We start from the raw sequence: 136,010 nt of genomic DNA on the forward strand, positions 1-136,010 counted from the left end.
CCAACACACACACATGCACGCACACACGCACACACACACACACACACACACACACGTACACACACATGCACACATGCACACATGCACACACGCATTCTGAAACCAGCCCTCCTTCTCTTTCCTAAAGTGACTAATGGAAGTGTTCCACCGCCTTGCCTGTGTGACTCAACGCCTCATGGTCCCTGCCCCAAGCCTGGAAGTGTACTCTATGTCTTCCTCCTGCTCCGTTTCTCCCGCTCCGTCTCTGTAAGCACGCTGGGCTCTGCAGTGAATGCACGGAGATGAAACCCGGCTCCCTGCAAGGTCACAGTTAACAGTTGTAATCAAGGACTACAAACAGTATCTCTGACCTCTACACACACACAAGGGCAGAAGCACACCCACGTGTACACACGTAAACACTCACATGAAAAGATCATGGATTCAGGAGGTAGACAAAAAGGAATAGGGGTGAGGGGAAGGCGGGGGGGGGGGGGGGGGAGGGAAGGCCAGAGTCATGTTGGTAAAGGACAGTTTGAGAAAGACCAAAGGAAGAATGTTTTCACCAAAGGGCTATTTTCGAAACTATGGGTCTTGACTCTTTAATGAATGGATTGTGACCGATCATTTTTCATTAAGGTATAATCATAGAGAACAGAAGAGAAATAGTAAGGGTAAACATCATGTACATATCTAATGTCAAATGTATTTACCAAGTCAAAATGAAAGTTTGGAAGTGAGGAAGTAGCAGCAGCAGCAGCAGCAAATTCAGCTACCAAAAACCAAACCAAAACCAAAACCAAAACAAAAACTAAAAGGAGGAAGAGTCCAAGCTCTTCAAACTCTGCACCAGGAAGACAGCAGGGCTGCCACAGCTCCCTCCCTGAAGGCAACGTCCTCCCTCCCACACTGTCCTCACCCTAATTTCCCTGCTGTCTTCATCACCTCTATGATCTTTCTGTCTTTACTATGATGTGGTGCACATAACTACATTCAGGCTCATACATTTAAAGTAATCTAAAAAAGTCTTTAAAAAGAAAAAAAAAGAAGAAGCCGGAGGTAGGTGGCAGAGTCAAGCAGATCTCTGTGAGATCCAGGCCAGCCTGGTCTACACAGTGAGCTCCAGGACAGCCAGGGCTACATAGAGAGAAGAACCTTCCCCTCCCAACCCCCCCGCAAAAAAAAAAAAAGTCAGGAGTTAGGGAGTGGGGAGGAACCGGCCGGCAGAGCAGAGCCCAATAGCTTGTCAGGAGAGTTGAGGCAGGACTTAAAAATCCCAGGAGTAGGGTCCCAGGTGAACAGAGAGAAGAGGAGGGTCGAAGAGAAGGTTGCCATGAGGATGTAGCTATGAGGAAGAGGTTGCCATGAGGTCACCGAGGTCACCATGGGGGAGTCGCCATAAGGACAAAGATGGAGCAGGAGCAGCCAGAGTGACAGGGTAAACTGCCAGGTAATGGGGCACTGGGCAGACCAGCACAGACAGGTTAGACTAGCTGAGAATCTGCCCAGCTCTACTGCTTTGAAGCTTGTTAATAAATGCAAGAGGTCTCGGCGTCATCATCTGGGAGCTAGGGCAGGCATAGAAAATAAAATTCATACTGTTGTTGTTGTTATTATTATTATTATTATTTTACAGTTTTCTGCTTTATTTTCCATGGAGCTAGTTTTTACATCCACAATTCTGGTCTCATCTGTGCTGATTCCAGGGTCCAGGTTTTCAGGTCTGGCGTCCATGTGTCCAGCGAAGCCTCACCCACACCGCCCCTAGTGGGCAATCCACCACCTACGCACCCGCCCACCACAGCCTGATAGAGCCTCACTGTACAGGGCAAGGCTCTTATTCCCCGCAAGAGGAGATGCACACAATTCTGCATCGTCACGCCCACCTCCCCAAAGGGGCGGCTTGTCTCTCCAGTCCGGGAAACAGGCTGCCGCAAAGGAGTAGGAAGGAGACTGGGGGAGAGCCGGTTTTCGAATGAAAAGCCTGGGGTCTGTAAAATCCCGCCCTGCTGTCCCACTTCATCACTGTCCCATTACCCTGCACCCTCCGCCAGCCTTTAGGAAAACATTCCAGTGTTCTTCCCTGTCTGTTCTACCCACAGTCACTCCCATTGGTCCTTCCTGTTAAGCCACCTGCCCACAAGGTCCTGACTCCTCCTACTGACTCCCCGCACTCTTGTCTCCTCAGTTGACTTTACCTTGAACGATCTATGCCCTAGGGGACACCCCAGCGTGAGCCACCCGAGAGGCAAAAGGAACCACCCCAGTCCTTCCCTAACGTCCTTTCTCCAAAGCCCCCCCCCCCCACTCGTTACCTTCCACCCACAACTCACAAAAGGGAAATGCCATTGTCTCTGAGTGAGTCTGCCTCACTCCTGCATGCTGAGGATTCGAAGGAGGATCGTGTACACGTCCTGTTCCATGTAGCCCTGGGGGTGACAGGAAAGACAGGGAGGAGGATGACGAGCGGGCGGCCGTGGGGAAGGCAGGGGAGGGGCAGCACAGCAGTCATCACCTCTCAGGATCCCGTAATCCCTGACAAATTCTCCTCAAGCTTGTCTGCTGTGTTATTTGCAGTACCTGTGACTGAACAGGGCTTCCTGCCTACAGGGCAAGTGCTCTGTCAATGAGCTAGATCTCTGACCTCATCTGGAACGTAAAATATTTAGCTTTTCTATGTCTGTCTTCCCGTCTTCACAAGGAAGAGAATGATGTCTGCTCTCCGGGATTGCTGCGAGGAGCAAGCTAGGACTACGAAACAAACACCCACTGTGATTGCAGCTCCATTCTTCATCATCCCTAAGAGAGGGGCAGGGACCACCTACTCTTCCTTGATTCAGGCAAAGTCACCCCAGGAGAACCTGAGAGGGGCGTGAGGACAGGGAAAATCCTCACAACTGATTAGGGAACTGGAAGGAGAAGAAGAAACGCCTCCTCCTTCCACGCTCACACAGAGCCTCTTTTGATCTCCTCAGTGAGACCCAGAGACCTGCCAGGGGTCCAGGGGTCTGAAAAAATGGCAAGTATGTACAGGAGAGAGGAGGGGCAAGCGTGGCATTCCTGCCCCCAGCTCTGTACCTCCGCTTCCTCCCAGACTCCACCAAGCTCACCCGAGCAGCGTTCAGGAGATGATTCCTGTAGGTGGAGATGATCTCTTCGTGGTTCTTCTGGGAATCCTGGTAGAGAGCATGCACGGGTAGTCGCGTGCCCACCCTCTGCACACCCACCGTGCATGAGGGAGGGGTAAGGCGAAGCTTCCTGAGGCTCCGTTGGCCCATCACTGGTCCAGCCTGGCCAGCCTCCTGAATCGCCCTACTTCCGCTCCCGCCCACCCCATCCCTACCACCACCCACTTCCCTGTAAGCCGAAACCTACCTGCAGCTGCAAGGCGAGGTGGGCATTCTCCCCCCGGATTTCTAGAACTTCCTCTGAAAGCTGCTCCAGCTTCTTCAACAATTCCTTGATCTAAGGCCAAAGGGAGAGAAAGGGATGCGAGGGCTAAAGCTAGGTTTTAAGCCTAAATCACTGTGCTTAAGAGATCCATAAAACAAAAATGCTGGTAACCTCTGCCCAAGGACAGAGAGCTTCCTGGGATGCTGGGGGACATTGCTCATGTATACAAGCCATGTGTTTTCGCCTCTGCAAACAAGGCTGGTTTTTCAACTGCACAGAATGTGCTTGATCACACATAGGCGGGAGGTTGAAGGCAGGAAGTATGTCAGGATGTGTGTTTGCCCCCCGTTGCACAGAGACAGAAGTGCATAGCCTTGGTAGGCACCGAACATAACTGCCAGCCCCTCTCTGGGAACCCTGGGTATGGATCTGCCCAGTGTCCATTAGCCTGGCCTGCAACTCACTACATAGACCAGGCTGGCCTCAGACTCACAAGGATCCTCCTGCCTCTGCCTGCACAGGACTGAGATTCAAGGCATGTGCTGCCACAACTTTTGGCCCCAAATTACCCTGAGTGTTTTATATTTGATGCGTCTGGGTGTTTTGCCTGCCTGAGTGGTGTTGGTGCCTGCAAAGGCCAGAATAAGACTTCAAATCCTCTGCAATTGGAGTTACAGATAGTTGTGAGTTTCTAGGTGCATGCTGGGAACCGAACTGAGGTCCTATGAAAGAGCAGCAAGCATTCTTGACTGCTGAGCCATTTGTCCAGGCCCAGCAAAGCAATTTCTTTTCTTTCTTTCTCTTTCTCGTTTTCCGGTGGTGGTGCTGGGGGATGAACCCAGGACCTGGCTCATGCTAGGCAGATGCTCTGCCATTAAGCCATATCCTCAGGGGTCTGAAAAGGCGGCTCAGCAGTTAAAAGTACTGGCTGCTTGTCCAAATCCCCAGCAACCATATGGTAGCTCACAACCATCTATAATGTGGCCTGATGCTCTTCAGGCATGCAGGTACACAGATAGAGCACTCATATACATGAAATAAATAAATCTTTTTTTTTTTATGCGTAACCTCAAACTTTATTTGAAACAGGGCTAGCCAGGCATTTGGGGTGAATCTCTGTGGGTTTGAAATTGTCAGGCAGGGTACACAAGCCTTTACTATCAAACTCAGGCAGAAACAGGCTGAGACCTTTGTGAGCTAAAGACCAGCCTGGTTTACTTCTGCAGGCCAGGCCAGGTTTCATAGTGAGACACTGTCTCAAACAACACAGAAAGTTGTCACGATCGGTCTGCTATTAAGGTTTATTTATCGTTTTGTTATCAGTGCTGGGGATGGAACCTAAGGCCTTCAGACATGCTGGGCAATCCGTCTGCCGCTGAGCTGTATCTGCCAACTGTCAGCACCCACCCAGTGTGTGTGTGTGTGTGTGTGTGTGTGTGTGACATTCTCACTTGCTGACTTTCTTGCCATTTATCCACAAAAGGCCTCTTCCTTTAACTCCCTTCCATGGCGATGCCTACTTAGGACAACATTTCTCCTGTCAATGCATTATACACCAGGTAGACATTCTTTCTGTTCTTCCAGTGCTCTAAATTTGGACACGTGTACACGGTAAGAAATCTGAATTCACTCATTTGGCGGGTAGCTCTAGTACTTGTAGATCCGTTTGCTAATGGGTGGTTTAGAATATATGAAAGAAAGCTCGTTACCCAGCAGCCCTGAGAAAATGGTGACTCGGCTTTGCTTGGTGTCTCTGCACGGCCTCGCGAGCCCAAGGCGGCTCGGAACTAGCTCTGAAGCTGAAGAGGGCCCTACACCTGGCTCCTGTGTCCACCTGCTGAGTGTCTGCCCGCACGGTTCTCCACACCGTCCTTCTCTTTGTTTTGTTTCATTTTCCTCTGCTTTGCTGTACTTTTGGCCTGTGGACAACGCTTGGAGGGCCCACGGCGAAGGGAGCAGGAGGGAAGGACAGCTACGGTTAACCCGTTAGCCTCTGAGCCAGCCCTGAGCCTCGGTAAAACCGCAGAGCTCATTACACCGCTGGGCTGGGCTAATACGGGATTAAGATAAAATAGTAATTGGCCTTGCTGTTCCCTCATGGTAGCCCTGGGGGAGAGCTTCTGAACTCAAGTACCGAATTTTAGTGGCCACGCCCTCTCCTCTCCTGTAACAAGCTGCTTGTTTATATCTCTTCTGTCTGTGCTCCACCTCCGCTCCAGTCTCAGCCCCAAACCACTCCGGCCCTAGGCGAGCCCAGAGCGGTCCTTGCAAGCCCCACGAACACACCGCCCTCCCAGGCTGCCTCCACCCCTCACCTTGGCCTCCTTGTCCCGGCAAGCCCCGATGAGGTGCTCCGTCTTCTCTTTGAGCAGCTCGGCGGTTTTCTCGAACTGCTCCGAGCGACCCCGCATCTCGCCGGCCTGGCGCTCCTGCTCGGCCGCCCGCGCCGCCAGGTCCTCGCTGCGGCGACGTTCCTCCGCCGCGGCGTCCCGCAGCCGGGCCATCTCCCGGCAGGCCGTGTTGTACTTCTCCAGCACGGCTTTGAGCTCCTGGCCCCAGGCCTGGGCCTGGGCCACCAGCGAGCCTCGCGTCTTCTCGTGCTGCCGCAGGCTGGCTGCCTCGCGAGCCCTGAGCTCGGCCACTTCCTCCGTGGCTTGGTAGAGCAGCTTCTTGAGCTTGCAGATCTCCTGGCTCTTCCCGCTCATCGTGGCCTGCACGGCCCGGAGCTCTCCCTCCAGCTTCCCCAGATCTTCTTCCAGGGCAGCCACTTGGGGGGACGCCTCCGGCTCCCCGCAGGGGGCCCGGGATGCCCTCAGCTGCTGGTTTTCTTCCTCCAACCGAGCCAGCACCTGCTGGGCCTCCTGGTACTTATCGGCCAGGGTGCTGATGCAGGCCTGCAGCTCCTCCAGGGGGCCTGAGTTCTTGCCCGCGAGGTCTGGGGGGAGGCAGTTCCACAGTCTCTGGAGGCAGCTGTTGTGGGAGGCCAGTCGCCTGCGCAGCGTCTCCGTCGCCTCCTTCTCTGCGGCCAGCTCCTGCGTCAGCGACCCCATGTCCTGCCGTAACTGTTGTAGCTGAACCTGCGCCTCGGGCTTGGGCACGAACTCCCGCTGTAGCCTCTGGGTCAAGGACTGCAGCTCTCCCTGCAAACGCTGCCTCTCCCTCCCCAGCTCCCCCAGTTCCTCCAGCAAGTTGCTGTTGCTCAGTCTCAGTGCTGACACCTCTTTCTCCAGGGGTCCCTTCGCCAGGCCTCCTCCTGAGGCCTGTTCTCCTCCAGGGGCCCCCAAGGGTTCCCCCCTGGCTCCGGGAGCCGTCGTCTTTTCTTCCTGCTCTTTAATGCATCCTGGGACTGCCTTGGGGGCTCCGTCTCGGGACCTCTGGGCAGGGGCCTCGGGTCTCACTTGCAGCCCCGCTTTTGCGCGATCCAACCTCACCAGCACCCTCTCCAGCCTGGCTTCCATCTTCTCCCAAGCAGCTGCTGCAGCCTCAGCTCTGGGAGCCCCCAGGGCTCCCTCCAGCACTGGTCTGGACAAAGCCCCTCTGGCAGCATCCTTTTCCCGCCACACGGCGGCCAGCTCTTCCCTCAGCTGCAGGAGAAGCTGGTCCATGGCTGCTAGGCCCGCTGGTTCTCCCAGTGCGCCCGCTGGGTCAGTCCCCAGAGCCGGGGGCCTCGCCTTCTGGCCAGCACACACCTGCTCAGCGTTCTGGCCCCCATAGCTGTTGGGTTGCCGTCCTGCGCCGTTTCCGATGCTCTCAGGCCTTGAGTTCTGGGGCCGCCCCTGTTCTTGTTGGGACTTTCCGCGGGCTTCACGCTGGATCTCTGCTGGCGCTAACTCTTCAGCTTTCTCGGGGGCTGGTGTCGGCTCTGCTGTGGCTGCTGCCCTCTGCTGCTTCTTCAGCTCTTGGATCCGCTCAGCCAGCAGGGTCAGGGGACAGCCCTGCTCCATACCATCTCCCCCAGGCCGGAGGCCAGGGCCCTGTCTCCCTGGATCGCCAGGCTCTCGCAGCAGGATGTGCTCCAGCTCTTGCACCTGCTCTCTAATCCGGGTCTCTAGGCCTAAGAAGGCCGCGGCTCCAGCCTTGCACTCTTCCGCCTTTCGGGCCAGCTCCTGCTCCAGCTGAGAGACTTTCTTCCGCTCCTCTTCATACCTGCACTTCCACTCTTCTGAGCACCGCTCTTCCTCCTCCTTATCCTCCTGCTCTTCCTCGGGCTCTACTCCCCAGGAGCTCTTAGGAGGCGACCCCACCTGAGGCCCGGATGGAGAGGCCTATGTCAGAAAGAACAGGAACGTGAGGCTGTAAGACTCGCCTTCGCAAAGACCTTGCTTGCTTCTCTGACAATGACTTGATGCCCACACGGATTACTGGACTTTCTTGGGGGTTGCAGGTAAGTCAGAAACAAAAAGGGGAGACACTTAGGGGTCATACCTGAGGTGCGTGATCTGGGTGTTGAACCAGTCCATGACCTGTAACAGAAGACACAGAACAACGAATAAGAACTCAGCTCTCCTTCAGTTTTCAGACTTCGTTAGGGGAAAAGCAGCCTCTCACTATGCTAAGGCCTCACACACAACTTCGTGGTGACACTCCTGTTCCACGGATCCATCACTACCCAGCAACTCTGGTTTCCTAGCCCAGAGACGGAGGGCTCCTTTGTTTTGTTTGCTCCTTTCTTTTTTATTGATCACGGTGGTAGAGTAGGTATTGAGGCGTCGGTGGTGGGCAAAAATAGAAATCACATGGATGACAATAGCAAGAGCCGTTTAATCCCAGCGCTTGGGAGACAGAGGCAAGAGGACCTCTGAGTTTGAGCTCAGCCTGGCCTACAGAGTGAGTTCCAGGACAGCCAGGGCTACACAGAGAAACCTTCTTAAAAACAAATAAACAATAACAAAAACATTAGCCAGAGTTGCGGTCCGTAAGCAAAGGCTGCACTGAGGAATTTTGTGACCTTGTTAGGGGAACATGGAGTACATTGTTTCCAAAACGTAGCAGCACTAACTTGGTAAAGCCGGCAATCCACTTTTTTTTTTTTCCCCGGTGGACTGCTTTCCTGAGCAGTGGATACTAAGAGGCTTCTTTAATTCTTTGGCTAAGAGACTCTTGGAGGCATGAAGGGACTTTACCGCCTCTCCGCCGTCGGTTCAGCGCCTGCTGTAGCAGCCTCCACAGCTCCTTGTCTTGTGTACGCAGAGCATAGTCCAGAGCATTGTGCCCCGAGCTGTCCACGGCTCCAGCATCTGCTCCGTGGCTCAGGAGCAGCTCAGCCACGTCAGAGCTGCCTTTCTCACAGGCCAGGATCAAGGCTGATCTGTGAACGGAGACAAACCTGGAGCATCAGCTTCCCCTCCTGGTCTCAGGAGTTCCAGTCACAGGGTAAGCCCACACTCCGTGGAGCCAGACCAGCACACCAACGCCAGCCAGGGGTAAAGCGTTGCCCCAGGGTAGGACTTTTCCAGGGGTGTTCCTTGGAACTGGACCATCAGAAAATGGGACCACTGGGAGGGCTCCATTTTTGTCTGCTTTACAGAATGCTAAAGTTCTGCACATGCACATGCATACACACAACTACATATATATTCATAATCCTCCTGCCTCAACCCTCCGAGGACTGGACTCCAAGCGCACCACTACACTCATCTTCTGCATAAGTTTGGAGGGAAAGAACCCCACTGCTTAGGAAGCAGCAAATTAGAGCAGTGGTCCCAGAGGTAGCCGGTCTACTCCTAACATCATCTGTGCTAGCATGGCTGCCGTAGTCAGAGCACCAAGCAAAGCTCTTCTGAGTCATTCCTGGGAAGGGAGGAGGCCGCGAAGAACAGAGACTATCCTGTTCTCTCCAGTGCGTGCGCTGTGCCCACGGGCTCCTTTCTAGATAGGTAAAGGCCTGGATGGAAGATAGAGACTCTCACTTGTCATCCTTGTCTGTGACGTTCACCCGGGCACCCCTCTGCAGCAGCTGTGAGCAGATAGCTGCATAGCCACCCAGCGACGCGATCATCAGGGGCGTGCGTCCATCCTGCAGAGGTTTGTGGGACAGTGCGAGAGACAAGGATCTGACCGTACAACCCTACCAACTCCCCTCTCCCCCTGCTGAAACAAGCTTAAGTCCTGGGGCTCCCCAAAGGATAAGGAGAAGAGGGATGGAGGAGGGACTCGCAGGATCTGGCCAACCGAACACAGAGAAAGCGGCAGCCTCCCCGTGTGAGACGCCGCCCGTTGGTCCATCTGATACTCACATTGTCCAGCACATCCAGGAAAGCTTCATGGTCACACAGCAGGAGGACACTCGAGGCACAGCCAGAGGAGGCTGGAAGGAGTGAAAGAAGTTTGGTGAGGTTTGAAGAGCATCTGTCCCTCCCTCCCATGACCTCCTCTCATGTTTCCCAGCCTTCTTCCCAGCAGCCCCCGGGCACACACCTGCCCAGTGTAACGGACTACGGTTTTCTGCGTCCACAGCATCTTCGTTAGCACCATGCTGTAAATAGCCACAGAGAGAAGCAGCGATGGAGCTTGGTGTTAGCATCCTCACCCCGGACCCCGTATTGAGTCACCAGTTTCCATGGTAATATGAAAAGGAAAAGGAGGACCATAGTTCTGAGGGAAGCCAACTGCCAGGCAAGCCCAGTCATTCCCTGCAGATGACGGACAGCCTTGAAACTCAGTCCTAACTCTAACTAGGGACAAAGAAAACAAACAAACAAAACAGGCGATCAGTAAACAAACATTATTAAAGGAAATGACGCCTGAATTGGCTGGAGTTTAGGGACCATTACTTGAAATTTGGAAAAGCTCAGGAGTAATAAAAGGAGAATAGTCAGTGTGTGCTCGGCGGTCTATTGGAAGACTTCAATCACCCACATGTCAGTACACCTGTATATTTTTGTTTACGCTATTTGTCTATAACGCCCCTTCCCGCCGTATTTTCTTTCTTTATTCTTACTTGGGGAGGGGGCTATGGATATGCTTGTGGGGGCCAGGGAACAACTTACAGGGGTCAGTTCTATTCTTCCACGTGGGTTCTGGAGGTCAGACTCAGGTCACAAGACTTGGCAGCAAGTTCTTTGACCTGCGGATCCCTCTTACTAGCCTCTCCCCGCAAAGACATTTTTAATTGCACATCCCTGCTCTTCTTCTACCTGCCCACATGTGTAGCAGTCTCTGCAGTGACTCTGCCATCGGCAGAGCCCACTAGTCCTTGGGTGCTCTGCTTTCTGACCTGCCCCTAAAGACAGGATCGAGCATGGCACACGCACAGAGGAGGTGTTAAACACACGTTTGTGGACATATTAATGAGTGGCTGGTGGTTGTATTATTTGGAATGAGACAATGTTGTCAGTTACTACTAGACAAGGATGGGCAGTGCTGCATTTCTTGCCCGCACAGGAGCGTCGCAGGACTGCCTTTACCTGAAGCAAGACCTTCACACACTGTGGCTGACAGGAGATGGTGGCCAAGTGAAGGGCGGTGCTTCCTGGAAAGAGAAAGAGAGAGAGAGAGAGAGAGGGGTGGGTGGCCCCATGAATTCAGATGACTCACTGGGAGGGAAGGCAAGAGACGCACAGATAATCAGAGGGAGATTAGAGAAGAGAAGCTCTAGGCCACACCGGGCCAGAAATTCCTGTTCCCAGAGCAGCTGGTACCTTCGGTGGAGGCGGGGCAGCTAGGGTGAGGTGTGCCTGGCTTACAGGAAGATGCTGGCCGAGACTTACTGAGCAAAGCAGCAGAGGCCCACAGCTGGCACTGCCATCAGAGCCCAGCACCGGCCCCTCTGCAGCCACAGAGACAGTCTTGCGGCACAGGGGCCGGCGGTGCTGGCTGACTCACCGTCCTCATTCTTGCTGTTGATGTCAGCCCCGTTTGCGAGCAGGATTGTCAGACACTCTGTCAGGCCATTGGAGGCTGCCAGATGGAAGCTGTCAGTGTCAAAGCCAAGAAACAGAATGGGGATCAAAGACCAGGGGGTGAAGTGGGGGTGGGGTGGGGACACAACTCTTTGTCTTTACTTTGGCTTTGATTGTTTGTTTTGAGGTAGAATCTCACTGTAGAGACCTGGCTGGCCTCAAATGCTTGATCCTCCCAAATTCTGGGATTATAAGCAGGTACCAGCACAGCCAACAAGGGGGAACTTTAATAAGCTCTGCTTCCTCTGCTCCTTAGCCCAAAGCCAACTCCCAGAGCAGAGAGGGAGGCTCCCAGTCTGCCTTGCTAAGAGAGAAGCCTTGCCTCCGTGACCTACAGCTGTGAAGTCAGAGGACGCTGCCAGAAAAGCTAGAAGAGCTACAAATCAAAGGATTTCAGACTGTTGTAGGGACGTTAAGGGAACCCATGATTGTCTGCCTCTCCCAGCACAGGGCCCTCCCGAGACCTGTATCAGAGCCCTCTGAGACCTGTATCAGAGACCTGTATCAGAGAAAGAGTTAGCCAGACCAGAGCAGAAGGCTGGCAGCAGGTAGCGCCCCCCTCTAGCCTCATGATTCCCATGACTCCTTCATTCCCCACATACACCCCCTCCTAACTCTTTCGATGAGGAAATTTTATTTAGCAATTACTTCTCTGTTGGCTTAACGAGCTTTATAGCCTTTTCAAGTCAATGTGGCTTGTGCAGAGGTTGAAACTCTTGGACAAAATCCTCCTTCCTCGTTTGTTCTGTGCTTGATACATGGCAAAGGTTTAGCCATACGCTTGCCAATTCAAATAATAAAAGGGCTCTGAAGTTATAGGCCTCCCCTGATCGTTCTGAAGTTTGAAGTTTTCAAAAAGGACCACACACCAGGGCAGGGTCAAGGAGACTTACTTACGGGGACTGGCCATTTGAGTCTAGTTTAGTAGGTCGGGCTGACTTCCGAGAGGCCAAGGCGGCCACGCGTCCCACATCCCCCCGCTGCACGGCCTCCAGCAGCTTCTGGTCTCGGCGGTTCCATTTCTCCACCTGGTGGAGTTACAGATTGTATGACCATTGGGGCTGGCAGGGGGACGGGAGAAAAAAGCGACACTAGATGCCCAGGAAGAGGAAAGGAGCATCCGGAGGTCCTCGCTGCTCACAATCACCTGTCACGGAGCGGCAGATCAGTAAGTGGTCCGGCAAAACACCTACCAGTCCACGCGTCACCAAGAATTACCAACAGCAGCTGTCAACCATGGACCCAGAGGGGCCTCGGGGATCCCTGAATTAAACATTGCAAAGGTTGGTGTGGTGGCTCAAACTTAGCATCTGATATTAGCGTCCCAGGAGGGGGAGGCAGGACGATCAGGCCCATCCCCAGCTACAGAGCCAGCTTAAGGCCAGTTTGACATGCCTGAAATCCCACTTGTGGGCTGGGGTGTGTATGTATGATGATACATCCCAGTAATCTCAGCACGGGGGAGGCCGAGATAAGAGACTCGAGTTTGAGGCCAAAAGACTTTCAGAAAATAAACAAACAAACAAAAAACTACTTTTATTATTTGGGGGTTTTGATTGTTGTTGCTTTGTTTATTTTTTGTTTTGTGTTGTTTTCAAGATAGGGTTTCTCTGTATAGCCTTGGCTGTCCTGGAACTCACTCTATAGACCAGGCTGGCCTCAAACTCACAGAGGTCCTCCTGCCTCTGCCTCCTAAGCGCTGGCACTAAAGGCGTACAGCACCACCACTCAGATACTTTTATTATTTTCAAATTGTTTTGCTTTGTTGAAACAGAGTCAAGCTAGCTCAGGCTGGTCTCAGAGTCTCTGTGTAGGCAGACGGGCCTCAAACTCAAGACCCTCTTATTTCAGCCTCTTGAATGTGGGCCTTTGGGTAGTTCTCCGGCACACAGCTTCAAAATTATTAATAATGGTGAATGTCTAGCATTTTAGGACTCTTCATATTTATTTGTTTTTGTTTGGGGATTTGTTGTTGTTTGTTTGTTTTTGAGAAAGAGTCTATGTAGATTTGGCTAGCCTGAAACTCACTCTGCAGCCCTAACTGGCCTTAAACTCACAGAAATTTTCCTGCCTTTGTCTCCTGAATCTTAAAGGTGCATGCATAACACTATACCTGACAAGACCTCTTTTTTTTAACGATCTGTTTATTTTTATTTCTTGTGCATTGATGTTTTGTCTGCATGTCTATGTGAAGATGTCAGGTCCCCTGGAACTGGAGTTTCAGACAGTTGTGGGCTGCCATGTCGTTGCTGGGAATTGAACCCAGGTCCTCTAGAAGAGCAGCCAGTGCTCTTAACTGCTGAGCCGTCTCTCCAGGCCCTAAATTTACCTTTTAAAATAAATTTCATTTAAAACTCTCACCAAATGATAGGATGAGGTGGCGCACGCCTTTAACACCAGCATTCAGGAGGCAGGGGCAGGTGGAGCTCTGTGAATTCAAAGCCAGCTTGGTCTACAGAAAGAGAATTCCAGGACACGGAGAAACTGTCTCAAAAAGAGGGGGGAAAACCCTCCCACTAGAGGCTGGCAATATCCTGGCATGTGCAGGTTCTGGGTTCCATTCTGGCCCTTGACTCTGGGTCCCCAAGTTGGGGGTGGGGTGGGCAGTGGTTACAGAGTTTCTGCTTTCCTCTATCATATCTGGCTATGTCGTCCATTAGTCTCTCCGCCTCTTCGCTGGAAACAACCAGCAAAGGGCAGGCCAATTTCTAGCTGTGCTTAGGCAGGCAGCAAAAAAAAAGAGGAGGAAAGGGATTCCTCCCTCCTCCCTCCTCCCTCCTAGTTTCCCTGTCAGAGAGCAGCTGTCCCAGACAGCAGCCACACCTCAGCATAGATTGTTCCATCCTTCCAGCTCAGGGTTTGAGGGTGGAGAAGTAATTAAAATAATTGAAGTATTACAGGGCATAAAAGAAAGAGCTGTGTAAAAACACCTAGGGCTGCAAGCACAGAGAAGCCTGGTTTGGTCCGGGGAAGGGAAGGAGTGGGGAATGCAAAGATCATTGGTATGAATGAAAAGTCTTCAAGACGGGCATTTTGTCAGCTAGACTGAGTCTGGGACCTGGTTCCGGCTACACTCCCAGCTTTGTAACCTAGAGCAAGCCATTAAACACTCCAACCTGTTTCCTTGCACATAAAATGTAGGCAGTAATAACCACCTCACCACAATGCATTAGACAAGCCAATATAGATAGAACCACATAAATGTATGGCATCCTTACAACAAAACAGGAAGCAGTGAGAGATCAGGGGTGGCCTGTTCCATCTCATGATCTCAACAAGAAAGAGGGATTAGGAAAGGGTGAAAAAAAAGTCTGTGGAAGCCCAATAATTCGTTCTCAAGTACTGTTTATATAGCCGGTACAAATTGTTAATCATGAACACAGGAAAGATTTAAAGGTCCAAGCCATAAAATTGTCTAGGCTAGATGGGATTCTGAGGTAACGCTCCTATAAAACACTCGTAACTTCTCCTAGTCCTTCCAATTAGCCTCTAATGGTCCCCCAAAATAGACAGGACTGATATTATCTTCTGTCTTTCACAGAAAAAGAAATGGAAGCACACATGTGTAAAACATCTGTCCAGGATCACATAAAAGAGTAATGGCATTGGCTTTAGAAATAGCACAGGCCTCTTGCGTCCAGGCCTAATTTCCACCTCAGACCGCACTATTACAGAGCTATGGGAAAAGGATTACTTATTTCCAGATAAAGTTTGAGAATGCCTCCGGGGCAAAGCTACTCACTCTCGGATGTTACTCCCTGCGTGTGGAGGAGTCTCCCAACAGGTTTTTTCTCAAATGACAAAGCAAACAGAATGACTCCTCCACAGCTGGCAGGTTCTGACTCGCAAGAACACGCTTCTTTTCAGTGCCCCTTGGGAACCAGGTCATCCCATAGAAAACAGTGCCCTACCACACACCAGTGCCACCAGCTGACCTTAGCCTCAAGTCCTCTGCTCGCAAACGCCGGCTCTCTTTCTTGTTCTCGATGTATATTTCCCTGACTAGCCTGCCACGCACATCCTCCTCCTGCCCCCAAGGAGGAGGAGGTCTTAAGTGTGTACCCAGCTCTAAAATTATCACATTGGCACTCTGGCTTTGCGTCAGGCGTATACACATTTCCTTGAACCTCAGTTCTCTGATGATACAAGCACAGACAAAGCATTGGGTTTTGTTTCTCTCACGGAGCAGACACAGAATAAATGGAAGTTCCAGTCCTCGTCCTTCTCGGCTCTGCTTGGCACTTTTTGGATGTGCCAGGGCTTAACATTCTCCAGCTAAGTGAGTGGAAAATCTTCGTCCAAGCCAATGTGTTAGGCAAGATAGATAGGCAGAGGAGTGTGTTCGGTGCTGCGTTTGTGTTCCTCTGCAGCTAGGTCCTTCTAATTCCACCCGGCTTACTTCACACAGCCTTGTTATGCCGGGGAGACTTTAGAATGGGCAGAAATTCTTCACCATGAAACCACTGCACAGGAATGTACAAGAAGACTGCTTCCAAAGTCCAAGGCTCAGCCCACTGCTGGCCTTAGCACCTTGGAAAGGAGACAATGGATTAACATCACAGCCTCGGGGGAACAATCACCAAATTAATTATCAGCAGGCTCCCTAACAAGGACAAGGGATGTCATTGCTATAGCTGAGATTAGGGAACCCGTGCGCAAGTAATTTTGCCTGCTCCAGTCTCTGACTGTGAACTCTCAGGATCCTGTCAAGACAGGAAACCAAGACGCCAACAGGTAATGCAGGAGTGTCTTCTGCTGAAGACTGGGTGGGTGGAAATGGGAAGTCTGCCTTGGAGGGCCTTAACGCTTTACATGCAATAGAAGTTCCCCTATGCTGAGCTGGGGCCACAGGCTGAAAGCTGTTCACCAGCCCACCTCTTGTCTGTGTCAGAGTAAACTTAGATTTATGCCAACATTGTTGACTTTGAGTCAAATAATCTGCGATTAGAGGGGCTGAGTTTTTGTCATCTTCCGAGGCAGTAAGCCAAGTACGTTAGATTTTGTTGGTTTATTACTTTTTGAGACAATTCCATCTGTAGCAGAGGATGGCCCTGAACCTCTGATTCTTCTGCCTGAGTGCTGGGACTACAGGAAAGTGTCACCATGCCCAGGTACATGGAGCTGAGGGTTGAACCTAGAGCTTCATGCATGCTAGGAAAGCACTCTCTCAACTGAGCTACATCCTCAGCCTAATGCAGACTGGCTGTTAAATGGCCACTGCTCTCCCATCCTTGCCTCAAATGAAGGTTCCTGTGCAAGGTCTTGAACTGGGATAAGGAGATACGATCTGCTGGCATACTTGGGAAGCTGGGCTTCTGGAGTGCCCAGGAAAGCTGTCGCACTATCTGTGATAGACTCAGTGTGGTAAGCAGAGGACATTGTCTTTGCGATTATTATGGTCAGGTTTCTTGAAGAAACAACTTCTAGCTGAAGCCAGCCCGTTTTAACGCCTTCTGCAAGCTTGATCTGAGAAAAGATGTTCTTGTTCTAGGCATACAGCTGTGCCCTTTACCCTACACACTTCATATGCTACAACCTTGCAATAGCAAGAGTTCAGATGAGTGGATGGAGGGAGGGTTCTAGATCCCAAGATCTCATCCATCGCTCACTCCAGCATCTGGGAAAGGAGGCACTGCCCAAAGACTAGAGAATCAGAAAGAGCCTAGGACCACATCACCTTGAACTTGCTTGATTTTAGAAGCTAAACAGGGTTGGGCCTGGTTAGTATGTGGATGCAAGAACCAAAGAAGGATGAAATAAGCTGGACATGACAGCATGCTTGTAATCCCAGCACTCGGGAGGGCAGAGGCAGGCAGATCTCTGAGTTTGAGGCCAGCCTGGTCTACGGAGAGAGTTCCAGGACAGCCAGAGCTACACAGAGAAACCCTGTCTCCAGAAGGGGGGAAAATAAAAGAATGACATTGTCTCTCCTCCATAATCTGAAAAAGTGGAATGGCTGAGGGGCCTTCCATATTTAGGGAAAAGTAGACATGGATTAGAAGAAAATCACTGAGAGTTAAGCTAGGATCCAGGTAGCCTCAGTTTTTGTTACCTGGAATAGTGAATGCCTTTTGACTGGTTGGTCAGTGTGTAGAAGCTGTGTGTAAAAGTGACTGTAAATGGGACAGAGACAGACTGCAGCACTTCCTACTCTTGCTTCACAGCTTTCTGCCAGGGTTCTGTGGCCTGCCCGCGCACAGTGAGATGCCTGAACAGTTCTCACGTTTGCTTGTGAAGGACAAGTCAGTTAAGCAGCCCACACCCGAGTCTCCACAAAAGATGCTCTGTCTTTACAGAGGGTCACTCTGGAAGATCTCTTTCCAGAAGGAAAGCTGTACCCTCCCCGAACCACCACCTTCTGAAGTCCTTGTTTTGCTCTAGAGGGGGGAGCACGGAGAATAGAGCATCCTCTACCAGGAGCTCTGTCATCGCCAGTCCATTCTGTCTTCTTCTCCCTCACCATCACATTCCCCGAACTCAACCAAAGAAGATGAACACAAATTCCAAACTAGACGAAGGAATAACCAGGGAGGGTCCCTGGCAGAAAGACCTGATTGGTTCCAAGAACCAGTCTGAGGACCAGAGACTGCAGTGAACAGGCCAGGGTGTATTCTGCAGGCAACTCACCCAGGCTCCTGGGCATCAGCCAGGCGACTGGCCTGCCCTCTGACAGCGCCCGTCCAGCTAGCTAGATTAGGAGATTAAACCACCGTGAGCAGGCAGGAGGTCCAGGCGGAGGGAGTAATGCTGAGGGAAAGGTGGCCAGAAATTAAAGAGAAAGCAGAGAATCCATGCTGCTTAGCCTCTTGGAAAGAGGTTTGGAGTGATGCTTGAGAGAATGGGAATGGATGTGTCACGGAGCGGAACAGAGGAGAAGGATGGAGAGGGGCTGTGAAGAAGGACTGGGAGAAGGCGCCGGGCTGAGAGTACTTTGGGGCAGAAAGCCAACAGTAAAAGTGGAGCTGTGTGGGAGAGAAAGTTGTAGGGATGGAAAACGAAGCTATGGGGCAGGGATTAGAGGTGGAAGTAGGAACGGAGGCAAAGGCTGGGGGAGACGTCTGGAGGTGGGCTGGTACCGGGAGCCAGAGCTGAAGTAGAGAGCAGAGCCATTGGAAGAGGACGGGTCTTCAGAGAGCACATCAGAAGCTGGAAGTCGTAAATGTTGGGAAGGAAAAGATTAGGAAGGTTGAGGAACATATTTTGGATGACACCATAAGTCCAGTTAGCAGGGCTGGCAGCAGCGCAGGAAAGAGACTAATGCAGGCTTAACGCGACCCGCCACGGAGACGGGACTCGGGTCTTCTGTCAACACAGGGCTTGGCCCCCGGCCCCAGCCCTGCTTCCGCACATTTGGCACCTACCGCCACTTGTGAACTGGAGCAGGAGAAGATGCGCTTCATGGCCGGGGCTCGGGCTGCGGGGGGACGGGGACGCGCAGAGAGCCGGGCCACAGATCCCCAAACCCACTCCGCAGCGGTGCCGGAGACAGCTGTCAAAGAGCGGAACGGGTCCCGCCCCAGATCCCAGCGCGCTCAATCAGAGACTCGCGCCGGACGGCTGAGCCGAAAGCCCCGCCCCGGCCCCGCCCCTGCGGGGGCAAAAGGCCCGCAGTCCCCAGCCGCCACCTGGGCTGGCCCTCAAGTCCCTCCCTTCATCCTGAGCCCGGGCCCCCTGCACCTACCCACTGCGTCTCAGAGGGATGCTCGCGGCCTCCGCAGAGGCGACTCCCAGCCCGTCGCTCCCCGCCTTTGCGCCTGGAGCTCCGCCCCAAATCCCGCCCCGCCGCGCCCCTCCCGCCCCGGGCCAGCGCGCGGACCTCCACGAGCTTCGACGGCCCTGACGCTTTTACCCGTGGTGACGCTTAGTCACACCCAGAGGCCTTTAGTCACGACCCGCGTGTGCTTCATCCCCTCCTCCCCAACGGAAAGCCAAGCCCCGAGAGCTTCTAAAGAGAACGGTTCGGAAAGCACAGGCTCCTGCGGCGCCGAGCAGACCTGGGCACCAACGCAACCCGAGGGGTACAGAAGCCAGGACGGGATCGAGCAATCGCGCTAACGCGGCTCTGGGAAGGAAGCAAGGGGAGGAGCTGTACTGCGTGCTTCCCCTCTCCAAAGACAAACAAACTAGCTTCCTTACCGTTGTTCTTGAGACGCAGTTCATAGCAATTCTTGTTTGACCGGTGTCGGCTGCAGCCAACCCGTCTGACCGTCCCATCTCTTCTCTCTTCCCTGTAACCCGAGCAAGCCCACCGAAATACGCAGGAAACCCTATGGAATAAAGCCCAGAGTGCTTTTTAGAAATGCTTTACATTAATTCATTTACTGGGGGGAAGGGGGTGAATGTGTGCCAAGGGCGGGCATGCTTGTGGAGCTCAGAGGACTCCAAGCGTCAGCTTTCTCCATCTGCCGTGCGAATCCCGTGCTTGGATTCAGGTAGTGCGGCGCGGCAGCAGATAGCCCCTCCCTCTGAGATGCTCCAAGCGCGAAGTGTTTAACCTGGTTTGCAAGGCTCTTCTGAAACAGAAGCCAGAAAAAGGCCTGGTGGCTCACGCCTGCAGCCTCAGCACTCCGGAAAGCAAGGCGAGCGGATCTCTGCGAGCGGAGGCCGGTCTGATGGTCTACACAGCAAGTTCCAGGACAGCTAGAGGTCCACAATAGAGAGAAGCTGTCTCAAGGACAAACAAACACATATGTGTCTATACAGACACCCTGTGGCATGCACTCACATAGACAACACACAAATAAATAATACAAATAACCGGGCCAAAGGAGAGAAACCTCTCTTTTGTAACACCCTCCTCCCTTTGGAGCCTCACTGGAAGCAAAGCGGTAAGGGATGTTCTCTCTCTTTTTGTGAAGTTTTTTTTAAGTTATTCATTTTATGGATATGAATATTTTGCCTGCATATATGTATGTGGTACCATGTGCATGCCTGGGACATGCAGAAGTCAGAAGAGAGCATTGGATCCCCTGAAACTGGAGTTAGGATGGTTGTGAGCCACCACATAGGTGCTGGGAAACAAACCCAGGTGTTCTGCAAGAGCAGCAAGTGCTCTTAACTACCAGACCATCTCTCCATCCCTGAGGGATGTTTTCAGTGTGAGACATAAAATGCTTCACAAAGTCTGATCAAGTCATAGCTCGCATGAGGTACATAGAGGGGTTGCTGCGGGCCCCCTTCTGTAACTAAACAGCTGAGCAGCTTGGAGCAGAGTGATGCCCTTGCCTGACAGGCCCCTGTTCTCAGGGTAAAGGAAGAGAGGCAAAATCATGATCTCTAGAAGGCAATTGACAACACACACACAGCGTGCGTGTTGTTGGGGATACAGGAACCCTGGCTGTCCCACCAATTGCCTAGAAAAGGCCAGGTGGGTACACACCTATAACATCGGCATTTGGAAAGTGGAGGCCTTGGCTGTACAGCAAGTTCAGGCCAGCTTGGGCATCTCATAAACAACCACCAAGGCAACGGACTAATAAACAAGAGCCAGAAAGCACCCAGGTATTGAAGGAAATCAAGTCGATTGGAATTTTACCATCAGAACGCTGTAAATCATCAGTTAAATACCGCAACAGAAGCTCGAGGAGTCTCCCTCAAAGGGCAGGAAGCACAGGGTAGGATTCAGTGGGAGGAGCAAGAAGCATAAAGAGAGTGAAATCGGGGTCCAGGGAACCACTCGATATTCCGTCTAGCTTCTACTTAGTCCTGGTAGTACATGGAAGGGTAGATTATCTTATAACAAAACATTTCTAATTAATAGTTACTCTTTATTAAGCATTTGTGGCATGTTCGCTTTACCTGGACGGGCTCATTTAGCTCTCAGAACCTCTAGTTTAAACATAAGAAGGCTGGCACAGAGGTTAAATCTGTCCCAGGGCACCTGCGTGTGAAACAGCATGGCCTATGTGCCCAAATCTGTCTTCATTCCTAATCCTGCATTACAGGGTCTCCCCGCCCCTTACCCTCACTCCCTGCTGTTTTGGAGGCAGGGTTTCTCTGTGTGGCCCTGGCTGTCCTGGAATCCACTCTGTAGACCAGGCTGGTCTCAAGCTCCAGTGCCTGTGCCTCCCTAGTGCTGGGACCAAAGGTGTGTGCGCCACCACCACCACCAGGCCAAAATCTCTTGTTGTCATCTGAACTTCCAAGAAAGCATAACTTGTTCAAGATGATACAGCAACAAGTGAAAGAAGCAGATTTCAATCCAGGCCTATGTGTTTCCCGGGATGCTTTGAAGGGCCCCGTGAGCAGGTGAGCATTGCAGAGCTCCAGAGGAGAGCTCCTGTGGAGCAGCTACAGAGAACATTCTCAGTACGTAGAGCAGTCTCTCTCCTAGGAAACCCAAATGGAGCCAGAGTCATTTGATATTGGATTTTTATTTGTTCTGACCATCTGACCACCAAGGTGGAAATGACAATCCCCCGAAGGGAGGCTCTGCAGAAAGCCGGGGACACCAAAATAAACTCTGTAGGCACACCAGGGCAGCCTGGGTGGACCGGGTCCCTGACAGCTGCTTAACTGCCCACTCAGAGCAGAGCTGGATGCTGGAGACCAGTAACTGTCTTTGCTGTTCAAAGTCTTAATTACAACAACAACTATGAGAATCGCCCATGAATTAAACCACAGGACAAGGGGGTGGGGGTGAGGTTTAAGAGTTAACTTGAGTTGTTCAGCAAACATCAGGTAAGGGCAGAAACACTCACTCCAGCACAGAAACCTACAACACATGAAAGGAGTCCCAGAAACATCTTCCTGGGTGATATTACTGCCGTAGCACCAAAGCTGGACAAATAAGGGCTTCCCAGAGGCCTCACGCCAGCCACTTCGGCTTCCTCAGGCAGATCTCCCTTGTTTGGATCTCAGGGGGCCCCTGATGCCCAGTGCTGGTGGGGTGAAAGAGCTTCCCACTACGAGCAGCTTTCCCTAAGGAAGAGAGCTACCGACGGGCTTCCCTGCTGTTCCAGTTTGAGCCACCTGGGGGCCCCTGACTTCAGAAAACTCAGCACCGGTCCTGGCTTGGCTCCGGAGAAGGATGAGGGTTGGGACGCGTGAGCTCGGAGCGCCCCGGGGGCAGCTGGGTTTCCCCAGCACCTGAGGGCGGGCGTACGTGAAGTTTCGGGTTTCAGGGGACTGGCAGTTGCCTGTCTGAAGGCTTCTCTGTGCCTCGGAATCGTACAGAATGTCTCTTGTGGCTTTTTCTCCTCCCTCCTTTTTTCCTGTTGACTCTCCCCCTCCGGCTCCGTGAATCACCGGGCTCCACAGGAAAGGAGCCGATGTTGACTTTTGCTTCTTTTAAGCCAACGTCAGCTCTCTCCTGTGGAGTGGGCAGCAGGCAGGAAGGTCGGGGGGGGGGGGAGTAACCTTCTTTTCGGAATTGTGAGGAAGGACAAAAGAGGCAGGAACAAAGTCTGTGATGGTGATGGGGTGTAGGACCCCAAACAAAGACCCAGTGTTGGCTGTGGAGCCCGTCAGGAGGAGCACAGGGTGGGGACATGATGTGTTTCGGGGCCAGCCCTTCTTGTCTGAGGCAAAGCCTCCTCTCTTGCCAGAAGCATCCCAATGGCTCAAAAGTCAAGTCAGGCTGCAGGTCTGGAGACATATTCCAGAAGCCTCTTTCCCCCTTGGAGCCTCCAAGCCTCATTCTTGGACACGAGTCTCTTGAAAACGCTGCCAAAGAGGACTTTCTGAGCCTTCTCCCAGTCACTGCTCCAGCTTCTCTCCACTTTGTTCTTCCCTGGGGATCTTCTTACGGGCAAAGAAGCCAAGCTTTGGAGGAAAAGATACAAGTCGCTGCCAGATGCCCTGACTGAGGGCCTTGCCAATAGCCCCCCAGCTTATCTGAGGTCCTCACTTTTGTTCTGTTTCCAAAAATGGGACTCAGATTTATTTTATTTGGCTTAGTTTAACTCAACCATCATTTGTGGAATAGAGTGAAGGAGATCTGAACATCACACACACGCACACGCACACACACACGCACACCAGCACAGAACCTGTGGTTCCCGACAGAGTGACATGGAGCTCCCCACCCCCCACAGAAGCTCGGCTCACCTTCCACAGGCAGAAGATGAGGAGAGCCAGCAGGAGCAGCCCCCCCAGGACGCTGCCAAGGAGGATCCACAGGGAGATGAGGGGGGAGAGGGTCTGAATCACCTCCAAGAAGCTCTGCATATCAAGGAGAGTTTGCTTTGTTTTGCTTTGTTGGGGAGATGGATTTCTGTGGGTTTGTTTGGTTTTTTGTTGTTGTTTGTTGATTTTTGAGGCAGGGTTTTATTATGTGTCCCAGGCTGGCCTTCAGCTCTTGGCCGGCCTCCTCTCTTGGCCTCCTGGCACTGGGATCACAGGCATGCGTCAGCACACCTGACTTGTGTTTTATTGTGTCCTTTAACCCAGATAGCCTCACTCAACATTGTAACAAGGCCAGCCCCCAATAGGGTAATAAATAAATAGATGAATGAATAAAGCCTCTTTCTACTTAAAAACACGGAAGCAAGAAGGAAAGCAGAGGCCTCTTCTGGCTGATGGACTGTTGCCTAAGAGCACAGTTTTGCTCTGAAAAATCCCATTGTGGGGCTGGAGAGACGGTTCCGCGGTTAAAAGCACTTGCTGCTCTTGCAGAGAAAGATTCTGGTTTGGTTCCCAGCACCCGCATGGTGGCTCAAAACAGCCTTAGTCTGGGGGATCCAAGGCCTTGTTCTGACCTCCACTCCCCTGTACACTTTCATATGGGTAAAACACCGACACATATAATATTTTAAAAACTAAGCTGGAAAGAGAGAGGGGGACAAAACCATCCTCACTTACTCAGTCCATTGCCACTTTGCCACAGCTCTGGCCCTACCTCGCTCCAGCAGGAGGCTTCGTTCAGTTGTAGGACACTGCTCTCCTCAGTTCCTAACCTGAAGGTGCTGACCACTGTGAGAGACTTGAACTTGGCCTGTGGAACAAGCAGATGGGAAGACCTTTAAAGCTGAGCATCATCTTGGGGAGTATGGAACCCCAAGAACAAAGCTGTAGCCCCGTGGCACAGTTACCAGAGCCCTGAAGACCAGAATATGATGTTGGAAAAAGAGGAGGGAAAGAGGAAGGGTAATAGATAAAAAAGCCTGTTCTGCAAACACACTGTTTACAAAGCCGTCCAACTGCCCTTTCCTTTCAGGGACCTCCGTGGGGCTGAAGCTCTCTTCTGAGATACCAGCTCCCATGAACCCTGATATTAGGATCTAAGTGTGGGTTGAGTCAGCTTTCATGAGGCGACGCACAGCTCACAGCCATTCAGGCCCTGGGTGGGCAGAACTTGCCCCAAATGCCCTCTGCCTGGTGCATAGCACTCCTGAGATGACCCTAGACACCCAGAGGCCCTGGTCACCACTAAGATGAGCAAGTAAGTGGTGGAGAGATGGGAGAGAAAGAGAAGCAGGATGTGTTCACAAAGAAGAGAGGCAGAGCTAGAGACCTGAAGATAGTGAGGAACAGCCTGGTGTGGGTAGCTGGTGATGCCACCTAAGGCCGTGGTGAGGTCTGGGCCCACACTGACACTGAGGGCCATGCCTGGGTCTGTTACCACCAAAGGCCAGGTAGGTGACCCTGGTTTGGACTGCTGCCCAGGGCCATGTTGATGTCCGAGGGTTATGCAGAGCTGGCCCCACCCCTTGCCTGGGCACTGGGGACAGATGACCCCACAGGCATGAGAGCAGGGGAGTTGGCCCCACCTCTTGCCATTGGTGGGGGGTGGGCGGCCTGCACTTCACCCAGGAAGCAGAGTACAGCTCGCCTTGGTAGCCGGGGTTTCTGGTAAGCATGAGAGTGGGAGAGATGGCTCTCTCTTGCTAACTGTGGCATCGGGTGAGCTTGGTGGGACAGGGATGGAGAGCTTGCCCTGGTGATGTGTGTGAGAGAGCTGGCAGGCTGACCAGCTCAGCTACCACCCAGGCCCAGGGTTGGCCCACCCCAACATCTACCCCATCCATGAACTGCTGGAGCATGTGAAGGGGCCGGTCCTGCGGATCCAAAGCTACATGACACAGGGCAACAGCAGGGTATCTGAGAGGAGTCCTGTGAGGATCCAAAACTGATGGTGTGACAGAAGCCAGAGGCCTCAAAGCAGGCCAAATAAGCCTTGCAGTGAACATTTGCAAGTAAAGGAGTATGGGCAAGAGGGTACACCGGGACACACCGGGACACACTTCAGCTTCCACACAAGATTCTTTTTCTTTTGTCGGGGAGCTTGCAAGGGCAGAAGGCAGGTCTGAAGGGACAAGGAGATGAGTGGGATTGGAGCGCATGATGTGAAATTCACAAAGAATCAATGAAAAGATTTTTAAAAAACAGCCATGTCCCTGCTCACGCTGACTTCTGAGTGCCTATGACCATAGTAAATTAATTTGCATCTCCCCAGCTCCAGAGACTTTTATAGTCTAGACCCCTCTCAACTATACAACCTTACTTTCCACCACCCCACAAAAATCCTGTAAGTAGAGCAAACTGTTGTATTCATTTGTTTAACAAGAAAAGTAAACACTTGCAATGAGCTAGACATGATACATTTAGGATTAGTCTCCTCAGTCTTGACCTAACACAGTCATTCCTATAACATGCACTTGATGAAGTGTGTGTGAGTGTGTAGGAGTGTGTGTGTGTGTGTGTGTGTGTGTGTGTGTGTGTGTGTGTAGGAGTGTGTGTATGTGTCCGGATGGCTGGTGTGGGACTTGATGTGTAGACCAGGTTAGTCATGCACTTTGAACTCTGTCTTTGAACTCTGTCAGATCCACCTGCCTCTGTCTCTTGCTGAAATCAAGGGTGTACATCATCGCACCTGGCCTGATGGACTATTGATTAAATGTGGGCATTCTGTGAACGATTCCTGTGATGTCACTAATGAATGCTAAAAGGAGGAAAATACAAGGGCAGTGGCCATCAAAGTTCTAGCGATGGCTTGCCATATCCATCTCATCATCCCCTAATAATTCCACAAGCTAGTTATCATCGTTCTCATTTCAAAGATCAGGAGAAGGCTGAGGGTGGTGCCACACTCCTTTAATCCCAGCGCTTGGGAGACAGAAATGGACGGGTCTCTGTGAGTTCAAGGCCAGCCTGATCTACACAGTGAGCTCCAGGACAGCCAGGGCCATGTAGAGACCCTGCCTCAAAACCAAACAAAACCAACCAAACAAACAATCAAACAAGATGTTTAGGAATAAAGAAAAAAGATTAGAGAGATGAAATTGCTTGCTTATTCTTAAACAGAGGGAGGCCAAACCTAAACGTGGGTTCATCTACCCAGTCTTGTGTGGCTGTTTCGGACAGAGGCAGAAAGGAAGAATGGTAGAAACGGGAAGGTTTACCCTCCGGAAGAATTCATTGTGAATCAGCCTCAGCAGTCCAACCGAGATCTCAGTGCCCTTTGCCAGCTGTCCGAGGCGGCACCTCACCACCTGACAGCGAGTGTTACTCCCGTTCTAGCAGAAGAGAGACAAATCGGAGCTCTGGAGTGGAAAGGTCCCCCCACCCCCATCGCCACTTCCCACCCGCCCGTCACCAAACAGCTATCTCTACGTGCATTCCCATCCCAGACATCTTCCTACCAGTCTGCTTGTGTGCTGGAGCTCCTCTGGACGCACAGGGGGTCCTGGGGGCTCCGTGAGGTTCTGCACCGAGCAGCTTGCCTAGAGGATGATCCACCTTCAAGGACCCTCCCAGACCAGCCACTCCCACAACCGCTTCTACGCATAAACCCTTTCCTGGCTCTGGGAAGAGGGGCACCGAGAGCAGTGTATCAACCCATGGGAGTGCATTAGCTCAAGAGGGCAGGGTTCCACACGCCCTAGCCCAGACTCACATTGCTAGCGATGACTTGGGAGAGCGACAGGAAGTAATGGCCCCCGTGGGCTACAGCTGGAAGGAGGGCCGAGATCACGAGGCCACTGGCCGCGTGGCAGCCAAGGTTCTGAACCTGGGAGAAGAACTTAAATTGGAAAGAGGCAAAAGACAGAGCACCTGGCTCATCTCTTCCCCTTCAGCCACTCAAATCCTCAGAGCCTCTTCTCATCCTTTCCCCACACAGCCACGGCTCTTCCCACAACCCTGCCTCTAGGATGCCGGGACCCCTCCAGCTTCTTACCCTGATAGTGGTTTTGAATTCAGGGCCAGGACCCACTGGGAGAGTCCTGTAAGGTTGAACCTCATATCGGTGCAGAGTGGACTCACTGTGTAGACACCAAGCCAGGAGGTGTCAGGTCACAGCCATGACACGGACACAGAACACACCATCAGTATACAAACATGGACTCAAGGAACTTCCGTAGGGTCAGCACATGGGTAATGAGATAGGGACGCGTGGCCAAGAAGGAAATTAAATATAACACAAGCTTGATTTAAAGAAAAAAGTTTGACCGTATCCTCATATCTCAGTTCTAATGGCTCAGGACCTGATAAAGCCCGGGAAAGTAAGATACTTAAGAGGAAAGGCTGATTATGAGTGGGAGTGAGGACCAAAAGACTGAGCAGCCCAAGGACTTGTGTTCTTGGGAACACTGAAGCACAAGGATGGGGAGAAAATGCTGGGTCAGAACGGGTCCCAGCCAGGGGTCCAACCGTACCTAGAGAACAGGAGGTGAGGCTCATAGCGGATGTGGGCAGAGGTCTGAACTGTATTGTCTTGGAGGGTCTCCTGTCTCTCCAGGCTGCTGCTGTAGGGTCAGGGGGAGAGGCTCACCTTGCAGTCCCTCTTGTAGGAGCCTCTTGCTACTAAAGGAATCAGGGTAGCTTCCCCCAACCACCCACTTCTCTGACTTTCAGTCAAGAGCCCCAAAGGGGTAGAAAGGGGGCGAGGCGGAGGGCAACCTCCTTTGCTCTCACCTGCTGGCAGTCAGCCTCACGAAGACCTGGTTCAGGAGGAAGGTGCAGCTAAATTCAAACTCTAACAGAAAGGCCACCTGGGGGCAAGGGACGGGGATGGGACAATAATAAATTCTTCCTCGTGGAAAAAGCACAGAGGAACAAGAGCCCATGTCTACCGCCCAGAACTCCCATGGCCCTGCTTTCCCATCACCTTTTCCTCATTCTGGGCCCAAACTCACCTTGGCCCCTGCCTGGAAGACTGGATGCCCCACAGTGCATGCCCTGGCATGCGGGGAAGGGACTGCGCATTCCACCTTCACGGACTTGGTCCTCTGCAGGCAGAGGAATGGAGGTTGGGGTCAGAGCCAGGGCTGCGTCTGCTCCTCCCCCACAGACTCTGCACACCTTCTCTGGAGCACCCCACAGCTAATATCCCGAGCTTCCTCCTCCTTTCTTCCTCCAAGGGTACCTGAGGAGTAAGGCTGGCCAGGTGGAGGTTTCTAGAGAAGCTGAGGTTCAGGCTAGTGTTGTAGGCATTCTCCTTCCTGTTTTCCAGGGTGGCTGACACCAGCAGCTTCTGCCGGCCACCCCGAACCACAAATGGGGACTTCCTAAGAGCAGGAGACAAAGGAGAGACTAAGAGGTAAAAGTCTCCCTTCAACATGGTGCTACATTGTTATTTGTTTGTTTGTTTGTTTTGTGTTTTGAGACAGGGTTTCTCTGGGTAGCCCTGGCTGTCCTGGACTTGCTTTGTAGACCAGGCTGGCCTTGAACTCACAGAGGTCCACCTGCCTCTGATTCACCTGCCTCTAAAGTGCTGTGAGTACAAGCTTGTGCCACCACACCTGGCTGGTGGTACATGCTTTTAATCCCAGCACTTGGGAGACAGAAGCAGGCCAGCCGGGGGCTACACAGGGAAAACCTGACTCAAAACAAAATATCTCTCTGGCTCCCTTGAGTCCATCATGGGTTGCCCAGCTCATCTCCATCTAACCTGGAGCCTTTGATGTCCATATCAGCTTGAAGCACCAGGTCCGCGAGACATTCATTGTCGGGGCCACAGTCTTTTGAGAAGGGGACCTAGAAGAGAATTAAGGGTTGGAGGGCTGGGGGAAAGGCAAGGAGGAGGGACTGAAATGGGGGAAGTGAAGAGAAGAGAGGCTGGTTTTGACCATTCGCTGGGAGGGCACTGGGACCCCAGACAGAGCGGGGTGCATCACTGCTAACCAGTTTTCTTATGAGCGTGGGTGAGCCCTCATCCAGCACAGGCCCTGCCTTTGTGGTGTTGTCCAAGTAGAAAGTGACAGTCAAGGCCACCGGCCGGAGGGAGTCCGACGTGTCCTGAAGGAGAGCAGAGGAAAGGGCAGTCTGTGGGAACCGGGACTGGAGTAGAAGCCAGGCCTCTGCAGAACATGTTAAGTATGATTGTCTACGAAGCACTTCTATGTCCTGGGCGTTGTCCTAAGGTTTTCATACAACGATGGAATGTAACTCAAGGACAACTCCTATGATGTAGTTATCAGTATATATATCATCTCTGTTTAGACCAGGATGCTGAGATGTGGCAGCTAGGTGACTTGGCAGAGTTCACAGTGACAAATTATAGAACTAGGATTCCAACCCGTATCATCCTGGTGCTCCCCCACCCCCACCCCCCAGCCTGAATTGTCTCACTCTCTCTGCTGCAGTTTTGTCACTGATCTGGCTAAAATTCCTCCAGAACCCTGGCTTTTCCTCACTCTCGGGCTCAGTGCGAAGCCGTTCCTACCCCGTCCTCACCAGCACATGGAAGAGCAGCTGCTCACAAGTGATGTTGCCCACACTGAGCTGGAGCTGCCGAGGGGACAGCCGCTGGCCAGAGCCGTCAAACGCTGCACGTGCCGCAGCCGTCCACTCATCCAGCGTTGCTGAGAAGTGCATGTCTGAGAGACAAGCGTGAGGGTTGGGGGCAGACACAGACACCACGGGGGGCCAGGGCTTGAGGGCCATCTTCAGTAGTCACTCACTGAACCTGCGATCCCAGCGGCCGGGAGTGTGGGAGGTCGCTTGGAAGCAGAGGGTTGCGGTCAGGCAGGCTGCCTCTTGGCCTCTGCGCCTACAGTCCTTCTGAACCACGCTGATGTGTGGTGGCATCACGTCCAGCGCTGGAACCAAGTGGACGATGGGCTGGGAGCTAGGAACACGCAGGAAAGAAAGTCTAAAAGGAGCAGGTAAGTTCCCTCCCCAAATATAGCCCCAGGCAGGGGGTGGAGCTCGGTGGTAGAGCTCTGGATCCTGGCTTGCGCTTCAGAAGAAAAGATAAAGGTAAAAATTGCAACCTTAGTACTTACCCCCTATGATTAAGAAAAAAAATCAATTAATTAATTAATTTTAAAATGTAAAAAAAAAAAAAATCTGAATGTGTCACCCTTCCCAGAAGTCCATGACAGAAGTCACATAATAATAACATCCAGGTCAAGAAACACTAACGTCAGGGTAGACATACGCTCAGCTGCTGAGCACTGGCTGTTCTTCCAGAGAACTTGGGTTGGATTCCCAGCACCCACACGGCAACTCAAAAACAGCTGTAAAACCCCAGTTTTAGGGGATCTTCCACCCTCTTCTGGCCTCTACAGGCACTGCACCCACACAGCACACAGACAGACATCCGGGCAAAACACCCAAAAATACACATAAAGTAAAAATAAATATGCACTGTCAAAGATCTTCACATGAACTATCTTGCCTGAAATTGACAATAAGCCCGTAAGGCTGTGACAGTTATTTTCAACCTATGAACTAGGAATTTAGGCATCAGATTAGTTGACCAAGAAACCCAAATCTAAATCTGTGATTTGTTCTTGTAAGCTGCGCTCTGCTGCCCACAGCTACCCCAGCTGGACTCCTCACCTGAGCAGGATGGCTGCCCCGTGGGCACCCACGGCAATATCCACGAGATCATCTCCATCCAGATCCAACCGGCCATCCACGCTTCGGCCAAAGTAGCGGAGGGCCTGTGGCATGGAGGCAGCAGCAATCCGCTGGGAAGAAGAGAGAAGCGACCGCGCGGCTCGCTTTTCTGTCCTCCTGCCAGGTCCTCTCTAACATCCCCGTTCATCAAGAGACTACGAAAAGTTTGCCTGTCTCAAGGATCCCTCATTCACCATCTCACGTTCCAACCGGTGAATTCAGGCATTTGTTTGGCTTGAGTCTTAAGCCAAGCAGAGGATACAAAAAGACAAAGAACACAATGTCCTTGCATCCTTGCCCTCCTCCCATTTTCAGTTCTGTGTTTTTATTTTATTTTTGAGACAGCATCGCACCATGTTGTCCTGAAGACCAGCTTGGCCTTGAACTCAGAGACCCACCTTCTGGGATGAAAGGCTTGTGCCGCGACACCGCTTTTTCCTCCCAGCGCTGCTAACCTGGGTAGGGTGTGGCCTGACTCCACCCTGGGTGCCATGATACAGGTACAGTGCTCCCTGGTGCCCATCCTCCAGGGGCGCCCCAACTGCTACATCGGCAAAACCGTCGTGGTTCAGATCAGGGAGAGCAGCCATGGCAAAGCCAAACCGAGAATCCTGGGAACGTTCTGGCTGAAGGGTTCCTTGGAGCATCAGCAAAATGTGCTGGTCGTGGAGAAGATAGAGAAGGAAGTGTTTGTCTGTGACCCTCACCGCTCAGCGATCTCACATCTGTGTGTCTCCTTATTCCCTTCCTTCCACCATCGCCCCACACGCATGCTAGGGGGTTCGGCCGAGTCTTACCTGGCCCACTACATACACATAAACACGCCCGGTCTCCTTGTTCTGGGGACCCAGGAACATGGGAGCCGCCACAAGCAAGACGTCAGTTATTCCGTCCCTGTCTGTATCCAATGGGCAGAGCTCGCTGCCGAAGTATGAGCCAATCTGGGATGGGCGGGTGGTGGCGACCCCAGAGAAGACCGAAGGTGACCGTGGACAGCTGGACTCAGCTGGCAGCACTTACCAGCCTGCCAGTGTGGTCCTGACGTCCCTGACAGGCTACCCCCCAGAGGCCTTTCCAGCCCTCCTTCCCCTTCTCACTCTCCTCCTTCAGCCTGGAAGGCCCTGGGGGTCCAAAGGTCCCAACCTCCCTTGATGTCCTACCTGATTCCCCTGGAGGCTCTGGGCGACCCTCACAACCCCATCTTTCTTTAGCTGGAAGGCGATAACTTTTCCTCGATGTCTAAACCTCGGTGCCCCGGAGAGGAAGAGGCGGCGCCCACCCGGCAGAAGCATGGACGAGACAGAGTAACCTGAAGAGAGTAGGCTCAGATGTAAAAGGAAACAAGACAAGGCCAGAGTGGAGGGTTTGCTAAAGGCACAAGGCAGGTGAGGCCCCAAGAGATTTAAGGGGATGGCGAGAGTTGAGAGGGAGTGCCTCAGACCCACTCCTGGGTCCGGGTTCCCCCTCCCGCCCCCCAACACTCTCCCAGTCCCCTGCAGCTCCCGCTTACTCACCCAGGTAGGCTGCGTGGTTCTGCAGTGCAGGGGGAAACTCATCTTCCAGGGCAGTTCGTGGGGGGAAAAGGCGACGACCTTCTTCAAGCCATAGCACCGAGCCCCCCCAGTCATAGGCCCCTACCATCCCAAAGAGAATCCCATCCTGAAGAGCAGAAGCAAATGAGGACACTGAGAAGACAGCGGGAGCGGGGTGGTAGGAGGTGAAGGGAGAAGAACTCTCGGGCAGTTAAGATGTGCAGTGAGGGTGCGCTTGGCCAGAAGAGCATGGAGGTCAGGCTGCGGGCTGGGTAAAGGAGAGATCGAGAAGGGCCTTAGGGTTGACGTTGTCTGACTCATGCAGGAGAGGATTATGAAGGGATGGGAGAGCTAGTGGACGTTGCGGAGGGTCAGGGTCTGGCAAACCTGTAGCCGGTGGGTGGAGAAGCCAATCTCAGACATTTCTAGCCCAAAGGAGCTTTCATTTTCTCCGTGGGACCCTTGGGCGCAAGAAAATTGCGAGGCGCTATCAGGGGAGCTCGCTCTACCAAACTCACTGTAGAACGCCCCCAACCCGGTCTTCCATTTGGCCGGGATACTCATTACCTTCAAGACCAAAGATCCGGTCTCCTAACGCATCCACGATGTCTGTGAGTGCAGCCTCATCGGTGACATTAAAGAAGAACCGCTCATCTGGGTCACTAGCGATCTCTCTGATTTCCCGAAGAAAAGAGCTGGGGTCTCTCTGTCTCCGGAGATAGTGACCCAGGACCTGAGTTCAAGACGAGGGCCCATCAGCTGTGTGAAGTGAGGGTTGGAACTGATAGAGATCACAGCCAGCTCAAGCAAAGGAAGAAGAATGAAGTCCAGGCAGTAGTTACTATTCTTTTTCTCTGTTTCACAACCTGAAAACCTTTCTCCACTAGTCTTTCTAGAGCCAGAGTCAGTTCTTGGTCTGGAAGGATGACTCAGTGCGTCAGGTGCTTACCAAGCAAGCCTGACAGCCTGAGTTCGAATCCTCTGACCCACATACAATGCTGGACACATCAACACAAGTTCATCTGTAATCCCAGCATGCCCCTACGAAGAGACAGGAGGCTGAGACAGAAGACTCGCCCAGAGCTTGTGGGCCAGCTAGCCTGGTGTGGTGATTTGGAAAGAATGGCCCCCATAAACTCATGTGTTTGAACGCTTGGCCCATAGCCCTGAGGCGCTATTAGGAGGTGTGGCCTTGTTGGAGGAAGTACATCACTGTGGAGGCGGGCTTTGAGGTCCAAGGCACACCCAGCGTGACAGTCTGTGTTGCCTGAGAACTCTCAGCTCTTTCCCCAGCACCATGTCTGCCTGTATGTTGTCAGGGGCTGAACCTCTGAAGCTGTAAGCCAGCCCCAACCAAATGTTTTCCTTTAGAAGATTTGTCTCTTCACAGCAACAGAAACCCCCAGACTCCTGGCTTATTGTATGCAGCAGTGAACAAGATGTCCAGTCTCGAGCAAGACGGAAGATGAGGGCCAACATCTAAGGTTGTTCTCTGACCTGCAGACAGACCCTATGGTATGTGCACACGCGCACGCACACGCAGCCTGCAAACACGCACACATAACGTAACACCAAACACCAGACTCAAGACTCACCGCAATCCCGTAACGCGTCACCCTTCCAGCCTCGCAGGCCTTTAGCGCCGCTGGGAGCTCCTCTCCATCATGGGACTCTCCGTCAGTCACAACCACCAGCAGCCTGGCAGCCTCCGGCCTGCCACCCCGGGACTGACTGAACCCTTCTGTGCTAAGAAGAGAAAGAAAAGAATGAGATACAGTCACGCGGATGTGTGTGTGTGTATGTGTGTGTGTGTGTGTGTGTACACAGTGTATTTAACACTGTCAGCAGGGTTTTAGCAGGGTTTTTTTCCCCTCCTGTCTCACATGCAGACTGGCACAGAACATACATAATAGCCCATCATCAGTGTAACTAAGTACAAGCTCTATTGGTTCATAGATTCATTCAGCAAACATTGCGTTTGGGTTGACGAGATGGAGGGAATGGAGGATAAAGGCTAGTCAGGTCTCCCCAGAGATTAGTTTAGCATCATGCCTGACACGAGCGACTGAGAAGCTCAGAATCAGAACCGACATAGGAGGAGGGGAGAAGAGATGGAGTTCTGTAGGCAGAAACAAAGCAGAGGGACCCCCACAGACGCTGTAAAATACAGAGAGTGCAGTGACAGCCAAGCTAGCCTTCCCGAGCGAGCTTCTGGCACGCAGCTAAAGGTGCGCACACAGAGCAATTTGTGGTGTACCCACTGCACGCCAGGCCCTCTCCAGAGCCCCTCGGACCTTCGCCCTCCCGCACCTCCTCCGCCATGCCTCACCACGCCACCATGACTGCTTGGGCAGTCCTCGTTTCTCGACCTTCCCGCCGGCTCAGGTTCCTTGCCGCTCTCACAACCTCCTCCTTCGTTCGGAAGTCTCCCAGGGACCACTCGTGCACAGGGCTCTCCCCGTACTGAACCAGCCCTACCTGAGGGTAATAAACCATGTACCCAAATGGGATGTATGAAGAGGGTGAGGAAGACGGAGGACAGAACGATGGAGGGAGATGAACGCCTAACGGCTTTGTCATGTCTGCAGCCTGTGGGCCCTGAGTAACTGCGTGCAGCAAAGCAGAGCCAGGAGTGTGGCCCACACAGAACTATACCCTTACTTCAAACATCATGAGGTCTTTGTTTGTTTTGTTTTGGTGACTTTTGGGTAACTTAAGCGCATGGTTCTCGAGCACGAGTTCTGTAGAAGACCGTGTCCAGGTGTAATGTCAAGAGGCTGGACATGTCTGACTACACGGAAGGGAACACGAGTGTTTATCTCTGTCCCTCCAAGCCATCCACCTATGGTCCCCTTACCTGTATCTGCTCCGGATCGATGAACAGCCTCCCTACCAGCCTCCGAAGGAAAGTCTGAACTTCTGACCAGGGATAGATACTATTGGAGCCATCCAGAACAATGACAACATCCATGTAGGTAGGACAGCCTAGAAGGGGGGGTGCGGTAATGGGAAACAAAGCCATGCAAGGATGCTGGGTGGGCTCAACAAAGGGAAATGCCACTGGAGGATGCTCCAGTGCAAGCGTTCCCTAAGGACTTCTCACTTACACACAAGGAGAGGATTTTGCCAGGAACCGAGTGCAGAAATGGATGAAAGAAGAGATGGGCAGGTGTGAAGAACGAAATAGGCTCTAGGCAGAAGGCTACCGCCACTCCATGCTGCAGCAGACTGAGTGTCACGTTTGTGTGTATGTGGGGGGCTTGAACCAAGGCCTCCACTCATGCTCACCCATGTGCCACTGAGGGGCATGACTAGCAAAGGCCGGTACATGACAGTACATGTTTATTATCCCAGTACTTGAGAAGCAGAGGCAGGCAGATTTCCAAGTTCAAGGGCAGCCTGGGCTACATTAGCCTATCTCCAAGAAGGCAGCAAATAAGAAGGTGTATGAACAGCTCGAGGGGAGATTTCAATAACTGAGTACTCGCTTGGCATCCTAAGAGTAAGATATTGAGGACTGAGAAAATGCTCTGGCATAGAGAACATTGTAAAAGAAAAGGGGGGGGGTAAATGTCCAAAAGTAAATGACTCATAGAGTGACAATAACACAATAAGTGTGACAGCTGAGGCACAGGGTGTGCTGAGAATAAACTGGGTCTTTTAAGTTGGTTAAACCAGACCCCGAAGCTCTGGGAAGGAGTCTGTTAGGAGACTCTTGGGCAAGCACAATGGGGAAGGACGTGGTTGGCCATGCAGACCCTCTGCCGAGTCTTCTGACCCATGTGTGCCACCCGGCACCCCCGTCGGGGAACTGGGGCCCTCCTCAGGCCCTTCCGCTTGCTCACGTTGGGTGGTGGGTGCCAGGCTTCCCTGGGGCCGGAATGAAGCATCCACATGGGCACAGATTCCAGAACTGAAGACAGAGCTGCCACAGGCGCGGGACCAGAGAGGGGCACAGGCCTGGGTGGGTTGGGGAGAGAAGTGTTCCTGGGCGTGAGAGGGGCCCTCAGAACATACAGCTGGTTAAAAGAGACGCTGAGACCACTGGGTACCCTGTCATGTTCTCTAGGGCTGTTGAGCTCCTTGTCTCTTCGCTATAGACTAATTTCCCATATCATAATGCGCTGTTGTTGTTGTTTGGTTAGTTGGATTTGGGTTTTGTATTTTGAGACAGGGTTTCTCTGCACACCCTGGACTGTCTTGGAACTCTCTCTGTAGACCAGGCTTGCCTCAAACTCAGAACCCACCCTGTGTCTGCCTCCAGAATGCTGGGATTAGAAGCACACACCGCCAGTGCCCAGACACCACAATGCTGTTTTCCCTGCCATGCCATGAATCCTTGAGACCCTTCCTTTCGCTCACCATAAATCCCCCATCACCACCTGTCTCTAGCAGAGACATCCCCAGGTGCATATTCACGGCAGGCTGAGAGGAATTTCCCAGTTGGTAGTCACCTGGATGGAGGAGGGGTAGAAGAGAAGGAAGTCATCAGATCATAGATCAGGTGCTTCCAGTCAGGGGAGTTTGGAATCAGTATCAAGTGGAAGACTAGGTCTGTATAAGTTTGGGGGCCAAAGAAGCTGATGTACAAGGGGTCAGAGTCACAGGGGGTCAAAATCAGGGATTAGCAGGGGAAGAGTCAGGCATCTTCTTACCCAGGTGGCCCTTGGCACATGGAGCATTGTGGGATCCCCCTATAGGGCAGCGATAAACATCCCCCCTCCGGTCACCTGAAGGCCCATCCCAAGGGGCGCCCACCAGCATCCTGGGAGGGGAACACGGATAGAAACAAGGTGGCAAGTTTAGAGCCCCAGGCACTTCCAAAGACCAGCTTGGAGGCCCATCTGTCTTGCCTCCCCTTTATCAGTGCTATCACAGTCCCAATCCCATGGTCCTAATCCCATGGTACTTCAGTCCGCTTCTCACCATCGCTCTCCACCTACAACATGCTGTAAGACACTGTATCCAAATTCGGCCTCTGGTGGCCCTTTGAACAGGCGTGGGTGATGCTCGTCCACATTAAAGGGGGAGCAGAGACCTGGGGGGGGGGTCCAGGATCATAATTAGCATCAACAAATCAGTTAATGAGGGACTGGAGAGGCATAGCCAGGGACAAGACGCGGAGGTGTCTCCATCTCAGTGTGTCTGCCTGATTACTTAGAAGCTCTCCTGGCCTGTGTCCATTTCATGTATTCAGAGCCCCAGGTGGGATGACTCGATGATTCTCTTCCTGCGTGGGGGTCCTAAGGCCCTCTGCCATGCTGAAGCACAGCTGGGTTTCTGTTCTCACTCCTGAAATCTCCTTCACAGACACATCTGGAAAGGTCAAGTTACTCCTGCCACATCATCCTCCTACACATCCTCCTAAGCCACGAGAGTCAAAAGAGGGAGAAGGCCTTTCTGCAGACGCAGAATAACAGCCCCTCCCAAATTCTTCCCAGACCCAGGGCCGTGGGGAGGAGAGGAGGGCAAGGAGCTCCGGGTCTGGGTGTCTCCTCTTTCCGTCCCCTCTTGACATTGTCACACTTGCACTCTTTCTCCAAGGTCTAGGACGCTGGTTGCTTCCAGCCCTGCAAACCTCGGTGCTAATTAACTGGGTGGAACCCCTGGCCGGCCCACACACATCGTTTGCCATCTATCCTCATCAAGGGTCCTACCACACTCGAGGCTACCCCCACAATGTGCTCCTTATCTCACCCACCCCCCAACACCTCTGCCTACTCCCATAGTTTCCTCAAACTTTAGCCCACCCTAAGGGTCCCCAGCTGTGTCCTGCTGATTTCTTTCTTCTGACACCAATTCCCATAAAATCAGAGCTGGTATTTTAGGAAACAATGATTATAGGGCACTAGCGGGGAAAAATTCCAAGACTCTTGTCCCTCCCATGATTCTCTTCTCCACTGTCTTGCTCCTTACATTCAAGCAATCCTCTCTTAGCACCCCCCCCCCATGTTACTCCAACTCAAACTGTGCTCACTTTCAGAAAGGTAGTTTAATGTGAGCCTTTTCGCATCCAGGAAATTAGCAAGGTTATGAGACCAGGAGCTGAGCTCACTCGTCAGCTGTTCCCAGAGTTCTGACCACATAGTCAGGCAACTGTGCCCCAGGCATCAAGGCTCCCCAGTGGTGCAGAGGCGCGGAGGGCAAGAGTAGGAGCCAGCCCGGCTGCCTGGCAGATGAGAAACGTGTTTCTTTCCTGGACCCTCATTTCTACGGAGTTTCGGGCAAAGCTTTTAGATATTAGGTACAAATCTCACTCAAGCCCTCGGCAGCTCCAGCCCCCGCCTTTGGGAGTCTAATACCAGCGCACACGTGAAATAGGGCATCTGTATTAACCTCTGGCCCGAAGAATTTGAACCATAACGGTCCCAATTCTAAACAATCCAGTTATCTTCCATTCCCGCCAGAAACCAAGTTCACCTTCCTCACCTGTCAACATTGCCAGGGGCAAGAGCAGGTGATGAGAAGAGAGGTGCGCCATGCTGCCTGTCCTGTCCCGTCGGAGAAGCCCTCTGTGCCTCTCTGCCCCTCTCCTTTGCTGTTTTCTTTACTTTCCCTCCTATCCTGCCCCCTCCCACTGGCAGCTAAAAATAAAGTTGGACGGACTGGGAGGGGTGGCGGTAGGGAACTGTGGGGAGCCCCAGACCAAGAGGACAGAGCAACCTTAGTCTTCTCCGCCTTGGTGCTGCCCCCTGGAGGCCTCAGCTAACATGCAAAGAGAACACAAAATTTGACCCTTTGTGGGGCTGCTTTTTCCCACTGTTTATTTGTCCAATGATTTACTCCAGTTTAGAACAGAAAGTAGGGGTTACAGACATTTTTTTTTAACTTATTGCTATCAACCTGGCAAATGCAAAATAAGAGCTGACAGCAGTGACAGTGGCACTTCCGTGCCTGGTGTGTGAGGGTGGTCTTACTGTGCTTGCCAGACCACCGAGTTCTGATCATGTGTGTGTGTGCTGAATAGCTCTCCGAGAGCTTTTTTCAACAGGCGTGCTTTTTAGTGTCAATATAATTGTTTTGGTTTAGACCATCCCTCTCGCAGCTTGAGGCTATAAATGTCTCAAGAATGGTAAAAGCTGGACAGAGCACAGGGCATCTTATGGAAGAAGTGGAGTGTAGGAGGGAAGGGAGGGGACAGGAGTGCCACAAAGAAGACCAACAAAGCCAACAAAGCTGGGCCCAAGGGTCAGCAGAGACTGATGCATCAATCAAGGACCATGCACAGAGAGGACCTAGACCCCTGGCTGTGGATTCCCTAGTAAGGGGAGCAGAGGCTGTCTGACATGAACTCAGTTGCCTGCTCTTTGAGCACATCCCCCTGGCAGGGCAGCCTTGCCAGGCCAAAGAGGAAGAGGATCAAGGCAGTCCTGATGGGACTTGATAGGCTAGGGTCAGACAGTAGGGGAGCTCTGTGCCCCCTTTCTATGAACTAGGGGAGTGGGATGGCTGGGATATGGGAAGGAGAAGAGGGAGAAAGGATGGGGCCAGGAGATGAGGAGGGGCCTACAACCAAGATATGAAATGAATAAATTGTTATTAAAAAAAAAAAAAAAGAATGGGAGAAGCATCTCACTTCTTTCGTATGTCCACTACCTACTTTCCCGCAAACTTAAGCTTCTGGTGAAAACCTAAGGGTAACTAAGTGTTAGTTGCCAGTGCCACAGAAACCCATCCACAGTCACAGGAACTAAGGCTGAAAATGACCAGAACATGAAAAGACCAGACCAGATGTCAATGAACAGCTGGATGGAGTGGCACACATCTGTTTAGCTACTCAGTAGTCTGAGGCAGAAGTCAAGCGTTTCAGGCCAACCTAGGCAACTTAGTGAGACCCCCATCTTGAAATTGAATAAATAAGTCAGTCAGCAAACTGATCTTTAATTTGTCGTCCTGGAAGGCTTGCTTGCACTGTGGGCACAGACCACAGTTATTTACACAGAGTCATTGTACACTATTTACAACACGAGGCTAGATATAGCATCAGGATGGATAGTTAAAGAAAGGGCAAGAGCCAGGGGAGGAGGAAATTCTAATATCAAAGTGTAAGCAGAAGCTGAAAGGCGTGGAGGACAGAGAAAAGTCAGTGCTAAGTCAGGAGGGGGTCAGGGGAGGTGGACACGGGAAGGATTGTCAAACAGCCTGTGCTGGGGAGATGCGAAGAAAGAGCTTGTTGGGACGTGAAATTAAGCCTTGAAAATTATGGTGTGTGAAGGAGGAAACAATGCTACATGGTGCTTCAGAAAGAAAGAATACACTCTACCACCCAAAGCTTGCGCTCCCCTACCAAAAAATAATTCTCCTCTTTAGAACCTAGACAGGGGATTCAGAAAGACAATTCTGTCTCGTGATGACAAATTCCTAACCAGACTCAAGACAGATAAAGGGAAGATAGCAAAGAGATTCTGGCAATGGAACATCACCTTCCTGACCTCGTCTTTGGCAAGGTTCTTCCCTTTGTCCCTAAGTATCTGGATCTTAACTTCAGTCAGGGAGTCAGCTTGGAATGAGGCTGGCATATGGGGCCACTCTAAGATCCCATCTCACCAGCTCAGGCTCCCTCCCTATCCTGTGCATAGTGTCAGGGCTTGAGTCTTAGCCAGGGACAGATTAGGGTGAGAATAGACAGAATGGAGGAAATGAGGCCACACAGCCCCACAATCCCAGGGCCACAACGCCAGAGGCCTAGCTTGTCCAGCGGGATGAAGAGGTCACAGGCATTTCTGAGCACGTCCAGCAGAAGAGGGGGGTGACCTCGAAGGACACGAGCCAGTAGCAGGATTCGGAGCCGAAACTTCAGAACCAGCTGTGGCAGGCACCCTCCTGGAGGCCCTGGTGCTCCAGGTCCCCCAGGCTCAACTCCTCCCGAGACCCCTACTCCAGAGACCTTCATTCGCCGGCTATACGCTGAAGTCTCTTGCTCCATCAACAGGCGAATCTCATAAGCATCGCGGCTCAGATTCATGATGAGGGAGAACAGATAGTACCTGAGACACACAGGGCAGATACACAAGTTAGAAAAGGCAGAAATACCTACCCAAGATATCCTGCGCAAACGTAAACACCTTTTTCATGCAGCGCAGAGGGAGTCCATATTAGAACATCAGAAGTGAGTGCTATAACTAGAAATGCTCACGCTGGGACTGGCGAGACAGCCTAGCGGGTAAAGGCACTTGCCACCAAGGCTGAAGATCTAAGTTCAATCCCCAGCACCCCCACGGAGGCTAAAACTGACTTCCCTAAGTTGTCCTCTGAAATCCACAGACATACCATGGCACCCATACACACTAAATAAGTAAATTTTTTTTTTAAGTTAAAAAATACGTCCTGCAGGCTGGGCAATGGTGCTGCACATCTTTAATCCCAGCACTTAGGAGGCAGAGGCAGGTTGATCTCCAGAGTTCAAGGCCAGCCTGGTCTACAAAGTGAGTTCCAGAACAGCCAGGGATACACACACACACACACACACACACACACACACACACACACACACAAAGGGTATTTGCTTTGCATGCACGAGTCCCAATCAAGTCCAGTATCAGCAACACCAAAACAGAGTTGTCCTTCCTTGAGGACAATACACTAGGTTCAATAAATCTCATACAGAAAGACGTATGATCTCACTTATGTGTTAAATCATCAAGGTACAGAATGGAACGGTGGTCGCTGGGATTGGAGGAGATGAGAAACAGAAAGATGTTAGCCAATGAGACAAACATTCAGTTCTGCAAAATAAATAGGTCTGTCCATCTAACATACAGCATGGTGACCTCAGTTAATACAACTGTATCGGGCTGGAGAGATGGCTCAGCGGTTAAGAACAGTGGCTGTTCTTCCAGAGGTCCCGAGTTCAATTCCCAGTACCCACATGGTAGCTCACGACCATCTATTAAAGATCTAATGCTCTCTTCTGTCATGCAGCAAAGCATTCATATGTAAAATAAATAAATAATACAACTAATTTGCTAAGCGGGTTACTTTCAGCTCAGGTGTTCTTATCATATGGAAGATGTCACCATGAGCATTTTAAAATTATTTATTTTAGGTATGTGGGTGCTTTGCCTGCATGTATGTCTGTGCACCATCTGAATGCCTGGCACCCAGGAAGGCCAGAAGAGGATGGCAGGTCCTCTGGAACAGGAATTACTGCCATGTGGGTGCTCAAATACATATGATTATGCCCCAGAAAATAATAAAGAAAAAAGAACCCTCCTCCTGTTTTATCTTTGTATGTGTTTACGTGCACCCTAGACTCCGCCAAGAGCAACTTCAAATTTCATTTTTGAGACAGTGTGCTATAACGCAGCACACTCTGAGCTGCAGAAATGGCAGTGGTCGTGTGAGGACCCAAGTTCAGGTCCACAGAACCTGTATCAATGCTGACAGACATGAAGACAGGGAATCTCCCAGAACGAGATGGCTAGTCAGACGTCCATTGTACAGGTGAGCTCTGGGTTCAACTGAAAGACCAGGCATCAGGGACTACGGTGGAGAAAGACAGACGGAGGCTTCCAAAGCCAACCCTGGATGCATACATGTGCCCAGGTATTTGCACACACTTGTGAACACACACACACACACACACACACACACACACACACACACACGGGAAAAACACACTTAACTTGTTTGACTTTAATAATGCAAACTATTTTGAAAGAAAAGAAGTTAGTTATTCAAAAGACATAATCTCTGAGTTCAAGGCCAGCCTAGTCCACAGAATGAGTTCCAGGACAGCCAGGGCTACACAGAGAAACACTGTCTCAAAAACCCACAGAGAGAGAGATACAGGCTGAAGCGTCAGGGCATGTTTGTAATTCTAACACTTAGGATCAAGCGTTCCAGGGCAGCCTGAGCTACATGAGCCCCTGTCCCAAGAAAAAACTATTTATTTATACACACTTGAGAGCATTTAAACACAAACTTTAAGGAAAAAAGTCAAAGACCGCCACAAAAAAGGTCCAGAACTATTAAGTGATTGCTAGAAATATTAGACTATAAATTCCTTAAGCACAAAAATTTCTGGTTTTCTGTTTTGTTTTGTTTCATCTTGGAGACAGTCTCGCTCTGGAGCACTGGCTGCCATGGACCTCCCTGTGTAGACTAGGCATCACACCTCAAACTCAGGAGCTCCCCCTGCTCTGCCACCACGCTTGTTCCAGTGCAAAATCTTCTACTTTATTTATTTATTTTTTTGAGACAGGATTTGTTTCACTGTGTAGTCTGGGCTGCCTGTGAATTCTCAATCCTGCATGAACCTTCTCATAAACAAAAGCCTATGGGGCTTTGTTCTTGTTTTTGTGGCTGTGTGTGTGTGTGTGTGTGTGTGTGTGTAGGCAAAAGTGTGGGCAGGTGTGTATGATGTGTCTGAGAGACCAATGGACAGCCTCCAGCCCTGCTCTTGGTCCTGCCCACCTTGTCTCTACCTGAAGCTCCAGGGTCTACCTGGAGCTTGCTGTTTGTTGTGAGTGGTGATTGGTTTTAGTTTTAGGGTTTTTTTTTAAGAGTTTTTTATTTCGTGTGTATAGTCATTTTGCCAGAATGTATTTCTGTGAGCATGCGAATGCAGTGCCTGTGGAGGCCGGAAGAGGGCATCAGATACCTCTGGAACTGGAGTTACACATGGTTCTGAGCTGTCATGTGGGTGCTGGGAATCGAAGCCATTTCCTTTGGAAGAGCAGCCAGTGTTCTTAACCACTGAGTCATTTCTCTAGACCCACTTCAGTTCTTTAAAATGTCGTGTGTGTGCGGGCATATGTCTGCCATCACGCATGTGTGGAGGCTGTGTCCCAATTCTCTCCTTCTGTCATAGGCTCTCCAGCCATTTCACTGGTCTGTTTGTTTTAATAACTGGCTCCCTTATTACACTGTAATGAGCCCTGCTTTCTTTTCTCCTTTTACATTTATTTGTTTTATTCATTACCATTATGTGTAGTGGGGGTGGTGCACAAGAGCAATGGCGTACATATTGAAGTCAAAGAAAAACTTTGTGGGTTGGTTCTCTCCTTCCACCTTGACCTGGGCTCCAGGGATCGAACTCAGGTTTGCTTGCCTGTCACTGTGTCATTCTGAACTTTAAGTTTCAAGGGTCAGGCACCACATTTGTTTGGCTTTTTCCTAATCCCCTGGCCCAGAATAACAAACTAAGAAATGTTTTTGGAAAATGCAAGCACAGTGGCAGCGGTGCACGGAGTCCCAGACACTTGGGCGGCTGAGGTGGGAGGATTGTCTGGACCCAGGAATTCAGCACCTCCCCGAGCAAGACAGCAAGACACGTGTCTTTCCCGTGTTGGGATGCACATGTGTACATGTAGAGCCCGGAGTTCAGCTTTGGGGTCACTCCTCAGGTGCTGTCCACCTTGATTTTGAGACAAGAGTTCTCACTAGGCCTGGAACTTGCTCACTATCCCAGGTGGCTGGCCAGAGAGCCTTAGGAGCCCTCCTGTTTAACCTCCGCATTGCTAGGTTTACAAGAATGTGTCACCATGCCTGTTTTTTACAGGTGGGTTCTGGGATCAAACTCAGGTCTTCATGCTTGTAGAACTGTGCTATCTCAGCCCTAGGAGACTTCATATCGTTAAAATAAAAAAAAAAAAAAATAGACATGATATCACCTATCCTATCCTAGAAGGGAAGGGTCTAAAGCAGGATAATTCTAAGTTTAAGGCTATACTGAGCTATGTAGTGAGACCTATCTCAAAACAAACAAAGCAACAACAGCACACAAGATGACTCAGCAGGGTAAAGGCAGCTGTCACTCAATGTGATGACTTGAGTCCAATCTTGAGACCCACGTTGTGGAAGGAGAGAACCAGGCTTGCAAACCGACCTCCAGGCACAGTGTGGTAATGCCAGCTCCCCCCACCTCCCGCCCACACGTGTGCATACACACACACACACACACACACACACACACGCACACAAAATAATATATAAAAAAATTTTTTAAAGGAAAATAGAATAAGTGAGTAGGAAGGCAATCAGGGTGGACTATCTATGGATTAGCTCTAATAAAAGTGATATAATATTTATCACCTCCAATATTTATCATCTTAGTCAGTTATTATAGTATAGCCAATATAACTACCACCTGATACTGTTACCCTTTTAGGGTTTAAGATGCAAATGAAGATTGGAAACCAAATGATCAATAAAGATAGATATAATTGGCCTGGCACAGTGGAGCACACCTTTAGTTCTAACACTTTGGAAGCAGTTAGGTAGATCTCTGTGAGTTCAAAGACAGCACCGTCTGTAGAGTGAGTCAGCTAGGGTTACACAGTAAGACCTTGTCTCAAAAACAGACAAATAAACAAATAATATATGGCCCTGGCATCCATGGAGGATTAATTTCAGGGTCATGCCCCTCCCACCCTCCCAAATCCTCCCCAAATCCACAGCTGCTCAAGTTCCCGCAGATAAAATGGGATTGCATTTCTATAGAATGCACACAAGCCCCTGTATTCACCTCCAGATTGTTTATAATATCTAATACAATATATATGCAACGAGAAGTGTCACACTATATTGTTTAAAGAATGGCACAATTTTTTTTCACATATTTAATTTTCCCTTAACATTTTCAGTCTATGGTTGCTTGAATCAACAGATGCAATGGCTATGAAAAACCAACCGAGATACCCCTGTCTCATAAATATAGCAAGTTGTGGGCCAGAGAGATGGCTCAGAAGGTGGAAGCCACACCAGCCTGATGGTCTGACTTTTATTCCTGACCTGAGTTTGGTGCCCGGAACTCACAGTGGAAGAAAACCAACCACTGAAAGCTGTCCTCTGACCTACAGATGCGCACTGTGCTAGACTCCCTCTCCTACAATAATACTTTAAAAACAAAACAAAACAAAACAAAACAAAACAAAACAAAAACAATGTAGATCTATGGGGCTGCAATGGTGATTTAGTGGCTAAAAGCACTGGCTGCTCTTCCCTACGACCTGGGTTTTGAGTCCTAGACCCCATATGATGGCTCACAGCCATCTAACTCCAATTCTGATGCCTTCTTTTGGCCTCGGCCAGCACCAGAGCACACAGAGGGTGCACAGACAGACACACATGCAGGCAAAATACCCATACACATACAATGCTGAATATTACACATACATACATACATACATACATATTTGCTATGCAGAACAGAGGCTACACATAGTCTTGTAAAGTGAAAACACACCTGAATGAACGCTGCGCCCACTTTTCCTGGTCCACACGGGGAGCTAGTCCGGACTTTCCAGCCCACAGAACATTGTCACAGGCAAAGTACAAGGCTCGATTGAGGTGGCTGACAGTGATGCAGAATCTCAGGACAACATCTGAGAGGTGCACAGCTCTTTTGGCTGACTCGAGGGCGTCCGCCGAATTCCCCAGGCGTAGCACTTGCAGAGAAGGATAAGGGAAAGCGATGGATTGGAAGTGGAGAGGCAGGAGTGGGGGCAGAGAAGAAAGAAAAAGGTGAGTCAGCAACAATAACACACAATAAGAAAGAGTAAATATAATTTGCTCATTTTTTAAACTTCAAATTGAAGTTAACTGCTGTGATGTCTAGTTTTTACTTGCTCCCTTCTCTTCAATCAGTGATAACTTCCTTATGCCCGTTCTCTTATCTCAACTGGAAGCATGCAGAAGGGAGCCAAATGATGGCGAAAGGGAAAATACAGGAAGGTGAGGCAATGAGGATGATAAAAGAAAAGTTTGATTACTTACACTTCCTTCCAAGGCTCAGATGGCCCTCCAGCTGTCGAATCTGCTTCTGTAACTCGGGACTGGCCCCATGTCTTTGCAAAGCATGGCCAAGAAGAGAACAGGCATACTGGGCGGCCCTGGACGGGAGGACAGGCAAAGTGAGGGCCAGGCCTCCCGACAGGCCTCTGACTAACATGTCCTCCCGCGGACTGGTGAGGCGATTAAGGGCACTTGTTCTTGCAGAAGACCGGGGTTGCATTCCCAGCACCCACATGGCAGCTCACAGCTCCCTCTAACTCCAGTCCCAGGGGCTCCAGCACCCTCTTCTGACCTCTGCAAGCACCAGGCACATATGTTGTGCACATATACACTGGCAGACAAAACACTCAGACCAGTAATAGGTAAATTTGAAAACAAAAACTCCTCCAGGGACATTTCCTTTTTCACACCAATATCTTTCCTTTTGTTTCCTCAAGGCCAGGGGGGAGAGAAAAACATGAAGAGAAAATAAAGCCCACAGAGTGGTAGACAGCACTATTTGGAATTAAGGGAGTAAGAGTTTTGAAAACGGTGAGGCCTACAGGGGCCAGTGACTAGCTGGTGTCCATCACAGCGTCCACACACGAATTTATACATGAAACTCAACAGAAGGAGAGCTAGTTGAAGCAGCCTCCAGGTAGGTGAGCTAAGGCATTAAGGTCCTTGAACTGAGTGGAAACCGGACAGCCAAGACAGCGCTGCTCCTAGGTGACAGCTAGAGGACGCAGAACCGGGAGGATCGCCCCTCATGCCACCCGGGAGGTGAGGAAACTGTTGCTCTTTGTGGACACGGTAACCCCGGGCGGCCTCCCCGCTGGCCCGCTCGTGCCTCAGTTTCCCCATCTCTCCCGTGAGCAGAAAAGAATCATCTCACAACCGGCTGCAGAGTGCGATCCCCGGGGCCGCGTGGGCCCCCGTAGCCACGGCTGACCCTCAGGGACCCCCGTAGAGCGCCCGCCGCCTCGCGGGGACCTGCTCCGCCCTCCCGCCCGCGCTCCGCCGTCGGCCGCACCTACACAGCCGCTCCCGGGCTTGGCTCTGAGCACTGAAGCGGACCCAGGCGTCCATGACAGCGGCAGCCCGGGCCCACGGCGCCGCAGCCCGCCTGCTTCCAGCCCCTAGTCACGCCTCCTGGGCGAGCAACGGGGCTTCGCGAGGGACAAACGGCGGCAGGATCGCCAGGCAGCCGGAGCCGCCCCGAAGCGGGATTTCAGGCCTCGAAGCAAGATGGTGGTTGATCTCAGGCCGCTCACCCACCGCTGGAGGTCTCCGGCCCCCAAGCACGACCCGGGGCGCGCATTGCGCCTTAAATACTCAGCAGCAAGGGGTGGAGCCTGCGGAGCCGCGAGAGGCGGCAGGGCGCTTCCGGGGCGCACACACCTCCCGCCTCAGCGCTCCGGCGCGAAGAAGCCCGCCCAGGGCAAAGCCGTGTGCCGAGGTGCCGCTTGGCAACCTCTTCTGAACAGACGAAGAGTCTAGGGGCAGAAGTGGGCGGACAATAGCCACAGGCCACCTTCCAGGACAGCGTGCTGACAGACGGTGGAAGGCGTGGAAACAGTCAGATTCCCGTCTTCTAGGGACAGCAGTGGCCGAACGGCAGTGACCGTGATGCCGTGTGTTACTTTGCTGGAAGAAGCCTGGCCGCGCAGTGGCACCGCAGAAACCCAGCCGTGCGAGCTCTTCCAGACACGCTACTCTTGAATCTTTCGCCGCTAACAACCTACCGGTCTTCCGTGGTTGGACCCCTACTTGAACTACTCTTGTCCAGTGTCTGGTTGGAGACATCACGTTAGACAGCCTTGTCTCTAAAAACTAATTGGCGTTGAGCAGCAGCTTTCCTGCCCCGAAGCAGTACTCAATCTTTTTCATCCAGTGCTCAGGTGTGAACGAAATGTACGCGGGGGACCTGATTTGCCCTGCCCTAGGTGAATGAAGGGCTGAACAGGAATTTGTCTACACAGTAGGTGCCTGGGAAGTTACTGCACCGCATGCTCTGCCAAGCCATGAATCCTGTGGGAGGGAGGCTCTATCTCCTGTGAAGTTATGATTTACATGCCAGACCCCTTCATTTTCCCGGGGGATGGAACATACGTGTACTTCCAACACTTAGGAGGCAGAGGCGGGAGTCTGCTAAAGTTTAAAGCCATCTTAAATTTATCTCGAGTTCCATTCAGTCCAGCCAGAGCTGAGACTGACTTTAGTGCTGACACTCTGGCTTGGTGGTTAAGAGTGCTTACTGCTTTTGCCATGGAAGGGAGTTCAATTCCCAGCGTATGAATGGCAGCTCACAGCTGCCTCCAGGGGATCTGACGCTCCCTTCTGGCCTCCACCGGCACCAGGCACATACTCGATGCACGTATGTATACATCAGGCTGACATTCATACATGTAAAATAAATGTTTTTACCCTAGCCAAGCATAGTGGCTCACTCACTTTTAATCCCAGCATAGACCTCTGAATTTGAGGCCAGGCTGGTCTACACAGCAGGTTTCAGAACAGCCATGGCTAAACAGAGACCATGGTCTCAAAAAAGAGAGGCGGACGGAGAAAGGAAGTCTGGCTGTGGAGTTGCAGAGAACTAGGGTTCAATTCCCAGTGCACACATCGGCTCACGACCATCTGTAACCAGTTCCAGGGGCGCCAATACCATCTTCCAACCTCAGCAGGTACCAGGCACACATGTGGGACACAAACTTGAAAAGCAAAACACCGATACATAAAAATTCTGGAGCTTTGGGTTAAATTTTGTGGTTTCTATTCCATTTAAGAAATAATGTCCAAGCTGGGCATGGAGACCCACATCTTCAATCCCAGCAGCAGAAGCAGGTGGATTGCTGTGAGTTTGAGGACAGCCTGGTCTACAAAGTAAGTCCAGGACAGCCAAGGCCAAGGCTACAGAGAGAAATCCTGCCTCAAAAAAAAAAAAAAAAAAAAGGTCCATCAGCTAAGAGTATATTTAAATGCTACATGCAGGTCCTTGTGGCAACCTCTCGCCTGGTGTGCCCAGCCACAGTAAGAGTTAACCAAGAATGGAAAGAAGTTCCCTAACTCTTGAAGTTCAGGGAAAACTTTTCTGAGAGGAAAGGTGGGCTAGGTCACAGATAGTTGTTTATCCTGAGGCAAGTGGAGACACACTAAGAAGTGGAGGTTGACCTAAGTTTGTGAGTTTTACTGATTCTGTATCTATTAAAATTAGTTAGGCATTGTGGTGCATGCCTATCATCACAGCACTCTGGAGACAATGGTAGAAGGTTCACATGACTAATAGTCCATTTGTGAATTCCAGGCCAGCCAAGGTGATAGAGCAAGACCCCATCATTAAAAAGCCCAAAGATTAATCCTCAAATCATAAAGTATCAGAAATTAAACACAAGCCTGACTGTTCTGCACCTGTTAATCTCAACGACCCAGCACTGGAGGAAAATGTAGTAAGAGAGTTAAGAGTTAAGTTCCAGGCTCCCCTGAGCTAGTTTTAAAATCTTGCCTAAGCAGCAGCAGCAGCAGCAGCAGCAAAAGCCTGACTATATTTCTAAGGAAGAAAAAAAAAAAAAGGACAATATTACAAACAGGATCTCTACCACCCACCGTAAAAAAGAAACCTAGGGCTGGAGTTGGCTGAGGGGTTACGAGCAGTGGCTGCTCTTCCAGAGGACGTAAGATTGAATCTCCCCACCCACACGGCAGCTCACAACCACCTGCAACTCTGGTCCCAGAAGATCTGGAGCCCTGTTCTGACCTTCTGAGGCACCAGGCACACACGCACACACTCACACACACAAACATACCTGCAGGCAAAACACTGGACAGACAGACAGACAGATGAGTGATAAATATTAAAAAACGACAAATCTGTGGATCGGTGGTGGCGCACACCTTTAATCTCAGAGCTAGGAAGAGGCAGGTGGGTATCTGTGATTTCGAGACCAGACTGCTCTACGGAGTGAGTTCCACAACAGCCAGGAATTACGCAAGAGAAACCCTGTCTCGAAATCCTGAAGGAAAGACAAAGCAAAAGTGAGTGGGCTGGAGAGATGGTTAAGGGAACTGATTGATCTTCTGAAGGCCCTGGGGTTCAAATCCCAGCACCCACATGGCAGCTCACAATTGTAACTCCAAAATCTGGCACTCTCACAGATATACATGCAGGCAAAAACACCAATACACATAAAAATATATAAATTAAAAAAAAAAAAAAACTACTGGAATACCTAGCATACATTCAAATGAAGATAAACAAAAATGTAGGTTTTTTATGGTCTAGAGAACGACATAGGAATAGCAGAAAATTGCTTATTTCCGTAAGCTCAAGTTTCAAAGTCTTAGTAGTTAAAAGGAGAGTTTCTACTGTACATGATTAGGTTCTGCAGAAAAAGGATGATTAGAAGGGCACATAATACATGAATGAGTTTCCCGGCTCTCCACCTCCCACCCAAGACAAGCTGTCACACGACCCAGCCTCCTCCAGCCACCTGGCTGTGGCTGTGGGTGACCTGAGCTTATGCTTCTCTGTCCCTCCTTGCCCAAGTAAGTGCTGGGGTTACAGGCAGGAGCCACGGTGCCACCGTGCCGCCCTACCAACTGAGCCACATCCCTACTCTTATGGGCTATTTTTATACTTCTCAAGCAAAGCACAAAGACCATCTGGAACCATAAGGACACAGAATAAAAAGAGGATCTTTCCAACTAATTCAAAACAGCCAGGTCATATCCAAGCAGTTCCTCTAATGTCTCCCTAGCTAATACATTTACAAGTTAGTCCTAAAGTCCTTCATGCTTGCTCAACCCACTCTTGCAAATTCCTTAGAATATCTAGAAATCTGAGAACCAGGCTTACCTTTTACCCAGTAACAGTTATTCAATCTACATTACCAGAAAGACCCAAGGCACCCTAACCTTGCAAACCCTAAACTAAAATACTTTCTTAGACAATTCAATCCAAAACCCCCAGCAATTTACCAAAATGAAGGGAAAAGCAGCCGACAGCATCTGAAAAAACTGTTAAGTTTAATATCTGCCATTAAGCACTGGGGAGACAAAGACAGAAGCATCTCAGGCCAGTGTGGGCCACAGTGACTTTAGACTTCAAAACAACAATCACATAGTTACTACAGACATACCAGAAAAATCACTTCAGCTAAAAACTATGATAAAGGAAATGTAATGTCTTTCTTTCTTTCTTTTGGTTTTTCAAGACAGGGTCTCTCTTTACATCCCTGGCTGCCCTGGAATTCTCTCTGTAGACCAGGCTGGTCTTGAACTCAAAGAGATCCCCCTGCCTCTGCCTTCCCAGTGCTGGGATTAAAGGTGTACATATTATTACATAGTATTCAAGCTGGATTTCTTTTATTTTGCAGGAACCTAACAAACGTCATGTTCAGCACCATATTCACGGAAGAGCTGGCCGAGCATCTCAAAGCCCAATGCTTCAATTCCAGAGACCACAGAAACTGGAGGCCCATACCTGGAATCTTGGCACTGGGAGACAAGAGGCCACTATCAGTACTTCAAGGTCATTCTTGGCAACACAATGAGCTCAAGGTCAGCCAGGGCTACCCAAGACTGTCTGACAGAGCAGCAAAAGTCACACTAATATATCATCTACTCACTAAGTGTGTAAGAATCATCCATTAACCATAAGAAAATCTCACTACCCTTGCTCTTGTCTCCTTGAGCCTTTCTAGAAACTGAGAATTACACTCCAGTCCCAAGTATCTTCAAAATAACTCTAATGGTTATTCAGAGTTTACAGAACCATAAAATAATTTTAAATGTAGAAAAACAAAGTGAAACATTTATTATCATTTTTTTAGGCTCAAAAGCTATACTAAGTAGATAGGGTAAGAAATTAAATATAAACAGAGTTCTACCCTAGCCCTATGTATCCAAGGCAGTATAACCAAATGGACTCGTGGAGAGACCACCTGGTCAACAGAGGCTCTATCAACGGCGTCTTCGGTCTGGACTCCTGCTTCGTCTTCGGCCACCTCTAAGAAAAATTAAAAAAAAAAAAAAAAAAAAATTCCATCAGAGGAAGAATACAATATCCTTATTCATCTTGCTCATGTTCCCTTCACTAAGGTAAATGTTTGCCCTCCCCTCTATTTTACCTCCTCTTGCCCTTTGGTGGACCACGAACAAAACACCAGTCAACACTGATTGGCTGTCCCATCAAATCTTGACCATTGAGTCCCTCCATGGCAGCCTGAGCCTCTTTGTATGTTTCATACTCAACGAGTGTGTATCCCTGGGGAAAAATACAAAAGTATCAAAACTTGACTTCTCCAACCATCAAGCAGTCTCTTTCTGAAACCTGAAATGCATACTTAGCAGAAAACTTTACCAGCTCTACACTGTAAAAAGCATATCACATACCCCCAACGTACACGTAACATGACCGTGCTGCTTGTCTTTCTTATGGGTAACAATCAACTTCCAATGGCATTTCACTTACTCCCCATTCTTAGCCAAGCCCAGCAAACACAAAATAACCACCAGGATTATCTAAGAGTTAATAGCAAAGGAAGCAAGAAAATCTACCTTCAAGTATCCTGTACGCCGGTCCAAATTAAGGTGGATGTTCTTTATTTCCCCATATTCAGCGAATTTGTCATGGATATCTTCTTCAGTGGCTTCTTCGTGGACTCCAGTGACAAAGAGAATCCAACCTTCAACAGCTGTGGGGTACGAAAGGGTGTTTTCTGAGCACGTAAGATAAAAAGCCCAGTACTAGATCAGGCACGGTGGCCCATGACTTCAATACCAGCACTTAGGAGGTAGAGACAGGTAGATCCCCGAGTTTGAAGCCAGAATGGTCTACAGAGTTCCAGGACAGCCAGGGCTTCACGGAGAAACCATGTCTCGAAAACCAAAAACCCAGTACTCAGGAGACAGAGGCAGGCAGATCTGTGAGTTCTAGGTCACCCTGGTCTACAGAGCAAGTTCCAGGCAAGGTAGAGCTACATAGTGAGACACTGTATCATCAACAACAAAAAAGCAAGGCCTGGTATGGCAGGCCTTTAATCCCAGCACTCAGGAGGCAGATGAATCTCTGTAAGTTCAAGACCAGCCTGGACTACAAAAAAAAAAAAGTTTCAGGCCAGCCATGTTACACTGGGAACCCTGTCTCAAAACACAAAAACAACTAAAAATGAAAAATTCCAAGCAGAACTGCAGTAAGCAATGACTGGACTCTCGAAGCTGGTTAAACAATCTCTTACTTACTTCCATTTAAGTGCCAATACGGACAAACACTCCGCAGGTCCTATTTACTTACAGCGCTGTGGTCCTGGTTCGTCGCCATCCTGCTCCACACTGTCATAATCCTCCCGCATCCGCGCTCGGGAACCCTCTTCTAAAAGAACACATACCAGATCACCGAAAACTGCCCTCCAGGTGAGTTCCCACCGGATCCCCAAATTCGCGGGCTTCTCGCTATTAGAACACTACCCTGTTCCCCACACTCACCGGAGCCAAAGCCGCGGCCCTTTCGTTTCTTCGCTTTCTCTTTTAGTTTGTGGATGCTCTCTAGAGTTACAGATGAGAAAACAAGAAGCAACAAGAATAAGAGTCATCTTGTGTGTTCCCGAGAGTATCTGGGAGCATACAGCACGGACCGCAGGTTCCGCCCCTTCCCGGTTCCGCCCCTAATTCCTTCCCGGGGGGGAGGAGTCAATCTATTCGAGACCCGGTCCCCAGGCCCACAACCCCCCCAAAAACTGCCTCCCCCTGCGTTCTCCTCTCGCACCTTCCCCGCTTCCCGCAGCCGCCTCCACTCTCCTCACCGTCCCCGTCCTCATCCATGGCGAAATCCTCGCCCCCGGCCTCGTGAAGATCCAGCACGTCCGCCATCTTGCTTCCCTCGGCGCTCCCGTCTGCGCTTGCTAGGAGCTAGGCACCTCGGGAAACTGTCGCAGCGCGCAAACGTCACCAGCCAGGCCGGCCAATCAGCAATCGGCTCCGAGTCCCGCCTTCGGCGCGGTAAAAATTCGCAAACGCAGGCGGCGCTACGGTGCAGTGGGGCCGGAAACGTTGCGAGGCGAAGCGCTCCTACCCTGCGCCCTCGTGAGCGCGGGTGGGTCACGTTGAGTTGGAGGCCATCCTGGTCCACCCGGTGAGTCCTAGGCCAGCCAAGGCTACACAGTTTGTCGTTGGGTTTGGTTTGGTTTGGTTTTTCGAGACAGGGTTTCTCTGTGTAGCCGCAACACAGCCTTGGCTGTCCTATTTTGTAGACCAAGCTGGCCTCGAACTCACTGAGATCCACGTTCCTCAGTCTCTGCCTCCCGGGTGCTGGGATTAAAGGTGTGCGTGAGCGCACCGGGCCGTTGTGGATTTTGTTTTGTTTGTTTATTTGAGACAGGGTCTCATTGTGTAGCCCTGGCTTGCCTCCAGCTCACACATAGCCACCTATAGCTGCTGGGATTAAAAGCGTGTGCCACCACGCCCGGCTCTGAGGTTACAGAATTAGATCTTGTCTCAAAAAATATAAAGTAAAATAAAATGGTGCGGGAAGTGCTCCCAACAGCTATCTTGAGCCGGTGGGGAGCGCAGGCACGTTGGGACAAATTCAGAGGGTGAGTGGAGTCAGTGACTTTCCCCTAAAACCTTCAGCTAACAAATCCTATTAAGCCGTGTCAGTTTCCTTATTAGGGGTTTGTTTTCCCTCTCTCCACTCCAAATTAGCAAATGGAAGTTGAATTAAATTTTTGTTTTTAATCTCAAATAACGAGGGTTGGTAAAGGCTGATATACCGCCAAGTCTGACATCCTAAGTTGGATCCTTGGCACCCACATGGTGGAAGGAAAGAAATGAGTTTTCCAAGGTGCCCTCTGACTTTTATATGTATGTATGTATATATATATTTAAGACTAAAAACTACTTTAGAGCATACATATTCTGTTCGAAGAAGCAATCCGATCTTTACAGCAAGCATTAAAAAAATGAGTTCAATGCTGAGTGATGGGGTGCATGCTTACAATTCCAGCACTCAGGAGGAAGGAGCAGGTGGATCTACAGATGCGTTCCGAAACAGCAAAAAAAAAAAAAAAAAAGGACTTAAATCAATATTACACAGCTAAAAAGCTGCGCCTGGTATAGAATCTCTTAAAACTAGTAACAGGACAGTTGAAATGTCTTTTGTCAGGCAGATAACAATTTTTTGTTGTTTTGAGATGGGTCTCACTGTAGACCAGGCAGAGATCTGTCTGCTTTGGCCTCTGGATTGGTAGGATTAAAGGTGTGTCCCGCCATACTTGGTTTCAATTTTTTTTTTTTTTTAAGGTAACCCCTGGAGCTGAGAATGTAGCTCATTTGATAGGAGTTTGCTGTAGTGTTCATGAAGCCTCAGGTTTCATTCCCAGCATGGCACAAATCAGAGATAGACAAGAAAGGAGACATCAGAGCCTTAAAAACAGCAGTTTCACATTCTTGAAGGTAGTATGGTGTATTAGGGTTTTCTGGAGTCACATAATCTCTCTTTCTCTATATACAATATGGGATTCGTGGAAATGACTTACAGGCTGCAGTCCAGCTAATCTAACAATGGCCAGCTGGGTACAGAAAGTCCAAGAATCTAATAGTTGCCCAGCCCCACAAGGCTGGTGTCTCAGCTGGTCTCACAACTGTCTGTAACTCCTCCGGGATCCAACACTCTCACACAGACATATATGCAGGCAAAACACTATGCATATGCTGGAATCCCGAAGGAGGAGGCTGCAGTGCCAGTGAGGAATGGACTTGCTAGCAAGGTGAGGGGAAGCAGGCAAAGAACCAGATCTTCCTTCTTCCATGTCCATGGAAGCCTGTGTGGCCCAGATTGAGATCTACCTACCTCAAAAGTAGGATTAAAGGAGTGTGTCTTCCCACCTCAAGATCATGATCAGAGATGTGTCTTTCTACCTCAAAGGTCTGGACTAGAAGTGGATCCACCCACTTCAAACCAAGCAGAAACTATCCCACAGGTGTGCCCTCCATTTCTGGATTCATAGTTCATTCCGGATGTAGTTGACAACCACAAATATCCATCACATGTGGGTTGTTGGTCTGTTGTTTTTTATTTTATTTTTAAGGCAGGGTCTTACTATGTAACCTTGGCTGCCCTGGCGCTCCTGGGTAGACCAGGCTAGCTTATTGATCCCCCTCTGCACTTGCTCTTACCTGTGGTGTACTCTTCTCATCTCAGGGATTTTGCAACTTTCAGTTTCCAGGGCCAGGAGTGTAGCTTAGGTAGAGCACTTGCTGGGCCAGCCTGCATCCCAATGCTGTCCCTCCAGCTCTTTGGCATGGGTGGCTCAGCTTCATCCTTTGCTGAGTACTCCTGTTTTAGTACTCCTGTCACCTGAAAGCACTTTTACTATCCTCTTTTCCTGTTTCCTTCTTAGAATTTAAAAAAAAGGATGTCTAATTACCTTGTTTTGTTTCTAACAATTATTGATTATATTCCCTTTTAGGATGTAATCCTTACAGTAAAGATACTTTAAAAAAAACAAACGTATATTTTAAAGTTTTTATGTGCATTAGTGTTTTGCCTGCATATATGTCTGTGTGAGAGTGTTGGATCCCGGAGGAGTTACAGACAGTTGTGAGCTGCCATGTGGGTGCTGGGAATTGAACCCAGGTCCTCTAGGAGATCAGCCAATGCTCTTAATTGCTGAGCCAGCTCTCTAGCCCTGTATTTGTAATTATCTCCAAAACTTGTGCCTGGCACCTGTCCCATGTTAAAGAAGAAATGAATGAACGTGAAATGTTAGAATGAAAAAGAATGCTGTATGTTTAAAGTTATGTGACTAGGAAATAAATGTGCAAATGGCAGCATAGGATCATACTGCCATGCTAAGAATTTTGCTGTTTAATCCTAAAATGGGAAATTTCTCTTCTTCAAATATTTTGAGTACTCATGATTTTTTTTAAAAAAAGATTTATTTGTGTATTTGAGACAAGGTCTCACTATGTAGTCCCAACTGGCCTGAAATGCAATATGGACTAGGCTGGCCTTAAACCAGCAAAGATCTCAGCACGGACCACCTCGACCTGCTTGTGTGTGTGTGTCTGTGTGGTGGTATTGGACCTAAATACAGTTTTCTGAAGAGTCCAGAAAAGGATGTCAGATCCCCTGGAGCTGGAGTTTCAGGCTGTTGTGAACTGTCCAGTATAGAGGCTTGGAGCCCAACTCAAGTCCTTCCCAAGGGCAGCCAAGTTCTTAGCCTCTGAGCCATCTTGCCTTCTGCCCTGTACTTATGATTTGAAACATTTGGAAATACGCCCCCCCATCCTCTAAATTATAGAGGATATATATTTTTTGCTTGGCATTTTTTTCTTAACCAGATTTTAAAACAAATTTACTCTAAAAGAACATTTTAATCACACTTCTATAAACAGAAAAGCAAGACTTTCTACAGTAAATTTGAACGACACCGGGTGTGTTGGCCCATGCCTGTGATCCCAGCACTCTGGGAGGCAGAGGCAGGCATATCTCTGTGAGTTCGTGGCCAGCCTGGTCTACACAGAGCCTTGTGTAGTTACGCAAGACTACACAGAGAAACCCTGTCTTGGCAGGTTGAGGGGAGGAGAAAGGTGTTTTGTCTACCATACACAAAGCCGTGTTAGTCCCTAGGACCACAGAACCAAGCATGGTGATGCATGCCTGTAATCCAGCATTCAGCCGGGAGGCTCCGAAGTTCAGCAGAAGTTTATCAGCTACACTGAGAGTTCAAGGCCAGCTTGGGACACTTGAGAATGTGGGTTTTGTGGGTTTCTTTTCTCAGTGGTCCATCTACCACCTGAAATCATTTCAGCTGACACCAAGAGCTTGTTAAGGAATGCAATGTTGAATCTTCATGGAACAAGCATTTCTTTGAACACCAGTGAGAGTCGGAGAGAGGAGATACCAGCAGTGGACTGAAGTCAGGATAGCTCCTGGGCTTCCATCCCACGTCCAGTTTGTATTCTCATTTTATACTCTAGAGCCACAAATGGGGCAGGCGAGCAAGATACAGGCAGTCAGGTTGTTAGGGGCAACCACCCATTGTTTCGGCTATTTCTCATTCTGTTCAGAGAGCAAGTGAAGTCATGCTTGGCAAATAGGCAGAGCAAGCAGTGCTATAAGTAAGTCACTACCAAATCAGAATCTAATAGTTGGCTCTTCTAACTTTACCTATGCTCACAGATCAACCTTTGGGAACTGCTGTTACAGGTAAGTACAGCTACACGACAGTTTAAGCAAGCAAGTAGAACAGTCACAAAGGGAGAATGACAGGAATGAACGCAGGGCTTAGTTAGGAAGGTGTTGCAGTGGTCCACTTCCCGTGTGAGGAAGGACTGAATGGAGCAGAGAATAAGGACAGACAGACTGGAGTGCACGAAGAATGCAAACTCAGCAGGCAGTGACTAATTGGATGATGATAGGGAAGAGCCAAGGGTGGACCTCCAATTTCTACCCTAAATAACTAGGTGAATAATGATTCTGTAACGGATGTTGAGGAGGAACAAGCGTGGAGAAATGGGTTTCATCATGGAGTTCACAGTGTTTCTGTGATGTCTGGATGGTGACGGCCAATATGTAGAAATAACAGATATGAGGGCCCAAAACAAGTTGAAGCGAAAGAAAGAATTGAGAATTGTATGTGTATACGTAGTTTAGAGCACCGTAGTGCAAATGATCCTGAGAACGGGCCATGAACAAATCCAGCCTCCTTAAGTATTTGGAGAAGGGAGGCAAGCTGCGACCCTGCAGCCTCAGGACCATTTCACAGCATGAGGCAACGTTAGAGCTCTGGTACCTGCCTCCCCAGTCAGTCATTCTGGCAGGATGTGACACGGGCTTGCAGTTCCAGATTCTGGCAGCAGAGGCAGAAGGGTTGCTGCAGGTTTCAGGCCATCCTTGTATACATAGCAAGTTCTAGGCCAGCTATGACTCCAGGGGAAGACTGTCTCAAAAAATCAAACAGAAAAAAAAAAGCAATCAGACGTAGTGGTCCTGGCCTCAGCACTTGGGAAGAGGAGGTATAAGGATTAAGTATTCAAGGCCAGCTTCGGATACATAACAAGCTGGAAGCCAACCTCGGCTACAGGAGATGCTGTCACAGGGGGAAAAAATCATTCTGGCTTACCAGACCAGCAAAAAACAAAAAACATTTTTAATTGTGTAAAATTTTACATATAAAATACATAGAAAGTACCAAAAAGATAACTAAAATCTTTAACATCAAAAGTGGACAGAACAATTTTTCTCATGTTCTTTGGAGTCTTGGTTTTTTTGTTTTGAGAAAAATAATAAATCCAGGAGGTACAAGGACAATTCTTCCCAAAATTCATAATCCTCAAGACATCATACACAAAGAAGCACGGAAGAAACTGGAGAATTTGAAGCTCCTGGGCTACAGATACCCATTTAACAGGTTTCACCAATCATGTCATGCAGGAGCCTCTGTTCGGGCCCAGCGTGTTTTATGAAATAAAGAGACAAGCTAACTGAAGGAACCAAAGAACTCTTTTCTAAGTACCGACACTGTTGTAACTGGACTCCCTATCCCGATCCTGTGGATCTTTGTCCCAAGGTGATTTCAAAAGCAAGAAAGCTACTTTTCACCTTGCTCCCACACAGTGAGCTAACCTATCTAATCTACTTCCTTCCCTCTCCCCTCCAAGTCTCCTACTCCCCTCACCCCTGCCCTTTGTGCAATTGAGATGAAACTGAGGCCCCACGCGCCAGTCAGGCTCTACGGCTAAGCTCTGGCCCCAGCCTTGTCTTTACTTCATGTCTTTGAGACAGTCTTCCTAAATTACCCAGGTTACCCCTGAACTCCCTCTAGGTGGTCTTGAATGTCCAATCTTCTTGCCTCAGCCTCTAGGATAGCTGGGATTACAAACCTGCACCACCAGACCCAGTGCCTAATCTAAAAGCAAACTGTAATTATTAAATGAGAAGTTGAATTTAGTAGATTAAAATGTGTCATTGGCCAGACCTGGTGGTGCACACCTGTAATCCCAGCAGATTGCAGGGAGGCAGAAGCAAGCAGGTCTCTAGGAGTTCAAGGCCAACCTGATCTACAAAGTGAGTCCAGGATAGCCAAGGCTACACAGAGAAACCCCACTGTCTCAAAAAAACAAAAAAAGTCCCAAACTGATAGAGAGTACACTGCGCTATCGTAGAGATCGCAGAGAGGGGGACGCAGAGCTCACTACATACACTCTCCAAGGTACAGAGCTCTGCCTGGCTTCCAGGTCATTTCACACACAACTAGTGAGTTCACCTTCCTCTCCTGTAGGCTTCCCTGATTGCACATAGGAAGAATCATATTCTCATCCAAGTCTCATCTACCCATGTTCCCCCAGTCCATGTGGAGGAAAAGGAGAAACAGGAAATGAGAATCTAAGGGGTGCACAACGCAGTGTACAAGGGAGGGACACGGTTCTCACTAAACAGATGAGATACCGTTTCTAAAGAACAAAATGCTTCTAACCACCGAAGGAAGGGTTAAGGCAGGGAGCTGGTGTTATTGTAATCCTAGCCTGTGGAGGGTCTGAGGCCAGCCTGGGCTACATAAACAAAATGAAGTGGAAAAGGTCTGTGTGTGTGTCTTTACTAAGCATGGTGAGTAGGAGAGAAGTGACACCAGGGAATGGTGAAAGCTGTAACCCTCTGCCTCGGACCTCCAGAAATCTAGACTGCTCCAAGGGAATGATGAGCCCAGAAGTGCTTTAGGTAGTGCCGCTCACCACCCTATGAACTGGGTTTATGATTCTCTTGTTCTTAGGCAGTTTCTCAGGAGTTACTACAAAATAAAACCCAGGTGAGGCATGGTGAGCCAGGCCTGTGATCTCAGCAGGAAGACTACCGAAAGTCTGGAACCCTCCTAGTCTACAGAATGAGTTCCAGGCCACAGTAAGATGTCTCACAAAACAAAAAGAAGCCAGATTCCCTATTCCTTCTGGATACGGTAGGGAAACCCCTGAATGAAGGACATTTAGAGGCAAGGATGGAGCAAGGTGAGCAGCAGCATCCAGAGGTCTGCCTCAACCAAAAGCAGACGCTCCCGCCCTAGTTCAGTTTGGGAGAAAGTAGGAATTTGGGTGAGGGGGAAGCACATACTCCTCGCTCTGACTGTCATTTACATGTGGGAGGAGAGGGAGTTGAGTGAGACAGGACCTTCCACACTGGAGCCCACGCTGGTCCGGAGCTCCTGCAGTCCAGGCTGGCCCCAGACTGACAGCAGTACTGTGCAGAGATGGCGGCCACGAGTCATCACACCTGTCCGCTACTTTAAAAGACAGATGACCGCGTAGCGGGTTGTGCTGTACTGCTGAAGTGACTTGTTTCAGTAGTACATGTTAGTGACTTGGTTAATCTGAGGGCTTAAGAGCTGGCCAAGCTCTAAAAGGGAATAGTGGCCTTTCAAAACTAACGCCCTCCCCAAACTGGAAGTTAGAAAAGGGATCTCTTAGCAAATAGGAATCCAGGTGTAGAATTTATACATATATATCTATATTTTAAAGTATAAAATTGAGAAAGTATATACAGAAATCATCCTACGTCTTAGAAAGGAGACATACAAAATCAGGGCCCAAAGAGCATGGTGAGCAGGGGCTGGAGCTCAGCAGCTGGAGGAATGCATGTTGCCCAGCTGCCCAGCGGCCAGCATGAGGATGTCTTTCTTCTCCTTGTGGAAGCGCAGCTCCTTGCCTGCCAGCCGGGCTTCATCCAGCTCCCGCTCAGTGGAGGCCAGCTCTCTTGACAGTGCTCCTGGCACACTCTGCTCCCGGCTCACCCAGTCCAGAGCCATCTGGTGGCGGATATCATCATCCAGGGCCCGATGTGAATAATGAGCCAATACCTCCTAGTCAGGGAGAGGAGCGCAGAGATCACTTTGTTTTGTTTTGAGACAGGGTCTCATTAGGTAGCACAAGCTAACAGGGAACTAGCTAGCACTCGGAGATCTGCCTCCTAAGTGCTGGGATCAAAGGTGTAATCTACCCAGCCCAGCTCAACCAACGAGTTTCTTAAGGGAAACTTTATGATGGAGAAGCAAGGCAAAAAGACCACAGTAACATTCAAACAGCAAGAATACAAGAGCAGGCCAGATGTCTGCAGGAGGCAGAGGCACATCTCTGAGTTCCAGCGCTACACAGAGAAACCCAGTCTCCAAAAGCAAAAATGGAAAGCAAAAGAATGCAAGAGCAAAGAGGATGCTGGAATATGGCCTTCAATAGTCCATAGCTGGGGGGGTGGGGGGGGGGCGGGAAGCCCTTTTTCCTCAGCTGACTTACCTGCCGAGAGCACTGTCTTTCTCTCATGGCCTTCAGGCTGCCATTCCAGTGCAGCAGCTGAAAAACTGTCATTAGCTCCTGAGGGAAGAAGATAACAAATACCAGTGTGGAGGCTATTTTTGTTTGTCAACTTGATAACTTCTGGAATTAACTAAAACCCAGGCTGCTGGGTATGCCTGTGAGGGATTTTGCTTGATTGGATCCTTTGAGGTGGGAACACACACATACATATACACACACCTTTAAATCTGGGCCACACCTTGTAGCAGCCTATATAAAGGACATGGAAGGAGGAAGATTCTGGAATGCTGGAGACAAGCTGAGACATCAAGCCTTGCGGACTGAACAACTACTGGATTCTGGGAGACAGCCGTTGTTGGAAAAGTCAGACCACAGCCTATCGGCCACTAATGTATGTATGATAATGTGTGTGTGTGTGCACGTGTCCTATCGGTCTTTTTCTCTGGAGGACCCTGACTGCTACAGCCAGGAGAGTGATTTTAGGTCAGGGTACTGTATCAGTTACAGGGAGCACTTCTCACAAATCATATGTATGGAGGCATCCAATCACCAACTCAGGTGCGCTTCCCCGGGGTAAGCGAGTTGGCTGTGCTGTGAAAATCTCCCTGCCGTCTCTCCGAGAATAAAGAGGTAAAGATTAATGGGTGGCATCACACTCTCTGAAAAAGTGGGGCTGTACCTGGAACTCCAGCATTGACTTGCCCTTGTTGGATTCCAGCATGAATCGGAAAGCACCAATCCCTGTGTTGGGGTTGTCGGCTTCCTCTCTGTTACCCTGGTAACAGGCAAGAAAAAGACAGAATTCAGTCAGTGCTATCTAACAGGGCTTAGTCACATGATTATGCATGTGTGTGCACACATCTAGAGGCCAAAGGCTGAGCTCAAGTGTTAGTCCTCAGGAGCCCTGAGCCCCTCCTTTGAGATGGAGTGCTGTTTGTCTGAGGCCCGACAACTAGGCTCCCTAGGGCTCAGGGCCTGCACACACGTGAGCTCCCATACCATGTTAACTGGGTTTGGGGTTCAAACTAAGGCTCTCCTGCTTGCAAGGCAAATGCTTTTCCTAACTCATCCAGCACTTCATGAGCCACACAGCTAATTCCTTTAAGACTGTTTTAGTGTGTGTGTGTGTGTGTGTGGTTTGTGGATGCCAGCAGAGGCCAGAGGAAGGCAGCAGGTCCCCTTGGAGCTGCAGTTACAGGCAGCCCACCTGATGTTGGGAACTGAGCTCTGGAAACGAGTGCGCTTAGCTGCTCAGCCATTTTTCTAGCTCCCAAATGTTTAATTTTAAATTTTCCGGTTGTAACACTGAGATAAAAATAAATAGTTTAAGAGCATATTCTGTGTGTGCACACTAGTGTGGAGGCCAGAGACTGATTTGGGCTCCCCCCCCCATTTTAATTTTGTTTTGTTTCGTTTTTTGAGACAAAAGTTTCACTTTGTAGCTCTGGCTGTCCAAGAACTCTCTCTGTAGACTAGGCTGGATTTAGTGAACTCACAGATCCACCCGCCTCTGCTTCCTGAGTGCTGGGATTAAAGGTGTGTGCCATCACTGCCTAGCTGATAGAGAATTTTATTATTTTTATTTCTTTGTTTGAGATAGGTTCTCTCTATGGCCCTGATTATCCTGGAACTCACATGACTGTCATTATAAAAATACTTTTTAATTCCACAAAGCTTGAATTAAAAGTATCTAGATAACAAAAACCACAAACAGACAAATCAATAAATATAAACAAATACAGAATTAAAGACAGACATGAAGCAAATGACACACACACACAAAATGAATAAAGCAAAAAGAATAGAAATGCAGACAGAAGGGGTGCAGCCATGGTTCTGTGGTTATGGGCACTGGCTACCCTCCCGGATGACCAAGGTCCAATCCCCAGCACCCACACGGCTCAGAACCACCTAGAGCTCCAGTCCCAGGGGCTGGATGCTCATCTGCCTTCTGGGCACCGCATGTGTGTGGTGCACAGACAGACACGTAGGCAAAACACCCATGCACACAAAACAATAAAGTAAGAAATGTGGAGGGAAAAGAAGGAAAATGCATGGGTTCCCTGCTGTCCCCATCCCCCACTCTCCCTCCTTCCATTTTCAAGTTCCTTACATTGAAAGATGCCAGGGCCTCTGAGACACTCTTCTCAATAAACTCATCCGTAATTCTTCGGGACGGGTGTTCATTAAACACGGAGTTCATTAGGGCAATCTTTGCAGCACTTCGCCGGGCCTCAGCTTTTGTGGGGCAAAACTAGGCAGGGGAGAAAGAGTGAGAATATATACACATGTGCATCTAAGCAGGAGGGAGAAACAGCAGGAAGGACGAGGCTGAGGAGGAAGACATTTGGACACCATGGATGAATCAGTTGCGTTCATCACACTTTCCGAAGCTTCACTGAAAAATGGCTGGGGTGTTTGGAAACATAATTTTGACTCAACATCCTGAAGTCATTAAAGAGTTAGAGATGACTAGCTCATACTAAATTGAATGCAGAGCTAGGAAGGCTGCTGAAGTCAGCGGATAACCATAAGACATGGAAAATGCTTCTATTGAAACTGTCAGCAGACTAATTACTCAGAAGCAGCTTCTCGGGCAAGGGTCTTGAATTCTAGATAACCCAAGACTGAAACGAGGCTGTGGCCTGTTAGAAGCAGCCATCTGGGATTCCTGTACTTCACTCTTAGCTATAAACTCTGAGCATTTTCTGTAGCAGACCAAAGGAGCTACCTCAGTAGGGTCTGAAGATGCCTATTTTGCCCACAGTAGATGCAAGGAAGATGGTCGCTAAGAGAAGGGACGCTGACTGAGGAGAGCAAGGGAAACAAGTTGTTTTTAAGCAGTAACCAACACACTATCAGGGCAGTTCTGATGTTCATAGTATTCTGCTATAGCTAGTCTTTGTCAGGTGCCTCTATACCTGTCATTCACAGTTAAGGGGAGCGGTGTAGCTTTCTGGGTTTTTTGAGACAAGATCTCTGTAGCCCTGGCTGTTCTGGAACTCACTATGTAGACCAGGCTGGCCTTGAACACACAGAGATCCCTCTGCTTCCTGAGTGCTGGGATCAAAGGCATGCGTCACCACATTAACTTGGGGTTTCCGTTTTCAAAGGGAGTGTGGGAGATGTTGTCAATCAACCATCATTATAGATTGCTCCTAACTTCCTTTAGTGAGCAGTTCCCTCAGAGAAAGCATATGGAGCTTGAGGGCTTTTGTTTCTTTAATTTCTCTATTTCTCCATTTTTTCCAGCCTGGTAACCACTTTATCCCATAAAGTACTACTGAAAGAGTCACCCATGAAGAAAACCACCAGGAAAATTTCACCTGCCAAAGTGGATATAAAATAATAAGCTAAAAGAGGCCAAGAACAGATAATTTGACTTTCAGAAAATAACAAGTCAAAGTGCAATAATGGTTTCTTTCTGACCCAGGATGAGAAGGAGCCATGTTACTCAGTAAAGAAAAGGGTGTGCGCACAGTGAAAGCCAGAAGTCAGGTCCCAGATTCTAGAGTCCACATGTCTCCTGAGTTCCAGCCTCGGAACACCAGAGGTGGGGTCCCCACAGCGGGCTGGCTAGCAAGACAAGCCATGTTTGCATCAACCTCAGGACTCCACATGCACACACAGACTTGTGTACCCGGCACACACATATGTACGCAGCACACACGTGAAAACAGAAAACTAAGTGTAAACCTTAGTCAGACCAAGCTTATATCTATTTATCTGATATGTCTCAAGCATTGAGCCAAACGACTTAGTCATCTGATTTAAAACAAAGCTTTCATGCCAGGTATGGTGGCGCACACCTTTAGCCCCAGCGCTCCAAGGCAGAGGCAGGCAGATGTCCATGGGTTCAGGGTGAGCCTGTTGTGCATAGTGAGTCCAGGACAGCCAGGACTAGAGACCCTGTCTATGAATGAATGAATGAAGAAGGTTTCCTTAGAGCTTTCTGTTTGAGGCAAGAACTGAGTTACAGTGGCTTTTCTAAATGCAATAGATAAACTGTCAGTTATTTGTAGCCTCTGAGTGGCAGGTTTTTAATTCTGAACAAGACAGAACAAGGTTTGTAAGGCCCTGGGTTCAACCTGATGTGTATGTACACACACATACACAGAGCAGGAAAAAGAGACCCAATTGGGACCGCTTGGAGAGACCATCAGTAATGAGACAGAATAAGTCATGTGATGGGGAAGCCCAAGGTGCTGTGGAAACAGAAGGGCTCCAACCTTAGCTAAACGTAACACAAGCACATAAAAACTAATCAGAGGTGTCTATTATCTTCTTTAAATTCCCATCCAGACTCTTAAGGTGACATTTGAAAGGCTGCCTTCCTGTCTGAAATGGAAAAAGAAAAAAAAATCAATTCCTGATATATCAAGCTACAGCAATTTCTTCTTCAAGATTTTTATAATCCTTTTTGTGTGTGTGTGCGCGCGCGCATGAGTGCCTGCGTGGGTGTGTGTGTGTGTGTGTGTGTGTGTGTGTGTGTGTGTGTGTGTGTCAATGGAGGCCAGAAAAGAGTGTCAGATTCCCCTGCACTTGGAGATACAAGTGGTTGTGAGCTGTGACTGCTGGGACCTCAACTTGGCCAGCTGAAAGAGCAGCCAGTGCTCTTAATGACTGAACCATCCCCTCATACTCTGTAATTTCTCACTTTCCTGTAAAAGCGATTACTCTTTTCTCCGTTGTCAGTCTCTCAGATCTGTATAGAACCTTAGCAAGAGGAAAACCTTGGAAACAAAGTCACCCAGGGGCGAGGGCTGTAGCTCAGTTGTAGTGTTTGCCTGGTATGCAGGAGGCCCTGGGATCAGCTCGAAAGCACTACATAAATAGGGCCTGATAGAGCTATGCTGATAATCCCAGCACTTGGGAGATGGAGGCAGGAGAGGTTACATGAAATTCTGTCTTTAAAAAGAAGGAGGAGGAGAAGGGAGGGAGGGAAGGAGGGAGGGAGGGAGGAAGAAAAGGAGGAAGGGAGAGAGGGAGGAAGGAAGGGATGGAAGGGAGGAAGAAAAGGAGGAAGGGAAGGAGGAGAGGATGGAGCACTTCTTGCTCTTTAGAGGACTGAGAACCACATCACAAGATTTACACCGCCCTGTAACCCCAGCCCCGGGGGATGTACTATCATCTTCAGCTTCCAGTGGCACCTGCACTGACACATCCCCCCAACACACACACAGGCATATACATGTAATTAAAAATAAAATCAGAGCCAGGGCGTGGTGGCAGCACTCAGGGACAAAGACAGGCAGGTCCCTGAGCTCGAGGCCAGCCTAGTCTCTGAAGTGAGTTCTAGGACAGCCAGGGTTGTCACACAGAGAAACCCTGTCTCAAAAATCAAATAATAATAATAATAAATTAAATCAGAGATGGAGATACGGCTCAGTGGTTGGGAGCACTGGCTGCTCTTCCACAGGACTCGGGTTTGATTCCCAGCACCCACATAGCAGCTCAGAACCATCTGGAACTTCAGTTCCAGGGCATCTGGGCATTCCACAGATGTGCTACACAGGCACACAAGCTGGCAAAACACACAAAGACATCTTTAAAAAGAAGAAGTTGGAATGCAGCCATGGAAGCCAGATTAATGCACGGGTTGGGAGCTGGGCGTCTGAAACAGTAAGACAGAACATCATTTAATAATGATGTTCTGCTCAGAGTTGAAATGAGTTTGAGTTGAGGGCTGAAACCAAGTGTGCCGAGTGAGGAGGCTCTTCTGTGACCTCATGAGCCTTGGACGCTTGCCAGAAGGATTTGCCTGGAGTGAGTTAGCCCTTAAATAGGTGACATCAGGCAGAGAGTAATAGTCAAAGTAATAGAGTCCTTATTAGCTCTTACACACTTATCCTTAACGCCTTGCAACTCTTACCTGGAAACTCCCAAAGCAGCTCCCCCCTGGCAGAGTGACGTAGCAGACGTAGGGAGGACTATTGGAAGGAACCATCTCATAGACCACCAGAGCCCCATTCTTCAAGTCGGCGCCCCGGGACTGCTTCATCTGCCAGAATTCCTGCAGGGCTTCCACCACATTCACTGCAAGAGAGACAGGCAGCTCAGCACAGAGAACAGCTTGGAGGGCACTGGACCTCAGGTGCCCGCCCCAACCCGCTCGCTCCTTGTCATTACTTAAAAACATATATCAGTAATCAGATAAACGGATCGCAGATAGTACACAGATAAACAGCACGCCAAAGATGGGCTTCCCTCCTAGCTATGGGGCTGCGGCCTTACATGCAGTCGGGTAAATAAATGTGAGAGTGGCAAACGGGGAGCAGTTAAAGGCTTCTGGATGTGCTGTAACCGAAAATGAGTTCAAACTCAACTGTGAAACGAACCCAGGCTGTTTCTGACAGTGTAGCGGCGATGCTTGGTGCCTCACGCTACCACAGAGACGACCGAAATCGTCTGCTCAGATTGGAGCACAGCATGAGTTGTGGTGTCTCTGAGACAACGTTTCCAGATCTTACGAAAGTGTCATAGTTTAATTATAGAAAAAAAAAGACTTAATATTTTCCCATCACCATGTCCCAGAATGTAAAGGTCAAATTAGTACGTTTTTGGATTATTTATTTCCTTTTATGTATATGAGTGTTTGGCCTCACGGAGGCCTGAGCACCACACCTGTGGGGGGCGGGTGGATGGTCAGAAGCACGTAGCAGATCCGCTGGAACTGGAGTTCGGGTGGCTGAGGGACACCGTGTAGGTGCTGGAAACCCAACCCGGGTCTGGCCAGCCATCTCTCTATGTCCACAATGTTTGCTTTTAAAAACGCAATAGATAAAAAATAGATAAAAAGATAGAGATAGAGACAGAGAGATAGAGAGAGAGACAGGTAGTGGCCACCAAGATGACTCTGTTTAAGCCTGGAAATAAGTTCCATTCCTGAAATCCATGTAAAGGAAGAGAACGGAACCCCTGGAATTGTTCTATGACCTCCACGAATGCCACGACTGAGCACCATACACACCTCAAAATAAATAAATAAATAAGCACAATTTTAATTGTCCTGTGAATTTTGACTTGTGATTAAATCAGTTTTCTTTTTTAAAGGCACCATTTGTGTGAAGGAGCCTATGGAACCAGGAAAGGGCACTGAGTCCCCGGAACTGAGGTGCAAACTTCAGCCCAGGGCAGAGCTGTCAACAATTTCTGAAATGGCCCTACCATACTTAGAGCGTTCTGTACTAGCCACTAAGCAAAGCAGCGTCCTCAGTATTGATGCTGATAGAGTCAAAGTGTTAATAAACTTTGACAATGTTGACAGTGCTCAACATCCACAGATCATAGGCTCAGCCAAGGTTTACTTCATTAAGAAATAAATAGAAGCAAACAAATGTTATAAGAAAATGTTGGATGGTGGTGGCGCACACCCTAATCCCAGCACTCGGAAGGCAGAGGCAGGCAGATCATTGAGATGGAGGCCAGCCTGGTCTACAGAGCAGGTTCCTGGGCAGCCAGGGCTACACAGAGAAACCCTGTCTTAAAGAAAACCAACAAATAAAAACATACACACAAACAAGTACGTCTACCTCATAATAAATGGGAAATTATATGTATGGTAAAGAACTTTTATTCTGTGTCTGTGTCTGTGAGTGAAGGTGTGCACTTGTCACAACACACGTGTGGTCACTCTTGAGCTATCACCCCTGTGTCGGCCTCGATTGAGGCAGGGCTTCTTGGTCATCACTGCTAGGCCAGCTAGCTGGTCTGCGAGCTTCCTGGGATGTTGTCCCCATCCCCCGTCTTGCCACAGGCACACTGGGATTACAGACGTGTTGTGCGGCATCCACCTTTCCACGAGCTCTTCGAATCTAAACTCTGGTCCTCACACTAGTGTGATAACTGCTTTATCCACGGAGTCATCTCCTAAACCTAAAGAACTGTTTGAACATTTACTTCTGGTTTACTAGCAGGAAATGTTTGGTTTGTACAGCTATTTTTATATACCTGTATTCCCGACGTCACAGGACACTAAGAACCCCTACGTTATCCTTTGATTGGTGCTGGAGACCAAACTGCAGAGTTTCCAAGATAACACTTATTTCTGTGGGGTAAAGTACAACCTGCCGGCTGGGACAATGACACCCACGACAGAGGAAACAGTTCCCTCAGCCATTCCCATAGGCGCTTCACCCACTAATCATGACAACCTTACGAGGCAGGTCCTTTCGTCATAGAGCTGAGGTATAAGACACAGAAGGGTTAAATAACTACGCCAGGGCTGGAGAGACGGCTCAGGGGTTAAGCACACTGGCTCCTCTTCCAGAGGACTAGCGTTCAACTTCTATTGCCCACACGTTGGCTCACAGTCGTCTACAGCAGCAGTTCCCTGGGATCTGATGCCACCTTCTGGCCTCCACAGGCACATGGGTGACACACAGACATGCACAGGCAAAATACCCATACATATAACATACAAATAATTCCAGCGTTTTCTTTCTGAAGGCTATCAACTAGTGAACCCGCCGGCCATGGGAGGAAAAGCAGGCTCAGCTGGGTGTGGTGGCACACACCTGGAATCCCAGCACTTGGGAAGCTGAGGCAGAAGTCTAAGGCTGCGCTGCCTAGTTTATGTCAACTTGGCACAAGGTAGGATCATCTGGAGAGAAGGAATAGGAATGGAGAAAATGTCTCCACAGAACTGGCCTGTCGGCAAATCTATAGGGCATTTTCTTGATTGACAATATGTGTCTGAGAGTCCATCCATTGCGGATGGGCCACACCTGGGCAGGTGGTCCTGAGTTGTATAAGAAAGAAGGCCTCGCAAGCCATGTGGACCAATCCAGTGAGCAACACTCCTCCATGGGCTCTGCATCAGCTCCTGCCTCCGGGGTCCTGATAGGTTCGTGCTTGTCAATCTGACTACACATCTAGAAGTGAGTAAAAATTAAAAAACGGAGAGTGCCCAGTGAGAGACATTTTTAAATTATTTTATTTGATGTGCACTGATGTTTTGCCTGCATGTATGTTTGTGTAAGGGTGTTGGATCTTGGAGTTACAGCCAGTTGTGAGCTGCTCTGTGGGTGCTGGGAATTGAACCCGGGTCCTCTGGAAGAACTGTCAGTGCTCTTCACAACTGAGCCATCTGTCCACCAACAACTCCTTTTGCTGTGTTTTTCCTTTACTGGCATTACAGCCTACGTCTTTGGGATTCCAGCACCTATTTAAGACTAGCTGAGACATCCGGCCTCATGGACTGAGCAACTTCTGGATTCTTGGACTTGGTATTCATAGCCAGCCACTGTTTGATTAGCTGAACCACAGCCAATCATTCTAATAAATTCCCTAGAGAGACAAACAGACAGACAGAGAGATAGATTCATTCATTCATTCATTCACTCACTCATTCATTCTATAAGCTTTGTTACTCTAGAGAACCCTGACTAATAAATGCCTTGACTTCCCGCAGTGATAGACTGTAACGTGGAACTGTAAGCTGCAATAAACCCTTTCCTCCCTGGGATGCTTTTGGTCATGCTGTTTTATGACAGCAATGAAAACCCTAAGAGAGGGGGAGGGACTAGGAGGATGGTTCTTGTGGATAAAGTAATCGCTGTGCAACCATGAGGACCCGGGTTTGGATCCCTAGCACCCATGTGAAAGCCGGTACGATGAGGCACATGTGTAACCCTGGTGCTGGGGACGGGGGAGTTGGATGCAGACAGGTCCCTGGGCTCGCTGGCCTGCCTGCCCTCTGTCCCCCCTGTGCTGGGGTTAGTGGTGTGCGCCACCACACGGAGCCCTCATCTAGTGTGAAGATCAAAAAAGCTACCTTGAGGGGTGATGCCTAGGCTAAGCATGATCAGGCAAAGGGTAAGAGAATGGTTCTGGTGTAAAGGATTCTGGGTAGAAAGGCTCTGAGAGGGCAGGAGGCATAGCAAACACCAGATAAAAGACCACTGTGGCCACAGAAAGGTGAAGACATGAGAAATGCAGATGTAGCTACAAAATGAGGCAGTGGCCAGAGTGAGCCTGGCCTTGTTTAGAGCGAGAGTCGATACAATGCATTTTACATAGAAAGGGGAATCTGGCTAGTTCAGCTTTGGAATGCATCACTTTGGCTCCAGGGCTCCACACTTTTCAAAAGGCTTCAACTGGAGCCTCCTAAATCATCGCACATGCCTTCCAGTACCTTGCAACACGACCACTCCCCCACTCCCAATCACCACAAGACTCATCCATTTCTTCATATCGTGTTAGTTTGGGTCTGCCAAGAAGATGCTAAGATGAGGTGAACACGGAGATTTATTAGAGAGGTGGGAGGAGGAAGGGACAGCCTTCAGGTCACAGTGACAGACTGATATATGGAAGAGAGGGAAAAAATGAGGCTTAGGTTTGAGACTTGGGCTGCAATGTAGTTCCAAGAAAGGTTTGGCCAAGCCAAGAAATCTTTATGTTGAAGGAATCCCATATCTCACCCCATGTGCGAGCATTACCATCCCTGTTGTGCTGGGACAGGAGTTATGGTCTGTGTGAGAATGTGGCGATGGACCTAGGAGGGGCAGGACCCGGGTGGTAAGCCAGTTCTGCTCCTGAAGAGGGGACAAGCAAAATTCAGGATGGAAAGAATAACACAGCCTTGGCCAGCAGCTTGTAGCTCGTAGCTGCTCTGCGAACTAAAACAAGCCCTCGGGCAGCAGCCGGTGTGGAAGGCAGCAGGAGCCCTTCCTCATACCCCACATGTAGCTGACTTGACAGAGGGTTCATTCTTCTTTCAGGAGACTGCCCGAAAGGAAAGGCTCCCTTGCCCATCCTGGGGCTTGGCAAGGCTCTTCCAAAGTTGCTCCTGCCCAGAGAGCTTCGCTATCTTTGTTCTCTCCATTGAGATCTGTTCAGCCCCCTCTGAGACGGTGACAGCTCCCCTAACATGCAAACAACAGGGAAATAGTGGAGTGGAAGAGGAGGGGAGGCCGCCATGGGGAAGGGCCTATGCAAAAGCTTATGCCTGTCCCACACCCAGATACACCAGTCACAAGCATATAGTACAGGACTGGTGTTTTTTTTTTTTTGTTTTTTTTTTTTTATGATTACTCAAAGTCAGAAATTGGAGCAAATTCCAGTAATAGTGAGTATAAAATGAGAGACTGGGGAAAAGGGTTTTAGGTATTTGTTTTTGCTGCAGGTTTTTTTTTCCCTTGCTTTCTTGCTTTTTTGCTTTCTTTCCTTTCTTTGCCATCAACTGTGATCTACATTTGATCACATTTGAAAATGCTCATAGGGTGACACTCACAAAGTGTCGCTGTGAGTAGGGGAAGCTGGAGCCCAGCTAGCTCAGCTAGAACTAAGGAAGGGCAAACAGCCCGCTGCAGGGCTCAAAGCAGCATGAACTAGATACCCTAAGGCCAAGGTTCTTTCCAGTTTGAGAAACATAACCCAAGATCTAGTCTATGTCTGAGCCTCAAAGGGTGCCCTAAAGCTCACAAACAGGCCTATATGTGTGCTCTGTGTGAGTTTGTGCGTGTGTGAGTGAGCAGCCCGTAGGTTTCTTGTTTGGTTGTTGGTGTTTGGTTCACTGTTTTGTTTTCTGAGACAGGGTTTCTCTGCATAACCCTGGCTCTCCTAGAATTATCTCTGTAGACCAGGCTGGCTGTAACTCAGAGGTCGACCTGCCTCTGCCTCCCAAGTGATGGGATTAAAGGCATGTGCCACTGCCACCAAGAAGTTTGGGGTTTTTTTTGGGGGGAGGGGTGTTTTTTTTTTAAACCAGATTTTCAATGAGGAATAGTGTACATAATGGTTTATATAAGATATTTGAAGAAGTTCTATAAACAGAACATATGTTTGACAGATGCAATGCTTTGTGGGAGTTACTGACAGATGCTGGGTTGAAATAAAAACCAAAGTAGCGGGGCTGGAGAGGTGGCTCAGAGGTTAAGAGCACTGGCTACTCTCCTGAAGGTCCTGAGTTCAATTCTCAGCATCCACATGGTGGCCCACAACCATAATCTGGCGCCCCCTTCTGGCATGCAGGTTTACCCACCTAAACCCCTAAATACAAAGGGGGTGTTGTTGTTTTCATCTGCAGGAAATAAAATTAGATGACTGTCTAAATGACAGTCATTTATACACAAAAATAAAATAACACATCAGGCAGAGGCAGAAGGATTTCTGAGTTTGAGGCCAGCCTGGTCTACAGAGAGTGAGTTCCAGGACAGCCAGGGCTACACAGAGAAAGCCTGTCTTGAAAGGAAAAAACAAACAACAACAAAAACGCACATGGAGCTGCAACTGTCTTTCAGTTGTTAGGAGTGTGTGCTCAGCATCCTTAAAGGTGTGGTCCAAGCTCTACGCTCCCCTTCCCTTAGCTCCTCAAAGAAACCAGGAAGCTACAGAAATTTTACATCATGAGAATGAAGAGGGTCTGGAAGGACCTCAGCAGTTAGGAGCACTTGCTGAGCAATCAAGAGGACGAAGTTCTGATCCCAGCACCCATCCGAGAACCCAGGTGTCTCACAAACTCCTGCAGCTTCAGCTCAGAGAGATCCAATCACCTCCTGGCCTCCTTATGAACGGAGGTATGCACACACCTGCACAGAGAACCAGGCAGGCAGGCAGACAGGCAAGCAGAAACAGAAACACACCACACACACACACACACACACACACATACACACACACACACACACACATACACACACACGTACACGCTTAATAAAATAGATCTAAAAAAGAAATAAAGGACTGGAGAGATGGCTCAGTGGTTAAGAGCGCTGTCTGCCTTCCAGAGGTTCTGAGTTCAATTCCCAGCAACCACATGGTGGCTCACAACCGTCTACAGTGGGATCTGATGCCCTCTTCTGGCATGCAAGTGACCTACAGATAGAGCACACATATATGTAAAATAAATAAACAGATAATTCTTAAAAAAAAAATATATATATATATATGGACTGAGGATAGTAAAATACTCGCCTAATATGCACAAAGCTCTAGCTCTGGGCTTAATTCCTGAGCACGGTGGAGGATGAGGACAGAAACATAGGAACAACAATAGTAATAGTTAAAGAATAATTCCAGGGCCAGAGGCAGTAGCATACATCTACAGCCCCAGTCCTGAGGAGACTGAGCCAAAAGGATTGTGAGTTTGAGGCCAGCCAGGACTACATGAGACCTTTCCTCAAAAAACAAAACAAGCAAACAGAAACCCAAACAAATGCAAAGGTAGAAAAAAGAACAAAGACACCATTGTGGTAAGGATGGGGGACAAAAAGATGATAAATAGGCAATGACACTGAGAGGTCAGTGTTCTGCCTGCGTGTACACCTGATCATCCATGTTTGCAAGAATAAGCTGCCAAGCCAGGCGTGGTGATGCATGCTTTTAATCCCAGCACTCGGGAGGCAGAGGCAGGTGGATCTCTGTGAGTTCAAGGCCAACCTGGTCTACAAAGCAAGTCTAGGACAGCCAAGGCTACAGAGAGAAACCCTGTCTCAAAACAAACAAACAAACAAACAAACAAACAAAAAAGAATAGGCTGGCAGAGGTTCATCTAAGATATTATGGAAAATAGAAAGGCTGCTTAATAATAGTTCACCTAATATTTCCTTTTTCAGTTTTTAGAAGACCATGAATAGCCTGGTGCATGCAGCTTCTGAAGGGCAGCACTGAGAGCAGAGGGACCACACAGAAGCTAAATAATGCGTCCTGCCAAGACGGGCTTATTTAGTCCTTGGAGGCAGTAAATGTGACCTCGTGGGACAAGGACTTTGCAGACGTGTTTAGGAAATCGGACTCAGAAAAAAAAAATTGGGGCTGGATTGATGGCTCAGAGGTTAAGAGCACTGGCTGCTCTTTCAGAGGTCCTGAGTTCAATTCCCAGCAACCACATGGTGGCTCACAACCATCTGTAATGAGATCTGGTGCCCTCTTCTGCTGTATATGCATACATGTAAATAATAAATCTTAATAAAAAAATCCGACTCAAAGAAATCATCATAGATTATACTGGTGGCACAGGGAGGCAGAAAGTGGATCTGTATGAGTCTGAGGCTAGCCTGATCTATAGTATGATTTCCAGGACAGCTAGAGCTACACAAGTAAGAGCCTTTCTCAGAAAAATGAAAATAAAAATAATTTAAAAAAAGAGGCTGTGAGGGGAAGCTCAGAGCTGACAGAATACAGAAGCCGAGAAGGAGCAGTGTGGGCATGATCGGGATTCAGGGATGTCGCTGCCACCAGACGCTGCAGAACGCGAAGGAGGCTAGGCTTTCCAGCAGGACCCCACTAACACCCACTTGACCCAGTCCTGATGCTGACATCTGGCTCGTGGAACCCTAGAGGAACACACTGCTTCTGTTGCTATAGCCCAGGTTGGCCTCAAACTCCCCATGTGGGCATGGACGGCCGTGAATTCCATGCTCGTTCCATCCCCCATGTGAGAACACAGGTGTGCCCTACCACACCCACTTCATTGCTGCTGTCTTCAGCAATCTGTGACACTCTGCTATGACAGCAACAAGAAATTAACAAATGTTTCCAGAAATTGAAAACACGACTGTCTATGATTATAATAGAGTCTATGATTATAAAGACAAAGAGTAGCTAAGCAGAAAATATTACACAAATCTCATTTATTTGGGGGCTGGAGAGATGGTTCACTGATTTAAAGGACTTCTTCTTGTTCCAGAGGAATCAGGTTCAATTCCTGGCCCCACACAGTGGCTCAAAACCATCTGTAACTCCAGTCCCTGGGGATCCAACATCCTCTTCTAAACCTTGTGGGCGCCAGGCATGTACACAGTAACAGCCATGCAGGCAAAAAACACCCACATACATAAAAATGTATAAAATGAAGACAAGTGCTATGAAACCCATTTTGCAAAAGGCATACAACCTAAGAAACAGAGCAGAAGTGACAGAGCCAGGATTAGGAAACAGAATTTATTCGGCTCCAGGACAAGCCCTCTTCCACCCTGCACCGTTAATCCTCACACAGGCTCTACAGTGGACTGGGCTACACTTGGCCTTGTTCACCACTGCATCTGCTGAGCAGTAGTTATTTGTTAAATGAATAAATGGAGCATACAAGGCATAAGAAGAGTAAGCCATGTCGCCAAGATCGCCCGCCACTGCAGGGCCTGTGAGGTGGTTTGAGATCCAACAGCAAGCCAGGCATGATGGCGCATGCTCACAGTCCCAGCAGTCGGGAGATCTAAGCGGGGGAGTCACCATGAATTCAGAAACCTGAACTACACGGGAGTTCCATGTCAGCCTGGCCTACATACCATGACCTTACCTCAAAACCAAAACACAACAAAATAGACAGCTCGGAAGCGTGAGACCTTTGAGCAGGTGGGGGTAGCGGAATGGGAGTGAGGACTAAGCTACAGCTGAGGGGCAGCAACAGAAGAGAGACGTGTGTGCGTGGTGTGCATGCGTGTGCATGCGTGTGTGTTATGTGTGTGTGAGTGTGGGGGGGTGTCTGTGATATGTATGTGTGTGGTGTGAGTGTGTGTGTGCTGTATGTGTGATATGTGTATGTGTGTGCATGTGCGTGTGTGCGGTATGAGTGTGTGTGGTGTCTGTGTGATGCGTGTGTGCATGCGTGTGTGCGTGTGCATGTGCGTGTGTGCGGTATGAGTGTGTGTGGTGTCTGTGTGATGCGTGTGTGCATGCGTGTGTGCATGTATCTGTAGAGTGGCCAGGAAGAGAATGAAGGCTGTGACTTGGAGATGATGTGTGAGATATTGCCGGATGAAAGAAGGACCTGGATGGAGACCAAAGTGAGTTGTACTCAGGACAATAAGCCATCCCATGAGTATCACGCCGTCAGTCACAAGGGCATATGGGCACATGCCAGTGGCAGCTTTGCCTATTAACTGAAGCAGGGTAAGTGCCTCCATGTGGTGAAGGACTTTGCGCCAAATCAGCAGAGCCAAATTCTCCTACAGCACTGGCTGGACACCCAGACTGGAAAGGAGAAACTCAAGAATAATAAGACTGTGGTGGGAGGTGGGGAGCCTGAAGAAGGGACTCACCACAGCATCTGAAGCCTGACGGTTCTGTCAGCATGATCCCTTTGTTCCTTCATCCTTTCTAGGGAAACTAAAAAGGTTTTCCAGACACCCAGTTTAGAAGCCAAAGCAGAGGCTCTTCAGGGCAGAGAAACATAGGTGAAGAAAGAGGGTACATTTCGCTATAACGTTGATAAATGAGTTTCCACGAGGAACTCTTCAGACTTAGGGTAGCTGCTTCTGGCTACTACTCCACCCCCAGGCAAAACGTTTCCCTCGGAATTGACGTAAAGGACCTGGGCAGTTCTATTGTATAGCTCTGTTAACCGAGGACCTGATCTGGGAAGTCACTTGTATCCCTGGTGCCCTACAGAGTCTCAGCCATGGCTAGAGTTCAGACTGGCTAAAGAGTGAAGGGAAGTTAGTAAGTAGTACACAGACCGTCAGGCAGGCAGCAAAGCGCATCTGCCCCGTCGTTGTCAGCTCAGAGTCTTAACTAATCCATAGCATCACCCTCGAAGAAACTGTTGCTCCCTGAAGTGATGAGCCCCTTCCCCCAAAGGAGCTGGATGTGACAGGCCTCTGAAGCCTGTTCTCTTTTCACTGCAGCTTCCTCAAGGAAGCAAGGAGGGAGGGAGAGAGGGAGGGAGGGAAAGAAGGAGGGAGAGACAGAGAACAACAGTCTGAAAAGAATGAAGAAAAAAAGCTGTGCAATTTTTCTCCTATTAAAATAGAAAGGATACAGTTGCTTTTAGACCAAGGAGGTCCTGATCAAGCAAACAAAAGTGATGTGTTGGAAATGCCAGGCTTAAAGTCTGAGTCACACACCCTTCACTGTGTGCTCCTTGTTGCTTAAACTCTGAATTTGGAACCAGGACTCTGACAGGAAATTGGTTAACGTTGCCTAAACAAAAACAACAAAGAAAATCTTCACATCCCTCTTCCCAGAAATTAGGCATCTTTAAGCTGGAGATTTCTAAGCAAAATAGGGTTTCTGCCTGGCTCGCTTCCACAGAATTTAGCATGGAGAGAGCCAAGGCCTGAGATTTATCCTCAGTTCCTGGGCAGAGGCCAGGAACACAGAGCCAGACAGACAGAGGCCCGAGTTGTGCGGCTCCAAACTAAGACACTAAAATGAGGCACCAAGTCACAGGAAGCCGGCCCGCCTCGACGGTGTGGTCCAGATTCAAAGGAACCCTTAGTGTGAGTGTCATTTGAAAGCACCACCAAATTCTCCAGCAGATCTGGACATTTCGTGGCAGGGGGGAGGGGGCGTGTGGATAAGTACGTGGAAGGAGTTAAGAAGTCGGTTCTGAGGAGACGGAGTGGAGGGATTGCTGAGATCAGAGAGGAGAGACAGAGAAGGGAAGGGAGGAGAAACGCCGTGGGTCTGAGATAAAGGACCGGATCTCACACAATAGGAGCGGGTTCTCAAAGGCAGGGGGACGTTAAAACCGCAGCCCTCAGGCGTTCTGCTGCTGGCGGAGGAAAAGTTGGGAAGAAAAGAGGACGGCATCTGAAAAAGGGAGTCCCTGGAGAAGACATTAATAACTCAGTGTGTGCGTGTGTGTGTGTGTGTGTCCAGAAGGAAACTCCCCTAAAGGAAATGCATGCGAGGCTGGACGCCAAGCGCAGCCACCGGGAGGACCGCGCGAGCCAGGCTCCTGCCCGGAGGGTGTCCCGCAGGGGGCCAGCCCCCCACTCACCTCGGCCGTAGCCCTGCGTGTGTTTGGCGAAGCTCCTCACCACCGCCTCCACCGCCTCGCGCAGCACCGCAGGGCTCCCCGCGGCGCCGGGGGGCAGGGGCAGGCCGGGGGCCCCGGGCAGGAGCAGCGGCGGCGGGGGCGGGGCGGGGGGCGGCGGGGCCGGCGGCGGGCCCGCGGGGGGTGTGGCGGCGCCCGGCGGGGCCCCGGTCACCCCCGGCCGCAGAGCTCGCAGGGTGCCTCTCCCGCCGACGCCGACGCCGGGCTGCAGCCGCTGGGCTCGCATCGTCTCCATCCCGGGCGCCGGCGGAGCTGGGCCCCCGAGCCTGCCAGCCTGGCGAGCTAACGGTCCCAGCCACCCCAGTGAGCCAGAGCCCGGGGACTGAGGGCGGTGCCGGGGTCCAGCTGTCAGTCAAGAGCGGGCGGGCACCAGCCGGATGCCATGCCAATCACTGGTGGAGAGGGAGGGAAGGGGTGGGCCCCGAGACGCCTTAGGCAAATGATCGAGGAAGGCGGAGGCTGCGGGAACCAATTGCAAAGAGGAAAGACTGAATCATGTAAGAGGGAGCGCTTTGGAGCATCTTCGGGAATCCTGTGGTAAACGCTGGAAATCCGGTCAGACCCCTGGGGCGGGGCTAGCAGGAAAACTAGGCCTAGGGTGCAAGACTGGAGAGAAACGTAGCTGGAGAGGGTTCGTAGGGATCGTTTGTCTGATCGCTTTACCTTCCCGAAGTAGATGCGGTTCGGAGAAGGGATGTGACGGCTCTAAGTTCATGGGCAGTTGGTGGTGGAGCTAAAACGGAGGACGATGCTGTCTTTAACGAGAACATGCTATGGAGTACCCTGTAGTGCAGCCTTATTTAATCGTCGCAGGAACAAACCAGATATTATTGTTTTACGAACAAGGAAAGGGATGCTCAGGAAGGTTCGATGCACTGCCCCAAATCAAATGGCCGGATGCCGGGGGCCGGGGGGGGGGGGGTTCAGACGTAAGTGCTGTCATCTTTTCTCTACCCTACACTTAGGGATGCTTGTCTGATTTCAGCTGTTCACTAAGGCCGTGAGAGAGAGTGTGCTTATCGCCGTACAGAAAGAAGAGCTGGGCAACGTGAGGAAACCCATCACACTTAGAAATCCACGGCACAGATTGGACAGGGCGACTCTACTTGTCCCCACACAGACACCCGTGTACACTCACCACATCTCCCTTTTGTTAATTGACCATCTCCCCCCTGCCCCCCGCGCGCCCTTAAGTGAAGTTTCTGTCCCACCAGCTCTCCTAGGTGGCTCAGGGATCAAACGCGGGGAGATGAAGGTGAGAAGAAAACGAGCGGGAACACCTGGTGAAATGAAATTAGACCCTGTGGCTTCAAGAAAAAAAAAGTATATGGTCAAGAAATATTAAGTCTTACGTGCTTACGGAGAAGGGGACACTCTGTAAGAACCTTAAATCGTTAAAGGCCAGACACGAGAGGCAAAGGCCGAGGCAGGTGGATCTCTGTGAGTTCAAGGCCAGCCTGGTCTATGTTGAGAGTTCCAGGACAGCCAGGGCTACACAGAGAAATCCTGTCTAGAAAAACAAAAGGGGGGCAGGCATGGGGAGACTGGAGGGAAGGCCTATCAAATGCAGGCCTCATTTGCCTTTTCTCCTACCACTACTGGTCAGTTGGTCTCCTGGAAATACGGAGGTACCCTCCCTCCCTGGGTAGGCATCAGCCTCCGGTCCTCGCCTCTTTACCCCAGCCCACACCTGCAGGCAGCAGTGACAAAACAGAGACTTCTGAACACATTTATTTGACATGTCAAGTGGTAAGAGGACTTAGGCTTGCTCCCCACTTCTTCCCGTGGGGGGTGTTCATAAGCTCGGACACACAGAAGAGCAGCTTAGAGCCCATGACCCAAGCCCTGGGGTAAACAAGACAATCTGTAGTGGTGTGTGTGTGTGTTTGGCGGAGGGGCGCAGGGTGGGAATAAAAAGCAGGAAGTCGAGAAGAGTAGAGCATGAAAGGCAGCAACAGAACCGAAACTGGGAGCTGCTGCAGGAACCCCAAGAAAAGTGAAGAAGACATCCTGAAAAGCAGATGGAAGCAGGGTGTGAGCGAGGGGCCAGGCATGGAGAAGCAAGTCCTGCAGAACGGGGAGAGACGCTCATGAAGAGAAAGTGGAGTGTGTGAAGGCAGGATAGGCCGCGTCGCAGAGGGCATACGAGGAAAGCAAGGGACTGCTTCTTCGGGAGGGTGGGGGCAGAGATAGAGGAGAGCAGCCAGAAGTGGGGCTCCCTGCTGATTCCGAACAAATGCAAGTGAGTCCGGGACCCTAGCACAAGTGGTCCCCAGTTTGGTGGTGTGCTGTGCCTACGGGGACCCCAGGTAATCCCATGTACTTGTGGTGAAAATGACCAGGGCATGAATGCGTGGGTCTACACGCCCAGTAAACGCAGTATTTACCCTTCCTCGCTAGCAAGAGTACCGTGCTTGTGAACACTTGCTTACCTATGTGTGCGTGCACAGTGCCGTGAGCACATGCAAGAGATCCTGCGTCCGAGTTCGCAGCTGGTTCCCCTGCCACCAGGGGCCTGACCCTCCCCTCCTCGTCGCCATCCAGTTCTTTCAGCGCCCTGGTTCCCCGGGCCCGCCTAGACTCTGGAACCCCCCCAGCAGGCGAATCTGCTCAGTCTGCATGGAGTGGCGTCTCACCAACTTGCGCTTGGTCCTAGGAGACCCTGGCGCCCCGGAGTGAGGAGGGGCAGGCAGAGAGGGCGCCCGACCTCCGGCCTGGGGGCGAATGTCGGGGATGGGAGGGTGGGGGCTGACGTTGAGAGGAGGCAAGAAACCGGGTCGAGTTTGCGAGATGTGGTCCAGGAGCAGCGTCCCGGAGCCCCTGCGCTCCAGCAGCCCGGGACTCCGCCTCCGCCCGCTCAGCGGGGACACGGCCCCGGGCAGACTCTCCTGGGACTGGCGCGGGGAGGAGACGGAGCCCGCCGGGGGGAGGGTCAGCGGAGAGGCGCTGTACCGCCGGCGCTCCAGGGACAGGCGGCCGGACTCGGGCGAGTCCGGGCAGAAGTGTCCGGGCGTGTCGAGCTCCACCGACTCCATGCGGCTCAGTTTCTGCCTCAGCCCCGAGGGCGGCCCGGGCTCCTGCGCCTCGGGCGCCGTGTTCCGGCGCGAGAGCGGCCCCCCGCCCGCCACTCTCTCCGCCCACGGGGGCGGGTCCTCGGGGCCTTCCGTGCTGTGGCGCCGGGAGAGCCGCGGCCTGCCGGTCAGGGTCAGGCCGTTGAATTCGGCCGCCAGGCGCTCCATCCCCGGCCGCCCTTCCGCGGGAGGCACCGGCTGAGGGGGAGCCACGAGGCCCCAGGGCTCGGAGTTGAGCCTTTTGAGTGGCTTCGGAGGATGTCGAGGCGGCTTGGGGAGAGGCTCGGCGGGGGAAGGGTCGTCAGGGGGCTTAGGAAGGGGGAATTCAAACACGTCTCTTTTCTCCTCTTCCTCCTGGGCGCGGGGGGATAGCAGTCCGCGTCCTCCTCCTCCTGCGGTCTGCAGTTGGACTTCCGAAGGCGACGTGCAGACCCCTGGACTGGGAGGAGCGGGCGCAGGGTCCTCCACGCCCGGGGACGGTGGGGAGTTGAGATACTGCCTGGTCTTCTTGGTGCCCGAGGGCGAGGTATCCGTGGTTATGATGATGACCTCCGTGCCCTTGGCCTTGCAGGCGTCCAGCAGCGTGGCGAGGGTCTCGCGGTCCCCGCGGTCCAGGGCGTGGACGAGTGCGGAGGCGCCGGCGTGATCCCGGACCGAGGGGTCGGCGCCGTGGGCCAGGAGCAGCGAGGCCACCGCGGCCCCCCCGCCCCCGGCGCAAGCGTGCATGAGCGCCGTGCGTCCCAGGCGGTCTGCGATGTTGGGGTCCGCGCCTTGCTCCAGGAGGTAGCGTACCATGCGCGCCTTGTTCTGAGGGTCGTCGTAGCGGGCCCTGCAGGCCGCCATTAGCGCAGTCTCCCCCTGGGCGTCACCCTCGTTCACGTAGGCTCCTCCCTCCAGGAGCAAGCGGGCCAGACGTAGTTTACCCTGACCCACCGCCCGAAGGAGAGCGTGGCCCTCCGTGTGCAGCATAGCTGCGGCTCGGCCCAAAGCACCGAGAGAGCCGGGGCTGGGACCTGCCGGAGATGGTTAGGAGTGTGGGGGTGGTGGTTGGGAGAGGCCTGAGTTCTCGGTAGCGAAGCCTATCCCTGTGGAAGAGAGAGAGAGAGAGACAGGCTCAGCAGGGAAACTGAGGCACCGATGAAGGCGCCTGCTGTATGACCGGGTGAGGGGGGGCTCCAATGCACAGTCCTTCCTCCTGACTCCTGCCTTTGAGCCGCCGCATCCCCCCCCCCCCGCAGCGCATGCCAGGGGAGGTGAGAAGGATGCATCCGCACTGGAGGATGAGAGCTCGTGCAGATACGAACATGCACGCGCAGAGCTATTCGCCCCCCACATCCGCACCCCACGGCTTATCAGACCTTTCCAACATCCCCCTTTTCCTATCCACACTTGGAACCCCCCTCCCTAGGATGCTGAACGCCACCCACCCACACACATGCACCCGTGCAGTCATACACATGTTTCTATTCCTAACCTCTTTCAGATTGCCACAGCCCCAAAAATTGAGTGGGGGGGGAGAAGCAGCTTGCGTTTGGGACCTGGCGGAGTGGAGCAAGAATTAAGGTTTCTTCGGCCTCTGCTATGTTCCCCCATTGCTCCTCGTTCCTCCCCCTCCCAGGCTGTACCCCAAATAGATACCTGAATGTCCGCATCTTCTCTGCCTGGCCAGGATTGAGGCCGGGGCCATGGGGGCCTCCGGGGTGGAGGAGCCGGGGACCTGGGGGCCCACATGGCGTGGGGGGGGCACCCGGATTCCCTTGGTGTCAGTATCTGCGCCCCAGCGCTGGATCCTGGTCCCTCCTCCCGGTGCGCCCCGGGCACAGCGCCGGCTCCGGAGGAGAGAAGGGGGGGTGGGGGGCGGAGCTCTTCTGTGCTATTTATAGCTCAGTCTCCACGGGTGGGGGCGTCCGGCACCAAGCCGCTCCCCACCCCCCTGCGCACACACATAAACCCATAAACCCTTAAGGGAAAAACAAACAAACAAAAACTAGTGCCTCCAGTCTTGACTTCCCTTTTCTTAGCCCCCCTCCCCCAGCCCCGACAAACCTAAGCGCTCCTTAGGGGATTCTCCCGTGACCTATTCAGGAACCATCCCGGTTCTTCGCGGAGCTTCAGCACATCTCCATGAGCTCCGGTATGCCAGACCTGACTGCCACACGCGGCATACGGTACACCGCGCTGAGGGCTGAAGGGAGGCGGTCGCGAGCTGCAGCGGCGTCCGCACTGAGCAGAGAGAGGCAGGAGATGCGGCTCCCTTCCCGTACTTTAAATACCAGGGAAGGCGCAGTCTGCAGTCAGACCGTAGCGGATCCCCGCTGCACGCCTCAGAAACCACAGACCGTCGAGACGCTTGGATCTCAATTCCCTTGGGTCCCTTAGGAATGTGAGGAAGGTGGCTCTCCCGGGGCATTTTTTAGGGCAAGGGGCATTCTAGATTTCCTCTTCCTCCATATTTTAAGGGGCGTCCACAGGAAATAGGGGCAGAGCGAGGACCGAACCCTATTACACCGATGCTCTCGTTACATCTCTTCACTCCATTAGATTCATGTCTCCATCTCGCCCGAAGGTTCCTGCCTGAATCACTCCCAGTCTCTTCCTATCTGTTGCTCTCGCTGCCTCTGCCTCTCCGAGCCACCTGCCCTGTCTCCATGGTTACCAAGGCTTCCATCTGCATATTTTAGGGATGAGTTTGTGTCCAGCTGGAAGGTACCAAGGGAAGTGGTGGCATCGGATAGGTTCTAATGGTTTGGGAAGCTCACCAAAAATCCTAGGGAATTCAAATGGCAGAGGCCACCATGTACAGATGCAAAAAAAAAAAAAAAAAAAAATGTTCCTGGGGGAGGAGGAGAAATATTAGTAGGGGAAACACCCACTTTTACTCGCTGTCGATGTGTGCTTCACATACATCCTCTCCAACCCTCACAACTCTCTAAGGTGGCGACTGTTGTCTTCTTGCAAAAAATGGTAATGAGGTGAAGCAAGTCCCCCCAAAGTTTCACAGCGTTGTCTTTGTACTATTCCAAAACCTGGGCACTTGTCAGCACACCCGTTTGCAACGTCCCAGTCTAGAAGGCCATGTTCTCTGACATCAGGCACATTCTTGGTGACTCCTAGTTTTAACTCCATCCTGAAGGAGTTCCCTCTATTTCTAACAGGTGAAAACATGACTCTTTATACCCGCCCCCTCCCCTATCCCTTACACCAAGGGGCTCGAAGGGCAGTGGAAAGTGCAGAAAGAAAATAATCCACTAGGTTCCTGCCTTCTCTCTCCAACGATGTCTCAGATCCCTAGGCCCCTCCCTGCCCACTTCTCAGACACAGGGCGGGAAACATTTTTGGGACTGAGCTTGCTCGCACACACCCAGTATCAGCAGAGGCAAGAGTATCAAGAGTTCAATGCCAGCCCAGACTGGGGTAACCAGACCCTGGCCTTTAATAATCTTTTAAAGATAAGTATTTATTGATAGTGCTGGAGGCTGCATAAGAGAGAGTCGGAAAATCACCAAAAGACTGACTCTCAAAGGTGTGTGTGTATGTGTGTAATGTTGGGGTGTCTGTGGGGTGTGTGTGGTGTGGGGTGTGTAAGTGTGATGTTGGGGTGTCTGTGTGTGTGTGTGTGTGTGTGTGATGTCTTTAGCCAGAAGAGGGCGCTGGAGCTGAGTCAGGCGGTTGGGAGCCTTCAGGCGGGTGTTGGGACCGAACCACAGTCCTCTGCAGGCCGAGCTGTTAACCGTTGAGCGGTCTCCCCAGCTCAGGGCCACATTTTCCAGCAGCGGCTCTCGCCTTCCGGCCCAGCCGCAGGCCCGGACGAGCTCGCCGTAGCAGGCCGTCCCGGCGGGAGTCCGCCGTCCAGAGCCCGCTGGGTCTGGGTGAGGTGGCGAACGCTGCAGCCCCGGGTCTCGGCAGTTCCGGTTCGGCTCGCTCGCCCCGCCCCCTCCCCCGCCCGCCTCCGCGCGCGCAGATTGGCCGGGAGACCGACCAATGGGAAGCTTGGGAAGGCGGGCCTAGGACGCGGCTGGGAGAAGAAAAGCAAATTTCAAGTTGGCGGCTGCGTGGGCCCCGACTGGGGAAGGGACCGCAGGTAAGGCTTCGACCTGGCGGCTCTGACCCGGCTTGGCCCGGCGCTTCCCGGATGAGCCTCCGGGTGTCCTCAGCAAGGTAGACAGCCTTTCTGTCAGCCTGTCGGCTCGGCCCCGTCCGTCCTTTCTTCCCGGGCTCTCTCTGCTGCGCCGTCAGGGCTTCTGTCATGCCTGGGACAGAGAGGAAAGCGGGAGAGGAAGCCTGTAGCTCGGGCTCTACTACGGTACCGGCTCCCCCGCATCTGCTAACGCGAGCCTGACAGACCCCTCTCACCCACCCAGCCTTTCTTGATCCCCAGCCTGACAGTGTCTGGTTATCACTATGGGAATCTCTTTAATTTTTAAGATCGCGTTTATTATTTGTGTGGGGCGGGAGGGGGCGTGTGCACGCCAGAGGTCAGAGGACAACCTGAGCGAGTCCACCTGTTTTCCGGGACACTTGGCCGCTGGAGTAGTTACCATCTCGTGCGGCTCGCCCTCTCCCTCCATTCCTCCCATTCTTTTTATTGGCTATGTAACGCATACTGGCCTCCAATTTGCTTTCCTCCTGGCACAACCTCCCCAGCGCGAGGATTACACGTTCTCTTTGGATGTTTCTATACTTTGAACGGAAGGTTTGATGGGGCAGATTGTGGTATTTAACACGTTGTGCTCAATAAACATTAATTGAATGGAATTGATTTTTGGAAACCAGGGCTCTTGTCAAGGAGGACGAATTTAGATTCCCAGTGTAATTAGGGAACAATAAAAGACAACATAGCATATAATTAAGGGCTTTTAAATTGGTGGTTTATTGCATTAATATTTTATAATTGTTCTCAGCCAAGAGAAGGAAAAGAGCGAAGAGAACGGGAAGAAGGGAGACTGTGACTCACAAGGTCTCAAGTGTGGAAGACTCAGGTAGTCATTTGACAGCTATTTACTGAGCACCTCGCTACAGGCCAGGCCCAACGCTAGCCAGTGGGGATCACAGTGAACCCTCTGACAAAATTTATTAAGTAACTTGTAGCTTAGTGACTATGTAGGAAAATGTTTTTGAGGCAGCATCTTTAGTAAGAGAACTCACTAGCTCTTTTCAGGTCGTTCCACTATTTGATATCTTTCTTTATATTTTTTCAACTTAAATTTATTATTAGTGAGGCTGGGTGCAGTATGTGCCATGGCATAGGAGGGGGTCAGAGGAATGAAGTGTATTATACAGTCTGGTCCCAAACTCACTATGGAGCCAGAGAAGAACTCAGACTTCTGAATGACAAACCGGGCCCAAGGCTTTGTGCTAAGCAATTTTTTTTTATTATTATTATTGCTTTTGTAGGGTTTTGTTTGTTTTGTTTTGTGTGCCTGAAGCCCTCAAAGGAGAGAAAGGGCTGTTGAATTCCCTGGGCCTGGGGTTATAGACAGTTGTGAGTCACTGTGTTGGTGCTGGGGAACACAGTCCCAGGTCCTCTGGAAGGGCAGCCTGTGCTCTTGACCACTGGCTGGCTTGCTCTCTATAGCTTTCTCAGCTTCTTTTCTATACAACCTGGCCACCTGCTCAGTGGTGGCGCTGACCCTCCCACATCAATCGTCAAGAAAATGCTCCACAGACCCATCTGATGGGGTCATTTTCCCAATTAAGGCTCCTTCTGCCCAGATGGCCCTAGCATGTGTCCATTTCACAGAAAACCACCACACCAATGTCCATCAGAAGGAACTCTCACCACAGCCTGGTCGTTATTATTTTAATTTTTCGTAGTTCCTTGTTAGGTAGAAAGTGGTTTTATTGGGCCAGGGGGATGCCTCAATCCATTAAAACAAACAAACACACACACACACACACACACACACACCAAAAAAAAAAAAAACACTTTCAGCTCAAGCTAGAAAACCTGGGTTCATATCCCCGGAATGTGTGTAAGAGCAGGACGGATGTGGTGGCTGTGGCTGTACTGCCAGCACCCTGCAGGTGGGATGGGAGGTAGAGATAGACGTCCTATAGACGCCCTTAGGCCAGCTATGGCAAACAAGAATGAGCTCACCTTAAAATAAAGCAGGAGGGGAAAGACAGCAACTAAAGCTGTCCCCTGACCTTCATACACGTCACACACACACATACAAATATATATTTTTAAGGCAGAGGCTAGAAAAACAGCTCAGTTATTAAAAGGCTGCACTGCTCTCACAGAGGACCTACTTTCTTTCCCAGCACCCATCTGCAACTCCAGCTCCAGGCGGATCTGACCCCTCAGGCCTCCAGGGGCACCAACACACAGTACACATAATTAATGACTAAAGACAAATATAAATCTTGAAAGAAAAAAGGGAAGCGGTATGGTTTTAACTCCGGCACTCGGGCGGAGGGGCAGGCAGATGTCTGAGTTTGAGGCCAGCCTCGTCTACACAGTTCGGCCAGTGCTATGTTAGAGTGCCTGTCTCAAATGTTTCATTTATTTTTATTTTATGTGCATTGGTGTCTTGCCTGCATGTGTGTCTGTGTGAGGGTGTCAGAGCCCTGAGAACTGGAGTTACAGACTGCTGTGATCTGCCATGTGGTTGCTGGGAGTTGAATCCAGGTCCCGTGGAAAAGCAGCCAGTGCCTTTAACTGCTGAGCCATCTCCCCAGCGTACAGACAAATATTTTACAGTGGATTTATTGACCATTCTTTTGTCAATTTCGGCTCATATTCTTTGTCATTGTTTGTCGTTATTGTTTGAATCAGGGTCTTACTTTATAGCATTGGCTGGCCTGGAACTCTCATGCAGTACAAGGTGGCCTTGAACTCACAGAGACCTGCCTGTGTCTGCCTCTGCCTCAAGTGCTAGGATTAACAGTACTCAACACCATGTCCAACCTTTGCCCTTTTATTTTATTTTTTTCCTATTTGTTTTGTTTTGGGGAGACAATATCTTACGATGTAGCCTAGGCTTGCCTGGAGTTTTAATGCCCCTGCCTCGGCTTCTCTAGTGCTGGGATTACAGGCATGTACCACATGCTCGTCTTACTTGCTGTACTTGATCCCCTTTAGTACTGGGGATCCGTCCTGGGGCCTTGCACCTCCAGAGCAAGGGCTCTATCATGGGCGCACCTCCAGCGATCGTGTCTTCTGCGTGGAGGGAATGATGTTCTAGCGGGGTCCTGACTTCTCGCCTTGTTTATTATAAACGTAGAGGTAGAGTGCCCCGCTACTGGTCAGTCTGTCACCTCCCTCGGGGACTTCATCCGCTCTCGTAGATGGCTTCAGCTCCTATTCGCTGGTGAGCCCACCAGGATGTGCACTCCATGGAGGAGGCATCAGCAGTGCACAGGAGTTGTTATTGTTCAGTTTTGACCATTTTCTATCAACAGCATTCAGAAGAGGCTGTGGCACATAGTAGGTGTGGTGGTTTGAATGAACACGGCCCCCATAGGCTCACATAATTGGCTGTTTGGTCCCCAGTTGGTGGAACTGTGTGGGAAGGCTTAGGAGGTGTGGTCTTGTCACAGGAGGCATGTCAAGGGGGTGGGCTTTGAGGTCTCAAAAGCCCTCACTGTTCCCAGTTACCTTGCTCACACTCCCTCGCCCCCCACCTCTCTCTCTCTGTCTCATGCTGGTGGAGGAGAGGTGAGTTCTCAGCTACTGCTCTTGTGCCATCCCTGCCGTGATGGTCACAGAGTCACACTCTGAAACTGTGCGCCCCCAGTAAAGTCTCTTCTGAGAGCTCCCTTGGTCCTGGTGCCTCTTCAAGGCAATTTAAAATGACCTAAAATTTGAAAGTCTCATGAAGAAGGAAGAACGAAGTTTACATGGCTAGGACTGGGACTCCTTTTGATCACATTGTCCAGAAACTCACAGCGTGGCCCAGGATGACTGTGAACTCCAGACCGCCCTCCCTTCCGCCCTCCCTTCCGCCCGCCCTCCTGTGCGCTGGGTGTGTGTGACTCCATGACTTTCCTGAGGGTAGTTTAAAGCAGCATAGAAGATCATTTCTTTTCCCACCCCTCTCTTTCTGTGTCACTTTTTTATTTATTATGTATATAGTGTTCTATCTGCATGTACACCTGCATGCCAGAAGAGGGCACCAGTGGTTGTGAGCTACCTACCATGTGGTTGCTGGGAATTGAACTCAGGACCTCTGGAAGAGCAGCCAGTGCTCTTAACCTCTGGGCCATCTCTCCAGCCCAACCATTTTCTTTTTGTTAAGGATTTACTTATTATGTATACAATGTTCTGTATTGCATGTGTGTCTGCATGCCAGAAGAGGGCATCAGATCCCATCATAGATGGTTGTGAGCCATCATGTGGTTGCTGGGAATTGAACTCGGGACCTCTGGAAGAGCAGACTATGCTCTTAGCCACTGAGCCAACTCCCCAGCTCTTTCTGAGACTTTTTCCCTGAGATAAGACCTCACTACGTAGCCTTGGCTGGTTTGGAGGCTCCATTGTAGACTCGCCTGGCCTGAAGCTCGCCTGTAAGTGCCTCGAGTGCTGGGATTAAGGGTGAGTGTCGCCGCTGCCTCGAAAGGAAGAGTTTCTTTCCAAGAGAATGAGACCCTTCCCAGTGGCCCCGGCACTGCAGTTTCTCCCTCCCGCATCAGTTACTAGCTTCCTACAGACTCTTTGGGAGGGTTAGGTCCCATGATCCCCTTTTCCTGTGACAGCACAGCAACAGCCCAGTCTCCTGCCCATCTTGTGTCGTTGATCACAGCTGCTGTGAGTTCAAGGGCTCAGCAGCCATGTCCGGAGATGTACTTCACGCTGTGCCCTTCCCTCCCTCTGAACCTCAGAGTGGGTGATACGGGCATCTTGCATGTGCTCTGACGACCAACAGTCATGCATTCGATACACTCTGACCGGCTCAGAGGCCCTGCTGACGGTAGCACAGGGAAGCTTCGCCGACCAGAGCCGACGACCCCGCCAGCCCGTGAGTGAAAACAGTTATCTAGAAGGCGCTTGCAGAGCAGGAGCTTCCGGCTTGCTGGAAGCTTTTGAGGACCGTTTGTTGCCGTCGTCAACGGGCGCCTTACAGCGTCCCACGCTGAGAGGGGAAGTCTCCGCCCACCGGCTTGATGCCTACGTTAGACGGGATTCAGCATCTTCCCTCTGCATCCTTGGCGAGCACTTGTTTAATGTGGGAATATGTGCAAATATGTGGGATGGGGTTGGAGTCATCTAACCTCCACGTTCACGGGCTTTGCCTAACTCATCGTTGCTTTGCCATTACACCCCCCCCCCCCCCCCCCGTTCTCCACAGCTAGAGCTGTGTCTTCCAAGGGACCTAAGCCAGCTGCTCCGTCCTCCCGGAGGCCCGCAGAACAGCCTCCCAACAGCAGTTCTTCCCTTCCATTCTTATCATGGTAGTTAGACTTCCGTAACCCCTCAGCTGCCATTTTCTTCCCACTGCAGATTATTAATCTTAATTATGATTCTGCACATGAGATATATATTTACATTTAGTTAAATGTTTGAACTCTTACCTTAATTGTATGTGTGTGTAAAAGAGAAAATGCCCAAAGTTCCCTGACCTCGCCTGCTCTCCCCAGCTTGAGGCAAGGATCGCTAACCCCTGAGCAGTGGATTTCAGGCCAGTTAGCCTATAAGCTTCCACTGTTCTTCTGTTTCTGTTTCCCGTTGGTTCCATGGATCAGACTCGGGTTGTCAGTTTGCATGCCCAAGAGCCTTTATCTGATGAGACATCTCCTTAAACTCATAGAAAATGTTAAATTAGTCATCTTTTTTATTGGCTGGTCATGTTGGCACATACCTGTAATGTTAGAGCTTGGGAGGTGGAGACAGTGGGATCACAAGTTTAGGTTTTATATAATTGTATTTTCATATGTCACCATCCCATTCGGAATACCATCTCACATTTTAGAACTGTTTTTAGAACATTTTTTTAGAACTTTCTGCATAGCCCAGGATAGCCCCAGACTCCTTGGCTCTCCTCTTTTCTCAGCCTCCCCACCGCCAAGTGCTGGAATTACAAAGCCACAATGCTTACCTAATAGTTTTCTCTTATCATAAAAGAACTATTCATACATTATAGGAAAAATTAATGCACACTCAAAAAGAAAGTAGAGAACAATCATTAAAACCCATCACCTAAAATAAAACAATGTTTAGAGGGCTAGGGATGTAGTCCAATGACTGCATGTCCTCTTAGAATGTGGAAAGCCCTGGATTCAACTTCCCGGACTGCAGAATAATTTTCACAGAAAAAGTGAGCAGAAAACTCCCAGAGCCCCCACAGACCTGCCACACAGCTCCCCTATTTTTAATGTTGTATGTTATGTAATGCATAACATTGTTTCGATTAATGCGCCACTGTTGTTATACTTTTTCAAGGTTTATCTTTTATTCAGATTTCTTCAGGTTTCATATAAGTGTCTTCATGTGTAACTATCCCATTCAAAGTGCCACATCCCATTTTGTCTCATCCCCTTGGAATCCTCTGGGATTTCACAGTGTTCAGTCTCTTATTCCTGATAATCTTGACTAAACTGGACTTACGAGCTTTGGGAATGAAGGTCACAGAGGTAAAAATACTGTTTCACATCTGGCACATGTATGGAGCCTAGCATTTGGGAAGCTGAGGCAGGAGGAGTGGGTGTTCAAGGACAGCCTGGGTTACATAGTGAGACCTTGTCAAGGAAAGGTAGAAGAAAAGGAGAGAAGGAGAGAGACAGGGGAAGAGGCCCAGGCCTCGTGGTCCCAGCACCTCTAGAGTGGAGGCAGGCATTTGAGAAGGGCGCAGTCCTCACTGGCTACACAGTGAGGTTCAGGTCAGCCTGGGCTACCAGGGACCCAGAATCAACAAAACAGGAAAGAAAACAAATGTCATTACATCATGTTCAGAGTCCCAGGCCAGCCTGGTCTACAAAGAGAGTCCATGACAGCCAGGGCTACCCAGAGAAACCCTGTCTGGAAGAGGGCGGGGGAGATACATATTGTGCAGAGTGAATTCCAGGACAGCCAGGGCTACCCAGAGAAACCCTGCTTTACATAAAAAAGACATGCTGTTGTTGTGCGTTACTGCGTTGATGATGGTCTTGGTCACCTAGGTAGAGGGTATCCATTGGAAAAGTATTCCAGACCCTCCAACGTGTCAAAAGCATATGGGACAAAACTCCCTATGCAGCCCACTCTTACGGATCGGGAATTCTGCTCCTCTCCTGTTAGCATGGACTATCTGCATGCTGTATTTTACTTTAGAATTCTGCACAAGAAATTTGTCTTTTCCGAGTCATTTATATCACTGTGGGCTCGTAGACATTTACTCTGTACTTCGGGATGATAGTCTAATATTCATCTATTTTATTGGGGGCTTAAGAGATGGTTCTGTGATTGAGAGCACTGACTGCCCTTCCAGAGGACTCAGGTTCGAGTCCCCACACACAAATCAGGCGGCTACCGCCTGTAGCTCAAGATCTCTGGAGAAACAGTGCCCTCTTCTGGCCTTCTTGGGCACTGCATGCAAATGGTATGCGTACATGCCTGCAAAACACCCGTACACATAAATTAAAAGGAAATAAAAATCTCAAAAACCGAAAGTGTTGATCTTTATTTACGGGTATCTGTGTGTCTCTGAATTCACGAGTTAAGGTGTCCATTAAGGCCAAAGGCGGTGGATCCTCCGGATCTGGAGTTATAGTAAGTCACCATGTGAGTGCTGGGAATCCAATTCGTCTTCTGGGAGAGCCGGGCCACGCTTGGCCGCTGGGATATTGCTTTAGCCAAAATTGATTGTTTTCTTAGTGCTTTAAAATGTTATTTTTTACTTACATGTGTGTATACCACGTATGTGAAATGTCTGCGGAGGCTGTAAAAGGGCATTAGACCTCCTGGAACTGGAGTTACAGGCCACTGGGAACTGCGCGATATGAGTGGCGGGAACCAAACCCAGGCCCTTGCAAGGACACGACATGCTTTTAGCCACCAGGCCAGCTCTCCAAACCCTCTTTAAAAATATTTGTAAATGTTTTAAAATTGTGTGTGTGTGTGTGCGTGCGTGTGTGTGTGCGTGTCCTGTGCACACGTACGCAGGAATGCAGGCACCCCTGGGGGCCAGGCAGGGGTGTCAGGGCCCCTGGAGCTGGGTTTACAAATGGCTGTGGGCACCAGGCACAGGCGCTGGGAGCTACACCCCACTCCTCTGCAAAAGAAATACAACCCCCCCCCCGGAATTCTCTTTGTAGACCTGGCTAGCCTTGAACTCACCGAGCTCCGCCTGCCTCTACTACCGCCTGGCTGGCATGCACATCTTAACCACCGAACATCCTCTCCTGCTCCCTATTTGTTTATCGTTGAGTCATGATCTTGCTTTTCAGCCCTGAGTGGCCTAGAACTCTGTGTAGACCAGGCTAGCCTCAAATTTGCAATCCTCTTGCCTTTGCCTTCCAAGTGCAGCGCTGGGATTGCAGGATTGTGATACCACTCTTAACTTTCTGCTTTATTTATTTTAATTATATCCTTTATTTATTTATTTAGTTAGTTAGTTAGTTGGTTAGTTATTTTTGAGACAGGGTTTCTCTGCATGGCCCTGACTGTCCTGAAACTTGCTCAATACACCAGGCTGGCCTGGAACTCGGAGATCTACCTGGCCCTGCTCCTCAAATGCTGAAACTAAAGGCATGCACTACCACTGCCCAGCACCACTGGGTTTTTTAAGTGTCACAGGAAAAGGATTTGGAAGTTAGCTCGAAGGTAAAGTGCTTCCCTAGCATGAGAAAAGCCCGGGGTTTGAACCTCAGCACGGAGGAGAGAGTCACCTGCCGTAAGGCGTCATGAGGCCTCCTGGCTTCCTGTCTGTTCTACTGTACTTCTTCATCTCTCTTTTGTCTTTATCAGGTTTCCCTCCCTGGATCTCTGAGCCTCCAGACCCCTCCAGCATGGCCGGCCGGGGTGGGGGCCGGGGTCGCGGCCGAGGCCAGCTGACCTTCAACATGGAGGCTGTGGGCATTGCGAAGGGTGACGCTCTGCCCCCGCCCACTCTCCAGCCTTCTCCGCTCTTCCCTGTGAGTGTCTCCCTCCCTTCCCTCCCACTCCCACGCGAGCCCACAGGATCCCCCTGCCCGTCCTCAGCCATGCGCATCCCGACCCTGCCACCCGCAGATGCTTGCCCACAGCACAGCTTTCAAAATGCTGACCTGCCCTCCCATTCTTCCTGGCCCTCTGTTTCCTGGGGGCACTGGATTCTCCTCAGGGGAACGACCCTGCAAGGTTCTTATTGCAGCGTTTTCGTCCCGCCTGACCATTGTTTTTCTCCAGCCCTTGGAGTTCCACCCAGTGCCCCTGCCCGCAGGAGAGGAAGGGGAGTATGTGCTGGCCCTGAAGCAAGAGCTGCGCGGGGCCATGAGGCAGCTCCCCTACTTCATCCGGCCAGCCGTCCCCAAGAGAGGTCAGTAGACCGTCCACAAGCAATGCGCATGCTCAGCGTGATCCTAGCATGTGGGGAGGCAGAGGCAGGCGAATCTCTGTGAGTTTGAAGCCAGCCAGGTCTACAAAGTGAGTCCAAGACAGCCAGGGCTACACAGAGAAACCCTGTCTCGGGGGTAAAAACAAAACAAAACAAAAAAAGGTTTGAAATATAATATATCATGGTATTGGAGAGTTGAGGGGAACCTTAGCCTTAGGCCTAATGAGACAGCAAAGCTTTAACATCTTAGTTCCAAAATATAATGAGGGGTACAGTGCAAGCTTTAACACAACTCAGCAGACTCTGAACTAGTTGGAAATCGTGCTAAAACTCGTACTCAACAGACGGTTACCGTGGTGCCAGGTCTCTGAGCAGCCTAGTTTGCAAAGCACTCATCTTTCATTGGTGACGTGTTTCCACCGAGGCCCTGGAGCTGAGGGCTCACAGAGCCGAGGAATTATGTAACAAGCTAACCCCATTAGTAGGAGGGAGACGAAGACTGACCGGTAGAGCTCTGACTCGTGGCCTCTGACCCCTCAGATGTGGAACGCTACTCCGACAAGTATCAGATGTCAGGGCCGATTGACAGCGCCATCGACTGGAACCCTGGTAGGTGGCTGGCCTGCACTGTGCCTCGCTTTCCTGCACGGACACCCACAAACTATCTCTCAGGTGTGCGCCGGAAAACCCTGCTTTTAACAGCGCCCGCCTCACCAGAGACGTCCAGCCTACAGCCAACCCCTCCCTCCTTTCCTGGCCTTTTAAAGCCTCCCTTCCCTTTAGTACCCGTCTCCATTCACAGAAGGCCCCAGGCCGGGGCTGACCCACGCCCTCACTGTTCCCAGATTGGCGGCGTCTACCCAGAGAGCTCAAGATTCGAGTGCGGAAACTTCGAAAGGAGCGTAAGTGAATCTGGACAGGGAGGCTGAATCAGGATGGTCAGCTGCTGCCGCAAGGACCACATGAGGGCAGCAGAGGGCTATGTTTGCTGCCAGAGGGCGGGGTGGCCCGCTAACCGGGAGGGAACCGGCTCAGCTGCTAAAGACACAGACCCATAGAACCCACATGGAAGAAGGAAGAACTCACTCACAAACGCACAGGCGCGCACACGCACAAATAAAAATCAAAGTTAAAAACTGGAAAGAAAGCCAGTTAGGAGATGTGCTTCCTAAGGGTTTTGTTTTTTGTTGTTGTTGTTGATCCTCCAAACAGGGACCACCATTATACTCCCCAAGAGGCCCCCTAAGAGCACAGAAGATAAAGAGGAAACAATACAGAAACTGGAGGTGAGGGGGAAGTATGATAGACAGCCAGACTCCAGGCCCCTTAGAACCTCAGTTCTGCCTGTGTTTGCTGAGTATGAGTTTCTCTTCCCCCTTCATCCTCACATGAGACTCTAGAGAAGAAGGAGGAGGAAGTAACTTCGGAGGAAGATGAAGAGAAAGAAGAGGAGGAAGAAAAGGAGGAAGGGGAAGAGGAGGAGTATGACGAAGAAGAGCATGAAGAGGTGAAGGGGCTCCTCCCCTCCTGTCCCCCTCACAAGCTCCTGCTCACAACTCTCTTTGTTGCTGTTGTTTCGTTTCTGAGACAGAGGTTCCCTATGTACGCTGGCCTGGCACTCCCCGAACCCCCCCCCCCCCCCCCGCTTCTACTTCCTAGTGCTGGGCTTACATGTGATTTGTTTTGTAATGTGCACGTGTCTGTATGATTGTCTACCAAACGTGGTCAGGTGCCTGACAAGGCCAAAAGAGGGTCTCTGGTCTCCCCTGCAGCTGGGAGTTACAAGCAGTTGGGAGCTGCCCAACTTAGGTGCTGGGATCTGAGTTTGGGTCCTCTGGAAGAGCAACAAGTGCTCTTAACATCAAAGCCAGCTTTTGTTCTCGTGAGCGCGGGGGTGTGCGTGTGCTTGCGTGTGTCACCTTCCAAGCGAGTTCTGGTCAGTGAGCTCGGCTCCTCCGGCTCGGCAGCAGGCACCTTTTGTGCTGAGCCAGCTAACTAACCCTGGGCTCTCCGCTCTCACACAGACGTTCTCAGAGAATTGCAGGGCCCAAAGTGACAGAGCCAATGGGGGTAGAAGCCTTCCTCCGTGCCATTTGCCCCTGGCCTGTTCTCAAAACACATTGCGTGGCAGGTGAGAAGGCTCAGAGGGCAAAGGAGCAGGCTCGCAAGCCTGGCGACCTGCCTTGCAGCCCCAGAACCCACAGAGCAGAAGGAGGAACTGACTCCCATGAGCTATCCTCTGACCTCCCCGGGGGCACCAGGGCAAGCATGGCCGTGGACACACAAACACAAAGAAATGTGATTTTAAAATGTATCACATGGGGCTGGAGGAATGGCGCGATGGTCAAAGCACGTGCTGCTCTTCCTGAGGACCCAAGCTCCGTTCCCAGGGCCCACATGCTGGCTCACAACCATTTGCAACTCCAGTTCCAGGGCATCTGATGCCATTTTCTGGCCTCAGAGGACTCTAGGCATGCAAAGATAAAATAAATTTATAATCGCTGGTACGGATGCCCCCGACCTGAAAAGGTGTGTTTGGGAGGGAAGGAGCCTGGAAAACAAAGGTAGGAAGAACTCTGAAATCATTCCTGATCCTTGCTTCTCTTTATGTTTCAGGAAACTGATTACATCATGTCATATTTTGACAATGGAGAAGACTTTGGAGGTGACAGTGATGACAATATGGATGAGGCCATATACTGAAAACCTGGGCCCACATGTCTTTCTTGATCGGAGACAGAGGGGCCAGATAGCCCTACTGCTTCAGGGTTTCCCTGTTTCTGTTCTTGTTTTTGAGACAGGATCTCTTGTAGCACAGGCTGGCCTGGAACTCAATATGCAGCTGAGGTTGGCCTTGAACTCTTGACCCTCCTGCCTCCACCTCCTGAATCTTGAGATTACAGGGCACAGCACCACGCCCGACTTCCTATTATTTACTTTAGTCAGAACGAAGGTGACCCTTGGGAGTCCTGGGGGCTGTGGTGCACAGCAGTGACATGGAGCCATCTCTCTTCCTCCGATCTCTGTGTCACCGCTCACATTTGGGGAAAGAACGGATATCTTAGTCTGAAAGAAGAGCTGAAGTGTGACAGGGTTGTTAGAGCGGAGGTGGCTGAGTCCACACCTCTCCCTGATTTTTATAAGGCTTGAGGGGCATACTCGGGGTGGAAGCTGACAAGAGCAGTCAGACCTGTCCCGTATTTTTAAATAAAATGTTTGTATCTGTCTGTCTACCCAGAGTGACATCCACAGGGGAAGGGCTGGGGAAAGGCTGAAGGGGATGTCCAGTTAAGCCCTTCTTCCTCCCCACCCCACGGCACTGAGGACTGAATTTAGAGCCTCGAAAATGCTGGGCTCTCTCGCTAAGCCATGCCCCCAGCTCTTTGTATATATTTATTTTACAGCTTGAGACAGTGTTTGGATAAGTTGCCTGAGTTGGCCTTGAACCAACCCTGTAGCCCAAACAGACCTTAAACTGTCTTGGCCTCCCAAGCCAGGATCTCAGGCCTGGACCACCAGTGCTTGTCCGGTGTGACACGAGGGGTCACTGCCTTGTCCCATGTCCTTTACCTCTCAACCCTACCCGGGGTCACATTCAAGAGCCCATCTGCAGTGCTGTCTGAAAGCATGGCTGGGAAAGGCCAGGGTCCCCCACAGACCAGCGGACGACCCCAGCCGCCGGCCTTGGGCACTGGGACCTGTGTTCACCGGGGCCTGAGCCCTCTCTTTCTCACACTTGACCTTGATCCTGTCCTTATTTACATCTACTGATGGCAGCTATTTCTGTGCCGAGTCGAGAAAGCTAGGGGCCAGGAGGGAGGCCTGACTCACTCCTCAGCCTGACACAGTTCTCCTGCAGGACCTGGAGAGCCCATTGAAAGGGGTATTTAAGGAAGTCCCTAAATATACCGTTCTCCCCGGGCGGGCAGCGGCGTGCGGCTCGCAGTTTCTCTTTTGGTCCTTCCTTTGTGGAATTTCGTTAGCCTTTCTCCCTCTGCTTTGGGCAGGGGGTGGGCGGTGTTATCTTCCAGGAAGTGAGCAGGGTGTGGAGGAAGGGAGTGCTCCGGAGGCACTCACAGCTCTAAAGAGAGGCTTCCCAGCCCACACAGCGCCCCCTTGGGTGAGGTCACTTCCCCGGGCTCCGATTGGCCTCTGAGGAAGCCTTCCTCGCGCTGATTGGCTGCACGCCCCTGACACGCCGAGGCCACGAGTAAGTTGCGTGTCCAGCGTGGAACCAGAGTGAGGAGACCTGCCTGGACTTCTGGGGTGCTACCGCGGGGCCCCCATCGAGCATTTAGAAGTCGTAAGATGGGGTGTGGGGGAAGCGTCCATACAGTTCTCGATGGCGTTTAGGCAGGCCGACCCTCAGCGTCGTGGGCCACAGACCCGAGAGCCCAGGTCAGCAATTCCCGACCCCCTCGGACCCGGCAAAGAGGGGCTTGGACTGCGCGGGGGAAAAGCACCTGAAAGGCCTCGTCTAAGTGTGGCAGCAAGTGTTAAGATAGAAGCCCAGCCAAGAAAACGGAGACGGAACGGGAATAGAAGCGAACATTCCAGAGTTATTGAGCAACTCATGATGACTGATGTGTTTCCTTTTCTAGCCCTCCGAGGCGAGCGAAGGGTGGCGCCAGGGGACTAGTCGCTGGGGTTTCCCACAGTTACACAGCGGGGTGACTGTGGCCAGGGAGGGAACCGCAGAAAATAAAACAAAAGACAAAGATCCTGAAAGTTTTTCTTTTGTCTCCCCCCCCCCCCGCCCCCGGCTACGCCCCTTATGCCCCAGGCCCCCTGAAAACACAGTGGAGGGGAGACACCGTCCTAAACCTCATCGTTTAAATCCAGGCCCATGTCGGGAGCCGCTGCCACCTGCTAGCCCACCCGCCTGATGCTCCTCTAGAAACTGCATTTTGATACGGCTTGGGGACGGGGGCAGAGGACAGCTTGCAGGAACACTCTCCTTTTACCAAATTCAAGTCATCAGGCTTGGAGGCAGACACGCTCTGAGCCACCTCTCACTGTCTCCGGACGCTTCTTAAAGCAGTGGGAACAGACATCCCGAGCAAGGCGTGGTAAAGAAGGCAGGGAACTGCTCTCCACCTGTCTCTTCGCACGTTCGTCCCTTCGCGTCCCTTTCCCTACAGCGCAGGAGAAAGGGGGACAAAGGTTGGAATGACCCCTTGGGATCAGTCACGCTGCCTGAAAGACAAAGTGTCGTAAAGATCAGGCCGTTCTTGGACTCCTGCCTCTCCTGGCAGGTGACCCCCTTGGACAAAGCCCACTACACGAGACCCAAAAGCTTCCCCGGATTCCTAAGCGGTTCCAGGCGTGAGCTAAACTGTTTCCACTGACCTTTCCCCAACTTCCCATAAGCACTACCAGACAGGCAGAGGCTGGAGCCCAGATCCAGGAGACAGGGTCAAGGCTGTGCTTCCTGGAGAGGCCGGTACCTTAGCCATTGAGGCCTGACTACAGACATTTACAGCAGACCCAGGCAGTGCTTGCCACCACCACATCCATGATACCCAGGAGGGGCAGTTTTTATTGTCTAAGTTCCTCCCATGCACACAGCCTGGGCTGCATTGTAGAGCTGACAGCAGGAGCCCCATTCCCCCTCACCCATGTCCCACCCCTACCCTCCCAGGCCTCTCCTGCTTGGGCAGGGTGTGTGAAATTGGGAGTCTGTGAACAGGTGTAAGGACTCACTTGGTTTATTGGGGGCCCAAACAGAGATCCGGGTGTAACAAGCAGTTTAGGTTGAGAGTGGGGACCCCCCCAAAAAAAAACCTGGAAAGCCAGAAGGCAGTGGTACAGTGATTCAGTGATTAGGTGCCTGTGGTCTGATAAGGAAAAGGCAGTTTGTTTCTGTAACTTATTTTTATGGTTGCTTGAACTTTGAAAGTAAAGGGAAGTGTAGGCTGGTCAAGAATAAAGCGGGGTGTGGGGAGCTGGGGGCGTAGCTCATAGGTGGAGCACACTTGCCTTGCATGCACAAAGGCCTACATTCTGTCCCCAACAGTGCACAAACCTCGCCCAGTGACATATGCCTCTAACCCTTGGCTATATGGGAAATTTGAAGCCAAGCTGGGGTACAGGAGACACTGCCTCAGAAGACTTAAAAGAAAAAGAAAAAAAAATCAAATAGCTAAGTCAAGGGGAATGATAGACAGAGACCTCAGATGGACAAAGCATCGTCCCATTGCTTTAGTTCCCCTGCGCCATGGTCTTTGCCCTTTGGAAAGTTGTGTCACGACCCCATGCTTAGTTCCTTCACGTCTCCATGAATTTGGACTGCCTGTCTCCTGAGAACCCTGCTCCACAGAAGGGCTGGTGTGGATTCATGTACGGTACAAATGGTGCTGGGGCTCATGTCACTGGCTTTGGGCAACAAAGTCACCTGCCGGGGAAGCAGGACTCCAGGCAGGGCAGAGTGCAAATATGACCTGATTTTTATGACATTTTGTCTTTGAGGGAGTACGACCGATCCCAAGCGGTCACTCCAACCTTTGTCCTCCAAACGGCGGGGCATGGCCCTACTTTGCCAGGCTCATTCAATCCCCTTGATCTTCCCACCTTATTTTCGGCCAGGCAGTCTAAAGATACCTCAGGCGAATGGCCAGTTGTTTCCAAGAACCGTTTCAGCCAGGGCAGCTGGGGATCAGCAATTCCCACAGCTAGTAAAGAAAACAGAAAAACCTTGCAACGGAGAGTTCAAGGTTACAACCTGTGAGTCAGGACTTATACCAAGGTCATCACAGAGATCTCTGCCCAAAGAAGGGGCTGTGGAAACAGGGCTTTCCTATCTGTCCTCAAATATGCCTGGCCAGAGGGCCCAGGAGATAATGAGCTAGACAAGAATAGTTCAGTTAGGTAATCTGGCCTGGCTAGTGATGACCTTTTCTCCACTGACTTTTCCCCTACTGAGATCTATATTTCCCCCAAGGAAATCACAAATATAGTTGTGATTCCCAAAGCGGAATTCTAAGTTTCTAGTATTACCACTGAGAACGATTTGCCTGATCCCATAGGATTTAATGTGTCTCTTCTGTCAACTGCCTAAGCATAGCTACCCCAGTGGGAGTTGGTGGGCACTGTGATTCTACCTCTCTGGGCTTATAGTAAAGAAAGGGGGGAAATAGCCAAATACAGCCAAGAGTGGTGCCTCATGCCTTTAATCCCCAGCGATGAGGTCCCAGGCCCATAGCGCTACTTCTGGCTTGTTTTTGCTTTATTTTACTTAAGATGGGGAGGTCTGAGATTATTGTGAGGTACGGGCTGATCTCAGACGTGGAGTAATCCTGCCTCGACTTCCAAAGTGCTGGGATGGCCGGGCATGGTGGCGCACACCTTTGATTAAGCCCAGCACCCGGGAGGCAGAGGCAGGTGGATCTCTGTGAGTTCAAGGCCAGCCTGCTCTACAAAGTGAGTTCCGGGACAGGTAGAGCTACCTAGTGAGACCCTGTACTGAAAAAAAAAAAAAAAAAAAACAAAAACGATCCTTCCCACACGAACACACACAGAAAACAAAAATAAAGAAGCAACAGCAACCACAGTGCTCGTTATTCCTATACACCAACCGGTGTTTTGTTGGCTTGTGTGCGCTCACGCACATTTGTTCGTGCGAAGAACAGAAGACAGCCTACAGGGCTGCCCCTCATGTGCAGTCTAACTTGGGCTCTGAGGTGGGGTCTCTCACGGGCTCTGAGCTTTTGAAGTAGGTAAGGATGTGGACGTTGACCGTAGCAATGCGGCTGTGCCCACGTCCCCAGGCTGGGCTTGCAGGGACCGGTCACCACGCTCGGGGCCTCACTCGTGCGCAGCAAGCACTCTACTCACTGAGCCGCCTCCGCAGCCCTGGGGTTAGGGTCACAGGCACGTGGCCACCACACCCAGCGAGTCTTAACAGAGGGCAGGGGATTGTGAGGTGGAGGCAGCGCAACGGCCAGCCGGGAGGTCAAGGCCAAGCAAGGAGGAAAGCTGTCTCCATCACAGGGCCGTCTCAGCTCGGAGCTGACCTCTACAGTCCCCTTCGGACGGGAAGACGCCTCCATGTTCGTTTTCCTTTCACCCTGCCGTGGCCGGGGCTGGAACCATTTTGAGAGGAAAGTCCCTGCTCTAGTGAATGCTTTTTCCAGGCAGCCGGGTAAAAGGAAGTAAGCAAAGATGGGCGCTCTGTGTGAGAGAGGGCCAATGGCCCTCGGAGGGAGAGAGGCCGAGCTCCACAAGTCCCGTTTCCTTCCCGCAGGCCTCTCTCCTGGCACCCAGATAACTTTTTCCTGTCTGACCATACTTGGATCTGGCTGCTCGCAGCTCTTCACCTCTCCCTTACTTGGCCTGGATCCTGTTTTGAGTCTTGCTTTCCAGCCCAAAGCACCACTCTCGCACCTGCCCAGGGATGTCAGTGATGGGGCCTGGCCGGGAGAGGTGGCTGCAGATGAGGAGATCTCCGCACTCAGACTTCTCCTTGAAGTGGATGCTTCAAATCACTTTCCTCTTGTTGTAGGAACCTGTGTGACAGACAAGGTCTTATGTAACCCAGGGTAACCTGAAATTTGCTGTTCGGTTGAGAACAGCCTTGAACTCCTGATCCGCCAGCTATCAGCCCCCCTGGTGCTGGGATTCCCACACACACACTTGGATTTTGGGTTGTGTGAGTAAGTGCAGGCACATTTGTGCTATAGTGTGTATGTGAAGCTCAGGGGACAGCTTTGTGGACTCTGTTCTCTCCTTCCGTCTTTACATGGGCTCCAGGGGTTGGACTCAGGTCTCCAGACTCAAGTGGGAAGTGGCTTTCCTTCAGAACCATCTCACCATTTTTCCTGACCCTGTTTCTCTCTCTCTCTCTCTCTGTCTCTCTCTCTCCCTCCCTCCCTTTCTTTCAGCAGTGTCCCGGAGCCACTTGTTAAATTGCCATCTGTGGCCTATAACTGCTAATCCTTCTGCCTCAGGTTTTCAAATGCTGGGGTTTCAGGAAGGCAGGGCCACCCCAGGCCCCCAAAATGTAGTAATATAGTTTCTAAATGTTCATAACCGATTCAAACTTTTAGAAAGAAATTGTGCAAGCTTCTAAACGCCTGCAAGCTGCTTTGGCTCGCGTTCTGCCTCTGGCTTAGCGTTTCCTCTGTTTGTGCTTTGTTTTTTCAACTTCAGCTAAACTCAAGATCCAGGAAGAGAAACACAAATGACAGTGTTTTGAGTTGGGACTCAATCACAAACCAAAGTTCCATCTCCCCTGCCAGCTTCCCAGGGGCCTTGGAGTGTCTGTGTTGAGGATTCCTTCCTTCACCACAGAACAGAGTAGAAAATATCTGAAGAGATGCTGGGACAGAGAGGAACAAAGGGAAGAGGTGAGGGAAGAGGCCAAGATGCAGGGCAGTGGTGGCACACGTCTTTAATCCCAGCACGTGGGAGGCGGAGGCAGGTGAGTCTCTGAGTTCGAGGGCAGCCTGGTTTACAGAGTGAGTTCCAGGACAGCCAGGGCTACACAGAGAAACCTGCTCTCCATACACACATACACACACACACACACACACACCAAAAAGGCCAAGATAAGATGAGGCCTATTTGAGAATTTCCATAATTTTTCTTCTCCCCACTCACCTTCATGCCCAATTTCCAGGAACCCCTTCCTCCCATAGTCGACCGGCTCTCTTAGGCTTGTCACTGATTCTCTGCTCCCACAGTCCTTTCAGCTCCCCCATGACTCGATTTCCTAGGCAGCAGTGTCGGCGTGCCGCCATTTTCAAGCTCTAACTGCCACAAGCAAGCACCTCTTTGACTTCCTCAAGGCCTATAAAGCCCACGCCTAGGTTTTTCAGTCTTAGATTCTGTTCCCAGGAACAGGGACAGTAGGGTCCATGAGGGTTTCAGGAGTTTGGAGCCCTGCCACAGGCCAGTCAGGAGGTAGCAGAGAGAACACAGCTGTGTCTGGCGGGGCCCACTCCTCCTCCATGGGGAGAGAAAAGAAGTCACCTCTCCCTTCCCACCCCCACGTTCACTGATCCACGGAGGTCTGGAGGGGGAACTCTGAGTGTGGAACAGGAAGCTAAGCTTCTGCAGCTGGAAGGTGAGGCAAGTGTAAGACCATGGGTACAGAGGGGGAGGTGAGAGCGAGAGAGAGAAGGACAGCATTGGCTGTGAGTCTGGATGGCTGGAGCTCAGGGAGGCAGCTTTCACCCACAGAGCTGTCTGAAGGAAGCCCCTTCATTTCTCCTCATTCCCAGCAACTGGAACCCTTCCTCTCTCCATCTGTCCAGGAGGTTAAAAATACCCACACCAAGCACCTAGCCAGACATTTCCAGGAACCTGTTTACCGGCCACTTGGTTGACCTGAAGCTGTCTAGTCAGCAGTTCCATCACCCAAAAAAAGGCAGAGAATGGACCTCACTTGACACCCCAAGACTCAGGTCATGTGTGATTCACAATCCTGTCCCCATGCTCTGTCTCTCTTCTTCCATCTCTCTGTCACCTGGAGATGACCAAGCGTCGGTATACAGACACATCCCAGTCCACTAGTTTCTTTTTTCTTTATATGACAGGCTAAGGAAAGACTAGGAAAGGATCAGGCCCTTGAAAGGTCAGAACAGGACAAGAGCAATCCAAGAGCTGAACTGGGCCTAGGCTCAATGGCTCTGACCCCTTGTGCTACCCAGAGAATCCACCTCTGGGAAAAGCTCAAAACACCCGAGAAAGGAGATTCTAAGACTAGAACAAGAGCTCAGAGATTAAGAGCACAAATCAGTCTGAAAGAGGAGCAGGTTCTGCTCTCAGCACCCGTATGGTCATCTGTAATTCCCGGTACAGGCCCCTTTTGACCTCTGCAGCCACCAGGCATGCACGCAGTACACACGCACACATGCAGGTAAACGGTCATACACATATGAAATTAAAAAGATGTAACAAGGAAAGGAAGAAGAAAGAAAAAGGAATCAGAGCCCTTCCTGGTGTTGGGTTGTATGTCTGCATTTCTGGTCCTCAGTCTACTACACTAACGGCTAAAAAGCTTCCCCCCAGATGTGTAAACTGAAGAATTTAGGAGATTCTGTTACAGTGCACTTACAGAGTCCAGAGAACAATTTGCGGGCACGGGTGCTCCTCTGGGATTACAGGTGTGCCCCTCTGGGCCCAGCCAACTCTTCTTTTCTTGTTCTATCAGAGCCCAGATGTCTTCTCCCCTTACTACACTTTATTATTATTATTTTTTTAAGATTTGTTCCTATTATCTTTCTATGTGTCTGTGTGAGTGAATACCACATCTGAGGGTGCTCACAGAGCCAGGAGAGGGCTTCAGGTCCCTTAGAGCCGGAGGTATGACCCACCCACAGGTGCCAGGAACTAACTCAGGTCCTCTGAAGAGCCACAAGTATTCTGCTGAGCCGTTTCTCCAGCCACCTACATCAGTGCGTGTGTGTGTGTGTGTGTGTGTGTGTGTGTGTGTGCGCGTGCATGTGCACAGGCACTCTGGCCGACCTGTGGAAGTCAGATTTGGGGTCGTTGGTCCTTCTGTGAGTCATGGGGACTGAACTCTGGTCATCGGTTTGGTGGCAAACACCTTCACCTACCCAGTTATCTCACTGGCTTACTTAAGTATTTCTAATCTTCACAACCCCTGGGGTCACTCCTATCGCTGGCTCTCATTTTACAAACGGAGAGTCTGAACTACGATAGTGGCACATGTCTGCGATCCCAGCATCTGGGAGGGAGAGGATCATGAGTGTGAGGTTAATGTGGACTGTCTAGTGGGTCTTTTCTTCAAAACACAGACCCATACACATACGGACACGGACACAGACAGACACACACACACACGACGTGGAAATGTGGTTCACACCTAAGATCCCAGTGCTCAAGAACCCGAGGCAGGAGGATTGAGACAAGTTTGAGCTCAGCCTGATTTACATAGTGACAACTGCCTCAAAAATATAAAAACAAACAACAACAAGTAAGTTAAGGGGTTGGTAAGTGCTATTCAGGCTTCCAGACCTGAGGTTGAAGCCCTGGTGCCACATAAAAAGCCAGGTACCTGCCTGACTGTAGCTCCAGTGCAGGAGGCTGACAGGAGGAGCCCCAAGGCCAGCCAGATCAGTGAGAAACCTTGGAGAGAGAGAGAAGTGGAGGAAGAGGAGGATGCTGATGACAATGGGTAGCAGTTAAGAACACTTAACCCAGACTGGATTCTTAGTACCCAATGGCAGCTCACAACCACCTATAACTCCTGTTCCAGGAGATCTATTCCCCCTTTCTAGCTTCCAGAAGCACCAGGAAGGCACGCAGAGCACAGACGTACGTGAAGACACAACCATACACTCAAAATGAAACACGAACTTCAAAGCAAAGCAATTTCGAGTGCACAGCCTCCGGAGAACTTAAACAAGCCGCCCAGCGTCGCTCACTGGCAGGCAATGCAGGAGGGGCAGAGTTCAGTTTCTGGTTCCAGGGTCCACATTCTTAACTACTTCTCCTAAGAGGATTCCTCCATCACATTGGTCTGTGGGGCATTTTGATTAATGACTGACGTGGGAGGACTAACGTCACTGTGGGCGGAGCCATCTCTGGGCATGTGGTCCTGAGCTGTGTAAGCAAGCAAGCCGAACAAGCAATGGGAAGCTGGCCAGCAAGCAGCATTCTCGCATGGCTTCTGCTTCAGCTCCTGCCTCCAGGCTCCTGCCCTTGGCTTCCCTCAGTGATGGGCTGTGATCTGGTCATGGAAGCCAAACAAAACCCTTCTCTCGATAAGTTGCTTTTGGTTGTGGTGTTTATCAAAACAACAGAAGCCAAGCCAAGACAGACTATATAGGAGGCCAATCCCTGGACTTTTCCCAGGTTCTAGATTTATCACTTATTGGGCCAAGCCGGCAACCTAGATCTGTCGTCATCTCTGGAAGGTTTTCAGCCTCAGAAACACGGTGTTCAGAAGGTCAGCAGAGCGGAAGGATAAGATCTTCTTCCTGTCGGCGTGCTTAGATCAGGAGGGCCACTTAAACATGTTCTTTATCTCCCTTTTACGTCTGTCACCCAGAGGTGGTTCAAGGAAAACTACTCCAGCAGGACTCTGATTGTTCAAAGAATTAGTCAAAGATGGGCTGGGGAGGGGGCTCAGTCAGTAAAGTTTCTCACACAAGTATGAAGATCTGGGTTAGAGCTCCAAATCTACCTAAGAAGCAGGACATGGTGGCTAATGTTTATTATCCCAGCGGTGGAGAGGTGCAGACAAGGGGGGTCCTGGCCAGCCATTGTAGCCTGCTTAGCAAACTTCAAACTCATAAGGCACCCTGTCTCAAAAAAAAAAAGGGGGTTCTGGGGAAATGGCTCAGAGGTTAAGAGCACTGGCTGTGAAATCTTCCAGAGGTCCTGAGTTCAATTCCCAGCAACCACACACATAGTGGCTCACAACCATCTGTAATGAGGTCTGGTGCCCTCTTCTGGTACGCAGTTGTACATGCAGGCAGAACACTGTACACATAATAAATAACTCTAAAAGAGTAGACAAAGTTACAACACCCAAAGCTGTGTTCTGGTACGTACAAAATACTAGTCAAAGGTTTTCACGCCTGCTTAATTTTTGCTGACCGTATGCTTAGTTCCATAGTCTTGCCTCTTACTTCATCTCTCAGTGTGCCGTCTCTAGTTGGGTCTTTGCATTTTCCTTATGCTCAGAGAAGGCCCTTGTTTTTTGTTTGTTTTGTTTATTTATTTAAGTAACTACCTGTAGTTGTCCTTTTGTAGCCCAGGCTGGCCTCAAAGTCACTACTATGTAGCAGAGGATGTCCTGGATTTCCTGATCTTCTTTTTTTGAGATGTATCCCAAGCTTGCCTCAAACTCGCTATGTAGCTGAGTATGTCTTGAGCTTCTGTGCTCTTCCTGCCTCACCTCCCAAGTTCTGGGATTACTGGTGTGGGCCACGGGCATTTTTTTGTTATACGGCGCTGAAAATCAAACTCAAGGCTTAATGCATTTAGGCAAACAGCCTACCAGCTGAGCTGCATCTCCAGTCGTCTTTGTTGTTGTTTTGTTTTGTTGAGACAGGGTTTCTCTTAGTAGCCTTGGCTGTCCTGAAACTTACTCTGTAGACCAGGCTGGCCTCAAACTCACAGAAATCCACCTGCCTCTGCCCCCCCCCCCCCCAAGTGCTGGGATTAAAGGTGTGTGCCACCACTGACCAGCCGCATCTCTAGTCTTAAAAAAAAAAAAAGAAAAAAAATCATCTTGCTGTGTAGCCCACGATAGCTTAACTCTTGATCTGTTTGCATCAGTCTCTCAGGTGATGGGAGCTGAGGCACATGCCACCAGGCCTTGCCATTAATTTTATTTTCTTTAGGGTATTTCTCTCCTTCTCCCTCTCTTTAATTTTTGACTTTTCTCAGATCTCCCAGTCCTCGATTGGACCCCATGAATAAATAATACTCAGAACTAGATCTCTACTCACAGCCGACGGGGGTGGGGGGTGGGGGCTCTTTAAAAATTGAAAGGCATGTGAGAAGAGCCTGGGAACAGAGGACCCGCTGTGAAGGGGGTGGGGGGAAACAGCTGGGCCGGCACTGAGGAAGTGGCCGAGGGAGCCTGCAGGCAGAAAGCCGCCCAGCAGAAGCAGAAACTGCACAGAGGGGGCGAAAGGAAGCGGGGTGCAGCTCTGCTGTGCTCACAGGAGGGACGGGTTTCCTCTGTGGGAGCCGATCTGGCGACTTCCTTCCTCAGAATTCGCTGTGCTCGGCGGGCGATGTGGCAGCGACGAGCGAGCCAGGGCCACCGGAGTCTAAATGAACTAAGCAGAATCCTAAAGCTCCAGCTTCCGGTCACAGCCTGACAGCTCCACGCCGGACTCCACGGCACAAGGTCCACGCGGTATTTCCATAGAGAAAACTCCCGTGGCCGGCCGTGGTGACTCACGCCTGAAAGCCCAGTGGTCAAGGATGCGGCCTTGGTTGCAGCAAGGTTGCCGATGCAGGCATAGAGAGTTCTAGACCAGCCTGGACGGCAGAGGCTAGTCTCAGAAAGAAAAATAAACCTTGTAGAGCAGCGCTGGCTGGGGTCAGGGGGTGGAGCTAGGGGCCAGGAGCCGGGCCTGTGTCCCACCTCCTGCAGGATCCAGTCTCTTACGTGGCCTCGGGGGTGGTTGTCTGTCCTCTCTCCTGGCCAACCCGTTCTCATATCAAGTCTGAGTCATTAGACTGTGCACACAAATGCCCGGGTTCAGGCCTTCCTGGTCTCTCCATCCCTTCTCCTTGGCCCTCTTTCTTGCCCTTGTCCCTGCTCCACTCCTCAAGTCCCCGGGAAAACCAAGCTGCATTAAAAAAAATAAAATAAAATTCTGTCAACTTTGACCTAGTTTCCTGATCACAAAATTAACGGGGAGGAGCCACTAACTGTTTGAACAGGTGAGACATAGGGGAGGAATTCAGGCGAGAGTCTTTACAGCAGTCGGGAAAGCCAGATACCAGCACACTGCAAACAGGGAGCCAGAGCAGGCTGGGATGGAGATCAGTCAAGAAGGGTTTTCCTAGTGGGGAGGAGCCCGAGTTGAGTCCCCAGCCGGATATAGTGGGCATGGTACCACATGAGTGCCCATGATCCCAGTGCCGGGAAGGTGGAGGCGAGAGGAGGCGAGAGGATCGGGAAGCCAAGGTCACCCTCAAGCCACAGCCTAGGCTAAAAGAAGGCCTGCCTCGAAAGACAAAGAAGGAAAAAATGGCCATCTGGCTTGGGTCAAGATGCTTGCTGGGTGAGCCGGTGAGCTGTGAGTGATGGATCCCTGGGATCTCGTGGAGGTCGAAGAGGAGGGCCTAGCCCACGGTTGTCCTCTGACCTCCGAATGCATGGTGACATCCACCCACCTACCCACACACACACACACACACACACACACACACACGCAGATGGTTCGCTTTTTAAGTGAGGCCGGAAAGTTAAGCAGCTGCTATAGAGAACGATAAAGATCAATGACCAGGGCAGAAAAGGATTCCTTTTTCAATTTCTCTTTCTTTTCAATTCAGTGTTGTCAGGCTTTTGTGGTTTGGGATTGTTTGGGGTAGGGGAGGCACAGTTCTTATATATTCTCGGCAGTCTCTTACCTCAGCTTCTCAAATGCTGGGTTTTAGGTGTGTGCCGCCTCAGCAAGCTTCCCCTTGATATCTAACACAGAGCTTCAGCGAGAATTCAGGTGTGCAGAGAGAAGGAAAAAAAATGCCAAAACAGGTCCTGAGGAATAAAGGTTGGGGCTAAATTGTCAGCTAAACACTGAATTCCAATTACATGTTAAGACCTATAGAGCCAGGTGGTGGAGGTGCTCGCCTTTAATGCCAGCGCTGAGGAGGCAGAGGCAGGCAGATCTCTGTGAGTTTGAGGCCAGCCTGGTCTACAGAGCAAGTCAGCCAGGGTTACACAGAGAAACCCTGTCTTGAAAAATATTAAAAACACGACACAAGACAAAAGTGAACCACAGAGCTAGAAAGCTGTGGCTGCCCCTAAGTCATCCACTTCCTGTCACTAAATCTACAGAATAGTTGCTCATTGAGCATATGAACTGGGTTTATATTGGGGGAAAATATAATAAAAACGAAGTTATGAAAGAGAACCTCAGTCAGGCATGGTGGCACATGGGCTTCTAGCGCCAGTGCCAGGAAACTGCTGCAAGGTCGAGGCCAGCCAGGGCTACAGCGAACCTGCCTCAGACCTAACAAAACCAAGATCTCCACTCCCGCCAACCATCCTGTTCTTGGGGTGGGTGAACCGAGGCCTGTGCCAGTCCTGACCGGTTCTCACCCCTTGGATTTAATATCTGCTGAGTATGACCATCAGGAGAGCTATAGGCCAACAGGTCTGTTCTTCCTGCCTTTCTTGAGTGAGCAGCCATTTAATTTCCCTCTCCCAGTCCCATCCCCCCAGATCCTCCCTGCCTTTGCGTAAATAGAAGCCGTTTGGATTAAAGAATAAACGAAAAGGAAGCCCCCCTTTCCCTTGCGAAGCCCTCGTGGAGAACGCCGAGACAGCTCACCCTCATTCCCACCTGCGTTTACACACACGCAACATAAAAGCGAGGGCGTGGTATTGCATGCCTTCCCTTTAATCCCAGCACCTGGGAGGCAGCGCCAGCACCTTCAAAGCTCACCATTATCTTTAGCTAGTGGGCACGCCTCAAGGAATCTGGTCGATTAACTATGGAGGTGTTTGCTTCCACCACCAGACCCCACTGATTTAGTCTCAATGGAGACCAAACCAGCTGATGAATCGCTGCTCCTCTTCAACTCTGACATTACTTAGGTCTACAGGGACCTCTCTCTCCACAGGGTTTCCAGCATTTCAAGGCAGAGGGATGCTCTTATACACAGCTACTGGAAACTTTTCTAACATTCTCACAGACAAGGACAAAAACTTTTTGCCATTAAAAAGCTTTATTTTTTTAACAAAGAATATCCCCCATCTTGGGGTGAATATATATATTTGGATAAGTACAAAATATAGTTTTTATCATACAAAAAGATACACAAAATACAAAAACAAGGAACCCACCATCAGCTCACGTACTTTCTGGCTGCATAGTTCTCAGTGCGCTGACACAGGACACTGAACAAAGTGCTAGGTATGGCTGAGAGTGACTTTTTGAGCGCTGGTGGCAGTGAAAGCGATTAGGAGTACTCTCTCCTACCATGGGCAGGAAACGGTGGGGGTGGGGGCTTCCGTGAAAACCTGCAATCCTCATTGCAATGTCTGGAGGCCTTCATCAGTGTTTGGGGCATCTCGATGCCGTGTCACCCAGGGCACGGCTATCAGCAGCGGCCCCTCAGATGATTAGTGTCAGAACTAGAGTCCTGCACACTGGGAGAAAGTCTCAGAAGTAACAACCAAGCTGGGCCTTTAATCTCAGCACTCGGGAGGCGGAGGCAGGTGGATCTGAGGCCAGCCTGGTCTATATACAGAGCTCCAGGATCATACAGACCCTGTTCCCACCCCTAATCCTCCCCCCCAAAAAAAGTAATAACCCCCTTTCCCTGTCCGTGGGGCTTAACCCTTGGAGACAGACTAGCAGAGCTTACATCTGTGACTGAGACTGAAACAAAATTGACAGGCGCTAAAGTGCTGAGAACGCCGCCTTAGAAACAGCTCCAAGGAGTCTCAAGGAAATGACAGGCTCTCCCACCTTAATACCTTCACAGGAGAACACAGTGCAGCCGGCTGCAAAATGGCTTTGATGGCGTCAGTGGGCACAGCCACTACTACTAAGCCCAGGGAAAGCCACCTCGGCTGTAATCCACAGGTTTTTCTTTGTAAGGATAGAAAAACGGAACACTGATTTGAAAAACGAACAAAAACACTGCTCTTCCAAAATTTTGGCCATGATTTTCCTTTTTCTAACATGTGAAATTTGCTCTCTGCCCCTCAATGGCACAGAAGGTTCATGGTTTGCTCTTATTTTTTAACAATCTATCATTCCCTTCAAAGACCATGTCAGGTCATGTATACCCTGACTCAAAAACTACCAACAGTATTTTCATTTCCAAGATCTGAGAAAGTGGACCGGGTCTGAATTTTCTGGAGTGTTCTTATATCCACCCAGCAAACACTCCTATACCGCAGTGCGGGCACTGGCTGAGTGAGTCTGCACCACCTGAAGCCGGAGGCTGCCTGCTGATCACCACACCCTTGAGGAGTCAGAGGCTGTGGGCCCATTCCCCACTGTAGAGAATTGGCGGCCAAGCAGAGGCGGAAAGAAATAGAGTACAGATGCGTCTTTTCTCCCACACGCTCGCTCACTGCACGTTGCTGCTGTTGTTGTTGTTGAGGACGCACGGATCCACCTGGGGGGAAGAGCAAACAGTATTTTAGGGTTTTTTTCCAAGAAGTAGAAAAACCAAACATTTAGGCCTTCAGAAGGCCTAGGACAAAATGTTGCTAACAGTGGAACAGCAAGTCTCACCTCAGTGTAAGTGGGTGGGGGCATGAACTGGAACTCAGGGGCATACATAAAGATAGGGCTGTCTTGAGAACCTTCCACATCATCAAGCAGGGGGGTGGTGGGGCTCTCCAGCCGGTGATCTTCAGGAATGATGTCCATATAGCAAGGAGGAGCTACAAAGAGAAGAAGGGATCAGAAGCCCAGCAAAGAAATGCCGGACCACCCCGACTTCACACACCCAAGAAGGACAAAGCAAAGAAAAGGCAGTGCGTGTGGCTTACCTTCTGGGGTATCTGGGATGTTCAGATCTATCCAGCTCATTTCAGAGCTTGTCCGGCTGGCCATGCTGGATGTCCGGCTGCTCAGACCTGACCTGCTGCCAATCACGAGGGGCAGGTCAAGGATGACTTTCTTGGAGCCAGGGACACTCACGTAGATCTGGAAAAGAAGGCGGCAGTTTTGTCAGGTGGATGGTGTAGACAGAGCACTGGATTTGGAAGCAAAGAGTTGCCTCTCCTCTAGACCCAGGCTCCCACCCTCACTCACCAGCAGGGAATACTCGACTCGGAGGATGTTGCAGCCCAGGATGGACGGCCTGATCTTCTGCACACGGAGGCTCTTGCCACGCCACGATGCACAGGTCCCGGAGATGATGTGGTTGCCTCTGACGGAAGACAGCTTCTGAGTTAGCACTTTGGTCTGGCCGTTGGCAAGGTAAGTGTGTCGGGCCACGATGGCTGCTTTGGGGACCACAATTCGGGAACAAGTGTTCTCAAAGTCCGCGTGGATGGAGATGTCGTCACCTAAGATTAAAGAAGAAGAATAAAGTATGAGTATCTATTAAATCAATGACATCTCCTCTGCTCCTACTCTATGACCCGAGGCCCCTCCCCTCCTCAGACCCCCAGCTCTGGCTATCCTGTCTAGTATTTTAAGCAACAGATTTTTACCTTCACAAAATCCTTTCCTGTCAATTCGAGCAGAGACTGACACTCGCCCGTCGGGAATGAACATACAGGAAACTTTCTTCTCCTTTTTGGCAGATACTGGTGCCTGTGTAGAAGGACACAATGTTTTGAGATGTTTCAATGCTCCAAGCACCTAATTTATTATCCCTGACCAAGGAGAATAAAACCTTAAAACAAACCTCACCATTAAATCAGGGGTATTGACATCCACTAGATCCATCACTTCAAAGTGTTTCTTTGCCTCTTGCGTTGGCTGGCTGGGGCGGTCAAGAAAAGCTTTCACCCAGTAGTCTACACAACCATATTTCCCCTTGAAGGATGTTCCCAGGGGCCTGTGTTAAAACAATAATTAAAAAAAAATTAATGCTAAGAATTGTTAAGAGATTAATAGAGGGGGAATGCTTCTAGAAATAAAAGGTCAAGGTGCGTCGGGCTGATGCTTACCCTTGAGGAAGCTCAAAGCCGAATTTGTACTCGTATTTGTTTCCAGGTCTCATGATCACCATCTCGTTCTCACCTGCAGGGAAACAAAGGCAAGGGGCCATGAGGTTTCCTGTTACGGTTCAGGTGCGTGGGCAGCAGAGAAGGCTATTTTACCTCTATTTTCACCTCTTACATTGTGGAATAAAAGATCCCGGGGCACTTTCCTGGACAGAAAGTTGCAACGCCCACAACTACTACAAGGCTGGTCCCGCAGCACCCTTGCCCCGGGAACCGAGTACAGACTGGGAATGCATTAATCCTTAAGTGGCTAAGGCAACACCTTCAGGAAACAGCACCTCAGAAACTGTTCAAATCACCCCCCCCCACACACACACCCCGGGGAGGGCGAAAGGGGACGGCGAGATTCTTACAAAACGAAAACGTAAAAATCTAGGGACCAGCACGGTTCAAACCATTCAAACGACCACAACAACTGTTAACAGCTGGCGGAGCTCCGCCGCCTCCCCTGTCCCCATCCGCCCTGCACGGCCCAGGCGGGCAGTACCTGTGGGCTGGTCCTCCAGGAGGAGCGTGTCCTCGTAGTGCAGGTAGTTCAAGGTCTGCTTGCACTGCTGGGAGCCCTGCATCCACAGGACCTTGGCCACTCCGCACGCCAGGATCCGCACGGCTTTGACCCGGGTCACCTCGCACACCTCCACCACCACCCGGCCGGCCACCTTCTCCCCGCCGCCGTACACCTTCTCCGGGTCGTTGAAGACCACCTCAAAAGACTTGATCTTCTTGAACATCACCATGACGGGGCCGAGCGGGTTCAAGAGCAACGGAAGCCGGAGGGGAAAGGCTCTAAGACCCCCTTTCGCTGCAAAACTGAGAGTCCGCTCTCCGCCAGGCAGGCAGAAGCCCTCAGACAGAGCCCAACTTCTCCAGAAGTTTCAGCCCAGGGCTTGGGGGAGGGCGCGAGCGCAGTCCGCTGCTGCAGCGGCGGGAGGAGCTGGGGATGCCCGGGAGCCCGGAGGACGCAGAGTGGCCGCCGGAGCCGGAAACGGCCTTTTATAGCCGCCCGGCCCGCGGCCCCACGCGAGCGCCGGCCCGGAGGCTCGTGCAGCCCTCGTGCACAGCCCTCCCATTGGCTGCCGGGGCCTTGTTTACCAGGCCTCCGACCAATCAGCGGGGCCGCGGGGGCGCGTGGACACGGTGTGCTCCGAGCCGGGAAGCGGGTGTTGTTCGGGTGCGCGGCCGTGCCAGCGGGCGGGGCGGGGTCGGGGCGGCTCTCCCGGGAGCCCCGGGGCCCGCGACCCTGAGCCCCGTCCAGGGACGCCCTCCGGGGAGCGGGGCTGTTTGGATGTGTGTTGTGCTGTGTTGTTTTGTTTTGTTTTTTTCTTTTTTTAGGTGAAAGAAAAATGTGCTTAGGAGAGGATTCCACGCCCGGGCCTGGCCGGCGCGGTTCATTTCGCGGTGACTTGTTTTTCCTGGCTCACAAGTTAGCAAGTCTGTGAAAAACAATCCCGTGGATACTTGAGGAGGCGGCGGAGGCTGCAGATGTGGCCGTGGGGAGGAGCCCACCCAGGCCCTCCGGACGCTGCTGGGTCCCGGGAGGGGAAGCTGGCAGATGGCAGCCCTCGGGCCTCCCGGCCAGCCGCGGGGCCGGGCCTGGCCCCTTCCTCCCCGGCCCACGTGCTGCGACCGTCCCTCGCCCGTGTGCGCCCGGCCTGTTCCCTGCAACGGAAGCGGCGAGGGAGTGCCCGCATCCTGCTGCTTGTCCCCTCATCGCCAGCGTACCTGTGAAGCCGGGGAACACTCTGTGAAAGGGCCCCGGTTTACCTCAGCGCGGCCGAGGAGGTGTGTGCCTGACGCGCCTCTCCCCGCTGCGCCAGGAAACGGGCGGGTCAAAAGAAAGGAAGACACTCTTCACTTTGTCCCGGGTTCCTGCCACTTTTCCCCCTTTTATTTATTTGTTTGTTATTTGTTTATTTATTTATGGTCTTCGTCCTCTCTCAAAACTCACCAAATGAAATGCACATCCCTGGCCCTTGTTTCACTCTCACGGGGCTTACTCTGGATCGGTTTCCTCTGGCTGTCCAGCAAACCGCTGAGTGAGGGATGGATGCCTCAGGAGCTGACTCGGGAAATAACTCTTAAGTGTGCTGAGAAAACTGCAGGAGAGGCAGCCCCACACCCCACACCCCACCCTTGCCCCTGAGCCTTAGGCTCCTTCCGTATTTGGGCAGAGTAGTTAAGGAGGAGACTGTCACCTTGTTTCTTGCGCTAGACAATGAGACGGTGCTTAAGATGAAGTAAAATGCTTTTACAGATATAGAAACTACCTTCTGCACAATTAGCCTGGTCTCCGAGGTTGATAAAGAGCACCTGCCCCCTCTCCCCATGCCTTCACTTGTTAGCCTTAGGCTAACAAGTTACAACTCAACTCTAATCTTAAGCAAGCTCAGAGCCGAAGTCACCTGGCTGAAAAACATACACACCACACCAAAGCCTGGGAACGCGCTGATCCTTAGGGTGTGTGTGTGCTCCGTAAGGTTCACTAACCAGGCTTGAGGTGCTTTCCGAAGATAAACAGTGTTGATTAAGAACAGGGAGGTAGGGCGCTCCCTGATTTTAGTTCTGACCTATAGCGGGCACCTGAGAAAAACATCAGCTTGATGGTATGAATCATCAAAATGCAGTGTTAATAGTGTTTGTGGCATCAAGCATCCCACCTGCAGGTAGAGACCAGAAGAGAGGCTCAGATGCCCTGGGACTGGAGTTAGGCAGCCACTTAGGCGCTGGGATTTGAACCCGGCTTCTCTGATTCCATCAACCATGAAGCCGTTCCTTTAGCCCCAGCTGCATAAGATTTGAGGAGAACCTGGAAGAACCCCCACAGTAGGAGGGAGGCAACTCTGACCTCCATCCCCTCCCACCACTCAGGCCCAGGGACACACAAAATAAATTAAATGTAAAAAGTTACTATTGTTTTCTAAGATTTGAGGGGAAAGGAGAGAGGGCCGCTGCCAATGGGCCAGAGGGTATAGCCTTGGGACATCGTAGAGGAAAGGCAAGGCTGTCTATGGAGTGTTGAGATTTTTAAATTTAAAGCCAATCTGTGGCGAGTTCCGCGTCTTGTCCCCAGCGTGACTGTTGTTCCTTCTGCTTTGCAGCACTCCCCACAGACCATTTGTTTGTTCTGTTAGGCCAAAACTCTGTTTAGCTTTGGCAGGGGCAGCTGCTTCCCGGGCCTATAGCCAAGGCATGTTCTGAATTGGCCGCCTCCCTGAGAGGGTTGTTTATAACCTTTCACCTGGTATTCTGATAGCAGTCTATCCCTCCTCACACACACACACACACACACACACACACACACACACACTCACATTCACACTCACACTCACACATGCATGTACTCACACACCCTTCTTAGTTCTTGGGTGGAAGAAAGAAAAAAGTCTTACAAACTCCTGCCCTACAAACAGTACAAATGCTTGTGGATCCAGGGGCAAGGACAGAAGTGCCCAGGAGGAGCAGAACGGCAGAGCCTGGCCCAGGAACTGTGCAAGTCAGGTCGTGGGTTACCTGACCCTTCCCCACCCCCTTATTCCCAGTGCCAATAGGAAAATAATGGTGTCTGTCCGCTCTTTCACTCTAGAAGACCCCATAGCCAAGGCTTGCTGGCCTATGCACGGGAGGAGGCCATGACCGCTTTCTTTTTCCTTCCTCTTCTGACTGCGCAGGGTGTACAGACTCAGCTGGGAATGCAAAGCAGCTTGTTTTCTTAGGCCCTGCCAGCACTCTCCCCGCTGTAAATTTGTCCTTTCCTTCATCCACCCCCTTCTTTCTTGTTTTCCCCTAAGGAATGGTAGTGTAGAGGGAGGAAAGGCTGAATGAATCTGTGGAATTTGGGGCTGCCCAGTTGTATACATGACTCCAAGGCACAGATTATAAGAACAGCTAAATAATTCAGAGACTTTTTTTTCTTTTCATCTCATGCATCTCTACATCACTCTTCTATCAGTAACTTTAAAATTGTGGGTGGCAGAGATGCTGGAGAGATGGCTCAGTGCTTGTTGCTTTTCCAGAGGACCTGGACTCCTTCCATGCCTCACAACCGTCTGTAACTCCAGCTCCAGAGGATCTGATACTCTCCTGCTCCCCCCCCCATCGCTGCAGCCTTTCTGGCTTCCGGTACACACATGGTCCGCACATACAAGCAGGCAAAACACCCATACACATGAAACAAAAGCAATAAAGCTAAAACCAAACAAGCACAAAACCAGGGCATCAGGATGTAATTTCAGCCTGGGATACCTGAAGCCTGAGGAGAAGGAAGCAGACAGACAGTAGGTGGCTCACACCTTAATTCCAGCACTTGGGAGGCAGAAGCAGGCTGGTTTCTGAGTTTGAGGCCAGCGTACAGGTCTACAGAGCGAGTTCCAGGACAGCTAGGGCTACACAGAGAAACCCTGTCTCGAAAAAAACCAAGCCCCCCCCCCCACACCAAAAAAAAATATGGATCAAAAGTTCAAGGTAAGTTTATGGCCATTGGATGACTTGAGACTATGGTCTGAAAACAAACAGAAAAGTTAACACTAAAAGTTTGCACACTGGGGTGTCCGCCTGTCTCCAGCATTCTGGCCAGCATCTCAGATTCCGTTCATCCAGGGTGAACATACACTGCCCCGCCCCTAAACACTAGCATGCTACCTTAAAAAAGGAGTGGGGGGGGGGGTAGAGAGGGACGCGGGGTATGGGAGACCGGCCGTGGTCTCCTGAGCGGCCCTTGTCCATTTTCCAGGTGCATCCACACCCAATGTAGATTTCTTAATAGTTTTTGGATAATCTCCCCACTATAACCTCTAGATTACAACTAGATTAATCCAACAATTTTTTTTCCTTGCCTGCTCCCGTGATTATGCAAAATCCTGTGCTTCCTGAATCTCGTTCAGATGTCCGCGCTGACGTTTGAAGCCTGCACAGTCTGGCCACAGCCAAGTTTGCCTGTGCCACTGTCCACCACTTCCTGGTCTGTGTACCCTGCGCTTCAGCCAAACCTGGGTACTCCGTGTTCTCCTAACACCCTCTTCTTCCTTTGTGAAGTCCTTGCTTACGCGTTTCTCTCTACCTGGAATGCCGGCCTTCTCTCCTCAGCCCTGGCACCAGAAATCCCAGCCCTCTCCCCACCCCCAGCAGACAGTCAAACGACACTCCTCTCGGAAATCTGGGTGCCAAGCCTTCTCATTTTTAGCCTTATAACTAAGTGTTATTTTATTATCGTCCTTCAGATGCTTTTCATTCTTCCTAGCACCCGTCAGAGTGCGGCTCCCTGGGTCAATACAAACTGAGCTGAGGGCTGGAAGGCCTCTCTGAAGGAGAATGCGCTGAATAGGAGTCTAGTGACGGCTCATACCAATGCAGACTTTTAGTTTCTTCCTTTTTTTCCCCTTCATTTGTTGTTGTTGTCATTAGTGTTAGATTTTAACCCTCAGTTCCAGTTCTGCCCTCCTCAGAATCCATGGATGGGTCAGTCATGTACCAGAGCCTGGCGTGAAGGCAGCGAGGGTGGGGGGGTGTTTTTCAGCCAGGCTGCGTTGATGTAAACGCTCCCGGGGGACGGACACTGCGTCCTTAGCCTTTTCTGAAAACTTGTCCTTTTCTGAGAAACCCTTTCTTCACTAGTTCAGGAATGCAATTGGCTCAGTCCTGCCACCCAGTGGGTCGGTAAATGCATTGACAAGATCCTCTTGATCCAGAACATTCCAATGAATGGTGGATTCTTGATCGTGAGAAAAAGGAATAGACGAGAAAAACAGAGTGTTCATGACTGAGGAAGAAATTATATATTAAAGCAGTTTCCCGTCTTTTTTTAAGTCTGGGTGACAATTAGAAGTACTTTGTTTCTTACTGTGTGTTAAAAAAAAAAAAAAAGAAACAAAAATTGATGGTTCAGGGGTTAAGAGCACTAGCTGAGCTGAGCAGTGGCTCAAGCCTGTGATCCCAGCACTTGAGAAGCAGAAGCAGGTGAATCATCGTGAGTTCGAGGCCAGCCTGGTCTACATAGCTAGTCCAGGACAGCCAAGGCTACCCAGAGAAAGCCTGTCTCAAAAAACCTAAACAGTACTGGCTGCTCTTTCCAGAGAGCCCAAGTTAGATTCCCAGCACCCTGTCACAACTGTCTGTAATCCAGCTCCGAGTGATCTCACTTCCTCACATGGACACACATGCAGGAAAAACACCAAAGCACACAAAATTAAAAACAAAAAAAAATTGCAAGCTGGGGTGGGGACACAGGCCTTTAATTCCAACTCTCAGAGGCAGAGGGCGTCTTAAGTTCTAGACCAGCCTGTAGTCTACATGAGACCCTGTCTCAAAGCAGAAATTGCAAGACAATTGACTCTTACTCGGAGGAGGGCAGGCGATGCCCCTGAGAGAAGAGCATTGTGGTCGACGGGACACAACTTGTCGGCAGTTACTCAGGGCTTAACCCCACAGCATCTGACATGCTGTACTTTTCCATGAGTGCCTCTCCGATCCTTCAAATGGTAATTAAAACATCACATCCTTTGTTTTCTGTGATTTCTCTCTAACCTTGGTACCCCAGCAGCAGACCACCCTAGCATTGAACTCACAGAGATCCACCTGCCTCTGCCTATCTGAGTGCTGGAATTACAGGCAGATTGTGTTTGTTCTCTAGGCGGGTGCTGGGAATTGAACCCTGGTCCTCCAGAAGAGCAGTCAGTGCTCTTAACCTCTGGGCCATCTGTCCAGCCTGTCTTAGACAGTCTAAAGAAGGACCACTGGGGAGGTGGCAGCTCAGTGGTTAGCACTGACTGGCGTGCATGAAGTCCTGAGTTTGATCTTCAGAAACAGAGCAGGCTTGTTGGCACATGCCTGTAATCCTAGCCCTTGGGAGATGTGGGAGGCAAATGATCAGAGGTTTTCAAGGGCTTCCTCTGAGTCAGAGGGCAGCCTAAACTACAAGAGAGCTCATCTCAAAAAAAAAAAAATCATAAAATATTTCACGTTTTAGATCCTAGCCTGATCAGCTACTGTAACTTAGGCTGCTTTGAACAAGAGGTGACCCTCCGCCTCCAGCTCCCAAACGCTGCGATTACAGCTGCCAGGCACCTTTTTTATTTTTATTTTTTAATATAGCAGAGGTTCTCAACCTTCCTAACATTACCACCCTTTAATACAGTTCCTCATGTTGTGCTGACCCCCAGCCATAATATTATTTTCATTGCTACTTCATAGCTGTAATTTTGCTACCGTTAGGAACTGTAAATATCTGTGTTTTCTGATGGTCTTAGGCGACCCCTGTGACAGGGTCATTAGAGACCCAAAGGGGCTCCCACAGGTTGGGAACCCTTTACACCCTTCTGATTGTCTGAGCCTTGACTGCGACAGACGCAGGACAGTGCATTTCCTCACACAGAAAATAGAACCATGACACGACCTCTTTCTGTTTCAGATGATTTAATTTTAGCAAACGATCTTTCAGACCTTGTCCAGAGAGGGGTGAAGTGGAAGAGAGAATGGAGAGACTGATTAACCTGATTAAAAAAAAAAAAGAATAGTTTTTATTTTATGTGTATGAGGATTTCAGCTGCACGTGTGAATGTGTACCATATAAATGGCTGGTGCCTAAAGAAACATACTGTTTGCATACTTCAAAAAATAAATTAAACAAACAAGCAAATAAATAAAAAACAAGGAATGAACAAATAAAAATTAAACAAACAAATCAATTAATTAATTTAAAATGGGCTGGGTAAGATGTGAATTGGAGCCCCTGAAACTAGAGTTAAAAACAGCTGTGAACAGCTCGGTGGTGGTGGCACAACTTTAATCCTAACACTTGGAAGGTAGAGGCAGGAGAGTCTCTGTGAGTTCAAGGTCAGCCTGGTCTACAGAGAAATTTCCAGGACAGCCAGGACTACACAGAAGCACTGTCTCAAAATAACAATAACAACCACACACTCACACACACACACACACACACACACACACACGCTCACTCACACACATATATAAGTCTGTCATGGTGTCTTCTACATGTAATGACAGTAGTCCGAAGTCCGAGGCAGGAGATCACCTCTTATTCACACCCAACCTAAGCTATAGAGTGAGTTCTGGGCTGATCTGGGCTACAGTGTAAGACCTTGTTTAAAAAACAAAAACCAAAAAAGCAGCCCAGTTGTTCGGTGACATGTGCCTGTAATCCCAGCACTCAGGGAGGCAGAGGCAGGTAGATCTCTGTGAGTTCAAGGCCAGCCTGCTCTAAAAACCAGGTCTAGGACAGCCAAGGCTACACAGAGAAACCCTAAAAACAAAAAAGCAAATATGTCCATGTGATTTAGTTAATTGCTGGAAGGCAGGAGCTGTTCTGTATTAAAGACAGGTACATGAAACCCTTGGCCTTAAAAACACTGGTTCTATGAACTAACAGGAGAAAATGTTTTCAGGACAGGCTTACATACAGGTGGACAGCGATGCCACTATGAGGCCGATTTAGTTAATGTCGTCATGAAGCTGGCTTTAATTATTCTTCCTGAATTCTTGTTTTCTCAAAGCCTACCCTGCATTCACTCAAGTTTGCATGTGTGTGAGAGAGAGCATGTGTGTCTGTGCGTGTGTGGGGGTCTATTTTTTGTTTTGCTACTTTGTTTAAAAAAAATGGTCTCACTACACAGGCTCACCTTCACTTGCCACATAGTAGAGGCTGGCTTTGAACTCCTAATCTTTCTGCCTCCTAAGGATTAATGGCATAGGTGTACTCCACCATACCCAGGCAGCTATTTATTTATTTGTTATTTTTAGTGGCACACAGACAATGGTTTTCATGATGACATTGGTACTCACGCCTATCTTATTATACCCCCACTACTGTCCCGTGTCTCGGCTCCTCTTGCTTCCTCTCCTTCTTCCACAGAAGCCCCTTCTGCTTCCGTAAGATACACACACAGGCACGCAGGCACGCACGCGTGAATTGTACGTATGAGAGGGCATACACACGTTTTCTTTCAGGAGACGTGTAATGTCACTGTTACTGTGATGAATACAGAGCCCTGAAAATGGGCAGGGACTGGGCAAAGTCTTGGTTTCTAATGCTCTGCCCCTGCTGCTTCCGTGTTGCTGCTACGGTTTCCTGACACTGACCTTGAGAGCTGTAATTACCTGGCTGTGGATACTATCTTTCCCCCTTGAGATGGGGGAGGAGACTTGCCGGGGTGTTTGGATGGCTGGAACAGGAGGGAGGTGTTGCAGGTTGATCTGCAAGTACTTGAAGCCAGTTTGAAGGGTCCGGTGTGGTGGCGCACGCCTTTGACCCCAGCACTCAGGAGGCAGAGGCAGGAGGATCTCTGTGAGTTCTAGGCCAGCCTGGTCTATATAGCAAGTTCCAAGACAGTCGGGGCTACATAGAGAGACCCTGTCTCAAAACAAAAACAAACAGAAAGAGAATCAGGCATGGTAGTAATTTAAGGTTAGCCTTCTCTGTGTCCTGCGTTCTAGGCCAGCCTTGGCACTGTAAGAACCTGGGGATTATTATGTGGGGACAGTCAAGCCAAGGTAGAAACGTCTCACTCCCAAACGAAATGCAGTGTAGCTAGGAATGACGTTACGTTAGTTGCGTTGCCTTACGTTAAGTGGGGTTAGAGAGCCGATGAAGACAGTAAACGCAGAGGCTCTGAGCGAGTTCCCAGACAACTGAGCCTTTCCAGCCTCTGACCGGTGTCCCCTACTGGCCTCCATCGGAACTGCATCCACCTTCACGTCCATAACCCCCACACTCAGGACAAACACACGATTTAACGAAAATGTGATAAATATAAAAATGTTAAAAAAATAAAAATATTTTTTAAAGTATTCTGTGTTTAAAAGCAGCCACCCTCAGCCTCTCCTGAGTACTTCTCCGCTCTCTGAACTTCCTCTGGCATTCCAATTGGCTTTCGTGGCTGCGATAAACGCCTCGACCAAAAGCAACTTGGGAAGGAAAGGGTTCATTTTAGCTCCCACTTACAGTTCATCATGGAAGGAGCCCGGAGGCAGGAACAGAAGCAGAGGCGATGGAGGAACACTGCCCCCCTACACACACACACACACACACACACACACACACACACACACACACACACGGCTTGCTCAGCCTGCTTCCTTATACCACCGCCCCGCAGTGGGCTGAGCCCTCCTGAGTCAATTATCACTCAAGAAAATGTCCCACGGACTTGCTTATAGGCCAATCTGACGCAGGTGTTTTCCAACTGAGGTTCTTCCTTCCTATTTGACTCTGTATCTGTTTTCTTTGTTTGCTTTGCTTTGTTTTTTTTTTTTTTTTCCTCTCTTTTTGCTGCCTGAGAATGGGGTCTAGACCTCACGCTAGAAACACACCAAAATGTATCTCTCTGTTCATTTTTTTATATCTGTAATTTAATATGTTTTGTTTGTTCGTTCGCTTTAGACACTCTCACTATGTGGCCTCTGTTAGCCTGGAACTCACAGAAAGCCTCCTGCCTCTACCTTCTTTGTGCTGGTTTTAAAGGCTTGCACCACCATACCTGGCTTCTAAGTTAATATGTTTTATTTAATATGTTTTATATATGAATATATATATGTATACACACATATATATTTCCACTTTATTCTTTTCTTTGGAAGACATAATTAAAACATATCAGATAATCTTTTTTTCACACTTCTTTTGTGCTGAATTTATTCCCAGGCTATAAGTTTTCATTGCTTCAGTTTCCTCAAGGAAGTCTTTTTTCTTCTGTGCAGCCTCTTCTTCAGGCTTAGGAACAGTTAGTTCCTCTTTTTTTTCCCTCCTTCCTCCCTCTCTCTCTTTCTCCCTCCTCTTTCTTTCTTTCTTTCTTTCTTTCTTTCTTTCTTTCTTTCTTTTTCCTTCCTCTCTTTTCTTTCTTTTTCTGAGACAGAATCACTCTGTATAAGAACTTGTTCTGTACACCATGCTGGTCTCAAACTCTCAGAGATGCCCCTACCTTTCCTCCTGAGTGCTGGGATTAAAGACGTGGAGTTTGTCTTTCCAATGAGGGTCACCTCTAAGTGTGTGTGAGGGCTTGTGTATGGGCTGATATGATGATGAGTTCTAAATGTGGGCTCTTTGCTCACCTGGATATGGTCAGTGACTAGAGAATCCACAGCTCAACCCTTACATTGAGCATCACTCTGCATTTTCAAGCATGTGCAGCAAAAATTCAGCAGTGTTTCCATTCACCGACCCAACGGGCCTCAAATCCAGTCAGAAAGCAGTCGGGATTCTGACCAGTAGCCACGCCAGTCTTGTATCAGTGGCTGCATCTTACCTGGAGACTCAGAGTTGTAGATACAGGGTGGGTCCCGAACGGAATAAGACCTCTGATGTCTTTTCCTCCACAGTGGCCTACCTAGCACCTTCTGACACTATCAAAATTACAAGTCTCCTGGTCAGTTCCAGATGGATTTCTCCGTGCTCTGCAACCAAAATGTGTGCTGTCTTCCATATTTTGTGCAACCAAGAACAATGACAGTATTACCAGGGCAGGGTGAGGCGAAAAATTCTTTTGAACTTGATTTTTCTTGACAGGTGGCGGCAGCTCACGTCTTTAATCCTAGCACTGGGAAGGCAGAGGCAGGTGTATCTCTGAGTTTAAGGCCAGTCTGAGCTACAAAAAAATCCCAGAACATCCGCAAAAAGAAAAAAGGAAGGAAAGAAAAAATGAAAAGAGAAGGAAAAAGAAAGAAAAAGAAAAGAAAATCATTGTCCTCTTTCAGGAGAGTTCCCCAACGCTTCTTTGAATAACTTTTTAGTCACTAGCGCCACCTGCTGACCATTGTGAAGTAGACAGTCACAGGGTTATATAGTCAGTGTTCTTGGCTTTGTTTTGTTGTTTCAAAACAAACAAAACAAAATACAAACAACTAGTAGCCCTGTCATGGAATCTGGAGAAAAGAAAATGGACCTGGTGATAACAGTAAAACAGCAAATATAGCCAGGCGGTGGCACACACCTTTAAGGCCTGCACTTGGGAGGCAGAGGCAGGCGGATCTATAAGTTCGAGGCCAGCCTGGTCTACAAAATGAGTTCTAGGACATACAGGGCTATACAGAGAAACCTTGTCTCAGAAGAACAAAATAAAATAATGGATTGTTATGATTTCTTTCCCTGCCATTCTTTGATTTTTCTCTAGGTTTGTTTGACTCCCCCATTTCTTTTATCCCATTCACCAGAGAGAGGAAGAGGAAATCGTGGACCACATTTTTGTTGTTGGTTGGTTGGTTGGTTGGTTTGGTTTGGTTGGTTGGTTTGGTTTGGTTTTTTGAGATAGGGTTTCTCTGTGTAGACATGGCTGTCCTGGAATGTACTCTGTAGAAGTCTGACTTGGAACTCAAGAGATCCGCCTGCCTCTGCCTCCTGAGTGACAGGTGTGGGCCCGTCAAAGGTGTGAGCCATCACGTCGGGGTTTTCCAGCCCCTTTAAGTTGGAACTTTTTAAAGGTGTCCTTGATTTACGATAAGTTGAACACATTGACAGGGTGTGTGACGTTATGAGTTTTAAGATACATGTCCATCAGCCAGGCGTGATCTCTGAGTTCTAGGCTGGCCTGGTTTACAGTGTGAGTTCCGGGACAGCTAGAGATACATAGTGAGACCCTGTCTCAAAAAAACAACAGCAAAGTGTATCTGTGTGCATGTATATGTCCATGAAATGATTGCCACATCAAAGTGATGACTATGTAACCACTTCCTAATGTCTCTCTTGACTCTTTCCTCTTTCTGGCCTCTCTAAGCATTCGGTGATTGTCTCTAACTATATGTCAGTTTGCATCTTCTGTTTTCATAGAAATGGAAGAAAATAGCAATTGTATCCATCCTACTCCAGATCTCTCTACTGTAGCCCAGCAGTCAAGGATCGCATGATCCTCCCAAATGCTGGAATTACAGACCTGTGCCAGCTTGCCAGGCCCTATTTAACCAACTTCCTGATTGAGTCTGAGTTGCCAGTGCTGACCTTGAACTTGAGATCTTCCTGCCTCAGCCTCCAGAACCGCTGACCCAGCTCTCTGCCTCCATTTTGATGTGCTGTGTCCCTCGAGTGTTGAAGGTCCTTACAGGGGCAGTGCTGACTCAGAGACGGACCTTCGTGGGTAGCTGTTGGTCAGTGGGAGCTCTGCTCTTGGGAGAGGCTGAGGCAGTCTTCAGGGGTCCCTGGTTAGTTCTCAACAGAACGACTTGCTCTAAGAGAGCCCACCCTGGAAACTGAGCTTCTTTAACTTCCTGTGTCTCCATCTCACGCTCTGCGGCCACCGCTGTGCTGCCGTCTACCATGACTTAGTCACGAGTGCCAAGCCAGTTCTGGGGCTCAGTTAAATAACTTCTTTTCTTTACAAAGCTATCCAGTCTCTGGCACTTCGTTATAGCAACAGAAAACAAGGCTGCCCAGGTTTCTTTCACTCTGCACTATTAGGTCCAGCTGTTGCCACGTGTTCCCGGGGTTTGCTATTTCATGCTCCTGCCAAGTCGTTAACATAATCTGCATATTAAGCACAGATCGTTTCCAGCAATTTCCTCCTAATTGAAACACCCTTCTGGAGGGGGAGGGGAGCTCCGGAAACTAATGAAAGGTGTGGGGCTTCGGTTCAGAAACGTTCAGGTCCACAAGGCCCCTCCTGAGTGTGACATGCGCAGCGGCAATGTTTGCTTTGGACAAGTGCCCGGAAGTTGTCCCGGGAACTCCAGGGATGCAGTTTCCACGAGTTGCCACCCGTGGTGGGGGGCGGTCCTAGTGGGGGGGTTCAGGGGTGTGGCAACCTTTGAGTCACCCATTTTCCAGTCTGGAACCCCATTACATTTGCCATTTACGGCAGCTAGATTTGGCCGGGATAGTCGTTGCTCTGTCCTTGGCGCCCTATCTGGAGAGAACAGATCTTTGTTTACATCTCCCCGAGAGAAGTCACACACCACTGGGGTTTGGCAGTTACGAGGAAAGCTGTCTTTTGCGAGTTTTGGGTGGACACATGGTCATTTATTTCGAATCAGTTCCTAGAAGCAGAACGTCTAAATTTTATTTTTAAAAATGGACACTTTTGTTGTCCTTCCATTTAAAACATATTTAATTTCATGTGTATGAGTGTTTTATCTGAATGTATACACATGCTGCATCATGCAAGATGCCCACAGAGGCCTGAGGAAGGTCATGGATGTCCTGGAACTGGGGTTACTGACAGTTCTGTGCTGTCATTTGGGTGCTGGGAAGCAAACCCAGGTACTCGGTCCTCAGCGAGCCATCTCTCCAGCCTCTTCTTTTCTTCTGTAAGAGGTTCTCATGTATCCCAGGCTGGCCTCCTCCCCATGCAGCTGAGAATGAGTTTGAACTTCTGATCCTCTGCCTCCGGCTCCTGAGTGCTGGGTTTAGAGGATTGCATCCCCGTGACATTGTATGTAGTGCTGGGGATGGAACTCAGGGCTTCATGCCAACAGCCATTCCACCAGGTGAGTTACACAACCAACTCCTGTGTCTGTCTGTCTGTCTGTCTGTCTGTCTGTCTGTCTGTTGCTGTCTACCTGCCTTTCTTTCTATCACTAGCTCTCTATCCCTCCCTCCCTCTCCCTCACCCTCTTCTGTTACTCTGAAGGCTCTTACTCTGTAGCCCTGGCTGTCTGGACTCCCTGAATATCTATGTGAACAGACTAGTCTGTCCTGGAACTTGCAGTAAACTTCATGCCCCTGCTGCTTCAGTGCTAGAATTGTGGTCAGATTCCAGGATGCCAAGAGTGTAGACTTACCTTTAAAAATGCCTGTCAAAGGGCTGGGACAGCTCGGTTCATAAAAGTTCTTGCTTGCTGTGGAAGCATAAGGTCCTGGAGTTTGAGTCTCCCAAATCCTCATGTAAAAAGCTGGCTGTGGAGTTAGATGGCTCAGCAGTTCTTACAGAGGAGCTGGGTTTGATTTCTGGCACCTACATGGCAGCTCTCAGACATCTGTGACTTCAGATCTCAGACATCTGTGACTTCAGATTCAGGGGATCCAATGTTCTCTTCTGACCTTCAAGGCATGCACACAGTGCACACACATGCATGCAGGCAAATGCCATGCATGTAAAATAAAAATGAGCAAGCCTTAAAACAAAAAGCTTTGGTAGGGAGCACAGTTCTTCCAGAGAGACAGTTCAATCCCAAGACTCATCATTGCCTGTAACTCGAGTCCAGGGAGAGCCATCGACTCCCACACTCGCATGTACATGCCTGGGCAGGACACATGTAAGCATAACTAAAAATAACAGGAGTGAACCTTTGTGTGGCCTTGGCTGTCCTAGACCCTCTGCAGAGCAGGCTGGCCTTGAACTCATAGAGCTCCGCCTGCCTCTGCCTCCCTGAGTGCTGGGATCACACGCATGTGCCACCGTGCCCCACTTTGAAGTTGTTTTTGATCATGGTGTTTTGATCACAGCGATAGAAACCTAACTGAGACTGCTCAGCCTTTTAAAAGGTTCACCTGCAGCGTGAACTTCAGCAGACCCGTGCCTTCGCTTTGCCACTGGGACCTTAGGAGAAAGGGTAACCTGTGCTTAGTCTCTGCTGGGAAGGAATTTGAGCAGCTCAGGCTTTCTCACCGTGTTCATACATGGGCCCACTGACCCTCTCACTGGCCCTCCACCTTACGTTTTAAGACTGGGTGCCTTGTTGAACCTCGGAGCCACCATGTTTGCAGTAAACCCCAGGGCTCTGCTTGTCTCAGTCCCCCAGCCTGGAGTTTCAGACACTCATCACTGTGCCCAAGTTTTAGGGGGTGCTGGGGACCCAAGCTCAGATCCTCATGCAAGCTTACAACAACTTTGCCCACTGTGGCATCTCCCAGGACATTCCATCAACATTCCACTTGGATTTGCATCTCCTTATTAACGTTGGTTGGCTTTTCTTTCTCCTTTCTTTCTTTCTTTCTTTCTTTCTTTCTTTCTTTCTTTCTTTCTTTCTTGTGTTTGTTTGTTTTGGAGACAGGATTTCTCTGTGTAGCCCTGGCTGTACTCGACTTACTTTGTAGACCAGGCTGGCCTCAAACTCATAAAGATCCTCCTGCCTCTGCCTCTCAAGTGCTGGGACTAAGTGTGTGCCGCCACCACCACACCCAGACTTGGGGAAAGGGCTGAATCCCAAGACTCAGCAAAGGAAGCCTTTTCTATGACTGGTGCCATAAAAAAATGCCATTACCCAGCTGGTTATGAAGTTCTTCTTTGCAGTTCCCACGCCTGAGGAAGTTGCTCTTTAAGCAAGAACCCCGAGACAACCAGCGATTTTTGTGCAAACATGTTGGCCAGGCTGGGGATGCAGCTGAGCAGACAGAGGGCCTGTGTGGCACACACAAAGCCTGGAGTTCAGTCCTCACTGCTGGATAAATTGCATGGTGGAGCAGGCCAGTCCCCAAACCCGGGAGATGAAAGCATCAGGCTTGCCTACTGTAGCAAGTCCAGGCCCAGCTCAGCCTACATGAGAGCCCGTAAAAAAACAAAACTAAACAGATGCCAGTAAAATGCCCATACTGATCAGGGCATGGTGCCACTCACCTGTGATCCCAGCACTCGGGGAGGGACAGGAAGGTGTATCTTTGTGAGTTTGAGGCCAGCCTGGTCTACAAAGCAAATCCAGGACAGGCAATGATGCACAGAGAAACCCTGTCTAAAGAAAGAAAGAAAGAAAGAAAGAAAGAAAGAAAGAAAGAAAGAAAGAAAGAAAGATGGTGGGATCTAGAAAAGATCATTCTGAGTGAAATATCCCAGAAGGAAAAAGACAAACATGGTATATACTCACTTATATAGACCTATAAGATATGATAAACATAATGAAATCTATACACCTAAAAAAGATAATCAAGAGAGCGGACATGGGGTAAGATGATCAATCCTCATTTAGAAAGACAGATGGGATGTGCATTGAACGTATGACAGGAGTCTACTGAGCACATCTGAAAGACTCTAACTAGCAGTGTTTTCAAAGCAAAGACTCATGACCAAACCTTTGGCAGAGTACAGGGAATCATAAGAAAGAAGGGGAGTTAGTATGATGGGGAAAGGATAGGAGCTCCACAAGGACCAAATATATCTGGGCACAGGGTCTTTTCTGAGACTGACATTCAACCAAGGACCATGTATGGATATAACCTAGAACCTCTGCTCAGATGTAGCCTGTGGTAGCTCAGTAACCAATTGGTTTCCCATAGTGAGGGGAACAAGGACTATTTCTAACAGGAACTCAATGACTGGCTCTTTGGTCTCCCCACCCCCGAAGGGAGGAGCAGTCCTGTTAGGCCACAGAGGAGGGCTTTGCAGCCAGTCCTGAAGATACCTGATAAAACAGGATCAGTTGAATGGGGAGGAGGTCCCCCCCTATCAGTGGACTTGGAAAGGGGCACGGTGGAGATGAGGGAGGGAGGGTGGGATTGGGAGGGAATGAGGGAGCGGGATACGGCTGGGATACAGAGTTAATAAAATATAACTGATAAGAAAAAAATAAAATTTAAAAAAAGAAAGGAAGGAAGGAAGGAAGTAAACAAGAAAGAAAGAGGCCATACTGTCTGTAAGTTAAGGTACACCCCTGGATAGAGTACACACACACACACACACACACACACACTTTTCTTCATTGGAATGGATCATTTCCTAGGTGAACTAAAGGTAATTTCAGAAACTATGAAGACTGCATTTTGAGGGAATGATTAGAGTTCTAGAGAGTCACCAGAGAAGAGAGAAAAGCTGCAGAAGAGCCAGGCATGGTGGTAATTCCATCACTTGGGAGTCAAGTCAGGGGGCTCAGGAGAACAGACTTGTCCTGGCTACATACAGAGTTCCAGGCCGGTCCAGGCTAGGAGACACTGTTTCAAAAGAGA

The 136,010-nt window shown here is 50.3% G+C and overlaps 8 protein-coding genes and 2 long non-coding RNA genes across 21 annotated transcripts; 2 read left to right on the forward strand and 8 right to left on the reverse strand.

Moving 5' to 3' along the window:
• Positions 1–1,564: 1,564 nt before the first annotated feature.
• Positions 1,565–19,531, reverse strand: Ankrd35 (ankyrin repeat domain 35). Of its 4 annotated transcripts, none has more exons than XM_060393052.1 (13): positions 19,410–19,531; positions 12,167–12,301; positions 11,197–11,285; positions 10,779–10,843; positions 9,790–9,847; positions 9,609–9,679; positions 9,282–9,388; positions 8,496–8,680; positions 7,798–7,835; positions 5,688–7,637; positions 3,355–3,444; positions 3,090–3,155; positions 1,565–2,408 (listed from the first exon to the last, which is right to left on the reverse strand). In XM_060393052.1, the coding sequence occupies exons 2-13, from the start codon at positions 12,181–12,183 to the stop codon at positions 2,349–2,351; spliced, it is 2,796 nt and encodes a 931-aa protein (XP_060249035.1). In that variant the 5' UTR covers positions 12,184–12,301; positions 19,410–19,531; the 3' UTR covers positions 1,565–2,348. The 4 variants fall into 4 exon arrangements, with proteins under 4 accessions (XP_060249035.1, XP_060249034.1, XP_060249032.1 ...); XM_060393051.1 differs by lacking the exon at positions 19,410–19,531 and adding an exon at positions 18,955–19,064; XM_060393049.1 differs by lacking the exon at positions 19,410–19,531 and adding an exon at positions 18,635–18,819 and having other exon boundaries at positions 12,171–12,301.
• Positions 19,532–21,630: 2,099 nt separating this feature from the next.
• On the reverse strand, positions 21,631–39,150 carry Itga10 (integrin subunit alpha 10). Its single transcript, XM_021628152.2, has 30 exons — positions 39,020–39,150; positions 37,517–37,628; positions 37,246–37,355; positions 36,953–37,044; positions 36,436–36,550; positions 35,448–35,575; positions 34,920–35,068; positions 34,186–34,336; positions 33,158–33,323; positions 32,978–33,051; positions 32,573–32,717; positions 32,219–32,367; positions 31,856–31,999; positions 31,514–31,717; positions 30,999–31,129; positions 30,116–30,282; positions 29,889–30,031; positions 29,337–29,450; positions 29,104–29,189; positions 28,579–28,720; positions 28,349–28,441; positions 28,128–28,204; positions 27,869–27,958; positions 27,391–27,475; positions 27,109–27,222; positions 26,855–26,935; positions 26,615–26,728; positions 24,112–24,207; positions 23,322–23,435; positions 21,631–23,036 (listed from the first exon to the last, which is right to left on the reverse strand). Exons 1-30 carry the CDS (start codon positions 39,069–39,071, stop codon positions 22,971–22,973), a joined length of 3,504 nt encoding a protein of 1,167 aa, XP_021483827.1. The 5' UTR covers positions 39,072–39,150; the 3' UTR covers positions 21,631–22,970.
• Positions 39,151–39,319: 169 nt separating this feature from the next.
• Positions 39,320–48,694, reverse strand: Pex11b (peroxisomal biogenesis factor 11 beta). Its single transcript, XM_021628153.2, has 4 exons — positions 48,339–48,694; positions 47,309–47,424; positions 46,779–46,980; positions 39,320–41,577 (listed from the first exon to the last, which is right to left on the reverse strand). The coding sequence occupies exons 1-4, from the start codon at positions 48,392–48,394 to the stop codon at positions 41,172–41,174; spliced, it is 780 nt and encodes a 259-aa protein (XP_021483828.1). The 5' UTR covers positions 48,395–48,694; the 3' UTR covers positions 39,320–41,171.
• Positions 48,695–51,182: 2,488 nt separating this feature from the next.
• Rbm8a (RNA binding motif protein 8A) lies at positions 51,183–55,260 on the reverse strand. Of its 4 annotated transcripts, none has more exons than XR_009594818.1 (7): positions 55,108–55,260; positions 54,791–54,850; positions 54,600–54,677; positions 53,864–54,000; positions 53,434–53,570; positions 53,194–53,312; positions 51,183–51,318 (listed from the first exon to the last, which is right to left on the reverse strand). XR_009594818.1 is itself a non-coding variant. In XM_060393054.1 (7 exons), exons 1-6 carry the CDS (start codon positions 55,172–55,174, stop codon positions 53,267–53,269), a joined length of 525 nt encoding a protein of 174 aa, XP_060249037.1. In that variant the 5' UTR covers positions 55,175–55,260; the 3' UTR covers positions 51,183–51,318; positions 53,248–53,266. The 4 variants fall into 4 exon arrangements, 3 of the variants coding, with proteins under 3 accessions (XP_060249037.1, XP_021483830.1, XP_021483829.1); XM_060393054.1 differs by having other exon boundaries at positions 53,248–53,312; XM_021628155.2 differs by lacking the exon at positions 51,183–51,318 and having other exon boundaries at positions 52,312–53,312; positions 54,600–54,674.
• Positions 55,261–55,334: 74 nt separating this feature from the next.
• LOC132656977 (uncharacterized) lies at positions 55,335–77,564 on the forward strand. The gene is made up of 3 exons (XR_009594819.1): positions 55,335–55,436; positions 72,056–72,199; positions 77,164–77,564. It is a non-coding gene; the product is annotated as an uncharacterized LOC132656977 (long non-coding RNA).
• Lix1l (limb and CNS expressed 1 like) lies at positions 58,328–81,658 on the reverse strand. Of its 2 annotated transcripts, XM_060393053.1 has the most exons (7): positions 81,270–81,658; positions 69,480–69,643; positions 65,721–65,861; positions 64,287–64,382; positions 63,587–63,664; positions 62,873–63,156; positions 58,328–60,246 (listed from the first exon to the last, which is right to left on the reverse strand). In XM_060393053.1, exons 1-6 carry the CDS (start codon positions 81,559–81,561, stop codon positions 62,914–62,916), a joined length of 1,014 nt encoding a protein of 337 aa, XP_060249036.1. In that variant the 5' UTR covers positions 81,562–81,658; the 3' UTR covers positions 58,328–60,246; positions 62,873–62,913. The 2 variants fall into 2 exon arrangements, with proteins under 2 accessions (XP_060249036.1, XP_021483825.1); XM_021628150.2 differs by lacking the exon at positions 58,328–60,246 and having other exon boundaries at positions 60,437–63,156; positions 81,270–81,657.
• A 1,381-nt stretch (positions 81,659–83,039) lies between these two features.
• Positions 83,040–87,015, reverse strand: Ankrd34a (ankyrin repeat domain 34A). Of its 3 annotated transcripts, none has more exons than XM_021663721.2 (4): positions 86,444–87,015; positions 86,036–86,330; positions 85,872–85,935; positions 83,040–85,482 (listed from the first exon to the last, which is right to left on the reverse strand). In XM_021663721.2, exon 4 carries the CDS (start codon positions 85,364–85,366, stop codon positions 83,876–83,878), a length of 1,491 nt encoding a protein of 496 aa, XP_021519396.1. In that variant the 5' UTR covers positions 85,367–85,482; positions 85,872–85,935; positions 86,036–86,330; positions 86,444–87,015; the 3' UTR covers positions 83,040–83,875. The 3 variants fall into 3 exon arrangements, with proteins under 3 accessions (XP_021519396.1, XP_060249038.1, XP_021519398.1); XM_060393055.1 differs by having other exon boundaries at positions 86,036–86,357; XM_021663723.2 differs by lacking the exon at positions 85,872–85,935 and having other exon boundaries at positions 86,036–86,357.
• A 1,340-nt stretch (positions 87,016–88,355) lies between these two features.
• Positions 88,356–101,081, forward strand: Polr3gl (RNA polymerase III subunit GL). 3 transcript variants are annotated; one of them, XM_060393056.1, is made up of 8 exons: positions 88,356–88,478; positions 97,281–97,447; positions 97,701–97,830; positions 98,389–98,457; positions 98,694–98,750; positions 99,061–99,134; positions 99,242–99,355; positions 100,465–101,081. In XM_060393056.1, the coding sequence occupies exons 2-8, from the start codon at positions 97,322–97,324 to the stop codon at positions 100,549–100,551; spliced, it is 657 nt and encodes a 218-aa protein (XP_060249039.1). In that variant the 5' UTR covers positions 88,356–88,478; positions 97,281–97,321; the 3' UTR covers positions 100,552–101,081. The 3 variants fall into 3 exon arrangements, with proteins under 3 accessions (XP_060249039.1, XP_021519400.1, XP_060249040.1); XM_021663725.2 differs by lacking the exon at positions 88,356–88,478 and adding an exon at positions 89,313–89,376; XM_060393057.1 differs by lacking the exon at positions 88,356–88,478 and adding an exon at positions 96,940–97,136.
• Positions 101,082–102,613: 1,532 nt separating this feature from the next.
• On the reverse strand, positions 102,614–112,794 carry LOC132656978 (uncharacterized). The gene is made up of 3 exons (XR_009594820.1): positions 112,489–112,794; positions 106,231–106,352; positions 102,614–102,983 (listed from the first exon to the last, which is right to left on the reverse strand). It is a non-coding gene; the product is annotated as an uncharacterized LOC132656978 (long non-coding RNA).
• A 2,420-nt stretch (positions 112,795–115,214) lies between these two features.
• On the reverse strand, positions 115,215–119,167 carry Txnip (thioredoxin interacting protein). Its single transcript, XM_021663726.2, has 8 exons — positions 118,692–119,167; positions 118,148–118,220; positions 117,888–118,035; positions 117,686–117,788; positions 117,282–117,538; positions 117,017–117,173; positions 116,757–116,908; positions 115,215–116,637 (listed from the first exon to the last, which is right to left on the reverse strand). Exons 1-8 carry the CDS (start codon positions 118,939–118,941, stop codon positions 116,590–116,592), a joined length of 1,188 nt encoding a protein of 395 aa, XP_021519401.1. The 5' UTR covers positions 118,942–119,167; the 3' UTR covers positions 115,215–116,589.
• Positions 119,168–136,010: the final 16,843 nt, after the last annotated feature.

This window comes from Meriones unguiculatus, chromosome 10, assembly GCF_030254825.1.
Source record: "Meriones unguiculatus strain TT.TT164.6M chromosome 10, Bangor_MerUng_6.1, whole genome shotgun sequence".
In the NCBI taxonomy this organism is placed as follows: domain Eukaryota; kingdom Metazoa; phylum Chordata; class Mammalia; order Rodentia; family Muridae; genus Meriones; species Meriones unguiculatus.

Bases quoted from the DNA above. Each gene is read 5' to 3' on its own strand.
- Ankrd35 (XM_060393049.1), bottom strand. From the start codon at position 18,673: ATGAAGCGCATCTTCTCCTGCTCCAGTTCACAAGTGGCG. The intron at 11,286-12,170 runs GTAAGTAAGTCT...TGACACTGACAG, and splicing joins GACTCAAATGGCCAGTCCCC to CTTCCATCTGGCAGCCTCCA. The intron at 9,848-10,778 runs GTAAAGGCAGTC...GGCTATTTACAG, and splicing joins GTGTGAAGGTCTTGCTTCAG to CATGGTGCTAACGAAGATGC.
- Itga10 (XM_021628152.2), bottom strand. From the start codon at position 39,071: ATGGCGCACCTCTCTTCTCATCACCTGCTCTTGCCCCTGGCAATGTTG. The intron at 32,718-32,977 runs GTTTGCCAGACC...TCTGCTCTTCAG, and splicing joins TCTCCACCCACCGGCTACAG to GATGGGATTCTCTTTGGGAT. The intron at 23,037-23,321 runs GTGAGCCGAGCT...TTTCCTCCAAAG, and splicing joins TCATCTTCTGCCTGTGGAAG to CTTGGCTTCTTTGCCCGTAA.
- Pex11b (XM_021628153.2), bottom strand. From the start codon at position 48,394: ATGGACGCCTGGGTCCGCTTCAGTGCTCAGAGCCAAGCCCGGGAGCGG. The intron at 46,981-47,308 runs GTAAGTAATCAA...CTTCTCTGCAAG, and splicing joins TCTGAGCCTTGGAAGGAAGT to TGCTACGCCTGGGGAATTCG. The intron at 41,578-46,778 runs GTGTGTTTTCAC...TGTGTGTCTCAG, and splicing joins TGGGCGCAGCGTTCATTCAG to GTACTATCTGTTCTCCCTCA.
- Rbm8a (XM_060393054.1), bottom strand. From the start codon at position 55,174: ATGGCGGACGTGCTGGATCTTCACGAGGCCGGGGGCGAGGATTTCGCC. The intron at 54,851-55,107 runs GTGAGGAGAGTG...CTGTAACTCTAG, and splicing joins CATGGATGAGGACGGGGACG to AGAGCATCCACAAACTAAAA. The intron at 54,678-54,790 runs GTGAGTGTGGGG...GTGTTCTTTTAG, and splicing joins GGGCCGCGGCTTTGGCTCCG to AAGAGGGTTCCCGAGCGCGG.
- Lix1l (XM_060393053.1), bottom strand. From the start codon at position 81,561: ATGGAGACGATGCGAGCCCAGCGGCTGCAGCCCGGCGTCGGCGTCGGC. The intron at 65,862-69,479 runs GTAAGAGTTGCA...TCCCCTGCCTAG, and splicing joins GCTGCTTTGGGAGTTTCCAG to TTTTGCCCCACAAAAGCTGA. The intron at 64,383-65,720 runs GTAAGGAACTTG...GCCTGTTACCAG, and splicing joins AGGCCCTGGCATCTTTCAAT to GGTAACAGAGAGGAAGCCGA.
- Ankrd34a (XM_021663721.2), bottom strand. From the start codon at position 85,366: ATGCTGCACACGGAGGGCCACGCTCTCCTTCGGGCGGTGGGTCAGGGT.
- Polr3gl (XM_060393056.1), top strand. From the start codon at position 97,322: ATGGCCGGCCGGGGTGGGGGCCGGGGTCGCGGCCGAGGCCAGCTGACC. The intron at 99,135-99,241 runs GTGAGGGGGAAG...TCCTCACATGAG, and splicing joins AAACAATACAGAAACTGGAG to ACTCTAGAGAAGAAGGAGGA. The intron at 99,356-100,464 runs GTGAAGGGGCTC...TTTATGTTTCAG, and splicing joins ACGAAGAAGAGCATGAAGAG to GAAACTGATTACATCATGTC.
- Txnip (XM_021663726.2), bottom strand. From the start codon at position 118,941: ATGGTGATGTTCAAGAAGATCAAGTCTTTTGAGGTGGTCTTCAACGAC. The intron at 117,539-117,685 runs GTAAAAATCTGT...CTTTAATCTTAG, and splicing joins CAGGAAAGGATTTTGTGAAG to GTGACGACATCTCCATCCAC. The intron at 117,174-117,281 runs GTGAGTGAGGGT...CTTCTTTTCCAG, and splicing joins GAGTCGAGTATTCCCTGCTG to ATCTACGTGAGTGTCCCTGG.